Consider the following 144179-nt stretch of genomic DNA (forward strand, 5'->3'; position numbering starts at 1 on the left):
ATTCATGAAACAAACACAGCAAAAGATGAAAAAAGAGATTCCAGGTTCAACAATTATAGTCCATGACTTTAATACATCACTCTCTGAAAAAGACAAATCATTGGGAAAGAAACTCAACAGGGAGTGCTACAGATCTAAATAGCAAAATGGCATGACTTGATAGATATTTTCAGAGCTTTCTAGCCCCAGGCAAATAAATTCACATTCTTTTCAATCCCACATGGCACATATTCGAAAACAGACTACATGATGTGACACAAATTGAACATGAGTAAATTCAAGCGCAAAGAGGTTAAGGACATCTCTCTACAATCACCGCACCATAAAGCTGGAAATTAACAGAAAGACAGTGAAGAAAACAAGGGAAAACAATTGGAGGATGGATAATTTCCTATTGGAAAAGGAGTGTGTATTGACCCAGATTATAGATGGAATCAGGAAGTTTCTAGAAACCAATGAGAATGAAAACACAGTGTACCGACACCTGTGAGATACAGCAAAGGCATTTATCAGAGGAAAGCTGATTGCAATAAATGCACACATTAAAAATAGAGATACTTGTGGATGATATGCTGACATAAAACTTACACCAATTAGAGGAGTATCAACAGAACAACCCTACTAATAGCAAGAGGGTAGTTATTATAAAAATCAGAGCCAAGATACAAGAGGGGAAAAACAAGAAAACTATGAAAAAAATTAATGCCGCTAAAAGTTGGTTCTTTGAAAGAATAAAAAATTGACAGACCTCTGTCAAGCTTAACCAAAGAAAGGAAGGAACAAATGGAATTTGCAAGTATGAGGGATGAAACAGGGGACATTACAATGGACCCTAATGAAATCAAAACGATAATTACACCGTATTATGAAAGTCTGTACTCTAACAAATTCAGCAATTTGGTAACACAATCCTTCCCAAGACTATCCAAGATGGGATGTCAAGAACCTGAACAGACCCATAACAATGGAAGAAATCGACAAGGTAATCAAGGAATTACCAACCAAAAAATCCCCTCCACCAGATGACTTCACAGAATTCTACCAAACATTCAGGCAAGAACTGACACCAATCCTATACAAAATCTTCCAGAACATAGAAAAAGACGGAAAACTCCCAAACTCTTTCTTAGAAGCTCGTGCAACTCTGATACCTAAAGCGGGAAAAGATGCCACAAGAATCGAGTACTATAGAACAATATCCCTAATGAACATTGATGCATAAATCCTTAACAAAATACTACCAATAGAATACAAAAGCATATTTAAAAATAACTCACCGTGACCAAGTGGGATTCATACCAGAGATGCAGTGATGGTTCAACATATGAAAGACCATCAGCATTATTCAACACAGTGGCATGAAAAATGACAAGAATCCCATGATAATATCGATAGATGCAGAAAAAGCATTCGACAACATCCAACACGCATTCCTGTTTAAGACACTCAAGAAGGTAGGAATAGAAGGAAATTTCCTCAATATTATACAAGCCAGATATGAAAAACCAATAGCCAACGTGGTAGTTAATGGAGAAAAGATGAAAAAATTCCACTGAAAAAGGGGACGAGACAAGAATGACATTGTCCCCACTATTATTTAACATCTTACTGGAGGTCCTAGCTAACAAGACAAAGGTAAGATATTAACGGTATCCACCTGGGGAAGGAAGAGGTGAAATAATCATTATTCACACATGATATGATTGTATATATCAAAGATCCCTTAAATTCCACAAGCGGAGTGTTCAAAGAAATAGAGAAATATGACAGAGTGGCAAGATACGTAATCAAACTGAAGCCTATTGGACTGCTTTACACATCAGACAAGATCACAGAAGAGACAATTAAAAGGCAATACCCTTTACAATATCCAAGCACAAATGGAAATACCTAGGGATATACCTGACTAAAATAACGAAAGATTTGTGTGAGGGATATAATAAAACACTGCTACAAGACATCAAGAGCGACTTCAACAAATGGAAGGATGTCCCATGCTCATAGATTGGCAGATACAATATAGTAAAGATGTCAGTGCTGTCCAAGGTACTATGTAAGTTCAATGCTATCCCGATACCAATACCACCATCCTTCTTCAAAGAACTGGAAATACAGATTATTAATTTCATATGGAGGGGGAAGAAACCCAAAATTAGTAGAGAACTCCTCAAGAAGGACAAAGTGGGAGGGTTTGTTCTATCTGACTTTAGCACATATTGTATGCCCACAGTAGTCAAAACTGTGGTACTGGTATCCAACAGATATTCAGAACAATGGAAAAGAGCTGAAGACCCATAAATAAAAACATCAGCATACAGGTAACTAATTTTTTTATAAGGGTCCAAAAATAGTAAATGAAAAGCAGATGCCATCTTTAATAAATGGTGCTGTAAAAAATAGATATCTACCTGCCAAAAAATGAAGCAAGATCCTTACCTCACTCCTACACAAGAATAAACTCAAGGTGCATCACAGACCTTGAGATAAAACCCCAAACATTGGGGCCATTAATGAGGGAATTGGGGCAAACCTGAGAACCTTGGCACATGAAACACATAGGCTATCAGAAATAGGGAAGGATACAAATAAAGAGGAGTCACAAATAGAAAAGTGTGACATACTGAAGATATGACACCTGTGTAAATCAAAAGAGATTAATACAATAGTCCACCGACTGGGAAAACGTCTTTAGCAATGACACATTAGAAAACGGCCTTGCTGGCTCCACTATGAGAAATGATGCCCCTCAGTGACTAAGGGCGATACAGGGGACAGCACCGGAGACACAGTGTGGGAATTGCACCTGACCTGATCCCACCACACCGAGGCAAAGCACTGGGGGAGTGCAGCAGAACAGCAAGGGAATGGAGTGGCAAGGTCCCCAGGGAATGCTGAAAGTGGACTTTGGGTCCAGGGCGTGGTGCCCCAATAGACTGGACTGAAAACACTCCTAAGGGCCAACAAATGATCCTTGAACAAACTACAAGCTTTTCTTTTGTGAAGTGTTTTGTTTTGTTCTTTTTCAGTGGTTTGTTTTTGTTGTTTCGTTGTCTGGTTGTATACTGTTGCTTTGTTTTCCCCTGTCTTGTTTTTGTGCATGTTAGTGTCTCCACAGATCTGTCTGAATAGGACAGGCTGGATGAAATATCTGGAGGAAAAACAACGGGACCGACAGTTCTGGGGGGACTTGGGGTGTGGGGGTGTGTGGGGGGGGGTAAGGAACTAGTGTTAAAAAACACAGGGACAAGGGAACAACATGGGACCCAAAATGGTAGAGAGGGGGGAGTGGCAGGCCTGGTGGGGAATGATCAAGGGTAAGGTTGCGTAGAGAAGAGGTATAGCTGTAGCCCAGGTGGTGACGGAGCATGGTAGTAGGGCAAGAGGAAAGTCAAGGGAGATGGAGGAAAGAGCTAGGAGTCAAAGGGCATTTATGGAGGTCAAGACAAAGACATGTACATGCAAATATATATAGGAGGATGGGGAAATAAATCTATGTGTCTATATTTATAGGTTAAGTATTAAGGTGGTGGGGGACCTTGGGCCTCTACACAAACACTCCCTGAATGCATGAATACTTTTTTAAATTAAATTGGAACTCTATGATGCTCACTCTCCCGACACAACTGCTGAAGCCAAAGTGGGTGAACAAGTAAATGTGGTGAAGAAAGCTGATGGTGCCCGGCTATCAAAAGAGATAGTGACTGGGGTCTTAAAGGCTTGAAGATAAACAAGCGGCCATCTTGCTCAGAAGCAACAAAGCCCACATGGAAGAACACACCAGCCTGTGTGATGGAGTGGTCCCGAAGGGATCAATTATCAGGCATCAAAGAACAAAAAAATCATATCATTGACTGCATACCTCCATGATAGGATCGCTGAAGACAAATGGGTGCATAAGCAAATGTGGTGAAGAAAGCTGATGTTGCCCGGCTATCAAAAGAGATAGTGTGGGGGTCTTAAAGGCTTTAAGGTGAACAAGCGGCCATCTAGCTCCGAAGCAAAAAAGCCCACATGGAAGAAGCACGCCAGCCAGTGCGATCACGAGGTGCCAAAGGGACCAGGTATAAGGCATCATGATGTGTGTGTGTGTGTGTGTGTGTGTGTGTGTGTGTGTGTGTGTGTGTACCATATTGAATGAAGGGGGAAGTGCAGAGTGGAGACCCAAGGCCCAAGTGTCGGCCACTGGAGATCCCCTCATAGAGGGGTTTAGGAGAGGAGATGGCTCAGTCAGGGTGTGAGGTAGTACCAATGAAGAACACAGCTTTCCCCCAGATCCTGGATGCTTCCTCCCCCCAACTACCTTGATCCGAATTCTACCTTGCAGGACTGGATAGGGCAGAGGATGTACACTGGTGCATATGGGGGCACAGGGAATCCAGGGTGGATGATACCTTCAGGACCAAGGGTGTGAGGGGCGATGCTGGGAGAGTGGAGGGTGAGTGGGTTGGAAAGGGGGAACTGATCACAAGCATCCACATGAGACCTCCTCCCTGGGAGATGGACGGCAGAGAAGGGGGGGGGGGAGACTCCGGATAGGGCAAGATATGACAAAATAACAATGTATAAATTACCAAGGGCACATGAGGGAGGGGGCAGTGGGGAGGGAGGGGGAAAAAAGAGGACCTGTAGCAAAGGGCTTAAGTGGAGAGCAAATGCTTTGAGAATGATTGGGGCAGGGAATGTATGGATGTGCTTTATACAATTGATGTATGTATATGTATGGATTGTGGTAAGAGTTGTATGAGTCCCTAATAAAATGTAAAAAAAGAAAAAAAAAGAAAACGGCCTTGTTACTAAAATCTGTAATACTTTGTAAGCTTTCAATAAGAGAAAAACTAATAGTCCACTGAGGATATGGAAAAAGGACCTGAAGAGAATTTTCACAGAGTTTGAAATCCAGATGGCAAATAAACATATGAGAAAATGTTCCTGATCATTAGCCATAAGAGAAATGCAAATCAAAACAACTATGAGATACCACATAACACCCTCAAAGATCGCCTTCAGTCTCTTCTACTTGAAGCTGAACTTGCATGTGAGCAATTGATACTCTGTTCCACAACCAGCAACTGGCCTGATTTTAGCTGCTGATATTGACTGTTTCTTTTTCTCTTCTCAAAGATGCAATCAATTTTATTTCTGTATATTTCATCTGAAGAAGTCCATATATTTTCCCATTTGACTACTGCTTCAGATCTTAAAAATAGATTAAAGTGGTTATGCTTGTGGGATAAATTAACACTGCCATGATCTGTAGAGGATTAGTTTATGACACGCTGTACATTTCTGGGAAAAAAAAGAAATCTATATATATATATTTACCGTTTATTTTGTTGTAAAGTGGTAATTGTATCAGAAGAGCTCCAAGTTCATTTATATTACTAAGACGATCTTATCCAACTCCTATTCCTCTTTGTTTTTAACCATTGCATACCTATTTCCAGTCTTTATCAAGGCATCTTGATTGGGGGCTTTTCCCTAATCCACAAAGTTACTGTTGTCAGTTTGATTCCGTAGAGAGTCCTCAAAGAACACAGTACTCAAGGCAACCCATTTTCCCAATTAAGTGGAGCTGTTGAAAACATGTTTTTTCCTTGGCTATGTCTCAGGTGTGGAGCCCTAGGGCAGGAGGGGTCCTATGGGTCATTACCTACAGAATTGTCCAGTTGGGGCCGGCCTGAGGCAGTGAGGGGAAGAGCAGAGCAGAGCCACTGTAGTCCAGGTGGTATCCAGGGAAGACCACTATATATGTATATATGGAGCTCCTCCTTGCCGCCAGCACTCCCGTCTTGTCGCAACTCCGTCTTGTCTTGTTGCAACTCCCTTGTTCTCTCCAGAGCCTGCTGAGACAGAGAGCAATCTCACACACCATCTGTGCCCTGCATAGATGCCGCTTTTCCAGCAGAAGGCTGACTCTTCAAGTCTCCTGATTCTGCTCTTCATTTTTTATGGATGTGTGTCCCTACCTCTGCTGTGTGAGTCACAGCCAGGATGTTCTCTTTGCTCTTTCTTTCTCTGTCCTGCCTGCTTCCAACTGCAGTGCTCACAATGAGTCTTTCTGAATGCTATGTTTCCATGCAGCCCAGTGTCTACAGGGATGCGGACTTGGTGCTCGGAGGATTTTTTCCGCTCTACACGCTGGCACATGAATCAGAGCTACATTGGAAATTTTTCATGATCCATTCAAGAGAAGATATAAAATATGACTGGTAAGTCGTGTGTGTGTGTGTGTGTGTGTGTGTGTGTGTGTGTGTGTGTGTGTGTAGATGAAAGATGGAGGGAGAGAAAAAGAAAGAGAAAGAGAGAAAGAGTGGGTGAGATAGAGAGATATATAGAGAGAGATTGAAAGAGAGACAGAGAAAGTGAGAGAAAGACAGAAAGAGAAAATAAATAGTGACTTTCCCTTGAAGGAAGACAGTACATGTCCCTTTCTTTCCCTTGATTGTAGGCTGCCTTTAAATCTGCTCTGAATCATGGTGACCTTTGGTGCAGCAGAATAAAACTCTACCTAGACCTGCACCATCTTCATGGTCATTACTAGGTCTGTGCCCATTGTTTTAGTCACTGTCTCAGCCAAGGGGGTTTCTCTTGTGAGTGAAAAGGGCAATAAACCCTTTTTACTTTCTACTGCCTTGCACTAATAGGGATTAGTGATTTTCTTCCAGAAGGCTTATGTTGCCATAGTCTATGGAAAATGTCTTAAGATCTCCCTGGCCAAACCCAAAATCATTGACTCCAGTCAATAGTGATACCAGGTGGCCCAGTGTGTTATAGCACACAACTGAGCTCTTGAAGGTTCTCTTAGTGGTGTTTTCTGCAGAAGCTTATTACTAGACCTTTCTGAAAGGAAACAGTTGGGTTAGTTTGAAACTTAATGTTATTAAGTTGCCAAATTAGACTATTTATGCCACCAAGGGCGGACGCTTCCATAGGAGGGACCCAAAATTCATCTATTCCTGACGCAGGATGTGGAAGATAATAGACATTTTTATTTAAGACATCAGGTTGGGATTTAGTGCTGAAGGAAAGTCTCATGAAAAAATATAGCTTCCAAATGGAAGTCATGTTTTAATTTCTCTTGTTGAGAGAACAGTCATTAAAGTCCCTTCTCAGAAAGATCACTGCATCTGTCTCACCAATTAGCTCTTAATATCCCTTTGAGCATTGTCAGAAATTAAAAAGCATAAGGAAGGATAGCTCATAATGTCCACTGAACACGCTCCTCTGGATGCCTACAAACCATTGTCTCATTCATGGCAGAAAACGAATATGCTGGATAATGTTAGCATGAATAAAGAATATATTGGTCTCTTTCTGATGTAGTCTACTCTAGATACGAAGAATACTTAAAATTTTCCAAAGATTTAGAATTGTTCCCTTAGGACATAAGGGCAGAGTCTAGCTTTATTTTTTGAGAAGTGGTTTTTGTTTTTTTTTGCTCAAAGCAAATTTTAAATAAAGTTATGGAGAACAGATGTCATGTGACAGGTAGCTGGGAGTCATTCCAGGAAATTGTCAAACCCAAAGGGAAGATGTAGTTGCGCATAATGAGTGCCACAAAGCTGTATATATAGAACCTGGAATTGTTTATGGCCATATCCATTTTTACCCAGAAAAGTTTTGAGAATACAAATTGTTCTACCTCCAAGCTTTCCCCTTTGCTTTCCACCTCTGCATGGCTCCATTGAATACATCACAATGTTTTGCTTCATCTAACTGTACCTTTCCTTGGTCCTCACCTACTGTATGTTAAAGTCAGTCATGAATCAGAATTTGACATATGGTTACATGCATAAGTGTGTTATTTCATTTGAAGGGAAATTTGTAAACAGCCCTCCCCATGGAAGTAACTAACATCTTATCACCAATAACTCACTTTAAGAGATTAAACACTTCTCCCAATCTAGGTTGGTAGGCCTAGACGTTCTGGGGCTTGGGGAATATCATACACACAGCTTCAAATCTCAAATAGAAGTGGCATCAATTCATCTTCATGGAATTAGTTTTCTGAGCCAAAATGAACTTTATGCTCTCCGTGGCTTGGGATAGGCATTCTTTGGAGACATTATATGTTCAGGTCCATAACAACTCAATAAAGGAGTCACACTAATATTTTGACATTCAAGTACATATGAAAGTTAAATTGACACTAGACTTCTGTGTCATAAGTGCACAATACCAATAGGAAAGGGCTAGAATGTGTTATGGGAATTACCAAAGTATGCCACAAAGAAAGAGACAATTTCAACATGTTATTTGTAAAATTAATGCTGACAGATTGTTCAACACAGAATTTCTACACACCTTCACTCCGTAAACAGCATAATATCTGTGAAGCACAATAAAGGGAAGAATGTATGTGATTTGGAGTGTACAACTCGATTTCCTCCCTAACAGTTAATTCTTGTCCTTGCACAGGTTTAACTACAGAGGCTATAGTTATGTTCTGGCCTTTCTGTTTGCCATCGAGGAGATTAATAGGAGTCCCCACCTTCTACCCAACATATCCCTGGGTTTCCGGTTCTACAACGCTTACCCCAGGGATTTTAGCATCCTAAAGAGCGCCCTGGGATGGCTCTCAGAAGGTGAGCCCCCCATACCTAATTACACCTGCCAGAAACACACAAAGAGTATGGCTGTCATTGTCGCCCTCACCTCCATGTTCTCAATGCAGATTGGAGCACTGCTGGAGCTCTACAGGACACCACAGGTATGGTCATGGGGGTGGTGGTGAAGTTTTCCTTCTTTAGTGCGTTTCTCCTACGAATTAAGTAAAGAGCAAAGGGACACAACTCCTGGAGGTTGCTCCTGCATGCATTGGATTTGTCATTTTGGGTGGGAAACTGGGCAGGATGAATCAGCCAGTAATTATTGTTGCATTAGGACCTATGCCAAAATAGCTTCTAGAAATTCTGTTCCTCAATTGCTTCCCAAAGGTGGACACTATTCTGGAAGAGGTTTTCACAAAGCTTTGGAAAGAATTCCATGATGACATAATTAAGTTCTTCTATGGATTTTGGAAACTCACTTATTGTATTTTCAATTTTAAGCAATTATATCTAGACATGTGTTCATTGAATTCGGCCATCATCTCAGTTCCCTAGGGCAGCTCTAAAAAATCCTAAAATGGGAAGGATGGTTTTCAAGAAAAACATATTTATTTTCTCACAGTAGACACTAGAAGTTGAATTCAACACACTGACTTGAGAGACTGGTTGCCTCTGTCAGCATTGGGGGGGAATTCCTTTATTCTTTTCAACTTCTGTTCCTTAATTCTTTGGCAATCTTTAAATGACATCAGTATCCCTCCCACCTCCATTTATGTTTGCTTATATGTCTGTCTATGCTGTTCCTTATAGGACTCAAGAATGACCAAGTTGAGGACTACAGCCTACACATATGGCCTCATTAACTTAACAAAGGCTTTCTTATTTCCCAAAATGATTCAATCCACAGGTATTGGATGCAGGACTCTAACACAAATTGGGGGAATATATTTTTGCCCATATCAGACTAAACAGCTATGCTTTTAAAGTTCCTTAGAATTTAGGCTCCCAGGAAGCAGAATTTTTCATTTGTCTTTGTGCCTTACTATATATATGTGTCTTTGAAAATAATAAAATTGTATTTATTAATTTTTCTCCCACACCCTAAATTTCACTGTCCCTTCCATCAGTCCTCTGTAAATATGAAAGCCAGCTTCTTTTGTTGTAAAAACTATTGTCTGATTTTATAATAATTGTCTCCTAGTTTTCTGCTCTATTGGATTGGCTAACTTCTCTCAGCATGGTGTCTTACATATTTGTCTATGTCATTAGATGCTCGACAGTTTTATCATGATTCTTGAATGAAGCATATTATATTCCATTACATGCAGCTATTAAATATATTCATCCACTCATAGCCTGAATGGAGATTTGGTTATTTCTCGATTTTCTTGCTATTATGGACTATACTGTACATGTGTACACGTTCACATGTAATAACTGAACATGTGTACATGTTTTAGTAGTTTTCCCATTTTTTATTTAGTTCAAATACTAGAGAGAGAGAGACGAGCCTTTCTATTCCCATAAGGAGTTACTGTGTTGGGAATCCACAGAGGCAGTTCTAGGCTGTCCTACAAGTTTGTTGTGAGTCAGAGTTGACTGCATGGCTGTGAGTGTGGCTTTTGAGTAAGATTGCTTGGTCCTACAGTATGTCTATTTAAATTTGTTTGAGAAAGCTTCATACCATTTTCCACAGTGGTTGTGCAGTTTTACAGTCCAATGAGGAGTATGTAATTATTCCATATTTCCACATCCTCTCTTTGTTATTATTAGTAGTATTGTTTATTAATTTTGTTATCAGTGCCAGGTAGAGTGGTATCTAATACTGTTTTGATATGAATTTCTTAAGTGGCTTGTCATATGAAATTTTCCTTCATATATTTTTCTTGCAACCTTGATGCCAACTTTGGTGAATTGTTTGTTCAGGTCTTCTACCCATTTACAAATGATCTATTCACATCTTTTCCAATATTCATGTAGTTAGCATATTCATATCTATTCATTACTAATATTAATTTCCACCACTTGTCTGTCAGTGTGTTGTACTGTGGTGGCTTGTGTGTTGCTGTGATGCTGGACGGCATGTAGGTCAAATGCCGGCAAGGTCACTCCAAGTGAACAGATTTCAGTGGAGCTTCCAGATGGAGAACAGACAATGAATAAGACTTGATTTCTCACTTCAGAGGAAGAAACTGCTGAAAACCATATGCATAGGTTTGAAGCATTTTCATATAATGCAAGCCTAAACAAAGGAAGCAGAAAATTGCCGGACTTACTGCCAATAGATGAGCCCCTCAAGTCTGAGGTCACTCAAAATGTGACTGAAGAGGAGCTGATTTCATTGGGAAAGTCAACCATGTTGATGTGAGTTGGGAAAAGCTTACAGATGGGGAGCCTCAAGATCTTCATTTCCTGATGGAGCACAAATGAAGATAAGGAGAAAACAGCTGGACAAGTATTTTAAGGAATGTAAATTCAAATGTGTGAAGTATGAATTTAGGAAAATTCACAGTGGTCATACATGAAATGAAAGAACATTGATATCATCCTAGACATCAGTGAGCTGAAATGGACATCTGCCCTTTTAGATTAGTAAATCATTCAATGTACTATACCAGGATTAACACAATCAAGAGGAATCTCATGGCATTCATTGTCAGAAAGGATTTTGCTAAATCCATCACGAAGTATATTGCTACGGGTGAACAGATTATCTCTATCGGCCTTCAAGGAAATCCCATAAATAAGGTTATTATTTTAAATTTATATCAAACCCTGAAAAGCTAGTGATGAAGAAATTGAATAATTCTAAAAACCAATTCAGTCAGAAATTGATCAAACATGCAATCAAGAAACACTGATGGTGTTGTGATTGGAATGTCAAAGTTAGAAATAATAAGGAAGAAACAGTTGGGAGAATGTGGACTTTGTGACAGAAATGAAGCTAGAGAAAGAATTTTGCCAAACCAAGGGCTTGTTCATAGCAAATACCATTTTCCACAACATAGAAGGTAACTAAAGGCATGAATTTCTCAAGATGAAATACACAGAAACAAAATTGACTACATATGTGGGAACACACGATGGAGAAGCTCAATATTAGCATCTAAAACCAGACCAGGGGTCAAATGTGCAACAGACCGTCAATTGCTCCTATGTAAGTTCAGGTTAAAACTGAAGGAAATTAAAGCAAGCTCACGAGAGTCACACAACCACCTTGTGTTTATTCCATCTGCATTTCAAGTACAGACTAAATGCATTATACACTAATGACAGGAGACCTGATGTGCACATCAAGAACATCATTTGTGAGGAAAGTAAAAGGTCTTTAAAAAACTGGGAGAAAGAAACGATCAAGGGGATGTCAGAAGAGACTCTGAAACTTGCTCTTAATCATAGAGCAGTGAATGCTAATGGAAAGCAGGATGAAGTTATGGAGCTGAATAGAAAATGTCAAAGGGCATCTCAATAAGACACAAGCAAATATTATAACAAAATATACAGGGACCCAGAATTAGAAAGCCAAAAGGAAAGAACACTCTGCAGATCTGAAACTGAAAGAGCTCAAGAGAACTTCAATGTTTGAATTCCCATTTTAAAAGATTGTATAGGCAAACTATTAAAAATTGCCCGAAGTATTAAGGGAAGAGAGAAAGAATACACAAGAGTCACTATACCAAAAAGAACTGCCGTATATACTCGAGTATAAGACGAGTTTTTCAGCACATTTTAATGCAGTTTTGGGGGTAAAATTATGTGCCTCACAAGATGTTCAGGTTGGTTTATACTTGAGTATATACAGTAGTTTACATCCACTATTTCAGGAGGTAGCATATGTAAGAACCAATGGTGCTGAAGGAAGAAGTTCAAACTGCACTGAATGCATTCGCCAAAAACAAGGCTCCAGGAATTGACAGATACACACTGAAATGTTTCAGAAAGCTGGAGAAGCTCTGGAAGCACTTGTTTATGTGTATTCTAGGAAATTTGGAAGATCGCTCCTTGGCCAACTGAGTGAAAGAGATCCACCTTCGTGGCCATTACAAAGAAAGGTGAGCCAACATAATGCTTAAACTATAAAGAGGAAGGCTGTAGGCGAGGAGGATTGACACAGTGGCTGCATCAGTGAGCTCAAGTATGGGGACCACTGTGGGGCTAGATCAGGACTGTGCAGTGCCTCTTTCTGTTGTGCATCGGCTCACTTTGGGTTGAGGCCATCGCAGTGACAACTCACATTCATGCCATCCTCCCAAAGATGTTTGTCTGTTTCTTCTTCAGGCATTGCCCTTCCCGATAGGTGTCTGAGAGTTGCCCTTTATATGACAGGTTATTGCCAGAAGCTGTTCCCAGTCGGGGGGTGCCTTTTTGACCCTTTGATGCAGTCTTCAGTGAACACAGATGCCATATTGTAGAAAGTCCCAGCTCTCGAACTATCTTCTGATCTTTGGTTATTTTTTGAGCGGGAGAGTGGGGGTTATATTTGCTGGTATACTGATGCCTTGGCTTTGGGCTTTTAAGTTTGTCCCAATATTTCTTTTTAATCATCTTATTGGCACTCGTACAATTCTTATCACAATCCATACATCCATCCATTGGGTCAAGAACATATGTACATTTGTTGCCATCATCATTCTCAAAACATTTGCCTCCTACTGGAGCTCTTAATATCTGCTGCTTATTTCCCCCCTCTGTTCCCACTCCCCCTTTATCGTTCATATATTATTATTATTTTGTCATATATTACACTGTCTTATGTCTCCCCCTACCTTCTTCTCTGCTTTCCCTCCCCCAGGGAGGAGGCTATATGTAGATTCCTGTAATCACTTCCCACTTTCTACCCCTCATTCTCTCCACCCTCCCAGGCATCACCACTCTCATCACTGGTTTTGGAGGAGTCATCTGTCCTGGATTCCCTGTGGTTCCAGTTACTGTCTGTACCAATTTACATACTCTGGTACATTGGTGATCTTACATTTCTGGAGTTCCATTTACATCTTTAATCAATGTTTCACTTGTTTTTAGATATAGTGTGAGAGATGGCTCTGGTTTCTTTCTTTCTTTCTTTGCTAATGGAAATCCTATTTTGCTACTAGCCTTTTAGAAGAAATAACTCTTCTCCATTTAATGTGGTTTGGCCCTTTATAAAGCCTGTAAGTGCTTCTTTGTCTATCATTGTGCCAGTATCAGGGTGTTTTGACTACTGCGACTTTTAATAAGTTTTGAAGACAGCAGATGAGCGCCTTCCTCCTTTATTCATCTTCTTTAATAGTGATGTGCTTCAATGCTCTGGTTTCTCTTCAAATTGTATAAATCTCTCACCTTTTACTAGTGATGTGCTTCTCCGGATTTTCATTCATTTCTATATAAATTTGGTGATTAATCTTTCCATATCTATGAAGAATAATCCCTTGATCTGGAAAGCAATTGCATTGTGTTTCTAGATTACTTTAAGCAGTATCCACATTTTCACAATATTTAGTTATTTAGTTCATCTATCCATGAACATGGAACATTTTTACATTTAAATAGATCTCTTCTTGCTTCTTATAGTAGTGCTGCATATTTTTGAAATAAAAGTCTTGTTTCTCTGATTGGATTTATTGCTCAGTATCTTATCTTTTTGGATGCCTATTTTGAGGGTTTGATTAATTTCCTTTTCATAGTCTCTTCTGTAGTATCCAGGAGTCCTGTTGATTTTGCTATATTGATAATCGATTCTTCCAGATTGCCAAACTTTACATAGTAACAGCAATAGTTTTGTCAAATCTTTGGGGTTTGCTACATACAGAACCATATCATCTGTAAACAGAGAGAGTTTTGCTTCGTTGCTACTCTGAATATCTTTTTTTCCCCTTTTAATCTACAAGCTCTGAGTAAGTCTTCAATAAGAGTGGTAATATTTTCCCTAAGATCACTGAAGACAAAATGGGCGCATAAGCAAATGTGGTGAAGACAGTGAATGGTGCCCGGCTATTAAAAGATATAGAGTTTGGTGTCTTAAAGGCTTCAAGTTAAAAATGTGTCCATCTAGCAGGGATGCAACAAATCCCACATGGAAGAAGCACACCAGCCTGTGCGATCATGAGCTGTCTATGTGAACAGGTATCAGAAGTTTAAAAAACAAGCAAAACAACAACCATTTAAATAGAAGTGAGGAGCATGGACAAAGTGGAGGCCCCAATTTCCCCTGAAGGTTAATTGGACAGTCCCTCACAGAAGGGCTACAGAGAAAGGATATTAAGTCCAGGATGCATTATAACACTGAGGAAATGCACAACTATAGTCTAGTTCTTTAATGTCCCCTCACTATTATGGTTCTTGTATTACCTCATTAGCCTAGTTAGACATGGGTATGCTCATATGTATAATTAAGAATTGTTTGATGCATGAAAGTCAAGGTAGATAACACTTCCAAAGTAATGATAGGAGTAATGATTCCCTGAGGGTCTATTATAAGGTTATTGTGTAATTTTCATTTTTTCATTGTTCCCTGTTTTGTCAGATTGCTCTTGCAATGTTTTCAATTTTTACTTGTGTTGTTTTCTTTTTTGTAGATCTCTCAATCTTTTCATCCATTGTTGAAAGCTGCTGAACATCATTGTTTTAAACTTCTTCATGGTTGATTTGAATGCTAATCAATCCCCAGAACGAGTCTTTGAATCTGTGCTTGGGCCACTTCCTTGTGTATGCTATCTTTCTGTGTGTGTGTTCGTGTGTGTGTGTGTGTGTGTGTGTGTGTGCGTGATCTTATTTCTAATTTTTTGAAATTACCTACTCTTTATAACATGTATTTTTGGGGGTGTTTAGGGGTTTCTCTTGGTTGATTCGGTGGTGTTGGACTTGATAATATTCTCTGACAGGTAGTTGTAACTTTTGAAAATATTTGGGGATAGCTGGCTCATCTGTTAATACCCAATTCCAAGAAAAGATTGATGATGAATAACAACAAAAAAGCAAGAACACAAAGACTCACACAGAGAATAGAATCAAAAAGAGACATACTCAAAGTTGAAAAAGAAAAACCATCAATAACTACAGAAATCAAACAGAAAAACTCTGGAAAACACCACATCTTCTAAAACTGGAGCTGGCTGGCACTTTTTGTTAGGGCCTTAGTGCTCAAGTCATTGGAGATTTTAGGCCAGTGACAGAAGTAGCCTCCTCTCCAGATACAATGCTAAGAGGAAGAAAACCAACGCAAGAAAACCCCAGTCCCTTCTCTTGCCCTCAATATGCTTTTGTCCCACTGCAGGTTTGGGAGTTTTGTCTTTGTTTCAACTGAATGTGAAAGCTGAGCTGAATGCCATATTGCAGTGCCCATAGCTGCCAACAAACAAAGATGTAGCCAGGGGAAGAGGTTAGTCAGTGAATTTCAGCCTCTCATTCTCTAAATCCCTCTATGTACTCCCATCAGTTCTTCCCTCCCTCCGTGTGCACTTGCCTCCCAGATACATAAACATACAGCTGTCCTCTGTGGGATTAGAGGAGTTCTCAAGTGGTACCTGTTTAAATGACTCCTATGGGGAGCAAGGCAATGGTGAAAACTCTCGCCCAGCCCCTGATTGCAGGCTTCTGTGCAGTAGAAGGGGCTGGTTGGGAGAGTTAGCCCACTGAGAATTTTCCACCTTTCTGTTTCCTTGCATGGGATTCTCCCTTCAATTTCTGAGTGGGTGTCTAGCCAGTCACCTCTTTTATCTGTAAAATTGAGAATTCTGTGTTTAACTGCTCCTTCTTCTCCTCCTCCTGCTCCTCACTATCTCTCTTTTTGCTTGCTGTGAGGCCTGGATATAGAGCATTTGCCTAAGCTGCATGCTTTAACTTCAGAACTTAAAATTCTTCACAAATATTAACATACATAGTCCTTATATTTAGAAAATAAAAGGATGCAAGCTTGCACCATTAGAAGATGTGAGAACTAAAGTGAACTGAGGTTATTGAACATGCCCCAAATCAGTTAACAACTCACCACAAAGTCAAGAATTGAAATTAGTTTATCTGACTCTCATTACTCCTTGGACCCATTGTGCTATTTTTGAGATGTAAATGGTAGCTAAAGGAGCTCAGTGAGGCGCTGGTTCAGCACCAGCAGGTGGATCTCACAGCTGCTACATCAGAGAAAGACTGGGAGATCTGCTCCTGGCAACCCCGAGGAGGTTTCACTCTGTCCTGCTGGGTCACTGTGAGTCAGAATCCACTCAAAGGCACCTTAGCACAACACCTGTTCATGTGAAATCTCTGCTCACTCTGCTTCCAAAAGGTCTCAACCATGAAAAGCCTGCGGAGTGCTGCTCCGCTGTGCACACTGGGGGTCTGATCATGCTCTCTGCAATTATCTTTAAACTTGGCTTTGAAGAACCCATACAGAACATTTCTTCTCTTTTTTCATTCAGATCTTCTGTGGCACTTTTAATCCTTTGTTGAGAAATAAGGACCAGTTTTCCTCACTCTATCAGATGGCCTCCAGCAACATGTATCTGGCTTCCGGGATGGTCTCCTTATTGATCCATTTTGAATGGACCTGGGTCAGTACTTTAGTGTCAGATGATGCAAAAGGTGAGCGGTTTCTTTGGGACCTTAGAAAAGAAATGGCCATGAAAGGTGTCTGCCCAGCACTTATGGAAAAGATTTCTGTGACAGAAAGGGTGAATGGACCGGAAGATTTGACCTTCATTCTCAGAATATTAGACTCATCTGCAAATGTGGTCATTGTTTATGGTGATGGAATTACATTAATTGTTCTGATATCAGTAGGAAACCATCTTCTAACAACCTACAAGGTATGGATCACTACATTCCAGTGGGAAGAGTTTGACTTATCACTTAGCCTCTTCTTAAATACTTTCCATGGGGCTCTTTCCTTTGTACCCCAGAGTTCAGAGATACCTGGTTTCAAGCACTTTGTCAGGACAGTGAATCCCTCCAACTACCCAGAAGACTTTTTCCTGGAAAACTTATGGCTCTACAGTTTCAACTGCTCCTTTTCAGGAACTGTATGTGGGGAAAATTTTGAGTGTCCTCGCAATGCTTCCTTGGCATCTCTACCTAAGGCTTTTATGGACATTAAAAAGATGAAATCCATTAAGTATATCTATGACACTGTACATCTGGTGGCACAAGCTCTCCATGAAATGATATTTATGGGAGGAGAAGAAACAGTGTCCCTGATGGAAGCCAAATTCCCTGTCTTTCTCCCCTGGCAGGTAATGCTTGTTCTTACATTTGGTTTACCTTACTGATTTATTTGCTTCTGAAATTTAATGTATTAATTATAAAAATATGATCAGGCATTTAATAGCTAACTTAATCTTGGAGAATAGGGTAGGACTCACACTTCCTAAGGTAATAAAACACACTAATTTCAAACCTACCTAACATTTCAAAACATACTAAAAACTATAGTAATTAAAACATTAGTGGCTCAAAAATAGGAAGAAAAAAAAAAGGTCAGCTCTGCCAATAAAGATTTAGAAATGAGTCTCTGTATAGGATTGTTTGATTCTGAATGGACTTCATGGTAGTGGGTTTGCTTTCTGTTTTGTTCTATTTTTTGGGGGGGGCAGATACTGGTATATTGATGCACATATGTACCAATGAAGTAGAGTTGAAACTCCACAAATAAATGCCTATATCGATGGTCAACTAATTTTTGACAACACATCCCTTTTTGCATTTGAAGAAGCTCTCCATGAGCCCGAAAGAAAATCAATGGTCAAGCTTTTGGGCCATCCCCAAAATAGTCATCAGGAATATGTTCTAGGAGCTAGTTTAAACTGAATAATAATCTCTGGTGCACATGTGGCAGAAAGGATTTGATTTGTTCTAGCTTACCAGCCTAGATTGTGGTGGTTGAATATCAACCACAGATATCATAACAAAAAACCCAGGGACAAGGAAACAATAAGAGATCTAAATTTGCCTGGTTGGATTCAATGGAGTACCATGTAATTGAAAGGAAGTATAGAAAGCAAAAATGAAGGGTGAATATGATGGTGGGACTTGAGGAAAGTACAAGGAAATAGAGGAAAGAACTAGTTGGCAAATAGTCGTTTACATAGGTCTAAATACGGGTCCGTACATATGTAAACATATTTATATAAAGATAGGGAAATAGATCTATGTGCATTTGCTTATGTGTTAAGTATTAAGGCAGAATACAGACATTGGGCCTCTACTCAAGTACTCCCTGAATGCAAGAACACTGTGTTCGAATAACCTGGCATGCTGTCATGCTTACCTTCCTGACACAATTGCTGAAGACAGGATGGCTGCATAAACAAATATGGTGAAGAAAGCTGATGGTGCCCAGCTTTCAGAATATATAATTTCTGGGGTCTTAAAGCTTGAAGCTAAGCAAGCGGCCATCTATCAGTGAAGAAAAAAAACCCACATGAAAGAAGGACACCAACCCATGTGATCACAAGGTGGCCTTGTATTAGGCACTAGGAGACCCAAAACAAACAACCATTTTGATGAGAATTAAGGGGGATTGAATGGAGACCCAAAGTCCATCTTTAGACAATTGAACACACCCTCTTCAAAGAGTCACAAGGAAGGGATGAGTCAGTCAGGGTGCAGGAGAGCACCAGTGAAACACCCAACATTCTTCTAGTTCTCTAAAGTTTCCCTCCCACCCACTCTCATGACCCCAGTTCTAAACAAACCGGCCCATCCCTTTTCTTGAGCTAAGAGCCTCGTCAGCGTCTGCTCTGACAAAGTGGGCATATTACAGTCAGAGAGCTTGGGAGTTAGAGGAGCGATGTCACCAGGAGGGAGGAGAATATTCCTACTTCTTTCGAAAGCCATAAGAGTGTTTTCTGTGAACCCAGAATGTGAATGACACAAACCAACAAGAACCAACCTTTATTTCTTCAAATAGACTTTTCTAGCAGTAAGGCAATGATCAAAGCTTCTGCTGCGTTGATGAGGAGGCAACTGAGGCAAAAGGGGCAATTTCTCAAAGTCCAACCCTCCAAGTTCTTTTCATTGCTTCAAAATCCAGTATGCTACTAATAGCTTGATTAACTAGTGTTTACAAAAATAGTCTAGAGTGCTTTCTTTGTTTTTACATAGCTCTCCTTATTCAAGAAAGAACTCGTTAGTAATATTTGCATTGATGCTGTATGTTCTGAACTTAGATTTGTGTAAGAGATGGGTAAGTGCAAAACCAAAGAAATGTTCTACTTAGGGATAGTGGCTGGAACAAATTGACCATAGCGATGGGTACGCATGTGGGTGGCAGGCCCTATGAGATGATGAACCTGTGGACTCCCTTACCCAGGAAAATGCATATATTGCACATAGTCCTCCCCCAAGTTTTTAATGTTGCAGTGATTCACGGGTCCCCTGATGATTCTCTACTAAAGATACTACAGGGTACCTACCTTTTTTCCCCTGAAAAGTCCATAAAAATATTTCAAAGGCATCAAAATAACTTCTATTTTAAGCCGTTATTTAACTTTTTGGAAAATGAGAGGCGGGTTGTATCTGGGCTAGACGCTGATAATTTTAATTTAAAAGGTCTGTTTAAAAAGAGGAAATAGACCTATATACATATATTTATAGATTCAGTAGTCGGGTCTCAGGTGGACACTGGGCCTCCTCACACACACTTCCTCAATACAATAGCACCTCACCCAGCTAAACGGTCATTCCATGATACCCACCATCCCGACATGATCACTAGAGACAGACGTGTGTATAAACAAACGTGGTGAAGAAAACTGATGGTGCTCGGCTATCAAAAAGATATAGCTTCTGGGGTCGTAAAGGCTTGAAGGCAAACAAGCGGCCATCTAATTCAGAAGCAACAAAACCCACAGAGGAGAAGCACACAGCCTAAGAGAATACAAGGTGTTGAATGGACCAGGTAGCCGACACCAAGGAACAAAACCAACGTTGTGTGATCACCTTCCTCACATAAACACTCAAGACGAATGTGTGCATAAACAAGTGTGGTGAAGAAGGCGGGTGGTGCCCGGCTATTGAGAGATATAGAGTCTGGGGACTTAAAGGCTTGAAAGTAAACAAGCCGCCATCTTGCTGAGAAGCAACAAAGCCCTCATGGAAGCAGCACACCAACATGTGTGATTGTGAAGGGCAGAGGGGACCAGGTTTCAAACAACAAAGGCGGGAGGGAGGGGAATCACATCACCGTGAATGAGGGGGTGTGCGTGATGGGAACCCAATGCCCATCTGTAGACAGCTGGACATCCCTTGCAGAGGGGTAGTGGGGAGGAGATGAGTCACTCAGGGTTCAGTGTAGCAACAATGAAACTCAAAACCTTCCTTCCTCTAGATCTTGAACGCTTCCTCCCCTCCCAATTATAAGGATCCCAATTCTACCTTGTGGACCTGGTTAGACCAGAGGATGCACAGTGGTGCAGTAGGGATCTGGAAACACAGGGAATCTCGGTCGGATGAACCCCTCAGGACCAGCGGTGAGAGTGGCAACACCGGAAGGGAAGGGGGTGTAGAAAGGGAGAACCTATCTTGGGGATCTATGTGTAACCTCCTCTCTGGTGGATGGGCAATCGGAAGGTGGGTGATGGGAGATGCCGGGCAGTGTAAGATAAGAGAAAATAATAATTTATAAACTATTAAGGGTTCAGGGGAGAGGGGGAGGCGGAGAGGGAGGGAGAGGGAAAAAAGGAAAACGAGCTGATTCCAGGAACTCAAGTGGAAGGCGAATTTTGAGAATGACGAGGGCAAGGAATGAATAAGGGTGCTTTACTCAATTGATGTATGTATGGATTGTGATGAGTTGTGTGAGCCCCCAAAAAAGATTTATTAAATTAAAAATAAAACAGAAAGGGGAATGTGACCAAAGGTTTTAAAATGTAATGTAAGGAATGGTTTTGGAGGATGGCATCTTTCTCTAAGAAGATTTTTCAACTTCTGAAATTCAAGTGAAAGAAGAGAAAATGAGAAATCGAACATTTCTGAAATGCTCTGACCCATATAGTATAGATAAAATGTTGTAACAAGCAGTACATTGCACTGTCAGCTCTCACTCACGTGTTGGGATTTTGAACTTACTGGTAGAATTCACTAACTGTTTAATGTCAGATTGTAAGGTATTAGGTGTGAAAGTACGAATACAGAATCTTAAAATGGAGCTAGCTTGGACACCCACCAGTGTCCAGGGTTAATGATATAACTACAATGAAAAAAATGTTGTTGTATTTGTTGCCAAAATTGGATGATCAGCTAGAGGTTGCTTAAATCCCCTTTAAGGGAAGCACTGTTTTACCGTGCACGCCAGTGACATGAGCGAAGCATAATTGCAGGACCGTGTCTTGGTTGGAGTGATATGCACCAATGCTGCTTGGTTTCACTCGACCTGGTTTGTTTCACTTAATTTGAATGTTATGAATGGAGAGAGATGTACATATTAAAGGAATGTTGCATTATATATAAATTAATTCTTAATCTATAAATGTAAAACTAATACAACTACAGAAATAGTTTTGCTCAAAAACATGTAACAAAAATAGCACAAATATTTGCCCTTGTTGAAGTTTATGTGATCTACACTGTTTAAAGAAATTCCATAAAGTATGTTTGTATTTTGTACCATTTCCTGGTCCAAAGAAAATATATGTAAATTTAGTTCTAATTTTAAGAATGTACATTTTTGTTTCCGAGTCTGATGAAGAAATTGCATTCACCCTGTGAATGGTTGCAGAGTGTATGTAAGATGTAAAAGTAGAAAGAATACCATTTGCAAATATGGTGCTAATAAATAAAAAGGCAATCGTGTAAAAAATTATTATATTGGAGCCTTATAAAGCTCTTATCAGAATCCATTCTTCCATGCATATGTCAAGCACATTTGTACATATGTTGCCATCTTCATTTTCAAAACATTTGCTTTTTACTTGAGCTTTTGGTATCAGCTACTCATTTTTTTCCCCTTACTCCCCAACATTCCCACCAGGCTTTGTTTAATGTCAAAGTTTCAAGTGCGTATGAGGTGATTTAAAATATCATCACTTGGATTAGTCACACCTTAGTCCTCAAGATTGTGTGTTTCATAAGAGTTGTATGAGTCCCTAATAAAATGTTAAAAAAAAGAAAAGAGGAGGAAAAAAAAGAAAATGATTAGGGCAAAGAATGTACAGATGTGCTTTATATAATTGATGTATGTATATGTATGGACTGTGATAAGAGTTGTATGAGCCCCTAATGAAATGTTTAAAAAAAAAAAAGATTGTGTGTTTCAAAACTTTAAAGAGGTTTTTTGTAGAAGATTGAAACAATGCAGGACAACCTTTTTCTCTTGGGTGCTGCTGAAACCTATCCGCCTTGGTGACCCTGCTGGCATTTGAAATACTGATGGCATATCGCTTCTAGCATCACAGCAACACACAAGCCACCACATTATGAAAAACTGACAGGCAGCTGGTGGAGAAACTTCATACAGCATCTCAAATGTGTTATACTTAGGGTTAGCATGCCTCATAATTGCTTGATGGTCATGAATCTGGGTTTGGGTCTTTTCCTGGGGCAGCTTAGGGTATCTCATTCTTTGGACAATCAGAATAGGCAGTATATGCTATAAGTGAGGGAGGAAGAAAGTAGGGGAGAAGATCTGTCTGGGTATTGTGTCTCCAATGTCCATGTTCCTCTCATTTATCATAATGCTTTTCCTTCAGCTCCATCAAGTCCTACAACGCACTCAACTGGAAAACAGCACTAGAGAACATGTCTCCCTGGGTGAAAAGAGATGTGAGATGTCACGATATGAGATTTTCAATTATTTGAATTTTCCTGAAGGTTTTGAACTTCAAGTGAAAGTAGGAGAGCTTGTTTCCCAGGGCCTACATGGTCACAGTTTCATGATCCAGGAGGAGCTGATAGAATGGGCTACTGGATTTGAAGAGGTTAGATGAACTCATCAACTACATCCCCCCAAAAAGAGACAACATATGAGAATAATAGAGTAACCAAGTAACTCACTACAAAATCTATTAATAATATATTGTTAATTTATTTTTTGGTACCAAAGGATTTTTAAAATAATTTTAATTATGTAGATCTTATGTTTTCCCAAATAGAATTGGTCCATTGTGGGTTATTGGCTGTAATCTTTACAGAAGTCACTGGTCAAGTGTTTGTTTTTTTTTCTTCTGGTATCACTGGGTGGAGTAGGACTGACTGCATGGGACCATCATTGGTCAGAATCAATTTAAGGGAGATATATTTGTATCTATCTCCTTGAAGTAGATTCTGACATATGAACTGATACTAAAAAGTAATTTAGTAACCGCTCAGATAAACAGCAAGAGTATTTATCGAAAAGAAAGCAGAAAATACTAAAAACTTGAACACATAGAAATGGATCCTAAGGAGAGGAAATGATAAGATAGATGCTGCATTGTACTCTAACTGCATCCACAAATATCCTCTTCTTTATTGAGGATTTTTTTAAAATCTGTTTTACTTTGTTATTCTACTAGTCTTCTTTGTTGTTGTTGTGTGTGCTGTAGTGTTTTTCTGTATATGAAACCCAGCATAGTAAAATCCTTAGAAGCAGGACCTGGGTGAATGGCTCCTTGGTATGGCAGGGGTGGTTGGGGATAAATACGGAGCTGAGAACAATGAGGAAAATAATGAAGAAAATGTTCTAAAACTAATGGAGGTGATGATTGTGGATGTAACTGAACTCTTGTATCACATGATTTGTGAACAATATGCTAATTAAAACTGTTTGGAAAAAGGGAAAGAAAACCCATGAGGAAGAGCAAAAAGAACATTTACTGAGTGTGGTTGCAAGTTTGCTGTTTGAGATGCACAACAAATGAGACCAAACCCTACACTTATTGTTGTCAAGTTGGTTCTGACTCATGCTGTGCCATGTGACAGAGCAGAACTGGGACCAATAGGGATTCTTTGATTTGAATCGTTATAGAAGTGGACTTCCCACAGCGTGTGGTGCATCTACATTGGTTCAGGCAGCCAAACATTCAGTTAGTAGCTGAGCAACCTCACCACCCCCACCAAGGGACTGCTGTGCACAGAAACCGGACAGGACATAATCTGGTGACCTAGAATTTGAATGACTTATAAACACGATTGAAACTGGATTTACTTATTTTTTTCCCCTGAATGGAAAATGTATGCTATTTCACTTGCATCAACAGGACCGATCCTCATAGTGTTTTGAGCTTCCTGTGTGCATCCATTATGGAAATATTTCGAAAATAAGTTTTGACACATTGAAAGCAATGTCAAGGAGCTCTGGTGGACAAAAGTTAAAAAATTGTTAGTTAGAACCTATGAGAGCTGTAAGAGAAAAGGGGCTATCAATTTGCTGGTGTGAAGATTTACTTCTCTCTTTGAATCCAAATGGGCAATTGGACTTTGTCTAATAGGGCCATTTCAAGTCAGGATCGCTTGACAACAACAAGAGGCTACTCAATACCACATAATAACAACAAAATTATGTTTGTCAACATCGTTACATTATAAGACACTATTCCTTCATGCAGTATTTTTGAACTATTACCAACGATTCTTTTCTTTCAGACTCCCCATTCTCTGTGTAGCAAGAGCTGTGGCCCAGGATTCATGAAAATTCCCCAAGAAGGAATGCCTGTCTGCTGCTTTTACTGTATTTTATGTCCAGAAAGAAGAATTTCTAATCAAACAGGTATGATCTGACACAATTTCACAATCAATTTCTTTAATTTCTTATGAGCCTATAAGAGGCCATCGGTAGCACAAAGTATTAAACATTCAACTATATTCTCAACCCACCCAGAGGTGCCTCAGACACAAGGCCTGTGGATCAGCTTCTGGAGATCAAAAACAGAACAGCCAATGGAGTACAGTTTCTCCCGACTTCAGGGTACGGATGCCGTTAGTCAAGTTGATTCAAAGGCAACTATTCTGACAGGTCACAGTCAGGTGGATATACAGAGCAAAAATTAAAACAAAACTTTAAAACCTTTCATGTGAGCACTCTGAGCTTTGAAAGAGGTTACTCTAGAAAAAAAAAAAAAAGAAAGAGGTTACTCTTTCCTCTGTCTCATACTCCCTCTCACTTTTCTCTCTAGATAGTGATCAATGTACGGAGTGCCCCCAAAGTCAGTACCCTGACACTGAGAGGACTCGCTGTCTACCCAAGAGTGTAACCTTCCTGGCTTATCAGGACCCACTGGGAATGGCTCTGGCCTGCACAGCTCTGTGCTTCTTTGTCGTCACAGCCATGGTTTTGGGGGTGTTTGTGAAGTACCGAGACTCTCCCATGGTCAAGGCCAACAACCGCACCCTCAGCTATGTCCTCCTCCTCTCCCTCCTCCTCTGCTTCCTCTGCTCCTTCCTCTTCATCGGCCGTCCAAACGCAGTCACCTGCATCCTCAGCAACATCTCCTTCGCAGTGATATTCACTGTGGCTGTTTCCACTATTTTGGCCAAAACCATCACTGTGATTCTGGCCTTCAAGGTCGTGAGACCTGGAGGAATTCTGAGGCAGTTACTGGTGTCCGGGGTTGTCAACTCTGTGGTTCCCTTCTGTTCCCTCATTCAACTGATTATCTGTGGCATCTGGCTGGGGACCTCACCCCCTTTCATTGACATTGACACATCCTCTGACCCCAGGAGCATCATCATTGAGTGCAACAAGGGCTCAGTCACTGCCTTCTATTGTGTCCTCGGGTACCTGGGATTCTTGGCCCTGGGAACCTTTTCCCTGGCTTATCTGGCCAGGAACCTGCCTGACACCTTCAATGAGGCCAAGTTCCTGACCTTCAGCATGCTGGTGTTCTGCAGTGTCTGGGTCACCTTCCTCCCTGTCTACCACAGCACCCAGGGGAAGGTCATGGTGGCTGTGGAGATCTTCTCCATCTTGGCTTCCAGTGTGGGGCTTCTGGGCTGCATCTTTGCCCCAAAGTGCTATGTCATCTTCCTAAGGCCAGATGGAAACACATCAAAAAGGTTAAAGAGTAAGACATATATGAGGAGATGATGCTCACAATCCCTTTTGTTTGTTTTCGCATATATTTCATGACAAAGAATGTGTGAGCCTGAAAAATAAACTACCACATATTCACAGCCAAACTGTAAGTAACTAATTCATCTCCTGATATGTCTTGAATTGAAAAGAAATCTTGTTGTTTGGTGCTTTAGTGTGATAAAAACGAGGCTTTCTTCTCTGATAAATGGTTACACTCACAGAAACCCACAGGGGAAACTCTGCTCTGTCCTATAAGGTCTCTATGGCTCAGAATTCTCTAGATGGCAGTGAGTTAGTTGCTTTGGGATCAGTGCCTACTCCGAGCAACCCTGTGTATGGCAGAACAAATAAGACTAACTGGTGCTGTACCATCCTCATTTTTGTTGCCATATTGGGGCTCATTTCATAGCCACTGCTTCAGTCCATCTCCTTAAGGAGCTCTCTCTCTTTTTCACCCCCAGACACTCTGTTTTCCCAAGCATGAAGTCCTTTTCCAAAAGACAGGTCCCTCATGAGAACTGGTCCAAAGTACACGAGATGAAGTCTTACCATCCTCACAGATCCGTTGGCGTGTAATAATTGAAATTTAAATTTACTAGTTCTGACACTGCATGGTTATTGCTCACTGGGACAAGTGTGTTCTTGTGATGTTTTCTCAATTCACACTCAAGATTGTATTTTTGCTCTCATGAATTCACTTTTACTTTTTTTCAACTAATTTCAATGTCAGGGGCCACCTGTGGTACAGACCATTCCCTGCTAATAAGCAGGTTTCAGATGAAGCATTCTAGCATTCCCATTCTTCTCAAAGGTATCCAGAATGTGTTTTCACCTACACAGTGAAATGCACTTTCATAGTCAATGAGCACAAGTAAACACCTTCTTGTATTCTCTGCCTACAGCCAAGATTCATTTTATATCTGCAATAACAATCCCTATCCCATGTCCTCTTCTGAATCCAGCCTGAACCTCTGATGGCTCCCTGTTAATGTACTGCTACATCTGATGGCGAAGAAACGTCTGCAAAATTTTACTTGCGTGGATTAACCATGATATTGTTCTATAATTTCTGTATTCTGTTAAGTTACCTTTCTCTGGAATGGATATGATTCTCTTAATCAGTTAGCCAAGTGGTTGTCCACAAATTTCCTGATGTAGGGCAGTGAGTGCTCCCAGTTTCATAAACTGGTTGGAACATTTCAGTTGATATTCCATCAATTCCTGGAAAAATGGTCTTTGCCTAATGCTCTCAGTATAGCTTGGACTTACTTCAGTACTCTTGGTTCTTGCTTATATGCTTCCTCTTGAAATGGTTGAATGTCCACCAACGATTTTTGGTACAGTATTCTGTATTCTTTCCATCTTCTTTGGATACCCCCTGCATCATTCAATATTCTGTCCATATAATCTTCAAGTATTGCAACTGGGTGTTTGAATTTTTTCTTGAGCTCTTTTAGTTTCAGACAGCTGAGCATGTTCTTCCTTTTGGATTTTTTAACTCTTGGCCTTTGCACATTTCATTATAATGTTTTCCTTGTCTTTTTGACTGCCTTCTGACATTTTCTGTTCAACTCTTTGATCTCATCATTTTTCCATTTTCCTTAGCTAGCCTATGAGTCTGTGATTAAGATAAAGTTACAGAGTCTTTTCTTTTTTTTAGCGAGTTTTTTCCAGTCACTTTACTAGTGGCTCGTATAACTTTTATCACAATCCATACACACATCCATTATTTCAAGCACATATGTATATTTGTTGCCCTAATCATTTTCAAAACATTTGCTTCTGCTTGCACCTCTGACATCAGCTCCTATTTTCCCTCCTTCCTCCCTTCACCCCTGGAAATTTGATAATTTATAAATTATTGTTTTGTCATGGATCACACCGTCCGACGTCTCCCTTCATCCTCTCAAAGTCTTTTCTAACATCCGCTTTGAACTTCTCTTTCTTACTTTTTAATGATCTTTTGTTTTCATGAATGATGTCTTGATGTCCTACCTCAGCTCATCAGGTTGGCTGTCATTAGTGTTTAATGCGTCATATATGTGTTTTTTCCCAAATATCTTCTTAGCATAGCTTCAAGTTTGGATTGTGGCACTCATGGACTTGTATCCATTCTCTTCTACTTCAAACTGATCTTACATGTGAGCAATCGATAGCCTGTTCCACAGCCAGCCCCTCACATGGTTTTAGCTGCTGATATTCACTGCTTCTCCATCTCTTCCCAAAGATGCAATCAATTTATCTCTTTATATTCCATCTGGAGAAGGCCACATGTACAGTCACCATTTGTTTTGCTCAAAAAGAGTCATTGCAATGAAGATGTCCTTGGTCTTACAAAATTCTATCAAGAGATGTCCAGGTTCATTTATATTATGAAGACCAGATTTTCAACTCCTATTCCTGTTTGTTTTCAACCTTTGCATTCCAATTACCAAGGTTTGTCAATGCATCCTGATTGCATCTTTAATCATTTTCATACTGAATAATTGTTAGAATTCTGTAATTTTTGTACCACTAGCTTTTGTGGTTAGTGCATTCATTGGAATAATAATTGCATTGATGGCATTTCCATGTATGTAGATAAACATCCAATCACCGACAGCATTGTGCTTCAAGGTAGATCTTGAAATGTCCTCTTTGTTGATGAATGCAAAACCACTCCTCATGAGGATGTCTTTCCTGGTGTGCCATATAATTTTCTGCTTAATAAAGTCAATAACAGTTTATTTAAGCTTATTAACACCTATGGCATCAATCTTTTTTCATCTCATTTGCTTTTTGTCCAAGAAATCCATACCATTTATCTTGGATCTGACATAGCTAGCATAATAAACCAAATTATTTTATGATTTAAAATCTGCAATACCATTCCATTGTAGCTCATTTATGCCTAGTACATTGTTTTTTACACATTCTCTTTCATTTTTGATGCCTTCCAATTTCCTAGGTTTGAGAGAGAGGATCTCTTGTTTCATTTCTGTTTTAGATCCCTGCAGCTGCTAAAAATGCCCCCATCCATTCCTCCCGGGAATGAACTCCAGATATCTGAGTTTAGGGTATTAGTGCTATAAATATTTCCTGTTCCACTGTTAAAATGAACTGCTAGATAAGGCATCAGTCTTGAGAAAAGATAGACATGTAAAAAATATAGTTTGTATTCTCATATAGGAAGAGCATAATCTTAATTTTATTTATCAATTTTGCAAGCAGTTTCATTGGCATATAATTCACATTTCATACAATTAAAAGGCCAATCATATTAGGAATAGCTACAGCCACCACCACAAGCAGCCCCAGAACATTTTCTTCTTTCATGCACTCATTTGTGTTGTCTCCCCATCTCCCCGTCCCACCTTCCCTAAAACACCCCGAGGACACCATTAACCCAGTTGTTGTTTCTAAAGAATTATTTCTCCCAGATTTCATATTCGGAAAAAAATACAAAAGAAAACAAAAACACAGCTACAATAACTCAGTGAAAGTGAGAAAACCCTAAATTGACAAGAAATCAGAAAATGTTAAAACTAGAACAAACAATATGGGTCAAAAGGGAGATAAAATGATAAGGCATTAAATTTTAACCTAGCTGTCTCTGCAATAATCCACTTTCCAATGCACTCTGACTGATACCAAGGCTACTCACAGCCCTGCCTATGGTCAGAGGTAATTCAGCAGAGGGTTAATACACATGTGTTGAAATATAGAAAAAACATTATATACTGACTCCTTGACTGTATAAGAAAAAACAGGGCAGCTTTAAAAGATTATATTGCTGACCACTATGAATTTATGCTGATTCTCACCCTGTACCTGTGATTAGCATCTTTAGCTGGCTGGTGATTAGGCCCTTGATTCTGTTTCAGATTCCTACTATATACATGCCAAGTTCCAATTATTTATAGACATTTGCAGCTGTTTCTTCACATTGTGACTTGTACTCCATCAGAAAACGAAGTCCTGAAGGCTTGACTCCATCCATATCATCATGGTTGAATCTACTTTAAGAAAAGCAGTTCTTCCACAGCCATGTTTTGAGAGTCATCCAATCTGGAGGCCTCATCGTCTGGCGCTATCACTGGCAATGTCATTCATAAGGTTTCCTGGGTCTGATTCCTCAGAAGTGGATTGCCTATTCCTTCTTCTTAGTCTGGACACTCTACTGAACTTGTCCCCTTTGAGTGACCTGCTGGGATTTGACATACCAGTGGCATTGCTTTCAGCATCACAGCAACAAGCAAGCCCCTGCAGCTTGACAAACTGACAACATGGTGGCCATAAAGAGTTAAGGCCTGATGAGCCAATTGCATCTATTCTCCATGGTTGCTGTGAGGTTAAAATTCAACTCAATGGCAATGGAGGAAACATCAACCTGTGATTTTTTATCATCCAATCTGAAGAATATACTTCTATGATTGAAAACCACTAATTAGTTCCTGAAATCAATCACTGTCAACCTCCTTACTTAACTAATAGAAGTCTATTCTACACCCTAACCCATCCTCCTTGTGACCTCAATCAAGGACTAACCAATCAAATGTCTATCATATAAATTCTTTCTACCCTAGACTCCATAGGTCCTTTTCAGAAGCACTTCCAGTGGAGTAAATCAATTTCCATTTATATATGATGTTGCCTTCATTCAAATGAAAACCTCTTTCCCTTCTTGCCCCTACATCTCTTAATCTACCTTCATGTGTAGAGTGAGTTCTTTCTCACTGCAATATTCCAAACATACATAAAAATTCGTCCAGCTAAATATCGTGTCAGATATGTAAGGAAAAGCTCCTATTGGATCTAGTGACAATAGGACCATTTTGACCTTATGAAGGAAGCATCCACAGAGTGATGAAGCCAGAGAGAAATTTGGAGTGGTCTTAGAAACTGGTTAAAGGTGAGCAGATAAGGGAATGGTAAACATGACCTTTCCTCAGTGGTTCACAGCTGAAAGGAAGGAATAGAAAGGGCAGTGATTTGGGCAGGGGAGAGGGCTGTGGGGAGTCCCAGTAGAGATTTTGGAGTAGATAGGAGATATTGGAATGTATTTTAATGTTGAAGGAATAAATCACAAAAAAGATTGATGTCATGGGGTTGAATGATAGCCGGAGTTGATGAAGAAGGAAAAGATGAGGCTCAAATCATTGGAGGATAAAAGAAATCCCTCTGATCTATTTAAAGGAAATATGGACACCTATCAAAAGTATTTGCTGCTTTGACAATCATATAATAAAAGTTAAATCTAGTACTTATCAATTTCTAACTGAAATGTCAGGTAAAAAGCATGAAATAATATATAAATGAGTGATAAAATAGTTGATAAAAATCGAAAACATCAAGAAATGGATAGAGACAAAAAAAATAAAATGAAAACCCAAACAAAACAAAATAAACACCCTCAAAACCAAAAGCAACTCCCACACAAGAAGAAACAAATGCTATTCGTTCGGTTTGCTATACCCAAAGAATCAGATATCATCACTTACGTTTGAAGGACTCAGTGCTAGTCAGGGAAGTGAGAAAGCTATAAATTAGAAATGGGAAGATTTCAGGTATGCCCTAATGTAGATTAGTGATTGGCATGGGAAAGATGGAAGCAGGTCAACTGTAAGCAGTGCATTTTATGTGATCATTTAAGAGGGTGCTGTATTGATGTCTCCCTGGTTAATCTTATATTGTAAGGATAGATTAAAATTAATAAAGCTGTCAACTATCAAACCTTGGCCATTTTGGGTCCATTGTTCCTGGTATTTTTTCATAGTTCCTTGGATGGTTAGCTTTAGTGTCTTAACATCCTAGACTTGTTACTACAGATAGGGGGCCAGAGTTGACATGTATTGGCTGATGTCTATTTGGTCTTTTTTTTTCTCAAGTAAATATTCCAACAACAACAAAAAATTAAAGTAAAATTTCCAGACAGAAGAAGTGGTTCCTAGTTAATTCTGATGCTGATTTTTTGTATTTATGTTAATACCAAATGATTATATTGTGTTTTTTCTTCAGTGGTTATCACTGGACTTTTAGTAGCCCTAACATAATAAGGAAATGGAATCTTCCAGCTTTGAAGTTCTATAAGGCAGATGTCACCTGAAATGCAGTCATTTTACTCTGGAGAAGACAGCCAAGAACTCACTCCAAGGGACAGGAAACAATAAAAATTAGAGGGTGTACGCCAGTGAGGAGAATAACATTAAAACAAACTGTCCCATTTCAAAGTAGAATACATAGAGATAGGCATCCTTTTCTTTGGAACGTGCATGTTGAGGATCCATGTGTAGATGTTATCCGTTAGCTCTGGTTTCATTATAACCCTGGAAACAACTGTGGGCCAGGAGCAAGCAAACAGCAAGAAGGTTCTTTAAAGCTCAGGCCAGTTTCAGGATTTGTTTGTTGATTAACCCCCGGTCAGCTGTTAGTCACTCACAGGTAGATAAGGGAAAACTGGGAGTTATCTGGCCCTTTGATGTGACACCCACATCCAACCTGTTTGTCTCTGAGTAATTTATAAACGTTCCATAGAGACTGCATTAAGTGAAGCACTTTAAGCTAGCTGCATTTAGAACGTGGGGTGGGAATGGGGTTATAACTATATTAAGTAAAGTAAATTAGGTTATATAAATATGATTATATTTAAGGAATTTGGGGGAATTCTAAGGAAATGATTAAGATCATAGACTATGATATCCACGACGGATAGATACAGGAGAGAAGGAAGAAAGTGAGGAGAGCAGAGTCTTGTGTCGCCTTTGACCTTCAAGAACAGTTCTCTCTTATGTCAATGAATAGGGCTTTGGGGGTAAGGTTTTTTTTTTTTACTTATTTATGATTATAAGGTGAGTGAAAACATGGGATAAATATTCAGGTTGCAAAGGGTAGGGCAGTCTATAATTTCACTATTTAATAGGTAGGCTCTAAAGGAGCAGTGAAAACCAGGTAGGTGGTAAATGGGTTCACCCAATGACTAGTAGAATAGCAAGGATGCATGACAGGATTTGGGAGTTAGATCAAGACTAAGGAATTTGTGTTCAGGGATGCCATTACCAGGACTTGTGCAGGTGAGCATCACAAGGACAAAAAAAAAAAAGGAAATCATGTTTATTTTAAAATAATTTGATTGGCATATACTTCCTATGTTGTACACTTTAATCGTTCCATCATGTTTGAGCAGGGGGCATTAATCAAGATGGAGTCAGAGCAATGATCTGGAGAAGCCCTAGAACATGGATGTTGAGGTTCTCTTCTTGGCTTAATTGCTAGATCACTTGACGGTGTCCCAGGATCTCGGTTGTGTTTGTCCTTAAGAGAGAGGAAGGATGAGTGCCTACGGAGGCCAATAAAATTGTTCCCAAAAGTATACATTTCATTTACATTTTAACCCAATTTTGCCACTTATAGGATGAGTGGAAAAAAGGATGAAGGTGAAAACTTCACAGAGGAGGCAACGGGCTTGTGTAACACAAGCCGAGCCAACATCTGGTTTATTAAACATCTCAATCCCTTTGAGGATGTCCACTTACATATCCAAGAGACCAGTCACTAAAATTACTTCCCATCCTGGCAATGAAGTCAGGTGCCATCAGTGGGAGGAGAACTTGGAAAAGCCTCAGCAGGTTTGGTGGCAGAAGAGACTCCAGGCACTCCAGGTCTACAGCAGTGCAGGGGAACTTTTAAGTACTTTAGATCTTGCCAAAGCGCTGAAAAAAATTGAACCTAGTTCTACAGTTGATTCCCAGCTCTCGGATTTTGCTTGTGATCTGCACTCTGTCTCCGTAACTACTCCTAGCCCATCTTCAGATTTGGCAAGGATGACCCCAGGATCCAGTTTTGATATCTCACAGCTCCTCTGCAAACCATTTCTGGTAACCGATGAAGACATTAGGAAACAGGAAAGAAAAGTGAAGATGTCAAGGGAGAGATTGGCAGTAGCACTGATTGCAGACAGGCTTGCTAGTGCAGCAGAGAAAGTAAGGGGCAAAGAAGGATTTTCTGAAAAATATTAAGACAACATAGTACAATCGAAGTGTAGATTGGTACTTCATCAGTATTTTCGGGGTATCCACAATGTTTTAATTTGTTTTTTAGCTTTGATCTCTCAAAAATTAGAAATATACCATCACTCTTTGTCTCAATTTCTTAGTGGCCATTGTTAGGTGCCATTGAGTCCATTCTGACCCACAGCGACGCTAGGCACAACAGAAGGAAACACTGCCCGGTGCTGCGACATCCTCACAATTGTTCCACAGTTGTGAACACAATGTCAATCCAGCTCCTTCATTGCCTTCCTCATTTTCATTACCTCTCGACTTCACCAAACATGATGTCCTTCTGCAGGGACTGATCTCTCCTGACAACATGTGCAAAGTATGTGAGACAAAATCTGGCTGTCCTTGCTTCTAAGGAGCCTTGCTTCTCTGGCCTTACTTCTTCCAAGACGTAGACGTTTGTCCTTTCAGCAGTTCCTGTCCTTCTCCAGCAGCACCATTCAGATGCATCATTTCTCCTTCAGTCTTTTTATTCAATGTCCGCTTTTCACATACAGATGCAGAAACTGAAAGGACCATGGTTTGGGTCAGACAAAGCTTAGTCCTCAAAGTAGCATCCTTGCTTTTCCATACTCTAAAGAGGTCGCGTGCCACGTATCTATTAAACGCTGCTTCCACAAGCATGGGTTGAGGGTCCAAGCAAGAAAAAAACCTTTGACCACTTCAACTTTTTCTCCATTTATCGGGATGCTACTTATTGGTCCAGCTGTGAGGATTTGGGTCTTCTTTACATTGAGTTGTCATCCTTCCTGAAGCCTGCAATATTTGATCCTCATCAGCTTCAAGTTGTCCTCACTTTCAGCAAGTAAAATGCGTTGTTATATATCACAAGTTGTTAATAAGCCTTCCTCTACTCCTGATGCCACATTCTTCGTCATATGAACCGGTTTCTCTGATGATTTGCTCAGCATACAGAGTGGCTAAGGATGAAGAGAGGCTACAACCTGGATGCACATCACTCCTGATTTTAAATCATACAGCATTCCCTTGATTTGTTCTCACAACTGCCTCGACCTATCTATGTACAATTTTACGTGAGAACAATGAAGTCTTCTGAAATTCCCATTCCTCACAAGGTTATCCATAGTTTGTTATGAACACAGTCAAATGTCTTGGCATAGTCAATACAACACAAGAAACGTCTTCCTGGTATTCTCTGTTTTGAGCCAAGATTCATCAGACATTAGCAGTGATAGCCCTTATTCCACATCCTCCTCTGAATCCGGCCTGAACCTCTGAACCTGTCAATGTACTGCTGCAACTTCAGCAGAATTTTGCTTGGATCTGATATCAATGATATTATTCTATAATTTGAGCATTGTTTTGGGTCACCTTACTATGGATTGGTTACAAATATCATTTTCAGTCCATTGGCCAAGTAGCAATCTTCCAAATTTCCTGGCTTAGGTGAGTACCTGCTTCTAGCGCTTCATCTGCTTGTTGAAACATTTCAATTGGTATTCCATCGATTCCTGGAACCTTGTTTCCACGAATACTTTCAATGCATCTTGAAATTCTTACTTCAGCACCACTGGTTCTTGCCCACATGCTACCGCGTGGGCTGGTGGAACATGGTGACGTTCTTTTTGGGGCAGTGCTCTGCTCTTTCCATCATCTTGGGGTGCTTCCTGCATTGCATGTTGTGAACGATGCCTGGAATCTTTGAAGATTGCCCCTCGAGGCTTGCATCTTTTCCCTGAGCTCTTTCACTTGAAGATATGCTCAGCATGTTCTTCTTTGTGATATCTTTAACTGTAGGCTTTTTCACGGTTCATTATAATATTGGTGTTTTTCTTCTCGAGTAGCCCTTTGAAGTTTTCTGTCCCCCTCTTTGACTTCATCATGTCTTCCACTTTCTGCAGCTACTCTGTGGTTGAAAGCAAGTTTCATACTCTCTTTTGCCTTGTCCACAGCCTTGGCAGTGCCAGTAGTTGCAAGGATGATGTTCTGAGCATCATTGCTACACTGCACCCTGACTGGCTCACCTCCTCCCCGTGACCCTGCTTGTTTTAGGACATGCCTTTTAAGACCCCAGATGCTATTCTTTCTGATAGTTAGGTACCATCTAGTTTCTTCATCATTCTTTCCTATAGCACCCATATCTTCAGTGATCTCTTCATGAGTTGAGTATCGAGGTTTAAAAAAGGTCATCCATGGTCTTCTGGGTGGCAGTGATGGTGTAGATTATGGTCATGAGTCCTTCAACATTGCCAAAGTTGTCATGAATGGCCTTGGCCGGGGGGCGAAGCAGTTAGGGTGCAAGAGGCATTGCTGATAATCTTGACAGAGTTGTCATACTTCCCGTGATTCACGCCCATCACAAACATAGGGGCATTGGCAGGAAGAGCAGAGATTGTCACCCTTTTGGCACCACCCTTTAAGTGAGCCGCAGCCTTCTCTGTGGTTGTGAAGACACCAGTGGACTCTACGACATACTCAGGATCAGCTTCACGACATTTGATGTTGAGGGGATCTCACTCCTGTAAGATGGAGATGGACTTCCCATTGATGATAAGCTTCCTGTTCTCAACCTTGATGGTGCCATTGAACTTGCAAATAGTGGAATCATCCTGGAACATGCATACCACGTAGTTCAGGTCAATAAAGGGGTCATTGATGGCAACAATGTCTATTTTTCAAGAGTTGAAAATAGCCCTGGTAATCAGACGCTTAATGTGGCCAAATCTGTTTACTCCGACCTTCACCAGGATGTTGCTGGGACATCATGGGAAAGGGAACATGAAGCTGCTTGTCACACAAGGAGTTGCAGAGAGCTCAATCCTTGATCTTCTTCAGCAAGTGCTTCAAGTACGCCAACTATTGACGGTTGTTAATAAGCCTTCTTCAAATCCTGATGCCACATTCTTCTTCATATGATCCACCTTTTCTGATTATTTAGTCAGCATACAGATTGAGTAAGCGTGATGAAAGAATACAACCCTCTCCTATACTTTTCCTGTTTTCAAACCAGGAAGTATTCCCTTGTTCTGTCCACACAACTGCCGATTAAGCAATGTACAGGTTCTGCATGAGTCCAATTAAGTGTTCTGGACTTGCCAATTTTCTCAAGGTTATCCATAGTTTGCTTTGATCCACACTATCAAGTGCCTTTGCAGAGTCAATAAAACACAAGTAAACACCTTTCTCATATTCTGCGCTTTGAGTCCAGATCCATCTGACATCAGCAATGATATTCCTTGTTCTATATACTTTCCTGAATCAAGCCTGAACCTCTCTCAGCTCCCAGTCAATGTACTGGGCAAGCCTTTGTTGGATGATCTTCAGCAAAATTGTACTTGCATGTAATATCAATGATATTGTTCTATAATTTGAGCACCCTGTTGGGTCACTTTTCTTTGAAATGGGTATAAATATGGATCTCTTCCAGTCAGTTTACCAAGCAGCTGTCTTTCAAACTTCCTGGAATAAATGAGTGTTCCCAGTGCTTCATTACCTTGGGGAAACATTTCAACATCAATTCCTGGAGTCTTGATTTTGGATAATGCTCTCAGTGCCGGTGGAACTTCTTCATTCAGTTCTATTGGTTCTTACTCGTGCTACCTCCTGAAATGGCAGGATGTTGACTAGTTCTTTTTGCTACAGTGTTTGTGTATTCCTTCCATTTCCTGTGGATGCCTCTTGTATTATTCAGTGTTCTACTCACAGAATCTTTCAAGATTGCAAATCTAGACTTGATTTTTTTCCTTTAGTTCCTTCCATTTAGGATATTCTTGTTCTTCCTTTTTGATTTTCTAACTCTAGGTCGATGCACATTTCATTATCGTATTTGACTTTGTCTTCTTGAGCCGCTCTTTGAAATTTCTATTCATCTCTTTGAGTTCATATCATTTCTTCCATTTGCTTTATGATTAAGATCAAGTTTCAGAGTTTCTTCTGACACCCACTTTGATCTTTTCTCTTTCCTGTAGTTTTAATGACCTTTTGCTTTCTTCATGAAATAAGGTCTTAATGTCCTCCCACAGTTCATCAGGTCTTCTGTCATTAGTGTTCAATGAGTCATACCTTTTGTTGAGGTAGTCTCAAAATTCTTGTGAGATCTATGGAAGGTCTTACTTTGTCTTTCATGGACTTATTTTAATTTTATTCATCTTGAACCTGAACTTACATATGAGCAATTGACTGTGTGTTCCACAGTCATCCCCTGACCTGGTTTTAGCTCCTGACAGAGAGCTTCTCTATCATCTCTTCCCACAGATGTAGTCAATTTGGTTTTTGCAATTTCCATCTTAAGAAGCCCTTGTGTACAGTTGCCATTTGTGTTGTTGACAAAAAGTATTTGCTATGAATAAATTGTTGGTTTGAAAAATTCTATCATGCACCTCGTGATCACACAGGCTGGTGTGTTCTTCCATGTGGGCTTTGAGGCTTCTGAGCTAGATAGTCGCTTGTTTACCCTCAAGCTTTTAAGACCCCAGACGCTATATCTTTTGATAGCCAGGCAACATCAACTTTCTTCACCGCATTTGCTTATGCACCCGCTTTGTTTTCAGCAGTTGTGTCGGGAAGGTCAGCATCATAGAATGTCAGTTTAATAGAAGAAAGTATTCTTGCATTGAAGGAGTACTTGAGTAGAGGCCCAATGTCCTTCTGCTACCTTAATACTAAACCTATAAATATAGGCACATAGATCTATTTCCTCATCCTCATATATAAATGTATTTGCATATGTACATGTCTTTATCTAGACCTCTATAAATGTCCTTTGTCTCCCAGATCTTTCCTCTATTTCCCTTGACTTTCTCCTGTCCAACTATCATGCTTAGTCCCCACCAGGGTTTCAGCAATTCCTCTTGGTTACATTACCCTTGATCATGCCTTATGAGTGCATTGGAAAGAGGGAAACAATTACAAGGATCTATATGTGACCTCCTCCCTGGGGGACGGACAATAGAAAAGTGGGCAAAGGGACACATTGGACAGGGTAAGATATGACAAAATAATAATTTATAAATTATCAAGGACTCATGAGGGAGGAGGTAGCAAAGAGGGAAGAGAAAAATGAGAAGCTAATGCCAGGGCCTTAAGTGGAGAGCAAATGTTTTGAGAATGATGAGGGAAATGAATGTACAGATGTGCTTTACACAATTGATGTATGTATGGATTTTAATAAGAGTTGTATGAGCCCCTAATAAAACGATTTTTAAAGTACAATAAATAGAAGTGAAATAAAATGAAACAAAGCTATACGAGCCTCCAATAAAATGATTTATTAAAATTAAAGATAAAATAAAGTTAAAAATGAAGAGTTGTATATATAAAAACAAGAAAGAAAAATTCTATCATGCATTTTCCAGGTCAGTTTCTATCACCCAGTCCATATTTTCTAACTACTATTCCTTCTTCTTTGTTTCCAACTTTTGCATTGCAGTCACCAATAATTATCAATGAATCTTGATTGCATTTTCAATCAATCTTAGACTGAAAATATTGATAGGATTCTTTATTTCTTCATCAGTAGATTTTGTTGTTGGTACATAAATTTCAATAATAGTTGTATTGGTTGGATTTCTTTTTAGGCAGATATGTATAATCCTATCACAGAAAGCATTATGCTTCAAGATAGATCTTGAATGTCCTTTTAGTGATGAATGCATACACTTGGAAGTGTTTCCTGTGCTTCATCAGCTTATGGAAACTATTTCATCTGTCTTCCGTTAGTTCCCGGAGCCTTGTTTTGGGCTAATTGCATTCAGTGCAACACGCAGTTCTTTCTTCAGAGCCATTAGTTCTTGATTACATATGACATTTTTAAATGATTGAGTGTTGACTGGTTCTTTTTGTACATAGCATTGGGTAAAATGGTCACACAAGAAGAGCTGCTCCATCTCCTGCTGGTCTCCTGTCTTTGCTGTCACTCAGCATCTCCACTGTCTTCCGTTTCATGGCACATTCGCTTCCGGGCCTGGTGGTCCTGATTTGGAACTGTACTCTGTGTATCCTTTCTGGTTTTTTTTTTATGTTTCCTTCATTCAATATTGTGCCCAAATTATTTTTCAATATTGCAACTGGAGGCTTGGCTTTTGTCTTTGGTTCTTTCCGTTTAAGGTATGCTGCTCGAGTTCTTTTCTTTAGACTTTCTGCCCCTGGACCTTAGCAAATTTCACTAAATATTTTACTTTGTTTTTTTTCATGCTGTCCTCTGAAATTTTCTAGTTAGCACTTTGACTTCATCATTCCTTCCATTTGCCTCGGCTACTCTTTGATTAAGAGCAAGTTTTAGACTCTTCTAACATCCACTTTGTTTTCTTCTTTCCTTTCTTTTTTGTAGCAGTCTTATTGACATATGTGTTAGTCTGTGTACTTTAGAGAAGCAAATCCATATTAACTCATGTATGAGATAGTTTTTATATATAGGTTAAGTGTGCATCAAGAAAACATCCCAATGCTGCCCAAACCCACAAGTCCAACATAAACCCATTAACGCATATGTCCAACACAAATCCACAAAGTCCTCCTCTGTCTCACAAAGCAAACACAATGATTCCGATTGCAGGAGGAAAGCCAAGTCAGTGAATGTGTAAACATCTCAGCACTGGCAGGGGTCTCCACACAGGTGCTCCAGCACCCAGGGCTGCATCAGGGTAGGTCCATGTGGCTTCTCCTTGGGGATGCCTTGCAGGAAGTCATCCTTGCAAGCTAAAGCAGGGAATTGCTAAGGCAGCTGCACCCTGGTGCGACCATCACAAAGCAAGAGACCTGAGAACTTGAAAGGCAAGACTCATGGAGCCACTTATTCCCCCCCACCCCTTCAATTAATCCCACATGTATTTATTGGCCAGGTTGGCACAATAAACTAACTCAATCCACTCCTTGCCAACCTGGCACCCATACAACATATAATTTGAATATCATATAAGTCAATTATATTGAAAAGCATTGTACAATCATCACTGCAATCAGGTTTAGACCATTTTCTTCCTTCTTGTATTCATATAATGAATTCCCCTTTCTTCCCCAACTCCAACCTCCTCTACCACATTCCCAAGGAACCATTAATCTGGTTACTGTCTCTACAGATTCATCTATCCTGGATTTCACATATAGCAAAACATTTAAAAAGAAATAAACAAAATCTAACAACAACATGCAGATAAAAACATCAATAAAAAGGAGAGCAGAAAATATTGAAAACTAGTACAAATTTAAATGGATCATAGGAAGATCAAATGATAGGGTGCTAAATTTTAACCTAATTGCACCTGTCTTTTTAATGACCTTTTGCTTTCTTCATGTATAACGTTCTTGATATCAACCCACAGCTCAGCCAGTCTTCTGTCATTAGTGTTCAACATGACAAATTTGTTCTTGAGATGTCCTCAAAATTCAGGTGGGATAGACTCAAGATCATATTTTGCCCTTGTGGATTTGTTTTAAATTTCTTCAACTCCAACGTGAACTTACGTATGAGCAACTGATAGTCGGTTCCAGAGTTAGCCCCTCGCCTGGTTTTATTTGCTGATTCTGAGCTTCCTAAAGATGTAGTTAATTTGATGTCTATATTCCATCTGGTGAATTCCACATGTACAGTCACACCTTTTCTTTTTGACAAAAAACATTTGCAATGAAGACGTCGTTGGTCTTTCAAAATTCTACTATGTGATCTCCAGATTAATTTCAGTCACCAAGTGTGAGGTAGCAGCCTCCACAATCGAATGGATCCAAGGGGTGGTCATGTAATTGAGGGGTAAAATTAAAGAGAAATCAGACAAGATAAGGTATGCGATTGCTCACCTCCCAGACAACCATGACCTCAGCAGCCAGGTCCTAGCAGAGAGAGCGAGAATATATTTCTAATTACACCTTATATACACTTAGGAGGCATGCAAACATCCCTAATTACAGGTAACCCCATCAGTAACAAGAAGGAGTTGTACAATAGGATACGTACAACAGGAAGGGGACAAGCTATGGGTGTACGTGCAATAGAAAGGGGAGACACTAGGTGTATACATGTGACAAACTGGGCGGACTCTAGATGCAAGATACCAACCTAACCTTGGTCTTCCTTGAATTGGCTTGGCTTTATCTTTGGGCTCTCCTTCAGGGGAACAATTCACTATCCTTCTTAGCAGGGAGTGGGCCCTACTTAGGGTGGGACAGACTATAGAGTCTGATTTCTCTAGATGGTTGATAACCCTCAGGGAGATAGCCTTTAAGCAGTTGACCTCCAAGTTCATAGTCAATTGACCATGTATAGCAAGCAGTGTCTTAGGTTTGGCATATAATATGGGGACAACCTGAGGAAAAACCTTTCTATTTCCTACAACCAAGGCCACATTATCCAACTGCCATTCCTTCCTCTTTGTTTCCAACATTTGTATTCCAACTGCCAATCATTTCAGTGAATCTTGATTACATGTTTGATCAACTTCAAACTAAAATTTTTGTAGAATTCTTGTTGGTAGCTGAGTTCCCACATAGTAACCCACAATGATGTTAACTAACACTGTGTAATCAACACAATAATGGGGTCTGCTATCAACAACCACAGCCCTAATGCAGTTTCCTCTGGGACGTTTCCTATATCCTGTAGAAGTATCCTGCTTGCTTCTTGCTAGTTTGGATTTCAAATCTGGTTCATTGACTTCTGGTTCTTTGAACGTGAGCCAATGGCCTGTTTTTTTACCTGTCAACCTGGGAACCATCAGGTACACCCTACCACCTGACCTGCTGACTTTGGATGCATTGTATTCTGCAGATAAAAGTCGGACCTGCTTGACTTGGATTTATCAGCCTCTGCACCCACCAGTCTAGTCCATCTAACTGTCTCGTGGTTCCTGGACTCTTGCGGCTACACATTTCAGGAGACACCTCCAACTTCACATCTGACCAACTAACTTGATCTACACTGCTTCTACAATTGTGTAATTCAATTTCTGTGAAGCTTGATAGGAAATCCAGTAAATATAACTACCATTCAAAACCACAAATACTAGTGAGGAAGAAATTTAAGAAGTCTACCAACCACTTCAGTTGGAAATGGATCAAATGTGCAATGAAGATACATAAATAATTATTGACAATTGAAATAAAAAATTGAAAACAAAGAAGAAGGAATATTAATGGATTAGTATGGACTTGCTGATAGAAACAAAGCTAGAGAAAATGTGGGGGGAAAAACAAGATGGTGCCTGGCTATCAGAACAAATAGAGTCTGCAGTCATAAAGGCTAATGTTAAAACAAGCAGCCATCTAAGTGAGGGGTCAACTAGTCCACATGCAAGAAGCCCACCAGCTTGTGTGATCCAAGGATTATAAATAATACAATTCAAATAAAAGGAAGTAATTGTATCAGAGTTTAAATTGTGAAATCCTGGTTTGCAGAAGATCCGTTTATAGGATCTACAAATAGATTAAGCTTCTAGTGTGATTTTCCTGTGACCATAGTTTTGGGAATGAATAGCCTGGTTACAAAAAGAGATGATTTTTTAAAAAGATGATTATGGTAGATTAAAGTGTATCGTTTGATTTGCATGGTTGAAACAGAACATCTGATTTGATCTCCTTTTTGACTTAGCTAAAAGTATTAGGAGTTTAAAAGGGGGTTGGGTGGGGGGAGGAAATACATGTAGATGGAGCCTCTGGTGTGTTCCTTATGAACATTGACCAGGCATATGACTAGCTTTGTTAGGTCCCAGAATTCTTTGGAAAGGGGATTATGAAAGCTATAACAAGGTTAAAAATTAACACCTTATCACTTGATCTCCTTTTTGACCCATTTTAAAGTTGCTATAGTTTTTAATGTTTTCTTTCCAAATTGAGGGTTTTCTTTGTTTTGTCATTTTTTGTTCACTTTTTTTTACTGTTTTGTATTTTTGAATGTTTATGGGTATATGTAGGAGTTTGGTAGGCAGGGTTGGGGGAAAACGGGGAGTTAACACAAAAAATGGTCTAAAATTGATGTTTTAATGATTGTACAATACTTCTTGATATGCCAGAACTACTGAATTGTATGATATTTGGATTTTTGTTGTGAGGTGCCATTGAGTCAGCTCAGACCCATTGTGACCCTTTGCACAACAGAGCGAAACAGTGCCCCGTCCTGCGCCATCCTCACACTGGTTCCTGTGACTGAGACCACTGATGCAGCCATGGTGTCAGTCCATCTCATTTAGGGCTTTCCTCTTTATTGACCCCCTTCCATTTTAGCAAACATGATGTCCTCTTGAGACTAGTCTCTCCTGAGTCTATGTCCAAAGTATGCAAGACCAAGTCTTGCCATCTTTGCCTGTAAGGAGCACTCTGGCCTTACTTCCTCCAATACAGATAGGTTTGTCCTTTTAGCAGCGCATGGTACTTTCACTATTCTTCCCCAGAACCACAATTCAAATACATCGATTCTTCTATGATCCTCCTCATTCAATGTCTTGAACTTACAATTGATGGTCTGTTACAGTCAGTCCATTGTCTGGCTTTAGCTATTCGTATTGTGCTTCTCTACTTTTATTCCCACAGATGTAGGCAACTTGATTCCTGTGTATTCCACCTGGAGAAGTCCATGTCTATAGTTGCTATATATATATGGCATAAAAGTTCCCTTTTATGTTGCTAAAATTGTATTTGCTATGAACAAGTTATTGGTTTTGCAAAGTTCAATCATGCAATCTCCAGCAGTTTCCTTTTAAATATATATACAGGGTTAGTGGGTCATAATCCAAATGAACATTCCAACCTTTAGAGAGCTGTTTCTCAGTTTATGCACACAGCAGAACGAAAGACAAGTCTTGTGTCACCCTAGCAATACGCCCAAACTGCCTGTCATTGGGCGACACAATAGGATAAGGTAGAACCGCGCCCCCACTCCCCACCCCCACCCCACCCCGCCACCCCCGTGGGTTTCGGAGGCTGTAACTCTTCAGGGCAAGAAGGCAGTTTTTCTGCCAGGGAAGTGTTGCTTTGGAACTGCTGACCTTGCAGTTAGCTGCAGTCCAATGCCACGCGGCTGCCAGGGCTCGTTCATTGTAAAAATAGCTGGGGTGAAATAAAGGACGCTAATAATAGAATCGTGGGGGGGGGGGGCTTTAGAGACAAATCATAAAAGCGTCAGTCGTTACTCAAACCCCAGCTCGCCGCGCCCCGCCCCGCCCCTGCACGCACGAATCGCGAGCCCTGGGAACGCCCCCTCCGTCTGCACGTCCCGTCACCGGAAGCGGAAGTGCTCGCGCAAAGCGACGGCGGTGCTCGGAGGGGAGTCGGTCGGCGGGCGGTGTGGCAGCCCCGTCTACGTCCCGGCTGCGGTCGTCCCAGGTACGGTCCTCGCGACGGCGGGCCGGGGCCGGGGGCGCCGGTTCTGGTCCCCTGCGCGGGGCTGGCCCGGGCGGCGCCGAGGCGATTCGCGGCTTAGCTGCGGCCGCTTCCCGGCTTACCTGCGGCCGCGGCTCGCCCGGCTCGCGAGTGTTCGCCTCCCTGGCGTTGCGGTGGTCGGGCGGGAGGGCTGGATCCGAGCCCGGGTGCCTTGGTAGGTAAGCCCCGCGCCCATCCCGTGACCCCAGCAGCGGCAGCCTCCCCTGGGAGCCCGTGTCCCGGGCCTCCTTGGAGCCCCGGGGTTGAGTCCCAATGACCTGACGAGCCCTGGTGGTGCAGTTGGATGCGTATTGGACTGTGAGCCGCAAGGAGAGCAGTTCGAAACCACCCGCCTCTCTGGAGCGAGCAAGAGCGGGCTCTCGACTCCTGGTCAGAGTGACAGTCTGGGAAGCTTACCGAGCAGTTCTACCCTGCCCTGTAGGTAGGGTCACTGCGAGTTGGTCGGACTCTATGGCAGTGAGTTTGGCCTAGTTTGGATATTTATGGGAGTGGTTATGCGGGGGGGGGGGCGGGGGGCGGGGGGGCGGCTGCCAACCACAAGATTCAAGGAGTTCGAAGCCACCTTGGGAGAAAGGTGAGGCTGTCAACTCCGGTAAATAGTACAATCCTCAGAAACCCTAAGGTCGCCATGAGTCAGAGTTGACTAATGGCCCTGTTCTTTTTAATAGCCCTGCTGGTGCTATTAATGGTTCAGCTCTCCTCTGCTTTCTGAAGAGTTGGTCACCACGTGATCCTGAGGAGAGCAAGACTGGGCTGTTTGCTTAGTTAGAGATGAAACAAAACTCACCGTAATCGAGTCAATTCCTACTCGTACCTACTGTTGTCCCGGTGGGTTTCCAAGGCTAGAAATCGTTTTGGGGCCAGAAAGACTCATCTTTTTCTGGCAGAATAACTGGTAGGTTGGAACCCGCTGACCTTGCAGTTGGCAACCCAACTCAACCCACAATGCCACCGGGCGCCCGATGGGGCAGTTCTGTCTTATACGGTCTCTGTGACAGGAATTGAACGCAATGGGTGCTTTCCCCCCAGGCTTCTCCTGAAGAGGGCTCATAACCCTGTGATCCTTTTAGTGTAGAGTCTAAAGGTATCTAAGTAGTCTTTTACAGAAGAGAATCTTCTGAATATTTCGGGTAAAGTTTGCTCTGTACGTATCACTTCCACCAGGGAGAAGGTACATAAAATAGTTCATAATAATAAATGGGTTCTACTTTGTGACCTGATCAAAACTATTATTACTGTATTATGTTAAAGGTGTTTTACTGTATCAGGGAGTGCTAGACATGGAAAGATACACTATATACCAAGACAAACATTTGAGTAACTGATGTTAGATACCACTTTGCCCTGACTTACATGTGAATTTGACTTCGAGGCAGACTTGGAAACAGGACTGCCTGTCTGTAGCTCTCTAGCTTAACTATTAACCCTCAGCCTCACATTAGGTGAGCTCTGGGCACATTTTGTTTAAAGGAAATTTGCTCGAAGATGCTCAAGTTTTTCTCCTTTAGGTTTCACTTCAGATATCTCTCTAGAGGGTGCCTCTTCTGTTCCCTCAGTGACTCCCACTCATTTTTAAATATTGTAGGCTTCAGGACATGGTCAATTCAATTTAGGATGACCTTAGCATTGCCGTCGTCGTCGTCAATGATGTCAGGTGCTGTTGAGTCTGTTCCGACTCTTGACCACATGAAACTCCGCCCTCCACCCTCATAGTCGTTGTAGCCACTGTGTGGCTCCATCATGTCGAGGGCTTTCCTTTTCTTGTTGTTGCCTCTGTTCTTTACCCAGCTTGATATCCTTCGCCAGGGACTGGTCTTCCTGATAATACACCCAAAGTACACGACTCACCATTCTTGCTTCTAAGGAGCAACCTGGCTGTCCTCCTTCCAGGACAGGTCTGTTGGTTCTTTTGGCAGTCCCTGGCACTTTCAGTATTCTTAGGCAGCACGACGACTCAAATACATCGATTCTTCGTGTTCTTCCCTATCCAGTGTCCGACTTTCACATGCGTAGAAGGTGATGAACAGTGTGACTTGGGTCGGGCGTAATCATCCTCAAACTGATATCTTTGCTTTTCGATACTTGGAAGATGACTTGTGCCGCAGATTTCCCCGATGCAGGGCATTGTTTCCTCCCTGGACCGCTGCTTCCGGGAGCATGGATTGTGGATCCAAAGCCAATGAAGTCCTTGGCCACGGCAATCTTTTCTCCCTTTATTTTGATGTTACCTATTGGTCCTTCTAGTATGCTATCAGATGTCTCTGGCTTCTCATGTTTATAAATGATCTGTCACGCTGAAGTGTAAATCTGTGAGTGGACACTGTGTTTTTTGTTCTGTTGTTCCTTCTGCATCATGTAAATACAACCAAATCACATCGAATGTTGCCTTTGCTTTTATCAGCTCTGCCTCGCAGTGTGTCAGGCTTCCAGCAAATAAAACGCTGTGAAAGATCTGCGTTGTGGTGACGGCCGCTTTCACTGCCTCCTCTGTGCTGTGTTGGTTGCTTAGGGTCTGGTGAGGCCACCAGGGCTGTGGTGTTCAGTGGGCACTTGTGGCTATTTCCAAGAAAATGCATTAAAGCCAAAAGAAAAATTTAAGTCTTTAATTGCACTGAGTCACATGTTTATAGGGCTGGTGGCTACATTGGACTGTACAGAACCAGAATATATCTGTCTCCAAAGAACGCTCTACGGGATAAGACTGTCCAAGAGCATACGCAGTGGTGGTGAGCCCTGTCAGTGCTAGGCGTTTTAGCAGCATCAGCAAACAGAAGGAACGCCACCACCAGATACAGAGCTCCTGCTCATCGATTCACTCTCCAGCACGAGAGCTAATTTTCACACATTCGGGGAAGTCCAGGGCATCTGCTTTCCATAATAAGAGGCTGTAATTTGGAGTGAAAAAAATGTGTATATCCCCGAGGCATTCAAGACCAAAGTGAGAGATGACTAAAGCAGAAATACAGAAATCAGGTTGGGGGACAGTAGGTGGCAGGCTGAGAGGAAAGTTGTGTGAGGCTGCCTGAAGCTGTCATGTGTTGATCTGCTGCCAGTTATATTTTTGTGACAGTTTCTCCTGGACTCTGTGTCCCGTTTGATTGGCCTTGTTTTTGTAAATAATAGCACACAGTGATGGGCTCCTGCTGAGGGCCTCCCTCATCTGGATGATGTGTCTTTGTCCCGTTTAAGAACAAATGTGTGTCTATAAATTACATTTGAACTTCAGGTCTCTTTTCTCCCCTAAGGAGGCCTGGTGGTGGAGTAGTTACCAGTTGGGCTGTGACCCTCAAGGCACACAGTTCAAAACTGCTGGCTGCACCTCTGGAGAAAGGCAGGGCTTTCTACTCCAGTAAAGCGTTACAGTCTCAGAATCTCGCAGGGGCAGTTCTGTCCTGTCTTTCAGGGTTGCTATGAGTCAGCATGGACTCGATGGCAGTGAGTTTCTTCTTCGTTTCTCTCAAGTAAATTAAAAGTGTCTCCATACCATAAGGATAGGTCAGTGGATCCCGGTGAGTGCATTGACCAAATGAACATTTGTTCATCCTGAAAATGTACCCATGTTGATAGTAAATAACCACGTGTTTGTTGATCTATAGGGGGCAAAATTATCTAGATGACACAATTTCCACCTTAGACTCCTGCCTCTTGGAGGAAATCACGTTCAAGTGTTCCAGCCTTTTACTGAGCAGGTTTTGTGCAATAAATGCACACTACCCACTTCAGTGAGTCAGTTCTGTCTTATGGCAACTAGGACAGGTTGTCAGAGGCTGTGAAACTCAGTTCTCCTGTGGGTTTGAACTGCTGATCTTGGCAGTTAGCAGCTGAACAAGTGGCCACCAGGGCACCTTTCTTCACAGTGGCCAAGGCACAGTCCTCTCTCTGATGGTGTTACCAGGAGGACGACTAAACCCGTTGCCATGGCATCAATTACAGGACAAAGTAGAACTGCCTTTGAGGGGTTTTGAGGCTGTAAAATATGTGAAGCCACACCTCTTGTTTCAAGAAACAGCTGTTGGATCTAAACTGCTGACCTTGCAGTGGATAGCCCAACACCTAACTCACTACACCCATGTAAATGTACTAAGAGCAAGTGTTTGCTTTGGAAGGATTGAGCCTGATTTGCCTGAAATACCAGCACTCTCAGGATAGAGCATCATCCTTTGTCTCGAAAGAAAAATCTGCCCACTGTAAGAATTGAAGGCCAAGGTCTTGTCACACTCTCCTTGCTCAACATTATCTCCTCCCCACCTTCTTTAACAGGTGCAGCACAGAGAGAATTCGTCCAGCTTAAGGCCTGGGGACCAAGGACAACCATATTGTAATCCATGTGATCCCAAGTAAGGAGTTCACCTGTGTGCGCCAGACATTTTCATCTGCTTCCAAAACCACCTGCTCTTCTGCTTCCACTGCCTGCCCTTTTCCTGACGTGGCTTCTGTCCTCAGAGAGCAAAGTGACTTCACTTCCCGAAGCCGGAGCAGACATGGTGAGTACCCCAGAGAACTGAGTCATATTTCGTGTAAGGGGTGAGGCTGAGTATGCTTTTTAAGGGAACAGCTGTGTGCTCCAGACTGTTTCCTTTAGGAAAGTGGCAGAAAATGATGAACCCCCAAGAGGCACCTTAGTTCTTACTCGTTACTTGTTCCTTCCACTACATAGGCGGTTTTTCAAGCGTTAAGTGCCGGGTGTCACCTTCCATAATTTCCTCTCAGAGTTGGCCCCGTGAGGCAGTCGCATTTCAGCATCTCCTGCCCTGAAGGTAGAGCTGCCTGGCCGAGGAGGCAAGCCCCAGGTCCTCCAGAGCCATCCTTTCTTTGTTTCACTGCGTGCTTGGCTTCCCCCAGGGAATGGAGCCAGTTTTGTGCACAGGCTGGTCTTTCTAGTTTGATGAGCGTTACAGTGTTGGAAACCCCCAGGGACAGTTCTGCTCTGTCCTGTAGGGATTCTAGCTCTCACACTGTGACGTGGAGTAAAGAACAACAGAGGGAGCAATTGGGGGAAGAACCTTGACTCTTGTGGGGGGCCCTGCATGAGGCGTGGCAGCCTTAGTACCTCACTACAGGAACTGGGCAGGAGAGGAGAGTGAGTATAGCTAGACCATTTATCTCCCAGACATGTTTCCTTTACCCATTGGGGAATGGTATTGTTTCAGACTTCCATATGCACAAGAAGTATGCTAGCCAAGGCAGGCCTGTGTTCCTAGCCCGCACGGACCTAGAACTGGTCATACATTTCTAAAATCTTTTCCCACTCCCCCGTAGGCTCCTCTTGGAACACAATGTGTATCTATTTACTAAAGCAATTAAAAACAAAATCAAAATCACTGTCATAAAGTTAATGCTGACTCATAGTGACCACATAGAACAGGATAAAACTGCACCAGTGAATTTCCCAAACTGTAACAATTTACAGGAGTAGAAAGCTCTGTCTTTCTTCTGAGGAGCAGCTGGTGGTTTGGAACTGCCGACCTTGAGGATAGCAGCCCAAGACATAATCACGACATCTCAGGTTATGAAATTAATGCATTTGTGTTCTCAGGGTCACAGTTTCCATTGGAAGTAAATTTTGAAACCAGTTTGTTATGTTTGTAGAGAATTTTAAAAACTTCATTAATATAAAACTTCTGAACCACAAGAGGAGTGCCTGTTTTTAACTGATGTAAAAGCTACTCTAACGCTTATATAAATTCATCCAGAAAGGGATCGTAAAGACTCTTTCGACTTTTATTATATGTAATATAATACGTGCAGAGCTCCTTTTATTTAAAATCATTTTATTGGGGGCTTGTACAACTCTTATCACAATCCTTACATACATCCATTGTGTCAAGCACATTTATACATTTGTTGCCATCCCATCGTCTTTCTGAAAACATTTGCTTTCTGCTTGAGCCCTTGGTATCAGCTCCTCATTTTTCCCCCACCATCCCCGCTCAGCTCTCCCTCATGAACCCTTGATAATTTATAAATTATTATTATTTTGTCATAACTTACACTGTCCAATGTCTCCCTTCACCCACTTTTCTGTTCTGTCCCCCAGGGAGGAGGTTATATGTAGATTCTTGTAACCGGTTCCCCCTTTCCACTCCACCTTCCCTCCACCAGAGCTCCTAATATTTTAAATCTTCTTGTTGGTAAACATTGGCCTGGGTGAGATAAAATAGACATGCAGTGTCCTGATCACCATTTGAATACAGAACTCTGACTTACATTTTAATGATTTGTACAAATATATGACACCTTTTCATAACACTTCGACCTAACTGCTTAAATCTTAAATAGTGTAGTACTTTTGACTATGATTTCCCAGTAAACACATTAAATATTAGGTGACTTCAAAAAGTAGGTAGAAATTTTGAAGTAAAAAAATAATGGAGTTTTTCTAAGGGCTTTTTAAAGCCCTTTGGTAGCATATTTGATTGATATATTCTTTTAAAAAATAAAACCATTGGGTTTGTCTGTGCACTGAAAGTTCAAATCATGTTGTTTTGCAACAGGACAAAACCCTGCCCGATCCTACGCTATCTTCACAATGGTTTGGTTTAAGCCCATTTATGTAGCTGCTGTGTCAATCCATCTTGTCACCACCCCTCGATCTCATAAAACCCAGTGCCCTTTTGTAGAGACTAGTCTCTCCTGACAACATGTCCAAAGCACGTGAGACACAGTCTCGTCATCCTTGCTGCTTAGGAGTGCTTTGGCGGTACTTCTCCCAGGCCAGATTTATTGGACAATCCAAGGTACTTTCAGAATCTTTTGCCAGCAACGTAATTCAAATCCATGTGTTCTTCAGTCCATCTGCCCGGCCCCGCGCCATCCTGACAGTGGTTCCTGTGCTTGAGCCCACAGTTGTAGCCACTGTTGGCAGTAAATCTCCTTGTGGGCCTTCCTCCTTTCCCTGCCCTCTAGTTTCCTTCGGGGACTGGTCTTTGCCGACAGCATGTCCGAAGTGTTAGAGACGAAGTCTCACCCTCCTTGCCTCTAAGAAGCAGTCTAGCTGTGCTTCTTTGGAGGCAGATTTGTGCGTGTGTTTGTTTGCTGGCAGTCCATGGTACTCACAGGATTCTTCTGCTCCGCAATTCAAATGCACCAGTCTTCTTCAGTCTTTCTTACTCAGTAGCCCGACTTTCACGTGCCTTTGAGGCCATAGAGAATATCATGGCTTGGGACACGCACACCTTAGTCCTCAAAGTAACGTCCTTGCTTTTCAACTAAAGAGGTCTTCTGCAGCACACTTGCCCAACCAAAGTGTCTTCTGCGCTCTTAACTGCTGTGTCAATGAGCATTGATGGTGGATCCGAGCAAGGCACGATCCGTGACAAGGTCCACCTTTACTCCATTTATCATGATCTTCCCTGTTGCTCCAATTGTGCGGATTCAGGTCTCCTTTGGATGGAGTTGTAATCTATTCTGTTATCTTTATTGGCAAGTTCAAGTCCTCACAGCAAGCAGCGTTTCGTCATCTGCATGTTGCAAGTTCATAAGCCTTGATCCGCGCCTGATGCCGCATTCTTCTGCATTTAAGCTAGCTTCTCATGTTGTTTGCTCAGGATACAGACTGTAGAATACCTTCCTGATTTTAAACTATACAGTATGCCTTGTTCTGTTCACCCAGCTGCCGCCTGAACCATGTACAAGTTCTCAGCACAATGAGGTGTTCTGGAATCCCCTTTTTGCTCAAGGTCATCCATAGTTTCTTATGGTCCACACAGTCAAATGCCTTTGCATTGTCAATAGTCTGATATTCTCTGCTTTCAGCCAAGATCCATCTGAAATCAGCAATGATATCCCTTGTTCCACCGCCTCTTCTGAATCCAGCCCGAGTGCCTGGCAGCTAGCTCCCTGTCAGTGCACTGCAGCAACCGTTGTCGGATGATCGCTAGCAAAATTGTACTCGAATGTGAGATCAGGGATCGTTTTCTATAATGTTAACTTTCTGTTGGGGTCCCCTTTCTTTGGAATGGCTTCAAGTGTGGATCTCTTCCACTTAATTGGCCAAGTAGCTGTCCTTTGTCCGTATTTCCTGATGGAGACAATTGAGTGCTTCCAGTGCTTCATCAGCTTGTTGAAGCATCCAGTTGAGGTTCCATCGATTCCTGGAGCCTTGTTTGTGGTTAATGCTGTCAGGGCAGCTTGTACTCCTTCCGTCAGCACCATTGGTCTTGCTCATGCGCCACCTCCTGACATGGTGGGATGTGGAACAGTTCTTTTTGCGACAGTGGCGCTGTGTCTTCTTTCTATCTTCTCTTTGCGCTTCCTGTGTCATTCAACGTTTTGCCCAGAGACGTTCCAGATTGTAGCTTGAGGCTTGAATATTTTCTTGTATTCTTTCAGTTTCAGAAATACTGAATGTGCTCTTCCTTTTTGGTTTTCTAATTCTAGGCCTGTGTATATTTTATTATACTAGTTGCCCTTGTCTTCTTCAGCCACCCTTTGAAATTTTCTCTTCAGCTTTCACTTCATCATTTCTTCTATTTGCTTTAGCTACTCTACAATTAAGAGAACATTTCAGAGTCTTTCCTGATAGCCACTTTGATCTGCCCTTTCTTTCCTGTCTTTTAATGACCTTTTCCTTCCTCAATGTAGGACGTTTAGGATGTCTTCCTACAGCTCCTCGGGTCTTCTGTCAGTAGTGTTCAGCACATCAAATCTATTCTTGCCATGTTTTCAAAATCTGGCTGGCACAGACTCGAGGTTGTGTTTTGCTTCTCATGGACTTTTCTCGTTGTCTTTAGCTTTAACAGGGACTTATATGCGAGCAGCTGATGGTCTGCCCATCGGGTCTGTCAGCCGCTGGCCTCGGTTTGGGTGCTGATATTAATCTTCTCCGTCATGACTTCCCACAAATGTAGCCAGTCCGGCTTCTGCGCATTTCATCTAGAGAAAGCCTTGTGTATAGTCGCCGTTTGTGTTGTTGAAAAGTTATTTGCTGTGAACAAGAACCTATATACTCGAGTATAAGCTGAGGCACCTAATTTTGCCACAAAAAACTGGGGGGCTTTTTCAGCATAAATGTGATGAAAACGCTCGGCTTACTCTCAAGTATATATGCTACTAGGTCTTGCAAAATGTATCATGTGATCTCCAGCTTCATTTCTATCACCAAGACCATATTTTCCAACTTTTGTTATTCCATTACTAGTAATTATCAATGCATCTCGATCACCTCTTTGAACAAGTTCAGACAAAAGATGTTGATAGACTTCTGTAGTTTCCTCATCACTGTCTTTGGTGGGTGGTGCACAAATTTGAATAATAGTTGTATTGATTGGATTTCCTGGAAGGCAGATAGATAAGTTCTATCACAGACAGCATTGTACTTCATGATGGATTTTGCAATATCCTTTTTTTTTTTAAGCAAAAGGGAAGATATTTATTGGAGCCTATATGGGAAACCCTAAAGGGGCCCAGCATACCCTACCGTGTAGGCAAGTCCAGCAAAGGGTCATATCATTCAGTGTACCCCCATGTCCCAGAGGGACTCCCCTTGAGCCGACCCCCAAACTGGCTGGGGGTGGGGACTGTAATATCCTTTTCAACAGTGAATGCAATGCCATTCTTTTTGATTGTATAGTTCGCAGAGCAGTAAGTCATACGATTTTCTGATTCTAAATGGCCAGTACTGGTCTTTCAGCGCACTAATGCCTAGGAATAAATGGATCTTTTTATATCACATTTCATTTTTGACCACTTCCAATTTTCATACAGTCCAAGTGCAGGTCATTAGCAGGTTTTTTTTTTCTTTTCCTTTTTTTCTTTTTTTAAAAATTTATTTATTTATTTTAACAATTTATTGGGGCTGATACAATTCTTTTCACAGTTCATACATATACATACATCAATTGTATAAAGCACATCTGTACAGTCTTTGCCCTAATCATTTTTTTCTCTTTTCTTCTTTTACATTTTATTAGGGACTCAAACAACTCTTACCACAATCCATACATATACATACATCAATTGTATAAAGCACATCCATACATTCCCTGCCCCAATCATTCTCAAGGCATTTGCTCTCCACTTAAGCCCCTTGCATCAGGTCCTCTTTTTTTTTCCCCCTCCCTCCCCATCCCCCCCTCCCTCATATGCCCTTGGTAATTTATACATCGTTGTTTTGTCATATCTTGCCCTATCCGGAGTCTCCCTTCCCCCCTTCTCTGCTGTCCCTCTCCCAGGGAAGAGGTCACATGTGGATCCTTGTAATCAGTTCCCCCTTTCCAACCCATCACCCTCCACTCTCCCAGCATCGTCCCTCACACCCTTGGTCCTGAAGGTATCATCCACCCTGGATTCCCTGTACCTCCAACCCTCATATGTACCAGTGTACAGCCTCTGTCCTATCCAGCCCTTCAAGGTAGAATTCGGATCATGGTAGTTGGGGGGAGGAAGCATCCAGGATCTGGGGGAAAGCTGTGTTCTTCATCGATACTACCTCACACCCTAATTAACCCATCTCCTCTCCTAAACCCCTCTATGAGGGGATCTCCATTGGCCGACACTTGGGCCTTGGGTCTCCACTCTGCACTTCCCCCTTCATTTAATATGATATATATACATATATACACATACATATATACATATACACATATATACACATACATACACACACATATCTTTTTTTTTTTTTTTTTTGCATGATGCCTTATACCTGGTCCCTTGGGCACCTCGTGATCGCACTGGCCGGTGTGCTTCTTCCATGTGGGCTTATTTGCTTCTGAGCTAGATGGCTGCTTGTTCACCTTCAAGCCTTTAAGACCCCAGACACTATCTCTTTTGATAGCCGGGCACCATCAGCTTTCTTCACCACATTTGCTTGTGCACCCATTTGTCTTCAGCGATCCTATCATGGAGGTGTGCAGTCAATGATATGATTTTTTTTCTTTGATGCCTGGTAACTGATCCCTTTGGGACCACTCGATCACACAGGCTGGTGTGTTCTTCCATGTGGGCTTTGTTGCTTCTGAGCTAGATGGCCGCTTGTTTATCTTCAAGCCTTTAAGACCCCAGTCACTATCTCTTTTGATAGCCGGGCACCATCAGCTTTCTTCACCACATTTGCTTATGCACCCATTTGTCTTCAGCGATCCTATCATGGAGGTGTGCAGTCAATGATATGATTTTTTGTTCTTTGATGCCTGGTAACTGATCCCTTTGGGACCACTCGATCACACAGGCTGGTGTGTTCTTCCATGTGGGCTTTGTTGCTTCTGAGTTAGATGGCCGCTTGTTTATCTTCAAGCCTTTAAGACCCCCAGTCACTATCTCTTTTGATAGCCGGGCACCATCAGCTTTCTTCACCACATTTACTTGTTCACCCACTTTGGCTTCAGCCGTTGTGTCGGGAGAGTGAGCATCATAGAGTTCCAATTTAATAAAAGAAGGTATTCATGCATTGAGGGAGTGTTTTTGAGTAGAGGCCCAAGGTCCTTCCGCCACCTTAATACTTGACCTATAAATATAGACACATAGATCTATTTCCCCATCCTCCTATATATATTTGCATGTACATGTCTTTGTCTAGACCTCCATGAATGCCCTTTGACTCCTAGCTCTTTCCTCCATCTCCCTTGACCTTCCTCCTGCCCTACTACCATGCTTCATTGCCACCTGGGCTAGAGTATACCTCTTCTCTAAGCAACCTTACTCTTGATCATTTCCCACCAGGCCTGCCACTCCCCCTTCTCTACCATTTGGGGTCCCATGTTTTTCCCTTGTCCCTGGGTTTGTTAACACCACTTCCTTACCCCCCCTACCCCCCCACCCCAAGTCGCCCCGGAACTGTCGGTCCCGTTGTTTTTCCTCCAGATAGTTCATCCAGCCTGTCCTATTCAGACAGATCTGTGGAGACACTAACATGCACGAAAACAAGACAGAGGAAAACAAAGCAACAGTATGCAACCAGACAACAAAACAACAAAAACAAACCACTGACAAAGAACAGAACAAAACAGTTCACAAGAGAAAAGCTTGTAGTTAGTTCAGGGATCGTTTGCTGGCCCTTAGGAGCGTTTTCCAGTCCAGTCTGTTGGGGCACCACGCCCTGGCCCCAAAGTCCACTTTCAGCATTCCCTGGGGACCTTGCCACTCCATTCCCTTGCTGTTCCGCTGCACTCCCCCAGTGATTTGCCTCGGTGTGGTGGGATCAGGTCAGGTGCAATTCCCACACTGTGTCTCCGGTGCTGTCCCCTGTATTGCCCTTAGTCACTGAGGGGCATCATGTCTCATAGTAGGGCCAGCCATGTTGTTCTCTCTGGACTGGCTGCTCTACTCAGGAACATCATCATCACGGCCTGGTGGGCCAGGCTGTGCTCCACTCTCTCCTCCTGCCCCTTCATCTGCTCCCGTGTGCTCTGATCAAATATGTCCATCTCCCATAGCTGCAGAGTCAATGTCGTCCTTTGGAACAAATTCTTTTCGGGGGAGGGGCAGGAATCCACTTAATTTATGGTGCTGGGGCCAGCCTCCCAGACCTCTCCACCGGTTCCCTCCTCCACGCCGGGATATTGCATTCACACCTTGCGACACTGGGTTGAAGTCTGCTCCCACTTTCCCTGTGGAGATATAAACAATACCCTCCCCTTGGGTGGATTAATGCCCCATGACCCCACTACCTTTTTCTTCCTTGTATTCATCCTTTTGTTTTCCTTTCCCCACCTCCTCCACCATTGTCTACCATGTACATCCCTGGTTTTGGTCTGGTCTCTTCCATACTACACCGTCTTCACCCCTAAAATGTTTGTATACAGTAGCTTTATTCCCTATGCCACTTTTGCTTTTTTTAAAAAAATTTTTTTAAATTCTTACCTCAGCGGACTCATGTTGTACTTGTCCTATTGTGCCTGACTTACTTCGCTTAGCATGATTTCCTCCAGTTCTTCCCATGCCGCTATGTGCCTCATACGTTCATCACTGCTTTTTAGTGATGCGTAGTATTCCATTGTATGTATATACCACGGTTTTTTAATCCAATCGTCAGTTGATGGAAATTTGGGTTGCTTCCAACTCCTTGCAATTGTGAACTGTGCCGCAAAGAACATTGGAGCACAGATATCTGGTCTTGGTTTGTTTCTTGCCTCTTCTGGGTATATGCCCAGTAGGGGGATTGCTGGGTCATATGGTAACTCTATTTCCATCTGTTTTAGGTATCGCCAGATTGATTTCCATAGTGGCTGTACGTACTTACAGTCCCACCAGCAGTGGATGAGAGTTCCTGTCTCCCCACAGCCCCTCCAACACTTGTTGCTTTCTGATTTTTTGAATTGGGCTACCTTTGAGGGTGTCAGGTGGTACCGCATTGTTGTTTTAATTTGCATTTCTCTTATGGCTAAAGATCGCGAACATTTTCTCATATGTTTGTTGGCCATTCGGATTTCTGCCCCTGTGAAACTTCTGTTCAAGTCCTTTGCCCACCTTTCAAGTGGGCTATTGGTTTTTTTCTTTTTGGAAGCTAGCAGAGTACTGTAGATTTTAGTAATAAGGCCTTTGTCTGATGTGTCATTACTAAAGATGTTTTCCCAGTCTGTGGACTCTCTTATTACTCTCTTGGTGAATTTTTTAGATGTACACAAGTGTTTTATCTTCAGTATATCCCATTTGTCGATTTGTGCCTCCTCTGTGTTTGTGTCCTTCCCTATTTCTGATAGCCTGTGTATTCCCTGCGCCAAAGTTCTCAAGTTGGTCCCAATTCCCTCATTGATGGCCCTAATAGTTTGGGGTTTAACTTCAAGGTCTGTGATCCACCTTGAGTTTATTCTTGTGCATGGAGTGAGATAAGGGTCTTGCTTCATTTTTCTGCATGTTGATATCCATTTTTTCCAGCACCATTTGTTAAAGAGGGCATCTCTCTTCCCATTTGATCTTTTTGGGGCCCTTGTCAAAGATCAGCTGTGTGTATGCTGATGCTTTTATTTCTGGGTTTTCAGTTCTTTTCCATTGGTCTGAATATCTGTCATTGTACCAATACCATGCAGTTTTGAGAACTGTGGCTGTATAGTATGTGCCAAAGTCAGGTAAAGCAAGCCCTCCCACGGTGTCCTTCTTCTTGAGGAGTTCTCTGCTAATTCTGGGCTTTTTCCCTCTCCATATGAAGTTGGTAATCAGTTTTTCCATTTCTTTGAAGAAAGATGATGGTAATTGTATCGGGATAGCATTAAACTTATATAGTGCCTTTGGCAGAACTGACATCTTAACTATATTAAGTCTCCCAATCCAAGAGCATGGAATATTCTTCCATTTGTTGAGGTCGCTCTTGGTTTCTTGTAATAGTGTTCTATAGTTTTCCCTATATAAGATCTTTTGTTTTTTCAGTCAAGTGTATCCCTAGATATTTCAGTTTGTGTTTGGCTATTGTGAAGGGTACCACCTTTTTGATCTCTTCTTCTGTGGTCTTATCTGATGTGTATAACAGTCCGATGGACTTCTGTTTGTTGATCTTGTATCCTGCCACTCTGCCAAACTCTTCTATTGCTTCCAGTACTTCCCTTGTGGAACTTTTGGGATTTTCCTTATATAAAATCATATCATCTGCAAATAACGATAGTTTCACCTCTTCCTTCCCCAGACGAATACCTTTGATGTCACTTCTTTGCCTTATACTGTTAGCTAAAACCTCCAGCACGATATTAAATAGGAGTGGAGACAAGGGGCATCCTTGTCTGGTTCCCTTTTTCAGTGGGATTGTGTTAGTCTTTTCTCCATTGACTATGACTTTGGCTGTTGGTTTTTCATATATAGCTTGTATTGTCTTGAGGAACTTTCCTTCCATTCCTGTCTTCGCTAGTGTCTTAAACAGGAATTGGTGTTGGATGTTGTCGAATGCTTTTTCTGCGTCTATTGATATTATCATGTGATTCTTATACTTTTTCATGTCAATGTGATGAATAATACTAATGGTCTTTCGTATGTTGAACCATCCCTGCATCCCTGGTATGAATCCCACTTGGTCATGGTGAATTATTTGTTTTATATACTTTTGTATTCTGTTGGCTAGTATTTTGTTAAGGATTTTTGCATCAATGTTCATTAGGGATATCGGTCTGTAGTTCTCGATTCTTGTGGGATCCTTGCCTGGTTTGGGTATCAGAGTTATACTATCTTCATAGAAGGAGTTTGGGTGTTTGCCATCTTTTTCTATGTTCTGGAAAAGTTTGTGTAGGATTGGTATTAGTTCTTCCCTGAATGCTTGGTAGAATTCTCCAGTGTAGCCATCTGGTCCAGGGGATTTTTTTGTTGGTAATCCCTTGATAACCTTTTCTATTTCTTCTATTGCTATGGGTCTGTTGAGATTCTTGATGTCTGCCGAGGATAATCTAGGGAGGGATTGTTTTTCCAGGAATCTGTCCATGTCTTCCAAATTGTTGAATTCATTGGAGTACAATCCTTCATAGTATTGTGTAACTATCCTTTTGATTTCATTAGGGTCTGTTGTAATGACCCCTCTTTCATCCCTTATTCTTGCTATTGAGATTTGTTCCCTCCTTTCTTTGGTTAGGTTTGCCAATGGTCTATCGATCCTGTTTATCATTTCAAAGAACCAACTTTTAGCGATATTAATTTTTTCCATAGTTTTTTTATTTTCCCTCTCCTGAATCTCAGCCCTGATTTTTATAATTTCTTTTCTTTTGCTATTAGTAGGGATGTCCTGCTGACTCAGCTCTAGTTTTTGTAAATTTTGTGTCAGCGTATCCGTCATGAGTCTCTCTTCCTTTCTCAGGTGTGCTTGTATTGCTATGAACCTTCCTCTGATGACTGCCTTTGCTGTGTCCCATAAGTTTTGGTACGTCGTGTGCTCATTTTCGTTGGTTTCGAGAAATTTCCTGATTTCGTCTCGGATCTGCACCAGTATGCACTCCTTTTGCAGTAGAGAGTTATTCATCCTCCAATTATTTGCTCTTATTTTCTTTGTCTTCCTTTTGTTGATTTCCAGTCTTATGGCACAGTGGTCAGCGAGAGAGGTCTGTATTATTTCAATGTGCTTAAATTTATGTAGATTTGCCTTATGCCCCAGCATGTGGTCTATCTTCGAATATGTGCCATGAGGAGTTGAAAAGAATGTGAAATTTTTTGTATTTGGATGAAAAGCTTTGTAAATATCTATTAGGTCAAATTGTCTAATTGTGGAGTTTAGCTCTCTAGTCTCCTTGTTGAGTTTCTTTCCCTGTGATCTATCTTTCTCAGTGAGTGGTGTGTTGAAGTCGCCCACTATAATTGTTGAGTCTGTGATTTCTTTCTTAATCTTTTGGTGTGTGTATTGAGCTGGTCTCTCATTCGGGGAATATATGTTTACAATGCTTAGTGGTTCATTGTCTATCATTCCCTTGAGCATTATATAGTGTCCCTCCTTATCTCTTTTTATGGTTTGCACTTTGAGGTCAATTTTATCCGAGATAAGGATTGCAACCCCTGCTTTTTTTGTGTTGCTGTTTGCTTGGTAGGTCCTTCTCCAGCCTTTGATTCTCAGCCTATTTTTGTCTGTAGCCTTGAGGTGTGTCTCCTGTAGGCAGCAAATTGATGGGTTGTGTTTTCTAAGCCATTCTGCTAGTCTCAGTCTTTTAATGCCTGAGTTCAGGCCATTGATATTCAGGGTTATTATCTCCATGTGTGGACTCTGTGATGCCATTTTATACTTTTTGTGTTGGGAGTTTTCCTACTTTCCTTTCTCATTAGTGTGTGTTGTGTGTGTGTATCATTCTTGACTTCTTTCCATCCTTAAGCCATTGCTATCTTGGGGTCTGTTTTCTCTTTGTTGTGCTTTGGGTGAGGTTGTTCTATGTGCTGGTGTCTTATTTGTGCTTGGTGAGTGTTGTTCTTCTGCCCATACTGAGTCGGCGAGGATCTTTTGTAATGCTGGGTTTGTTGTAACGTATTTTTTGAGTTTTTCCTTGTCTGGGAAGACTTTTACTTCTCCATCGATCTTGATCGATAATTTGGCTGGGCAGAGTATTCTTGGATTTGCGTTGTTTTCTTTCAATTTTTGGAATATGTTACTCCACTCTCCTTTTTTTCATAGTTTCTGCTGATAGGTCTGAGCATATCCTTATGTGGGAACCTTTATATGTGATTGCTTGCTTTTCCCTAGCTGCTCTCATGATTTTCTCCTTTTCCTCAAAGTTTGAAAGTTTAACTATTATGTGCCTTGGTGATTTCTTCTTGGGGTCCCGTCGTGCTGGTGTTCTTTCAGCCTCCTGGATGGTTGCTTGGTTTTCATTCATTAGGCTGGGGAAGTTTTCCTCCAAGAATTCTCTCGCTATTGTTGCAGATGACTTCTTTGTTGTGTCTTCCTCCCGTAGGCCAATAATTCTAATGTTGTTCCGCTTCATAGCATCAGACATAGCTCTTAGGTTTTCTTCGGCTTCTCTGATGCTCTTATTAGATTTTTGTTCACGTTTATTAAAATCTGCTTGGCTGTCCTCCACGCAACTGATGCGGTTCTCTGATTCCTCCAATCGATTCTCAAGGAACATGATTCTGCTATTGTTTTTCGTTACCTGCTCCTCAAGTTCCTGTATTTTCCTTTGGTATATGTCTTTTATCTCCTCTATCATTTCTGTAGTGTTTTCTGTAGTGTTTCCCTCATATTTTTCTGTAGTGTTTCCCTCATCTTTTTCTGTAGTGTTTCCCTCATATTCTGCATCGCTCCAAGCACCATTCTGAGAGCTTCTTTGTATGGCATCTCAATGTCTGCTTCTTCTATGTATGTTGTTATGTTCAGGACATCTTCTTCCTTTGCCTTTTGTTTCTCCTGTTTTTTCGTTGAGGTCGTTGGGGGTGATGGCTGTTTGCGTTGAGTTGTTTTTGAGGGACCAGGTGCCATTTTCTAGTCTCTCTCTGGAAGACTTATAGGAATTCTTCTTCGATCTGCCTACAGCTGATTTTGCTATGGGATTAGCCTACCACTTTATCTTCCTGTGGCTTCCCTATTAGGGGAGTTCCCCAGATGGCAGATCGACTGCCTGTACCAGTGTTGCAGAGGCTGGACTGAAGTTCCCGCTATTGGTTTGAATATTGATAAGTGTTGGCTGAGCTGCCTTATGTCCCCAGGTACACAGGCAGGAACTCCCTGGTGAGAAGTCTGAGGAGTATCCCCTGGAGAGCAAGCAGGCCTTACCCTAGCCTTGGGCTATCTATGCAGGGTGGAGCTCACCTAGCTGGGTGTGACCCAGGCGCAAATGCCCTAGGGCAATGGGAGTGCCCCGTATGTCCGCAATGGAGTGTGAGAGAGCAGGGCAGGAACAAGGGGGGTGAGAAAAATAAAAAAGTGAGACTAGACTGTACAGGGGTACAGGGAAGCGAGGGAAGCGAAAGAAACTATGTAGCTGAGTCCCACTCCCTGCCTCTGGATCTACAAGGGCTTACTCCCTGCCCCAAGCCCCAGCGGTAGTTCGCAGCTGAGCCCCAAGAAGGGTCGCAAGAAAACTGCTGAGCCGCCCCCAGAGAAATGGGGGGACAGAGAGCAGAGATGTTAACAGACGCTGCCGTGTAGCTGAAGCTTGATCCCTGCCTATGGAGCTGTGGGGGTTTGGGTTTATTCCCTGCTCAGACCACGCGGCGTGGCTGCGGCTGTGCCTTGAAAAAGCCCCTGCGCAGCTGTCCAAGGCTGTGTGGGAATATAAAGCAGAGACGCAAACAGAAGCAACAATGTAGATGAACCCCGATCCCTGCCGGTGGAGCCGCAAGAGTCCTGTTCCTGCCCTGAGGCAGATAGGGAAAAACTGTGGCTGTGCTGAGACCAAGCCCTGCTACAGGCTCCAAATGGTCCCGGCTTGGGCAGATCCGGCAACTGGACTAGGGTCGAGCCCCAGCCGGCTTCCACTGAGGTAAGCCAAAAGCCCCCAGCCCCTCAAAACCCCGTGGATCTGTGCCTACTTATCTTTATGATGCACCTCCTGCGATCCAGTGGCGTTGAATTTCACTCTGAGCAACTCTCCTGGGCTGGATTCTGCGGAGTCCCTCTGGTGTGTGTCACTCCGTCGCCATCTTCCCGGAAGTCCATTAGCAGGTTTTTACAGCTTCTTCTCCTTACCTTGAGTTATGCCCCATTGGGAAATAAAGATCCCCAAAGTTCCACTCCCACATGCTTTCCCTGACTTATGTCACCATGGTCAACTCCTCTTTGGTCACATTTCCTGTGCCCTCTGACTGGAGAGACCCATCCACCAGCGCTATCTTGCACGGTCCTCTGCTTCCATTTATTAGACCTTTAGTGTCTGCCAACGCTTTGAAGCTATGCATAAGGTTTTCAGCAGCTGCTTCCTCTAGAGTGGGCCCCATTCCTTCTGCACGATCTGTTCCTAGTCTGGAAGCCCTGCTGAAAGCTGTTCATTGTGGGTGACCCAGCTGGCATCTGAAACCCAGTGACATAGCTTCCAACATCACAACAACACACACGCCACTTCAGTACAACAAATTGGCGCATGTGGTGGCTGTATAGGGATAAGGTTTTATATGGATCCTTGGCGCTCTCTGCACTTCCTGATCTATATTTTGCTGTGAATTTTGTAAAATTCAGTAGCATTGTCAAAACATTTCTTTACTCTCTCCCCCTGGTGTTCTCATTGTGCAGGTGTGACACTTTGGGTTCATAGTTCTTGGATAGTCTGTGGCTCTTTTTGCACTCTCTAGCCTGATTCGTTGTATTTCATTTGGCATGTCTTTATGGATCTGTCTCAGTGGCATAGTGTGTTATGAGCTGGTCTGTTGAGAAGGTCAGCAACTTAAACCCAACAGCCACTTCAGTGGAGAAAAATGAGACTTTCTCTTCCTGTAAAGATGTGTATCCTCAGAAACACCCAGGGGGCGTTCTACTCTGTCGTGTAGGGTCACTCTGAGGAGAATCTATGCAGTGGCAGTGTGTTTAGGTTTGGGGGGGGGGTGTTATTGACCTCTTTTTTTTAATACCTTTTATTGTGAATCAGATAATCAGTTTTGTATTCAACAATTTAAACTAGTTGTCATACTCCCCCTCCCCACACCCTCACACTCCCAGGTAACTTGCCCTACCTTCCTCTTCTCATTACTTGGCTCCCTCTTGTGGAAGACTGTCTTCTCCTTCACTCAAGTTAACATTTGTATATCCTCTGGCCTGTTGCTTCATCTTCTCTTCCTTTCTCTTCCCTCCTTGGTAATTATTGATGTCTGTTTCCTCTTATATGAACACCGTTTTCTTGTTTATAACAATGGACTCAGAACAGTTTTCTTTTGGGGAATTGATGAATTTCATTCAGCATAGTGCTCCCAGCTCCATCCAGGTGGTTTATTGACTTATTTAAAGTTCGCGGTTTTCACTTGGCCATGATCCCATTATGAAGACATTCTTCATTTGTATTAAAGTATATTTGATTTTTATGGTTTACTATAGACATTTCATAGTTTCCTTTCTGATCACGTTATATCTCATGCAGTCTTCTTTTTCCATTTGAAGTCCATTCTTAGGAAACTTGGTTGTTTCAAATGTCCAGTCTAATGATTCCCAAATCTTTGTGCAATATCAGAGTTTGATACTGCTATTTGTTGGCTTTGTTTATGCAAACTTTAGGGGAAAGCTACCAATTCCTTGCTTTTCCATTATTAGTTCATCCATTATTAGTTTCACTGTGTTTCGTGTTTTGTTGGGGTTTTATAGGAGGTAAATTATTTCCTTTGGGTTTTATAGAAGGTAAATTATTTTCTTACACACGGAAATGATCCAATGATAGAAATGGATTTTTTATTTTTCACTTTAGTCAAAATCACGAGGGCAATGTGTAAGAAACACTGTTAAATCTATGAAGTAGAATGACAACTGTCCGGACATAAAGGTAGAAAGCAAAGGAGTGAGGCGGATTGTCCAAGTGTAGAGTACAACACAGAACCTTGTGTAAGTTCCCTGTGACATCTCGTGTCCCAGGATATCCGCCTCACCCATCCTTTTGCACACATTGGGAACGACGATGCTTCCTTATTGAACTATGGTGTCTTGTGATGTTTTAGAACTCAGTGGTCTTTGAGGATGTGGCTGTGGAATTTACGCAAGAAGAATGGGCTTTGCTGAATTATTCTCAGAGGAAACTCTATAGAGATGTGATGATGGAAACCCTCAGGAACCTAGATACGGGTAAGATTGGCTCTCCTATTTTTCCCATTGAATTAACATATTATGCTTGTCAACTCTAGAGGATTTGGCCTGAGTAATTAGAAGCAAACATGACAGGCATTTTCAGGGTTGTTGTGGGGCTTGGACACTACTGGCGTACCCATGAAAGTAAAAAAAGAAAAAGTCTGTCATAAGATAATCCTTTTTATTTCTTCTTGTGGTTATAAACCTTCGGGTTCATTTAAGTGGATCAGCATTGGCTTCAAGGGTCACTTTAGGGCAGAGCAAGATTTGAGGTTTGGTACCTTGTAGCATTTTACCGTGTTTACTAAAAGTTTCATGTATTGGTTTGCATATCTGTCCCTTGATCGAGATGGGAAAGACCCAGTGTATTGACCAGTGTCTGGGAAAGATGTTTGTCTGACTTCTTCCGTCCTGTTCTGCCTTTCCCTGCAGGCACCACACTAAACATTCTACCTGAGCAGCAAGAGAAGGATCTCAGGAGGGTGCACTGGTCTCGAGCTGCAGTGTCAGCCCAAGGAAGGCTTTTATATCTGTCCTCTCTTGCCTTCTGTGGTTAGGGGAAACAACCTCTCATATTCCTCCTTATATGATCTTTATGTACTTGCATTCTTTGTAACACTTTGTTTTGCTTTCATATTGAAACCCTACGTATGTCACCATCAAACCCAGGTGCTGCCGAATTCTTTCTTAGTATAATGATGTGTCAGCGTCTGTTCAGACAGTGTCCGTTCAGACAGTGTCCAACCACATACACATCTGTGGTCCCATAGAGTTTCATTGTGTGTGTGGTTAAAGGGAAAGCAGCTCTCTTTTTGTTTATTTTACCCCCCTGATGTGTTAAAAGACCAAACCGAGATTCTTGTAGCAGGGGTGGAATTCAGGCAGGTGAAGCAGAGGGCATGGCGGCTGCTTCTGCTGTCAGGGAAGTAGGACATCGGATGGAGCAGCACATCCTCCACGAACGCTTCCCCTGCACGCACTGCTGCAATTCTTCCAGCCTCTGTCCACAGTGGCTGCAGCTGTGAAGAGGTAGACTAGAGGTGGGCTCCCATGTGGTTTGAATATGGTATTTGCACAGGGTCGAGATCAGGGGTTCTCAATCTTCCTAATGCCGTGACCCTCTAATACAGCTCCTCATGTTGTGATGACCCCCCAACCATAAAATTAGGTTTGTTGCTACTTCGTAACTGTCATTTTGCTACTGTTATGAATCGTGATGTAGATATCTGATAGGCAGGATGTATTTTCATTGTTACCAATTGAACATAATTAAAGGATAGTGATTAATCGCATAAACAACATGTAATTATATATTGTGAAATATTTATTTCTACTGACAAATAGATGATATTTTGTCTTGAAGCATGGTATAACATGGGTAACAGTCTTCACACCAGGTATGTGGGCATATCTGCATGTGGGCGGACCCACCTGGAGACGTATAGAGGAACGGTGCCTTGGTTCCTAAGACGATTGGAAAATGTGTTTTCCGATGGTCTTAGGCGACCCCTGTGAGAGGGTCATTCGGCCCCCAAAGGGATTGCGACCCACAGGTTGAGAACCACTGTTCTAGATCATGTAGCATCATATTTTACAAGTACTGTAGACATGGATGGGAGTAAACCTGTACATTTTTCACCCCTTCCATCACCGCCAAAGTTCTGTAGGAGCCAGATTTCTCGAAGACTTTATTTTGGTGCATGTCTTGTTTCTCATAAAGCCCTGTGCTGCTCTTTTCACACTGTGAAACTCCACTTAACGTTCTTGGGTCAGTTTTTCAGCAGGGTAATAATGGACCAGAGTTGTTCACGAAGAATGACTCCTGGCTCTCCATGTTAGGAGACATTTCAGAAGTCCATGGTATGGAATGCCAATACAGCAACCCGGGCAACCAGCTGAGGTGAGTAGTGTGTGTCAGTGAGCACTAGCTCAGTCTAGTCTTAAGGTGTCGGGACATTCGATGGTTTGTTTGTAACACGAGCTTTAAAATGGTTTGTCCATGTAATTTTTCACAACACGGAATTCCCATAAATGTAAATCAGATAACGATTTGAACCGTACTTTATTTGTACATTACCATCATAAAACTCCCGCGACAGTTATGCTAGCATCTTCTGTGACATGATTCAGCCTGTGCGACAGGGTGAGACAGGGCATGACAGAAAGCACACATTTACTCTGCGTGGTAATTGTGAAGTGCTGGATTGAATATTAATGCCACGCTGCCCTTTTTTTACACAGCATATATACAGTCGAGACTCTCCAGGAATGTGAAGAAGGTACAGTAAAGAAGAAGAGAGAAGAAAATCAGTGTGAGGAAACCTTCAGGTGGATTGAAAATCTTTCTAACCTTAGAAGAACCCCGGTTAAATTAAATTCTGGGTGCCTGGAGAGCAAAAGAGCTTTCGTGGATTATCCATCATTTGAGCATCGCATTGGATCTCATACTGGGTACAGACCTTATCATCGTGATGAATGTGGAGAAGACTGCCATTGTCCCCCTTACCTAAAACTGTGTATGGGAGAGAAGCTCTGCAAATGTAAGGATTATGGAAAACCTTGTAATTATTCCTTACCCCACACTAAACCACTAAGGACTGTCAGTGGAAAGAAGCCATATGAATGTAAGGAATGTGGGATGGCATTTAGTCGGTCCTCACACCTCACTAGCCATCTAAGAATGCACAGTGGAGAGAGGCCTTACGAATGTAAGGACTGTGGGAAAGCGTTTAGTTCTTCGTCCGCCCTCACGACGCATGTAAGGATTCACACAGGAGAAAGGCCGTTTGAGTGTGTGGAGTGTGGGAAAGCCTTCAGCGACTGCTCATCCATCAGCAGACACCGAAGAATTCACAGCGGAGAGAGGCCTTATGAATGTCAGGAGTGCGGGAAAGCCTTTAGTCGGTCCTCACACCTCACTAGCCATCTAAGAATGCACAGTGGAGAGAGGCCTTACGAATGTAAGGAATGTGGAAAAGCCTTTAGCTCTTCCTCCGCCCTCACGACCCATATAAGGATTCACACAGGAGAAAGGCCTTATGAGTGTGTGGAGTGTGGGAAAGCCTTCAGTGACTGCTCATCCCTCAGCAGACACCGAAGAATTCACAGCGGAGAGAGGCCTTATGAATGTCAGGAGTGCGGGAAAGCCTTTAAGTGCTCCTCGACCCTCTGTAAGCACGTCAGAACTCACAATGGAGACAGGCACTGTGATAATAAGGAATATGGGAAAACCTTTAGCTGGGCCCCATCCCCCACAGGAATGTAAGGAATGTTTGGGAGCCTCAGTCCTAGCTCTCTAACCCTATTTGAACAGAGGAGATGCGCTATATGAATGTAAGGGATGTGGGGAAGCTGTTGCGTGTTCCTCATAGCTCAGTAAGCGTTTTAGAATTCACAGAGGAGAGGGGCCTTACCCGCGAAATCTTCCACACACTTGATGAAGTCCTGACTAGTGTGGATGAGGAAACGCCTCAGTTCTTAACCTTTTAACATTTGAGAGAACATACTAGAAACGGTGTTTGCATAAAAAATGCTAGAAGGCTTTCAATAATCTTGAAAAATATCTGAAAGAAACCATGGGAGAGAAACCATGTAGTTGAAGAGTGAGTGGGGAAAGGCCCTATTTTTCCCTCTACGCTTTCCAAGATGGGCGGGTGCATATGGCAACTCACTGACTTGCTGCAACTGAGCCAATTCCTTCTTCCTCGCCCCCCCCTCCCCCCCGCCCCTTGGGCAGAGTAGGACTGCCTCTGGGTTTCCAGGGCTGTAAGTCTTTACAGGAGTAGAAAGCTTCATCTTTCTACCTGGGAGTAGCTGGTGGGTTAGACCTGCCGAGCTTGTAGTCAGCAGCTCAGCGCAGAGCCCATTACGACACCAGGCTGCCCTGCTTGTGGGGAAACATTCATCAATCACCTCTGCTAAATATGTGAGGAGGCATTCACTAATCGCCTCTGCTAAATATGTGAAGAGGCATTCACCAATCGCCTCTGCTAAATATGTGAGGAGGCATTCACTAATCGTCTCTGCTAAATATGTGAGGAGGCATTCACCAATCGCCTCTGCTAAATATGTGAGGAGGCATACTTTTGAAAAATCATGAACACGTAAGGAATATGGAAACATTTGCAAATCTTTAGCAATTCTTAAAAGGATGCTATCCTGTGGCTCGATCTTTATGAATGTAAAAGATGAGGAATTCTTAATGATGTCTTTTCACTCACCCCGATGGGCCTTTGCAGAGAAATGCTGTGACTGTAGGCCAAGTTACCTTTGGATTATGCTATTTGATTCTAGACATGTATCATAATGTTACGTGGGTTTCTAAAAGAATGCTCATACAAGTTGTCTTTTATTAATGTATCTATATCATGAAATTAAAGACAAACTGTCTTTTATAAAATATATATATAAGAGCTCATGAACTCATGAGTACCTTGACGTGTGTTTTCCTTTTACCAACTGTATTTTTTAAGTTTCTGTGCTTTTCCACATTAGAATGTAATGTGTCCTAATTTTAGAAGTTCCTCATGTAATGGGAAACTGTAAGGAAAACAGAGAAAAACCACTCAGTGTCCCCCCCACTCTTCACCTTGGTATTCCTTGTCACCTTCTTTGTGGGCAGAGCAGTGTTTACTTGTAGAATCTGAGTCATGCTGTACGTGCAATGATATACAACTCTCATTTTTGCTTGTTTTCATTTCTTTCCCACAATGATGACCCCCAGTTTAATGGTCAGCAAGCCCGCACAGAAAGTTTTGACCCAAATCTCATCACCTCACAAACATAGTCGCACACAGGTGGTGCTGTGGCGAGCAGCGCCATGGCTTGACAGTCTGACAGAGGTCGGATGATGAATTTTGAGACGGTCTCGCCTTTGGCAAATTCTCAGGTTCCTGAAGCGTGTGCCATCAGGAACCGGGAGTGCAGTTACTTGTGGGCTCTCCTGTTCACAGCTGCTCTCCCTGATACGTGTGCCACCCAGTCATGTAACATGCCGCCTAGCAGTCTTCCCAGAGCTGCCAACAACTGCCCATTGCACGGCCTTTGAATCTATAGTTTCAGTAGCTAATCCCTCTGAAGTGGACAGCCTACTCCGTATTCGTCGTCTCTGCCTTCGGTCTCTTTCACTGTAGAAGCTCAGCTGAAATCTGCCCATCCCGGGTGATCCCAGGGGTATTTGAAATGCAGGTGGTATAACTTTCATCATGTAAACAACACACGGCCACCACCGTATGGCTAATTGGTAGATTAGTGCTTCCAAACCAAACTCGCTGTCGAGTTGATGCCAACTCATAGCAGGAGAATAGGGGCCACCAAAGAAGCTAGGGCTTTAGATTCTGAGGCTACAGACTAGAGACAGTTCCCCCAGAACTGAGAGTGTTCCCCTGGGGCCATGTCCTGATCCAAGTTTCTAGTTGCCTGAACTGTGAGAGATTACGTTTCTGTCTTTTAAAGCCACCCATGGTGTTTCTGTTGTAACACTAGGAAATGTGTGGCAGTGGCCTTAGCTCCAATTACAACCACCTGGGGAAACTGTTAAATGCTCATTACTGACTCCCAACCCTAGAAATAACAACTTAATTGACCCCGAACAGGACGCAGAGACCAGTCATTTAAAAATGTTTCCCATGTTATTCTAGTGAGCTGCAGCACCCAAGAAACCCTGGCACACTAGAAAGCCGCTCATTCCTGAGTTTCATGAGAAACTGCTAGATGTCTTTAAAAATAAAGTTGGGGCCCCTGGCCCCACTTACAGCTTGGTCTGTATCCAGACATTCCTAATGTTAACATTCCAACACTGGAGTGCCATGGAGTCAATCCCAACTCACGTGAGCTGATAGGCCCGCCCTCTTGGGTTACTGAGATTACATCTTTGTGGGAGTAGGTAGCCTCAGCTGTCTCCTGAGGCGCAGCTGGTGGGTTTGAACCATGGACGTGGTGGTTAACAGCTCAGTGCATAGCCCACTGTCCTAGGGTTCCTTGTTAATGCCATGCGCTGTGTCTCATACAAGCCAAGATCTAGGACCAGGCCTCCAAAGAAATGAGGAATACTTCCTTATCCTTGCTGTCCTTTACAACCTTCGGGGATTTAAAAATTCCACATGTCACTTAGGCTGAGACTAGAGAAATAAGAACGTGTGTGTATGGGGGGGAGTACTACACATGTGTGTGTGTGTGGAGTACTACACGTGTGTGTGGGGGGGGCAGTACTACCATCTGTGCATTTGAAGTCTCTCCTGCAGATTTCTTTTTTTTTTATTCCCGGTGACTAGATGTTTAATATTTCTGTGTTGGTCAAACGGAACACAGGTGGGGTTACACGGCATGGGGGTGCCACTCAGGAGGGGTGGCTTTAGTGAAGGGCTGTGGGGGGGGGGTGCCTTGGGAGATATCCAAGGAGTATTCTCGGCAGAGGGTCCTGGCCTGGGGTGCAGGGGACTTGAGCACACCCAGTCCCAGTCTTTGCCCTTAAGTTGGGGTCCCCCATAGGGAGTCTGTGGAGGGTCTCTGCTTCCAGCTCCGTTGCTGGAATCCACACTTCCAGCGTGATGGGGGACTTGGTCCTAGAGAGGGGTCTGGAAGGCACCCTAGGAGCAGCCTAGGGTAGGGACTAGGGTGCAGGTGCCCACTGCCCAAGGGCATGTGCATCCTGCGGGGACAGGGGAGCATGAGGGGGCTGCCCACAGCCTCCCCACTGGGCTGGGCAATAGCAGAGGGGAGGGGAGCAGGGCCCCCAGCTCTTGCTGAGTCCCAGAGTCCTCAAGGTGAAGGGGGAAGGCGATCAGGAGGGACGGAGGAGAGGGTCTTGGCCACCAACAAACACTGTAAACTTTGGTTTAAAACAATAACAAGTGGAGGGAGGACATCCAGCCTGGGGCCGGGGTGGGGGTGGGGGTTGAGGGGAGCGGGGTGTACGGGAGGCGACAAAGGAAAAAGCCAACAAAAAGTTTTGGTTTTGCTTCCGGCTTAAGAAAGGTCTTTGGTCATCCATTTAACGGGGTGAACGGGGCTGGGCAAGGGGGAGAGAGGGCTGCAGTGGGGGGACTGGAGGGCCCAGTGGGGCCCAGCAGCCAGTCTTTGCCTCCCCTGCCCCTCCAGCCGTCAGCACTGCGTCCCCTGTGCTGTGGACGCTTGCCTGCGGTAGCCCTGCCACCACAGCGGGGCTTCCTGCCTGCTGCGGCCTCTGTGCATCCAGCGGGCACAGACCTGCTCTCCTGCAGATTTCAATGAATGGAGAGAAGAAAACTAAATTCCCCGAGTCTAACGCCAAATCAAATTCTGGTGATGCCAAATGATGAAACCCAGATTCTTCCATTTTCTCGGGCTGTTGTCTGCAACCACAACTGAATCTGTTTGACCTAATTAGAGGGTATTTGCCTAACTTTGCAGCAGCTCTTACAAGGAAGTTGACCATTGGAAGATAGGTTCTGGGATCAGATAGTAGCCCTGAAGTAGACCCCATCTGCCGCTCTCCTACAGGAAGGGAGGGAAGCCAAGGGAGGACCGAGAAGACCTCTGGGTTTCCAAGTCTCCACCTTGCATGATTCTGCCAGGTGTTATCAGACAGTAAGTAACACGGAATTAGTCCACCCTGGATGTTCTCCCATGAGAAACGAGGGAGGCAAAGGGAGGGCAGGTCTGCGAAGACCCTCTGGGGTGAGTGCGTGTCCAGGTTTCCACCTCTAGTGATGTTGCCCCTGGTCGTTCGCAGACTTTGGTTACTCCCATCTACACTACTGGGATCAATCGCTGTTGTCCAGATAATCCAACCACTTGTGTTTCACCTCTCATGTTCCAGGATCCTAAGGGGGAGAGCCTCTGACTAAGCAAGCTCACGCAGTGCCTGTCACCTAGCTATCAGAGTGCAGGACGAACCCCCCCCCCCGACTTTCTCTATTCCCCCCAGTTGCAGGCATAGCTTTTAAACCCTCCAGCCAATCATTTGCTATAAAGTTGAGTCTGACTCATGGTGTGTCCATGTAGCTCCGTACATATGGTTCTAGGATGTTCATGGCTGTGATCTTTCAGAAGCAGGCTGGCCAGCATTGTTTTCCAGAGGGGCTCCTGGGTGAATTTCAACAGCCAGCCTTTTAGCAGCTGGGCGCTTAAGCGTTGGTGCCACTCAGGGGCTCTTCGACACAGCTTTCGCTTTGCAAGCATCTGCTTCCTGACGCTGAGCCATCCGGCCAACCGGTGCTAAGCAGGGCGTGTGTGTAAGGAAAAGAAGGCCTTATGGTGTTCAGCAGGAACCGGAAGATCAGAAGTTAAGGGAATCATTTGTAGTGTTTTTATCCATCTACAGAGAAAGATCAGCAGTGTGGAGCTTGATTAGTGTTAGCTGGAGGTTGAAACTCATTAGGTGAATCTTGGAAGTGTGTGTGGGAGAGAACTGGCGTGTTGACCGGGGAAATGAGTTCATCGGTGAATGGTTCCACAAACTATAACTATCCCTACCTCCAGCCTCCCAGAGGCTTGCACAGACAAAAGAGCCGTCTCACTGAAATCTTTCTCGGGTTTGTATTGCACATAATATGTGTTGTATCTATTGCTGGTAATAAATAGATACGATATGTACATACAATGAAACGTGTGAGGGCAGGAGCTTCCCAGGACGGCCTCATTTTCCTGGGTCTTGGAAGTCTGTGGCGCAACGGGCTGCAGGTTAGGCTCCCAAATGCAAGGCCAGCAGCGTGAACCCACCAGGCTTACTGCTCCTGTAAAGGTTTACAACCTCAAACACCCACAGGGCCCGTTCTACCCTAGGGTCACAGGAGTTGGGATCCATTCGACGGTAGGTAGTTTTTCCAGTGCAAGTTTTCCTACTCGGAACAGGAAGCAGTCTTAACATTCCTATTGCGCTCTCTCTCTGTTAGTGAAAAGTATGTCTCTGCCTTCCACAGGTTCCGGCTTCAACTGGTTTTACTGTCACATTCAAAATGTCATCCCCAAAATATAGTGTTACCTCTAAGGTGGAAAAGTTTGAAAAGCAGCTTAAATGATGCTCTCAGGCATCAGCGGAATTGAGTCGCCCGAGTTCCTTACTTGTGAGTGCAGGGCACGGGGTTCAGAACTCTCGAGGGGTCCACAGCTTTTCCAGAAATTCATTGGCTCCTACGTTATTTTATCTGTCATCAGACAACTGCTTCTTCCAGCCTTATATTTCCTTCAACTAAACTGGTCTGGGTGTAATGGTATCTTATCCTGAATTTAATTAGCATTTTCCTGATTGTAAAGAGATTAAGCTTTTCATTTTTATACTACTGTTGAACATTCCACTTGCTGTTTTGGAATGCGTATTCAATTTTTTTTATTCTTTTCACTTATCCAGTGAGTTTTCAGCATTCTTTATCATTTGTCAAGAAGCCGTCGTCTATTTTGGCTTGATGTACCTCACTGGCAAAAGCTAATAAAAATGTTTTATGATGATATATGGTTGCCCACTCGACCCTCTAATTACTATTTCTTAATGTTTCTTAATATGACCCAAGTTTTATTTTTTCTTAATATCTAATATTTTGGGCATCAAAGGAAAATGTTTCTGTTCATTAATGATGAAGGTGCTCTCTAATATTATCTCTTTCAATAATTGTAATAAAATAGGCATTACAAAACATTTGCTATCTCAACTCTTTAAGCCTGGAACTGAACCCACCCCCAAGAATCAACTCACAATTTTGACTCAGCAAGTCTACAGAGAAGGATAGACTGTACATTGGGGTTCTGAGATTGTACATTGTTCCATGAGTAGAGGGTCTCATCTTTCTTCCCCTGAGTGGCTGGTGATTTTGAACTGCTGACATCACAGTTAACAGCCCAACATGTCAACCCACTCCACCACCATGGCCCTTCACAAGATCTCTTTAAAGTGTTACAGATGAAGGGGGAGGTGTTTTTGCTTCCCATATCTTCTTACAAGTGCCATGTCGGCACAAAATACCTAACTATCACAGGAGTTCATGTTAATGGTGGTGGAACAGTTTGGAGAGAGATATCAGTAATGGTTGTACAACATGAAAAGCATAATCAGTAGCACTGAATGATACATGTAGAAGTTGTTGAATTGGAGAATGTTTTGTTGTGTCTATTTTTGCCAAAATTGAAAAAAAAAGAATAGCTGAGTATAAAGATGTTTTAAAATTGGTAGTGATAAAGATTGAATAACTCAACTTGATAAGATGGAATGACTGAATTGTATGGTAAGTACATACGAAGTGCCGATAAAGCTGTTAACAGGTGAAGTGTGAAGAGCAAAGATATAACTTTGATTAAAGTACACGTGACCCAAGATGTGGTCCTTTCAGTCACCTTATATGCACGGGAAAGCTGGGCCGCGAGTAAGGAAGAGCAGAGAGGATTCAACGCGTTTGGAGGGTGGTATTGTCGAAGAACATTGAAAGCCCCGGGACTGTCAGAAGAATCCGTCTTGGAGCAAGTCCAGCCAGAATGCACCTCAGAAGTATGGACGGTGAGACTTTTGCTCCAGAACGTTGGATGTGTTATTGGGAGAGGCTAGTTTCTAGAAAGGACAGCGTGCTCGGTCAAGTGGAGGGTTTGCAGCAAGTGGTAGGTTTACAGGCAGCTGCAACAAGGGCCGGAAACCGGGCCAGTGTGGAGATGACTCTGGACCTGGTAATGTTGCATTTGGTGGTGCCTAGGGCGGGTCTAAGCTAGAGCCCATTGGATGGCACCTAACTGCAAATGTTCCAAATGACCAAGAGATAGCCTTTAAATGAGGGGGGGGGTGGGGAGTCTGGGGGACCAGACTCCGTGTATCCTTTGCAAAGTAATTTCACAAAAGGTACATCACCATCTGGAAGCTGAGGGAGAAAGTCAAGAGAGTCTACGGGTCAAAAAGCCAAAAGACTCATTGCCATTGGATCATTTTTGACTCGGTGATCCTCCAGAACAGGGTAGAACTGCCCCTGTCTGTTTCTGAGACTAAATCTTTAGGGGGATGCAAATCCTCATCTTTCTCCAAGTCAGCTGGTGGTTCTGAAGCTCTGACCTTCCAATCAGGCCCACTTCTAACTGCCGCAGCACCAAGTTCAAAGAAGCAGGAAAACATCTGGCAGCCAGCACCTGATCATAAATAAAATACAGCAGCAACTAATGAAGCCATTTAAAAAAAACACATAACACTTAGTGTTATGCCCAAGAGTAAGGCTGACATAAAGGAGACATAAGGATGTCTGCAGAAAAACCAAGCAAAGCATCATTTTTAGGAGACTTAGGGGGAAAAAAAATACTATAGGGAGTTCTTCAGTTTAATGGAAAATGATCTCAGTTGAAACCTGAAAATGTAGAAAGGAGGGAAGAGCCCCAGTCAGGTTGATAGAAATATGATAAATATAAGTGAATATTGTTGCCTGATGCAACACTGAAATATAGCTCACGGAGATGAAAATACCTGCACTGTTACAATAGAGAGAAATGGGGAAAAACAGCTACAAGTTCTAAGCTATTAGTCTTTAGGGGGGGACAAAAGTATCTACTAGACTATAATAAGTCATGGTTATGTAATTGAATCACTAGTGGAACTATACAAAGTTTGTATATGATTCTAAAATGAACCGTTTTTTAAATCATTTTAAAACGAACCGTTTTACAGAGGGAATATTTAGATAATGAAAAATCTTCAACAAAAGATATCAAGCAAAGTGACATAAAAAGACAGCCTTTGATTAGTGAAGTCAAAAAATGTAGACAAAACTGTAAAGTAGATTAAATAAGCTCATGTTTACTGGTAATTACATAAAATGTGAATGCATAAAGGATTCTTTTTTTGTTTAGAATATTCATTTTTAATATAGTACATAGAAGAGACAAGAAAACTTTAACATTTACTTGCTGATGAAATTTAAGAAGTTTCTAATTTTACCTTATTAAAATAGTGTCTGGAAAATTTATGTACATAGAAACTTCTGAAAGAAAAAGAAACTTCTATTTCTCTAGACTACATTGAAAGACATAAAATAGTGGGGCAAAAAAAGTATTCTAAATGTCGATGGAAATAGAAATACTACCCTCTCAAACAAGCACACAAATGACCCACAATGTTCAATCAGCACTATGTGACAGTGTCAACAACCTATACTTCTGTGTTTTTTTTACAAGAGTCTAGCATTGCTCCAATCCCAAGGATAGGTGACAGGATGTCTCTGCATTATGGGCTGATTGGATTCCCTACTCTCTCGCTTTATTAAAAAGCGGAGTCTGATGCCCAGGTCACTGCATTTTCCAGGCAGAGACATGCGTTCCACATCTCAGGCGTGTGATAAGCAGAAGAGCTCTGAGACCATGGCTGAACCTGCAGCAGCTGCTTTTCCAAGCCAGCACTTTCTGGTGAGTATGAAATTCACAGAGTGCTCTTTCGTTATTCATTGCTGTTGAGTGGTCGCCAACGCATACTAATGCATCACAACGTGTACCAGAATAAAACCGTGTCAGGCCCGGTACCAGCTTCATGATTATTGGTAAGAATTGACAGTGTGTGTTGTCTATTTGCCCTTCTGTAAAATCTTAGAAGTCAGGTGTTCTTCAAATTTGAGGATATTTTAGAAAAGCTTATTTCCTAGGTGTTTGTGCTTATTATCGCAGAATAGTGTAGCTGGGTAAGAGCTTAGCTAGTACTTGAGAGGTTGGAGAATGTGTCCTCCCCAGCGCCATCTCCTTCCCAAACAAATCACCCTTTGAAAACTCTTCGGAAGCAGTTCTGCTCTGACAGACATGGGGTTGTCCTGAGTGAGAGTGAACTCAGTAGCACACTGGTTGATTACTGTGATTAGTCTTGCAATCAGATCATGGGCAGAAAGGATTTGGAGACTTAGCCAGGAATTGATAGGAGTGTGCCACTCAAACATTGTATCATTGCATAATAAAGTTGAACTGAATTGACATATTTTAGGAGGTCAAATTTTTAAGTGGAATAATCTCCAATAAACATGTCTGAGCCCTTTCTATGTACAAAACCGTAGGTGAGCAGTTAAATAAAACATTTAAAAAACCCATATTCTTGTCTGCATGGAGAATCCAATGTAGTGAGAAAGAGTAATGTGAAATAAATAGATAATACATATTTCAGGAAAAAGGGAAATAAAATATCAAAACAGAGAAAAGAGTTTTGTCACTTAGGCTGCTGGATCAGGGAAGGTCACTCTGTGAAAATGAAATTTTGTGTGAGCCCTGAAAAGTGATGAGGAATTAATAAAATAGTGATGAATCTGTGGATGGATACATTTAGGAAAGTGAGTGGGTTGGGTAGCCCCCTACTTTAGGACAGGAGAGGGGCAATATAAGCTATCAAGATTGAATAGTGAGTCCATAATGACATTCCAGCTTCACCAATGCATCTGGGAAACAAGTTATTTGGGGTGATGGTTATTTCGGTTTGGGACCTGGTCACTGTGGATTGAGGTCCCACATGATTACTGTTGTGATAAGTGAGCAAGTAGACATTTGGGTCTGGGGGTTGAAGTCAAAGCTCTGCTGATTCTTTGTAAAATTTTAAATTGTTGATCATATTTGAACCAGGAAAATGGATGAGATTTCCTTGTTGTAGGAAATCTTGTTGTTAGGCTGCATTTTCTAGAGAAGCAAAACAGTGACACATGTACATATAAAAAATAATTTTATATCAAGAAAGTGGGCCATCCCCATCCAAGTCAAGTCCATGGGTAAGATGCTATGCTAGCTGGAGGATCTCAAACTCACATGGCTGGAAAATGAAGAAGGAAGCTTTGTTCCATTAGTAAGGTCCATTATACTTTGAGAAGGTAACTGTTTCCCACCCTTGAGTGCCTTTCCAACTTGGGGGCTCATCATCCATCACTGTATCAGACAATGTTTTGCTGCTATAAGATTCCCATTGACCTTTTTTTTTTTTCTTCTTCTTCTTCCGAATTAAGCACCAGGTTCTTTTTTGCCAATCTTAGTCTGGAAGCTCTGCTCAAACCTAGACCCCATTGGCGACCCTCGTGGTATTTGAAATACTGGTGACATAGGTTCCAGCATCGCAGGAACATCAGTGGTGGATGGGTGGGTTAAGGAGTTCCACCATGTACAGTGTTGCCAGAGACAGTTTGGGACAGAAAGCAGCATTCTTAAAGGAAGATGATAGAGGAGAAGTACTCTAGAGTTGGCTGGATCATTGGAGTCCTTCAGAGTGGTTCAAATGGTTAACACCTTTGACTGGGACAACATGGTGAGCAATTTTAATTCAACCAGAGGCTTCTCAGAAGAAAGGCCCGGCACTCTACTATCAAATATCACAGTGGAAACTATTCACCCCATTTCTTTCTTTTTTTTAATTAGGGGCTCATACAACTGTTATCACAGTCCATACATACATCAATTGTGTAAAGTACATCTGTACATCCATTCCCCTCATCATTCTCAAAACATTTGCTCTCCACTTAAGCCCCTGGAATAAGGTCCTTATTTTTCCCCTCCCTCCCACTCTCTCCCCCTCCCTCATGACCCCTTGATAATTTATAAATTATTATTTTGTCATATCTTTCCCTGTCTGACATCTTCCTTCACCCACTTTTCTGTTGTCCATCCCCAAGGGAGGAGGTCACATGCAGATCCTTGTAATTGGTTTTCCCTTTCGAACCCACCCTCCCTGTACCCTCCCAGTATTGCCACTCACACCACTGGTCCTGCAGGGATCATTTTCCCTAGGTTCCCTGTGTTTCCCTATTTGTAATAGTGTCCATCCTCTGGTCTAGCCAGACTTGTAAGGTAGAATTGGGATCATGATAGTAGGTGGGGGGTAAGGGGGGAGCATTTAGGAACTAGAAGCAAGTTGTACTTTTCATCGTTGCTACATCGTACCCCTGCCTAGCTCATCTCCTCCCTGAGACCCTTCTGTAAGGGGGTATTCACCCCGTTTCTACTCTGACATGCATGGAGTTGCCATGAGCCACAATCAACTTGATGGCAACTGGTTTGGAGTTTGGGTTTAGCAACTTTGGTTTTCTGCCATTGACTCACATCTGGTTGATGATGTCCCAGGAGCCGGGTTGCAACATGCAGTGCAAGGACTAGCAGCATCAGCACCACCTACCACTTCTTAGAAATGCAGATTCTCAGGCCCCACCCTAAAGTATGTTATGGCAACCTCTGGTACAGGGGCCCGCAGTCTTAACCCACTGCCGGGATGATTGCGCTCATGGTACAATTGGAGAGGCATTTCTCCCGGGCGACAGGGAAATGGGAGCCTTTATTGCACACGTGGTTGCACTCTGACATTTGTTTCGTTTTTAAAGGGGAAGCTCAAGAGAAGCATGATACCTCACCTTTCAAAGAGGAACCGTGCTCTTGAGACCAAGGCCAAGTGGAAACCCGCTTCAAGTTTTAACATTCCTCTAAGGATGACGACCTGTATATTCCAGAAGCCAGTTAGCAGACTCACTTCTCATTCGGGCACTGAGGTCAGGCGCAGTCAATGGGAAGAGAAGTTGAAGAAGCCCCAGCAGGTGTGTGCCTACAGGCGGCTAGAAGGACTTCAGGCCTGCAGCAGTTCAGGAGAACCGTTAGAGACTTTGATCTTCACACATAAAATAAAAGTGATTGTCCCAGACGGTCCAGACAAGTCTCTGGTTTGTGATTGTGATGGCGGTCCATGTCCTCACCCTAAACCCACCTCCGACTGCTCTTCGAATGTGGTAGAGATCATCCCAGGGGTGAATCTGTGTTTCTCACCCAGCTTTAGTGGACGATTAGTCACGCATGTTGATATTAGGAGACAGACGCTGAAAGTGAAGCAAGCAAGGGAGAGGCTGACTCTGGCCTTGAGGGTAGATCAATTCCTCAGGGAGGTGGAGCGAGCCAGGAGCCTAGCAGAACATCTGAAAACTACATGAAACATAGAAAGGGGTGCTGAAGAAATGGATGGCTTGACACTTGAGAACTCCTCAGCTCACTAGCATGTCTGTTTAATGTCAGCCTGGTTGGTTTCATCTGTCCCACGGATGCTTTGTGTTGTATCCAAACTGGTTTGTGAGAACTTCCTTTGAGAGACACAAAATATGAAGAGTAGGTTGTTTTGTACATGAGAGGTTTGTGTCTCATGTCTTTTCAGTATATACCTCAATTTCCATATACTCTGATTTTTATGTTAAAATCTAAAGGCGTCGTTTTCTCTTGCTTTGCAGCTATTGCATTCTTTTAAAAATATGTTGTTGTCAACACTGCGTCTAAAAATAAATCTACCAAAAAAAAAAAAAGTAAATAAATAAATAAATAGAAATTTACCAGCCCCATTTTTCCAACAGCATGGACTCATTTTGGTAATTTTCACAATATCGCAAACTTTTTCCTAATGCTGTTGCACTAAATAGATGATAACATAGAGTGAACATAGCTGTCATTTGCATTGGGAGCCAAAAGCCTCACGCGACTCACTTTCTTACAGGATTTGCTTTCTTGTGGTCAACTGGATCCAAACAGACAGACTGTGAAATAGGTCTGTACTGTAAGCTTAGTGATTGTTTAGTGTTTTGGATTTACATTATTTTTCCCTCCTGGTATTTACACTTGATGAGATGCCACTTACACTAAAGGGATTATTCTTTTAATGTTCTAAATTTGATGCTGTAAAATACTTCATTAAGGTTAGCGTTACACCAATTTCTAATATGCTATGCATGTACTTAAGAAAATAGTTGACCCTTAAAGCGTCATGAGTCACGTGCTGGGCTGCTAACTGCAAGTTCAGGAGTTTGAAACCACCAGCCACTCCATGGCAGAAAGAGAAATCTTGCCACTCTGATAAATATTTATAGTCTTGAAAACCCACACGGGCAGTTCTACTCTGTCCTATAAGGTTAGCATGATCCAGTTTTATGGTTTGAGTTATTTTCTCTTTCTGTTGTTGTTACATGCTAATTAGGAGACATGAAGGTTTACACAATAATTTACACAATAGATTAATAGCACTTACCTGTGAGATAGGTTCCTGGTGGCCCAGTTTGCACTTGACTGTTAACTGCTGAACGGTTGGTAATTCAAACCGACAGTAGTGCTATGAAAGCAAGGCCTTGCAATCTACTTTTGAAAAGATGATGGCCAAGAAAAGAAAATCCTAGGATGCTCTTTTACTGTATTAACACATGAGATGCAATTGACTCAATGGCAATGCCTTTGGTATTAAGTTAATTTTAATAGATTTGACTTTAGATCCTGGTTGAAGAACCTGTTCTTTTCAGACTTCGTTTACACTGAGAGAACCATGGCAGAAGGCTCCTTGCCTATGTTCTTCCGCTAGATCCTCCGTAGAGGGAATGATTCCATTTTGATCACAGCCCTGAACACACTGCAATCACTCCAAAAACATGATGAAGAAATAGTGTAATGAAAGTGTCGTGTCATACAAGTGGGGCAGAAGGAGTGTTTCAGTGCATCCGATGGAGGTTTGGAAGGATAATGACATTTTCTGGGCAAAGCAATTTCAGGAGTGGTGGGAAGGAAACGAACACAGAAGACAAGTATTGCAGAAGGTAGTGTCACAGGGGAGTGGACGTTATGTTGCACTCAACTAGCTCCAAGAGGCACTGGGTGCATTAAAAAAAAAAAGCCAAATCGATCAGTTCAAACTTTATTAGGGAACTTGTACGCAGAGATCTGAGCTGGGATCCCTGAGACGGTGGCAGACTGAGCCATCTTGCTAGAGATCCATGTGGGGAATGTGGGAGATGAGTTTTTATACCAATGAATGTAGAACAGATCATCAATTGCTCAGATGTGAGTTCATGTTGAAGATGAAGAAAATGAAAGCCAGTCCTTGAGAGCCAAAGTGGACTTTGAGGCTATCTCACCCGAATTTCAAGAAAATTCCAAGATTTGATGTGTTGAGCACAAGTGACAGAAGACCTGATGAAGAGTGGGATGACGTCAAGAACATCATGTATGAAGAAATCAAAAGGTCTTTAAAAAGACAAAGAAAGAAAAGATCAAAGCAGATGTTAGAAGAGACTCTAAGACTTGCTTTTACTCACAGAGTAGCCATGGAAGGTGAAAGAAATGAAGTAAAATAACTGAACAGAAAATTTCAAAGGGCAGCTTGAGAAGACGAAGTAAAATATTATTAAAGTTTAATTTTTAACACATGGGTTTGCTATAATGGGTTTCAATTGATATGACCATGAATTTAAGTGTTTGGGGTACTTTTTCTTGGCTAATGTCACTTATTCTATAAGGTACTCTAGTTCTAAGAATTCTATGTGGACAATATTGTATTTTCCATGGCCCTCCCATATAGTTAATACAGTTGGTGGCTAAGAAGTTGGAGGTTCTGGGTTTAACCTAAGAACAGTTCTTTCTTGGTCCCCACTTTCACCTCTCCTGTGAAGCTAGAAACAATACCCTCTCCTTGGGTGGGTTAGTGCCCTGTTCCCCACCCCTGTCTTTTTCTCCCCTTTTTAATTGGCTGCCGTATGTATCCCTGGCTAAAGCCAATGTTAATGCTACATTTCCTTTGAAAAATATTTCATTTAGGTCCTCAACTTTATGGAGTCGAATTGTTTCTATAGCTTTTCTCTAGTTTCTGTCTCCACATGTAATTATCCTTTACAGTTTCCATATTTCACTGTCATTTTTCCTCCGTTACATTAGCCAAGAATGTAAATGCTTCAAGATGTAAAATAGCTCTCTCATTTATATATTTTCTGAAGAATGCGTGTTCGCTTTTCCTTTTACGATTTTTTCCCTGCTTTTCTTAAGGTCTCTGGGTGGCACAAGCTATTTGCCCACATCACTAACCTAAACGTTGGTTTTGGATGTTCTTGGTCCCCGTGTAACTGAAATCAGACGTAGGAACTGTGCTGCGTCTGACTCCATCTATTCAAAATCGCAGCTGTGCGATTTGTGTGGTTCTCTATAAAGCGGTACAACAAAGCCCCCAGCTTTTTCTTGTGTCCAACCGCATTTACAACCATCATCTTTTTGTGGGTGTCTTATCATTAGGTATGCGGACTACATACAAGGTTGCAGAAAGTAATGTGTTGATGTTATCCGGCTCATGCCAACCCCAAACACAAAGATTGAGTGGGATTTTGATGGCGCTTAAAACGTCACTAATGAATGTCAGTGACAATGTAAACGGTGGGGCATTGGAAATCTTTGAGACTGAAATCTGCGTTTAAGGTCATACACTCATTTCAGAAAATCCAGGCTTTTCTTTGTAACCGACACTGAAATTAATTGCTGGCGGGTCAATTCTAAGTCAGAGCAGGGTAACCCTGTTTCAGTACAGAGCAGAGCTGCCCCCAAGGCTGTCCGAACATCTTTCCAATCTCTTTACTGAAGCCAACCCCTGGGGGACCTGGTGGGCTCTACCCAGTGGCTTTTATGTTATAGGCTCGGTGCTCTCATCATTACACCACCAGAGCCGCGGAGTTTTGCTCTGTAGAAAGACAGCAGAGGTCAGCTCTCAAGGCCACGGAGAGAGCACTGAACCCCCTGGCCAGCAGGTGGAGCCTTTTGGGCCCTGGGCCGGCGAGCGCGCCGCTTCTTCCCGACACCAACGAGAGCGCCCGGAAGCGGAAGTGCCGGTGCATCAGTCACCCCGCCCCCGCCCCGCCTCTGTCTGGTGGTTGGTGCAGTAGCGGGGGCGCCGAGGAGGGCGCTTTGAGACTTAAAGGTGCCGCCTCTCGCGGGCGGACTGGGCTCTCCGACCCCGCCTGGGCTGCTCCCGAGCCGCGCGACTTCCTGTCGCCGCCGCCGTCCTGTCGCCGTCTTCTCTCTTCCACCCGGAGCCTGCTCCCCCGCGTCCGGGTCGGCTGGGCCACCGCTGGTTTCTGAGGGATCAGGCTGCGAGCGGCCGCTTGGGAGGGCCGGCCCGGTACCGCGCTGTGTAGGTTCAGGTAACATGATAGAAATCTTTGCAAAACAAGTGTCAACATGCAGAATCACTGACCTCTTCGGAGCTCTGGGCAGGTAGCCTGACTCCAGCCCACCACTCCGCTGCGCTCAGACCAACAGTAGGATTGTGGTGAGGGGCGCTGATTTTAAATTAGTAGAGGGGAAGCATGAAGAGGCGGGGGCATAATGGGTTACACAGGAGAAAGGTGAGGTTTTCTACCCCAGGAAAAAGTTCGTTTCTGAATTCCACAGAGTCAGTTCTACGTCGTCCTGTAGGGTCCTGTGCGTCAGAATTGCCTCCATGGCAGAGTTTTGGTTGATTTGAGTTGGAACTAGTGCCTGCACTTGTCTTAGGACCCTGTGCTTCTCTAAATCAAAACATTTAGTAAGAGCCACAGTCAGAGGAATTTCTTTGTAATAAACCGTACTTGTGCATGGCGAATGTGGGAGAACCAGTACAGCCAGCACTCATCAGTGTGCTGTGCACAGGTGCGGGTGAGTGATGAGAGAGAGCCCGCGCTCACTGTTTGCTCAAGGTCTGACAGCTTGGCTGAGGCAGCATCTGTGTGTGGGCTGGATGCTGGTAATGAAAGAACGACGGGGACCAAAAGGTGGCGCTTTTTTTTCTTCCCAATTTTTCATTGTTGATTTTTATTTGATTTAATAGTTTTATTAGCACTTCATATGTCCTATAGTTCAATACTTCAGTCCTATCAAAAAGAGTTGTACAGTTATCACCACAGTCAACTCTAGAACATTTACTTCTTCCTTGTAGTCATTCATGTAATTTTTTTTAAAAACAATTTATTGGGGCTGATACAATTCTTTTCACAGTTCATACATATACATACATCAATTGTATAAAGCACATCTGTACAGTCTTTGCCCTAATCATTTTTTTCTCTTTTCTTCTTTTACATTTTATTAGGGACTCCAACAACTCTTACCACAATCCATACATATACATACATCAATTGTATAAAGCACACCCATACATTCCCTGTCCCAATCATTCTCAAGGCATTTGCTCTCCACTTAAGCCCCTTGCATCAGGTCCTCTTTTTTACCCCCCTCCCTCCCTTTTCCCCCCTCCCTCATATGCCCTTGGTAATTTATACCTCGTTATTTTGTCATATCTTGCCCTATTCGGGGTCTCCCTTCCCCCCTTCTCTGCTGTCCCTCTCCCAGGGAAGAGGTCACATGTGGCTCCTTGTAATCAGTTCCCCCTTTCCAACCCACTCACCCTCCACTCTCCCAGCATCGTCCCTCACGCCCTTGGTCCTGGAGGTATCATCCACCCTGGATTCCCTGTATCTCCAACCCTCATATGTACCAGTGTACAGCCTCTGTCCTATCCAGCCCTGCAAGGTAGAATTCGGATCATGGTAGTTGGGGGGAGGAAGCATCCAGGATCTGGGGGAAAGCTGTGTTCTTCATCGATACTACCTCACACCCTAATTAACCCATCTCCTCTCCTAAGCCCCTCTATGAGGGGATCTCCATTGGCCGACACTTGGGCCTTGGGTCTCCACTCTGCACTTCCCCCTTCATTTAATATAATATATATATACACATACATATATACATATACACATAAATACACATACATACACACACTTATATCTTTTTTTTTTTTATTTTGCATGATGCCTTATATCTGGTCCCTTGGGCACCTCGTGATCGCACTGGCCGGTGTGCTTCTTCCATGTGGGCTTATTTGTTTCTGAGCGAGATGGCCGCTTGTTCACCTTCAAGCCTTTAAGACCCCAGACACTATCTCTTTTGATAGCCGGGCACCATCAGCTTTCTTCACCACATTTGCTTGTGCACCCATTTGTCTTCAGCGATCCTATCATGGAGGTGTGCAGTCGATGATATGATTTTTTGTTCTTTGATGCCTGGTAACTGATCCCTTTGGGACCACTCGATCACACAGGCTGGTGTGTTCTTCCATGTGGACTTTGTTGCTTCTGAGCTAGATGGCCGCTTGTTTATCTTCAAGCCTTTAAGACCCCAGTCACTATCTCTTTTGATAGCCGGGCACCATCAGCTTTCTTCACCACATTTACTTGTTCACCCACTTTGGCTCCATGTAATTTTTTAAAATTGTGGCGCAAAAACATACGCAACAAAACATTCTCAAATTCAACAACTTGTGCATGTTTAATTCAGTGCTGTTGATTATGCTCTTTGTGTTGATATCCCTTCCCAAATTATTCCACCTCCATTAACAGACTCAGTGCCCCCTAAGCAACCAATCTTCCTCCTTCACCCAGGGTAGCAACGGTCAATTATGCTTTCTTTTCTTTTAAACATTTTATCAGGAGCTCTTACATATATAATTACATCCATTGATCCATTAGATCAAGCATAGTTGTACAAGTGTTACCAAGCATCATTTTCAATACACTTTCTTGAACTCCTTGATATCAGCTCCCCTTTTCCCATCCCTCCCCCACCCTACCACCCCCTGAACCCCTAATGTGTTATTATTATAGTTTTTTTGTCCATAACTTATCCCTCCAAATTATCCATTCACCTAAAATGCTTTGTAATAGCAAAACCTTAGTACATTCAAAGTGTAAGGTCAGCAAATGTTGGGCAGGAGTCATGTGTAATAGAAGCAGTCAAAATAAGGAGATGGCTTAGAAGATCAGCCACACTACAGTGTTGCTAAAAGTACCTTATCCTTTGTGATAATGTTATGGGACGTGTTGACTATTAAGAAGTCAGGATTTGTAGTGGGATTGCATATTAATAATGCTTAAATAAATACTGAGTGGTCCCACCCACTGCCATTGAGGCAATTCCAACTCAGAACAGCCCTATATGGGATTTTCTGAGACTTAACAGGTTAATGGGAACAGACAGCCTTTGGAACAGCTGGTGTGTTTGAACTGCTAACCTTGTGGTTAGCAACCCACTGCCTGGCCCACCACACCACTAGGACTTCTTTGTGACTAGACTGCAGACGTCTTCAAACTACATCCCGCTGGCCACATCCGGCCCTCCAGGTGTTTTTTCCCCATTTGGTTTTTTTACTTCAAAATAAGATATGTGCAGTGTGCATAGGAATTTGTTCATAGTTTTTTTAAAAAACTATATCCCGGCCCTCCAAAGGGTCTGAGGGACAGTGAACTGGCCCCCTATTAAAAAGTTTGAGGACTCCTGGACTAGAGTGGATAGAACGATAACTCAGTTGTCAAACTCAATTTGTTCCAAAATCATGTTCTAAGACATGTTCTAAATCATGTTCTTAGAAACAGAATATATTTTTCCCATAAGAGATTGTGGAAAACCAAAATAACTTGTTCTGAGGCCCCAGATTGACAATGATAAATTAATTTTTCCAGGACTTTCAATCACTATGGAGGCTTTTAGCCTCCTTGACTGTCACTGCTATGGGTGCTATTGCCATCGAATTGTTTCTGACTTATCCAAATGAACTAATTTAGTCTAAGGTCATTATTTTGTGGTTAATGATTTAACACCTTTCACCATACCGCTTTAATCACTTTAAAAAAATTTCCTAAAATAATGTTGGTAATGTCGACTTAGCCATGTGGTATTCAGCTGGCAAATCAGACAAATAGCAACCTTATTCAAGTTTCCTGGTGATTTATTTTTTTATCTCTATTGTGATTCTCATATTTTCCTTTAAGCTGTACTGCTGGTATCACTAACTTTATTTGGAACCATAATTAAGATATTTTGCACAAATATTTTGCATTGAATGGTGAAGGAAACGTTTTTTAATAAATGGGGCTAGGAAAATGAATTCCACACGTGGGAGGAATCGCTACCTTATACTATACGTAAAGACCAACTCAAATGGATTAAGAACCTGAATATGAAAACAAAACATGAAAATATTTAGAAGGAAATGTGGGGCATTCCTCTGGGCCTAGTTTTTAGTGGTTGATTGCCAGCTATAAAAGCAAACAAGCTCTACAAGCCCCCAATAACATGAATTTCAAAAATAAAACAAGCAGCAGATTTACCTAATGCAGTCGTCTTTTGACTGCTGCTTGACAAATCTTGACAACTTCATTTACTCCATTTACCAGGATGTCACCTATTGGGCTAGTTGTGAGGATTTTTGTTTTTTCTACATTAAACTAAATAAGAAAAGCACATTCAGAAAATTCAAAAATTATTACCAGTAGTTGTTACCAGAGATGGGATGAGAAGAGAAAGTATTTTTGTTTATGGAGCATTTAGTTTATGTTATGGTAAAGTGATTTGGGGAAAGAGAGCAAGAATGCAGGTACAACATGAACAATAATACTGAATTGGAAATACAAAGTTACTGAGGTGGTGTGTGTTTCGTTACATGTATTTCCTACCACGATTAAGATGTAATAACTCAGCTTGACTTTGTGTTTTATATATTCAGATTGGCTTTTTGGAGCCAAAATTACATTGATGGACCTGAATTATGTGCATGCTGAATGTTTTAAGGCATTAACACAAGCAATATATGTTGTCTGAGCAAGAGTGGTGCTTAGACTGTGTCACCCTTGTGTGTCTGTGGCAAGTAGCCACCCGTCACTCACCCTTACCCCGTACAGGTTTTTTCAAGTCAGATTTTTGGTTCCACTATCCAGCAGAGTTAGGAGCACTGAGCAGATTTCGTTCAAACTTTGCCGGTCAAGTAGTGCTAAGTTTGAGTTTGGAGCCATTTGATGGCCGAAGTATTACTGTGTAATAACGTAGAGCGAGCGTGGCAGGCAATACCAGATCTACTGGCTGTAAGAGCAACAGAAGCATAGTAGAATTTTATGTAGAACAAAATATAAGGATAAAACACACTAAAGAGTTAACCAGTAGGTGCATAAATAACCCAAAAGATATAACGTATCTAAATATAAGTGTCCAGGGAGCTGGTAGCAATGATGGCCGCATAACCCCACTCGAGGGCAACGAGTAACAGAATTGCAGGTGAACAGATACATTGGATGGTGTAAGATACATCATATATATATATGAATATAATGTATCTTATACTATCCAATGTATCTTTATATATATATGAATATGATGTATCTTACTCTATATATATCAAAGAGTTCCTGAGGGGTAGGGTGGGGAAGGGAGGAGATAAAGGGGAGCCGATAGCAAAAAGTTCAAGAAGAAAGAAAATGTTTTGAAACTGATGGTGGTAGCAATTGTAAAATTTTGCTTGTTCTAACTGACTTATGGATTGTTTATCATATCTGTAAGAGCTCCCAATAAAATGATTAATACATAAATAATTAAAATTAAATGCCCCGTTTGAGAAATCATTGCAGTCTAATGGCAGTAACCCACTCTCTCCTTTTCACCAGGCAGCAAGTGGCCTCGGGGTGCACCATTGCCCTAAGCCTGAAAGGAAGCCCGTGTCCAGGGAAAGAGCTGCAAACCCAGGACCTGACCCGCGGTTGTTGTTCAACACTTCCTTTTCCCGTCTCAGCTCCCAGCAACTAGTCCAGTCTAGGCAGCTGAGGGCAAAAGGTGGCCATCGTGCGCATACTGGGATCATAAGTAAGGATTTCAACTCTTCTGACCGTGGACCAAACTATTCATCAGCCTCCAAACTGCCTAGTGAGTCTGCTTCTATGCCCATTTATTCCTCTCACTAAAGTGAATTCTTGGACCTAGAGAGGATTAGATTCCAGAAACTGGAGCAAGGAAATGGTGAGTAATATAGAATATGGGAGATCCCTGGTGGTGGTGGGCAGTTAACCCAAACCACCAACTAATCTGCAGGAGAAAGATGATGCAGTCTGCTTCCGTAAGGGTTTGCCGGGGTGGAAACCCTATGGAGCAGTTAGTTCTACTCCGCCCCATCGAGTCACTGACTTGATGGCAGTGGCTTACAGAGCATGGGATTCCTCTTGACATAAGTGGGTGGAGAGGCTACATATGAAATGTCGGGAGAACAACTGTGTGCTGGGCATTGTGGTTCCTCAATGAGGTAAAAAGGTTGCAGCGGGAGCCAAAAGTCTGAGCCCTGGGAGCATACTGAGCCCCGGCTCCACTGTCACGAAGCCTTACCTCTGCACAGATCCATTTTCAAGTGTTGATCCCGGGACTGCCTACCTTATTCAGCTCTCAGCTTTGGGACCTTAATTTGGGACTTCCTGGGACATCAATCTCCTCACCCTGGGCTCTGGTGCTCTGTTTTGAATGATAGCTTTCCTGAGTGGAGTCTGAAGACAGGGCAGCTCCGGCTGAGGTCACTAAGCCCTGGGGAGCCATCTTTGTCTCGTCACTGCCAACTCTTTTCCTGGCTCCCCCCAAGCGAGTAATTGGTGTTAGGTGCCGTTGAGTTGAGTTGGTTCCAACTCCTAGCAACCTTATGTACAACAAAAAGAAACCCTGCTTGGCCTGCCCTCTCCCCATGATTGCTACTGTGTTGGAACCTGTTGTTGCAGCATTTCTGTCAATTTAGCTTCTTGATGATTTTCCTCTTTTTTGTTGCTCTTCCACTGGACAAGGATGATGCTTTTTTCCAGGGACTGGTCTCTCCTAATCACATGTCCAAAGCATGTAAGACAGTCTCGCCATCCTTGTTTCCAAGGAGCATTCTGGTTGTACTTCTTCAAAGCAGATTTGTCTGTTCTTTTGGCGGTCAGGGCCTGGTACTCTCCACATTCTTTGCCGGGACCATTATTCAAGTGCATCCACTCCCCAGTCTTTCTCATTCAGGGTGGTTGTGATGCTGCTATCAGAACTTTTGCCCCCAGCGCAGCGTACCTTGGCTGTAGTGTAGCTTCCACTCAAGATTCTTGCTTCCTAGTTCATAGTAGCCTCTGTAGGTAACTCAGTGCCGATTGGAGTGCAGGGCAGGGAGACCCAAACTGACTCCTGGGAGGTCTGACAGGTTGTCTTACAAAGGCTTGAAGCATGGGAGGCGCCTAGAGGGTTGACTGGTGGGGGGGTGGGCAGACTAACTGAAGGCAATGCCCACTGGATTTGCAGACAGTATCCACGTGAGGGAATTGCTGGCCCATTCTAAACCGATTCCCAGGAAGGTCTCCTTTGTGATTTTAGAGCAGAAGCTTGGGGTCTCCCTGCCCTTTGCACAGGAAGGGGTTGTGGTGGTTAGGGAAACAGACTCTTTTTCCTTCTTCCCAAGTTCACTGTAGCTGGTGGACCAAGTGACTAGGGAGAGGAGCAAGGACAGCAGCAGGAGTGGTTGTCCCGCCATATGTAACTCATCAGCGATGGTTGATTTTTCCTTGTCTGCAGATCCCTGCTGTGCTCCTCTGCTCCCTAAGTTTTCATTTCTTCTCAGATTTTGGGGAGAGTGTTCGAGACGTGCTCTCTTTATGCCATCATCATCCCAGAATTCCTATTACAGGTTTTTGCACAAGTTCTGTTCTATTGAATTGATATATATTGTTATGTACATGATTATTCTTCTTTGGGCTATAGATACGATAGTTTACATTAATTGATCTTCTAATTGATTTCCTGAACCAGTCTTACATACCTGGAATAAATCACATGGCATATAATTCTTGTGATACATCACTAAATTTGATTTCTTTTTCTTTTTTTTATGTCTGGTATAAAAATACTCAACTCTTGGTTGTATTGTTGACCTCTTTTATGTTTGTTTGAAAATATCTCCAAACTGTATGGAAATGTATGCCAGGCCATGCGTTCACAAGTAACACACTATTTTTTACTTAGAATTATACAATGTAAAAGAGTAAAACACTTTTATTATATATATAAAATATCTTTTTCTTTGGGAAAAACAGATGTGTGATAGAGTCTGGGGCAGAGTCTTGGAAGGCCTCAAAACTGGGCACAGTGCGTTCAAGCCAGTGCTCTCCAGTTTTGTTGAACAGCTCGAGAACTGCAGCCACCATTGAAGATTGCTTTAATCCCCCAAGACAGACTGCAGCCACCATCACAATCATACACCTGGAACATAGCATTCAGCAGGCCTGGGGACTTCCAAACCTGAGACTAGAGCTAGCTTCTGAGGGGGAGCGGGGGGAGCCAGCGCATCTGGGCGTGCAGTGAAGCGGGATAGGTAACAGCAGGAGGAGTAGAGCAGGTGCTAACTCCACTGGGTACAGAGGGTATGGGCCCACAGTCAGGGCTACTGGGGTCAAGTGCAGGCACTGTGAGCTCCTTTGGCTCTTGGCCTTGCAATGAACTGAGGTGCAGTGTTGGGTCCAGGAGTGCTGGGGTTTGGAGTCCCTACTGGCTTGTTCTTGGCCATCTTCCTGTTTGCTGTAGCAGACTCTAGTCAAGGTGTTTGTGGAATTTCAAGATCAAAGTGCATGCCATGCAAAGCATTCTTTGCGGCTTCTGCTTCTGAGCAAGCCACTGTCAAAACTGACAGAACCTACAGGCTGCTTAGACGTGAGCTTTATAAGCGAACCCCACAGCCCTCAAATGGTCTGAAAAGCAGGCAGAGCCCCCGAGGTCTGATATCCAGAGGCAGACCGCTGACAAATAGAGTCCCAACCTCTGCCTTCTGCAGGTTGGCTTGCTCTGGGTGTTCTCCTTCTCGGCTTTGCCACCATCCTTGATCTTCCTGGTCCTCTCTCCAGGGCGGGGCTGGCGCACATGTCTGGGTGATGTGCGCTGTTCCCTTCCCGGGGCACAGGGCTTCCTCAGGTGGGGTGCCGCGGCTGCTCAAGGGGAGAGACCTGGCTGGGCAAGGGCAACAGGCCAGCCGGCTGTAGAAGGGAGTGGAGACGGCCTGGACTGCGGGAGGCCTGGACGTGGTGAGAGCGGGGCAAGGAAGAAAGGTCAGGCATGTGGCCGAGTTGGAGCTAGGGGCTACTACTGCCCGAGCCCAGCCGCTGCAGGGTCGGGGGCTCCCAGAGAGGAGGCGTTGTTGTGGGGCGCGGGGCATGGTGTCTCTGAGAGCCGCTGAGTGCATGCTCCAAGCAGGCTCTGGAAGCAAGGGGTCAAAGCAGCTCCCATTCTCTCTCAGTCCTCCCTCCCTCCCCTCCCTCTGCCCTCTCTGACCAAAGGCTGTGGGGTGGGGGGAATGGCACCAAGTGGCAGAGGCCCCTGCCGGAGGGCAGCCACTATATTTGATTTCTTGATATATATATTTTTGAGGAATTTTAGACCTGTGTTCATGACTGATATTGTTCTGTAGTTTATCTGCTTTAAAAAATTATATGCCTTTGCTTTGGATCCCTGGTGGTACAGCAGTTATGAGATGGGCTGCTAATTACAAAGTCAGCAGCTTGAAAACAGCAGCCACTCCAAGGGAGAAAGACAGGCCTTTATTCCTGTAAACAGTTACAGTCTCAGAAACGCACAGGGCAGTTCTAGTCTGTTTTACAGGGTCACTGAGTTGGCATTGACTCGATGGCAGTGAGAGTGTTTGCTTTTAGTATTTGGTTGATGTTGGTCTCAAAGTTGCTTTGGATGTATTTGCTGTGCTTCTCTTATCTAGAAGAGGTATCCACCCATTGGTATACTTTCATGATGAAATGTTTGGTGGAATTTATCACTGAAGCCATTTGAGTCTGGTGATTGCTGTGTAGAGGGGTTTTTACCCTTAAGGAATTCTTAAACAGCTAATGACTGTTAGGAATATGTGTGTTTGCGGAGAAGCTAGCTAGTACAAAGAAAACGTGTCTTCAGGATTGGAGGGAGACTCATGAGAGCCTTTAATATGCAGGTGGCACACCTTGTAAGTGCATTGGACTAGGCTATCTCTCAACATCGAGGACAAAAATCCTCACAACTGGACCATAAGCAGCATCTTGATAAATGGAGAAAAGACTGAAGTTGTCAAGGATTTGATTTTACTTGGCTCTATAGTCAGTGCCCGTGAAAGGAGTAGCTGGGACATCAAAATGCCATGTTGCAATCGACCAATCTGCTGTAAGAGTCCTCTTTTGAAGACAAAGCTGTCACACTGAGAACTAAGAAGTACATGATCCAAGCCATGGCATTTGTAATACAGGTAAAAGTTAGCCAATGAATAAGGAAGACCAAAGAAGAATTGGCTCATTTTAATTAGGTTTAGGTGAAAAATATTAAATATACCATGAACTGGCAGAAGAACACTTAACCGCTCATGAAAGAAGTACAGCCAGAATGTTCCTGAGAAGCAAGGATGATAAGACTTTATGTTGCTTACATTGTTCATGTCATCCGGAGGGACTAGTCTTTGGTTCCTATTTAGTAAGGTTGAGGGTCCCCCACTTGCCTGTTGGGCGAGTTAAGAGGAAGGGAGAGTTATTGAAAAATACTTGGTGGTACAAATGAATCTGGAGTTCGAATGCTAAAATTTTGCAAGACCCACAACTACTTCAAAATAAATATCTTTATTCAACAACACAAACAGCAACTGTCCACATGGACCTGACGAGACAGAACACACAAGGATCAAATTGACTACATCTGTGGGGGAGATGATGGGAAACTCAATATCAACAGCTACCACAGGGTTCGAGGTTGATTGTGGAACAGCCCAGCAGTTGCATATATGTAAGATCAGGTTAAAAACAAAATACAACCTTGAGTATTTCTCACCTGAATGTCAAGAATATCTCAGAAACAGACGTGATATCTTTGATAGAAGAACTGACAAGGTATGGAATGATATCAAGAACATTATATATAAAGAAAGCAAAAGGTTGTAAAATGACAAGAAACAAAGAAAATACTAACATGGATATCAGAAGAGATTCTGAAACATGCTCTTGAGCATAGAGTAGCTAAAGCAAATGGAAGAAATGTAATATTGCAGGTTGTTAATAAGCCTTCCTCCACTCCTAACACCATTCTTCTTCATGTAATCCAGCTTCTCTGGTTACATACAAGTTGAATAAGGCTGGTGAAGGATACATCCCTGAAGCACACCTTTCCTGATTGTTAAGCCACACAGTGTTATTCCCTTGTTCCGTGTGCACAACGGCCTCTTGATCCACATACGCGTTCCATGTGAGCACACAGAGCGTCCTGGAACCCCTGGTCTTCTCAGTGTTTTCCATAGTTTATTTTGATCCAAAGCCTTTACATTAGCCCACGAAGCACACATACATGCCTTTCTAGTATTCTTTGCTTTTGGCCAAGGTATCTTTTTAGAGTATTGAAAAGCAAGGATGTTACTTTGAGGCCTAAGCTACACCGGACCCAATCCATGGTATTTTCATTTGCCTTATGTGCATGTGAAAGTTGGGCATTGAATAAGGAAGACCGAAGGAGACGAATCGATGCCTTTGAATTGTGGTGCTGGTAAAGACTGTTGAAAGTCCCATGGACTGACTGCCAAAAGAACAAACAAATTTGTCTTGGAAGAAGTGCATTCAGAGTGCTCCTTAGAGGCGAGCATGGCAACACTTTGTCTTCCACACTTTGGACATGTTGTCAGGAGAGACCAGTCCTGGAGAAGGACATCATGCGTGGTAAAGTAGACCAAATACTCAGCCAAACTCACTGCCATTGAGTCCATGCTGACTCCCTGTGGGTTTCTGACACTGTAACTGTTTACTGGAGTAGAAAGCCCAGTCTTTCTCCTATGAAGCTGCTGGTAGTTTCAAACTGCCAACCATGTGAATTGTAGTCCAGTGCATAACCACTGCGCCATAAGGCCCTCAAGGAGATGGATTGACACAGTGCTTGTAACAATAGGCTTAAACACAGGAACAATTGTGAGGATGTTACATGACGGGGCAGTGTTTTGTCTTGCTGTCCAAAAGGTCTCTCTGGGTAGGAACTGACTCAACAGCACCTGACAGTACCAACATGGGGAATTTAACATTTAAGCCTTCTGCACTTCTATGAATTTTCTAAGTGTATTGCCTTTGATACAGCAAAATGATAAATAATTTGCTACTTCAGCAATTTGGACATGCATAGTACAATGACATTGACTGTATCCATCATGTTTTATGACCATTACAAAATGGAATGGTTGTCATAGTCAGCAAACAGAAAGTCGTGCCATATGGTCCCTGCGGGAACTATTTATCATCACGTTAGAATATATTTGTGGATGTTTACATGTAGATATGCTTGATGGATAATAATTAGTGTATGGTAGCATCACATCCGAGAATTGTCGGGAGGTCTGGAGTCTTAGGTATTTTGTCACCGAGTTACTTGACTTTCATAACTGTTGCCTGGTTCCAAGAGAAGACGGCAAAGACTAGCAATGCAGCAGCCTGTGAGCTGCGTGAAATAGTGACAGATACGTGAAGATTAATAGTTTGTTACAAGAGTATTCTCTTTGTAGGAACGCTCTCCTGTTACCTCTTGACGACTTGGTTCTTTTAAAATATATGACCACCTCAGGGCCTTGTGCTGACAGTTTGTACAGTCACCTGGTCTTTCTGGCTGGTAAAGGGCTAAGAGGAAAGCCTGCCAACCATTTTGTTTTTATTAATAACTTTTTACTGAATCCTGCTGTGACTCTGTGCATCATGCTTGATATGGAACGTTCTTGTGGGTTTTATGAAAAGAGATGAAATTGTTACTTTGATATAAAATTATAAAATTTTGATATAAAATTATAAATCTATAAATTATAAATTTTGATATAAAATTATTAAAATTGTTATTAAAAGGGAGTGCTGATCTGCTTGTGGAAATAAGACTATGATTTGTAGAGCATGTATCTTATTTTCTGCTATGTGTTCTAACTTCTGGATCATAAAAATGAGCGCAGTAAGATTCTAACTGGGCTCAAACTGTGGAGACATTACTTCAGTGTGTTGGAAGTGCACGAGACAGGATGGGATCAATGAGGAAGTGAATGTAGACAGCAAAGGGAAGGGGCTGTTGGCTGAACTTGAGAGTGGACGTTTGGAACACAGTCCCTTGTGTCATATCCTTATGAGTTCCCAGTTCCCTAGGCCCAGCAAACTCCCTGTCCTTTTGTGTACCTTGGTGCCTGTGGTACCTTGCTAACCCAGAATGTGTGGGGTGTTTTAGGACTCCGTGGTCACTGAGGATGTGGCTGTGATCTTTACCAGAGAAGAGTGGGCTTTTCTGGAACTTGCCCAGAGGAAACTCTACAGAGATGTGATGATGGAAACCTTCAGAAACCTGGCTTCCGTTGGTAAGAATAGCTTTTCCGCCCCCCCCCCCCCAGTTTAATCATTTAGTGAACATTTAACCTTGCTCTAGTACTTCAGGTGAGAAATGGAAATGCACTGTCAAATTAGGCAGATATAGTCTTTTGCTCTATGGAGTGAACATATCCTGGCTTCTACAAGAACATGAAGCTTTGTGTATTAAACTGGCTTTTCCATATCTCTTCTGGCTAAAAGCCTTGGGACTCTTAAAATGTTGTGAGCATTGGCTTCCGTAGTCACTTTGGGGCATAGACAAGTTTGTGTTTGGTGTCCTTGGAAAGAGCTTTACTGTTTTTATTGTGTCAAATGTTTTGTTACAAATAAACTCCTCACTGCCCATCTCCAGAGACCCTGAAGGCCGAAGTATTGGCTCAGTGTCAGGGAAATGTTCTTTCCTCTTCCCTGTCTCCCTCCATGATAAGCCTTTCTCCAAGAGTTCTGTGCCACCTCCACCCATGGGTTCTCTCAGAGAAGCGAGAGAAAGATCTGAGAGTAGCGGTAAGACTTATCCAGCACCACTGTGTTGGGAAACACAAAAAAAGCACGAATCTTTGGAAGGACCTGTGCTGAATAGGGGCAATTAGATTTGAATAAGTTAGGGTGGGTAATTTTTTTTTTATGGACATTGATTTGAGGAGATGGAAATTCGCAGGCACCTCACCAAACTCTCTGACGTTCATTAGTCCTCTCACACTTTGTTCATGGAGGGAGCCCTTCCCGGTCTTCTCAGTGCGTCTGTACATTGTGTCTAAGAGCTTTCTGCTCTGCTCTCTGCTTACATCCTCTTTATGTCACTCTCACCGTCTGGCTCCGTGAAAGTGTTGCCTAGAAAATTTCTCTCTGACCACTGCCAAATCACAACAGAGCCCAGTTCATCCAAGTCTTCCGTTGCTCACAGCTGCTTTTTACTAAAAATTTCCTTCCATTTTGCTTCATATTTTAAACCTCGACTTGAATCATTGGGTCAGTTTCTCAAAACTTTAATGATGGCGTAAAATCATCCTGTGAACCAATAATATTGCAACTCATGAAGAATGACACCTGGAGTTCCAAGGTAGGAGGGATCTGCCCGTTACACAGTATTGAAGATGACCATCCAAACCCTGTGAGCTGAGTGCCATTCCCACAAAGGCACGGTGCCTCGGAAGAGTGAATCCTGGGTGGCTGTGATTTCAACTTAGATGTCCCCTGAGGGTGGGGGAGACGGGGCCAGCTCCTACAAGCTGGCTTATGATGGGCCTGCATGCAAAGTTGCACTCCAACCACAAGACACAAGAATAGAAATTAAGGGTTGTATTCCTCACAGTTGCTAAGGGTACGTGGCATGACAGTTGATCGTGGCATGTGCAGGGAGGTTACGGGCAGAGAGAGAATGTGCAACTGAGGCATAGCCTTTTTTAAGCTCTTAAGGTGGTGAGAGAATTTTTGTAGGGTTGGTATCATGGCTCTTTTGAATCTAAAAAGTGAGAATTAAGAAGAGTTGTTTTAGAAACTAAATCTGACAAGTGTGGAGGGATCAGAAGTTGAACATGAGGGACTTTGATAGCATGGTTCTTTAGGGTTATTTGGGGCTACTAGCTGCAACAGACTGGTGCACTGGCTAACAAGGCCAGAAAATAGTTCAGTATGTGTTTTGAGGCATCAGGTAATATGAAAGCTGGCTAATACCATTAAAGGTTGCCCTAATAATAAAATATGTGTGTATGCGGACTTGTGCGCGCACGCACACACATGGAGATGATGAAGTTTGTGCAATCTTCCATTATCTCTTAATTCCATTATTCCACAGACTTGGAAACCTTCTCATCTATGTGGAAAATTACCTGAAATTTTGTTTTGGATGTTTTTATAATTTAGTATTTCTAGAAATGCGAGTCACATAAGAAACAGTTCCCATTTGTACCCAATTATCAGAAAGCCTCATCCTTTAGAAATGCTGAGGGTAATGGCAGTATCTCTGCTAGAGGTTTTTACCTAAGAAACATGAGACGGCTAATGTTGGAAAAAATGTATAGATTATTGAGTATGGTTGTGGTGAAATGGTGATAAATTAAACTATTTGTTGCCTGCTTTCGACAGAAGGCATGTGGGAGAGAGCCTCCATGCAAGTCAGGGAAGCCGGCAGCATGGAAAATCCTTCAGTGGGATTACGAACGTTATTGTGATTGAGAGAACATCCGCTGAAGTAAACCCTTTCGAATGCGCCGAGAGTGGACCGGCTGCTGTGCATCCTTCGTTACTGCCGCACCATGCCAGCCCTCCCGTTGGCTGTGGTACCGATCCGTGTGAGGACTGTGGGGAAACCTGCAGCTGTCCCTCGCCCCTCAGCACTCCTGTGAGAACTCTTCCTTGAAAGAAGCCCGACAAACGTAAGGTATGTCACCAAAGCTTCGTTCGTCTCTCCAGTCTCCAGACTCCTCTGACAGCAGCGCTCACTCGGCAAAGACTGCGTGAGTGCAAAGGTTGTGAGGACGACTTCTGTAGTTTCTCATCCTTTCAGGCCCACGTGAAAAGTCATGAACGTGAAGAGAGAGAGTGTTGGGAAACCTGTACACGTTCCTCATTGGTCACGTTACGGAAAAAGTATGGTCGTGGAGATAAGCCTTATGAGTGAGGAATGTGGGAAAAGCTGTAGTTATGTCTCTTCTCCAACTAGACCTGTGCGAACTCACAGCAAAGCAAAGGCTTCTGAATGCAAGGAATGTGGAAAAGCCTTCAGCTCTTCCGCACTGCTGACAGTTCATGTAAGGACTCACAATGGAAAGAGGCCCTTTGAGTGCAAGGAGTGTAGCAAAGCCTTGAGTTGTTCCTCAGCCCTTGCCAGGCATTTAAGAACTCACAGTGGAGAGAGGCCTTACGGATGTAAGGAATGCGGGAAGGCCTTCAGCCGATCCTCACACCTCACAACTCATACTAGAACGCATAGTGGGGAGAGGCCGTACGCATGTAAAGAATGTGGGAAAGCCTTTGGTCAGGCCTCACACCTCACTACACACATCAGAACTCACAATGGACAAAGACCTTATGAATGTAAGCAGTGCGGGAAAGCCTTTAGCCAGTCCTCATCCCTCACTGTACATGTTAGGACTCACAGTGGACAGTGGACGTAGGAACCGAAGTAATGTGTCAAAGCCTTGAGTTGTTTCTCAGCCCTGACTGTGTAAGGGCACAGGAGAGAGGGCTAATGAATGGGTCATACAGGAAAGCCTTTCGTCATTTCTAATTCTCTACTAAATATACAAGAAATCACAGTGAATAGAGGCCCTCTGAATGTAGCAAATGTGACAACGCCTTTAGTTCCCAGACTTTTTTTATATAAGAGTTAACATTGAAGAGAAACAATGAATATAAAGAATGTGAAAAAGTATTTATTTTTTGTCTCTCTCTAAACATACTGACTTTCAGTTGAAGGAGTCCTTGTGAAGGTAAGAAATATGAAAAGTATTCTGTTGTCCCTCATGCTTCGGAGCGCATCTGAATAGGTATATTGACTATAAACGATGCTGTCTAATGTTGGATAGATTTCATTCCTCATTTTCCCCCCACAAACCTGAAGATACATGGCAGTGAAACAATGTAAATGTCAAAATTACGGGAATTTTATTTTCCTCCTTATACTGTCTCAGCATTTGGATTCACTCATGTGAAAAGCCTTCCTTAAACCAAACTCAACTTGTGAGAATTCACATTGGAGAGATACCACGGATACATAAAATGCCTGGGAATATCTACATGTCTTTTCACATTATTTCCCCTTTGTTAAATGGAAACTTGTATCAAGAAATTAATCTAATCAAAGCTATAAATTTTGAATTAACCAGTTTTATTCCATTGTACATTAATTTCCACTTTTTATTTTATGATGAAAACATAGATATCACACCAGATACCCTGTCAGTCCTGAGATTTGAATTTAAATAGTGTTTGCATTTTGGTTCAATTGTGTAGAAAAATTTTCTTCAGAAGAAAACCTCATCAATGCTTTGCTGTTTTGAAGTGTTTTTTTTCCCCCCGCCGCCCTTGGCCGCCCCCCAGACCCTAGGCCCGGACTGCCCCTCCCCCGCGCCCCGAAGTGTTTTTTTTTTTTAACAATTATTAAGTTTACATATTTTTGTGTGTATAAGTCAGTATATTCTCTTGGTGCAAAACTTTATTGTAACTAAAAGCTGTCTAGAAAAGCCAAGCTCAGTTCAAATCTCAGCGTGCTCAGTGTTTTCATTACCTCTTGTCATCCTTTGGCGCAGAGTCATGTTGTAATAAGTTCAGGACGATGTGTATGTTTATTATACTAGACATAGTTTGCATTGCAGCGTACTCTTTCTCGCCAGTTACTGTTGTGATCTCTGATCTACTGATATGGAAACCAAACATAAAGTTGTAACTTGTGAGAAGTGCCCCTCTCTCAGATTTGTTGTGAAAAACATGGTATGCATGGAAGGCTATTGATTCTTAGGGCCCAGGGTGATGGGGCCCCCACACAGAGCCCCAGCCTAACCTAACTTCAGTGGAGTTTCTAACTAGCACTGGTATCTAGTTGTCCTCAGGACAGACTCCTGGTTTGAGTAATTCTGGCTGTCCAAAGTTTTCACAATGCCAGTACCCGAGGCTCCAGTGGCTGGACTGTTTGGAAATAGTGATTGATACTCCAGCGGATACATACTGGAAAGGTGAAACTGAGGCACAGGGAGGCAGACAGACATAACTGACAGGACAAGGGAGAGCAGAAACAAATAGCTTTCTTAGCGGGGAGCTCCCAGATGAGGTCCTGTGACCTAGGCCAACAGGTCAAGGAAGTCGTGCTCAGCGACTGGGGGCGAGGGTTTCTAAAGGGGTGGTGAGGAATGTATGGCAATTAGCATATGGGGTCTGGAAACTGGGAGAATTGCTTGTCTACTTGCAACTTCCAACCTGGAACATCTGGTTTCACTGGTTATCTTATCTGGCGCCATCTGCTGCTGACGTTGGGATGTGCAGGGAAATACGTGGAGGGCCCAGACCTGCTTCAGCTTAGTCCATCCAAACAGGGCTGCTTGATTCGGACTCGGCCCAAACACATACCTGTACTATAGGCCTAGAGAAGATGGGAAACCAGATTTCAAAACAAAACAATCCCAGTGCCGTCAAGTTGATTCCAACTAACAGCAACCTGATCTAGGGTCTCCAAGGCAGTAAGTCTTTACGGTAGAAGATAGCCTCAACTTCCTCCAGAGGAGTTGCTGATTGATTTGAACCACCGATTTAGCAATTAGCAGTCCAGTTCTTATCCAGCAGTGTCACAAGAGCTCGTTAGGGACTCCAAATACGGTCTCCCATGTTAGTGGAGGCGGGGCAGGGGCCAGGGAGCCTAGGGGTTTATCTAACACAATTTGCTGCAAGTTGAGCTCGGCGTTACCTCACTCCTCATGTGAGGAACCTGAGAAATGGGGACCGCAGGTTGCAGAAGCCTTCAGAATAGATCATCACTGGGTTCACTACTTCCTCTTGTAGAATTATCATACAGAGCTTCCTGGACACCATCATGATACTGTTGATCATAGATACCATGAAATTCAGTGTACATGAAGAAGGGATGGTGAAGAAAGCTGATGATGCCCACCTATCAAAATATACAGCATCTGGGGTCTTAAAGGCTTAAAGGTAAACAAGCGGCCATCTAGCTGAGAAGCAACAAAGCCCACATGGAAGAAGCACACCAGCCTGCATGATCACAAGGTATCGAAGGAATCATGCATCATCAGAACAAAAAATCATATCATTGTGTATGAGGGGGAGTGCGGAGCATAAACCCAAAGCTAATCGGCAGGCAACTGTACGCCCCCTTATGGAAGGGTTGCGGGGAGGAGCTGAGCCAGTCAGGGTGCAGTGTAGCAACAATGAAACATTCAACTTTCCTCTAGTTCTTAAATGCTTCCTCCTCCTCCCACTATCATTATAACAATTCTACCTTACAAATCTGACTAGACCAGAGGATATACACTGGTACAGATAGGAACTGGAAACACAGGGAATCCAGGGCGGATGATCCCTTCAGGACCAGTGGTGAGAGTAGTGATACCTGGAGGGTGGAGGGAGAGTGGGGTGGAAAGGGGGGACTGATTACAAGGATCTACATATAACCTCCTCCCTGGGGCATGGACAACAGAAAAGTGGATAAAGGGAGACATCGGACAGTGTAATATATGACAAAATAATTTATAAATTATCAAGGGCTTTTGAGGGAGGGGGAAAATGAGCTGATGTCGGGCTTAAGTGGAGCAAATGTTTTGAGAATGATGAGGGCAACGAATGTACAGATGTGCTTTACACAATTGATGTATGTATGGATTGTGGTAAGAGTTGTATGAGCCCCTAATAAAAATTTTTTTAAAAAGAAGGGAGTTGTTAGATAATCCTTGGCCACACATAAAAGTATTGAACTGCCACTAATTTTGTTTATCTGGGGTTTCCCCCCGCCCTCCCCCAGAAAAGCTTAGACCACAGAGGAGGCAGTCATAGCGTAATGTGTACAAGTCAGGGCATAAAATAGTGTGTGCCTGACGGTGACAACAGTCGGTAGCACACTTACATATAAATGTACGTTCTTGTCGGGAGCTCTGTGGCACTGTTGGGAGGTGTCAGACTGAAAGTAGCCAGCGGTACTGCAGCCGACAGGAGACAATCCTCTCCTATAGAGTGTTACAACCTCACCAACCGTGGGAGGTCGCTGAGAGTCAGCATTGACTCCGTGGCAGTGGGTTTGGGTTGTTTCAGTTTTTTGAGGTTGGGGTACTTTGCGTATTTACAAAAAGTCTAGAGATAGTTTACCCTAGCGCATTAACCATCTACCCTGAAGCCAGAGAAGGTATTTCTCCTTAAATTTTTTTTCTTACTTTAACATTGATTGATCTTGCTTCTAAAATATATTTGTTTTAAAACATGAAAAACAGTAAATTACTTTTGGAAAGTAGCTATATGAGATGACAGATGCATCCAGTGTATGATAATTAGCACAATGAACATACAGAGCAGAACCTCCCTTCCTTCAGAGTTCTACCTCATGCTGCCTCTGTAGCCACACCTTCCCCTGCCTCTGGACCCCTGGCACCTGTACCAACTACCCCTGTAAATGCCAGGCCCTGTGAAGCACTTTGACTCTTCCTCTTTTCACCTAACATAATGATTTAGAGATCATAGGTGTTAATGAAAGTGCTGAGTGTGTTCCTTTTTTATTACCATGTCCTATTCTGGTTTTGTAAACGTAACATGTGTATTTACCATTTGGGGGTATTTGCATTCCCAGTGGTATTGAATAAATCTGAATAAACAGCACAGGTTTTGTGCGAACATCAAATTCTCATTTCAAAAAAATAAAATTCTCATTTCTCTAGGAATGGGATCATTGGCATATGCAAAGTGTATAATTGACTTCGTAAGAAAACTCAAAATCTGCTTTTTTAAAGGTTGTACCATGCTGTGTTCTCATCAGCAATTGTATGTAAACCAGCAGTCACTGCTAAGATCTCCAGAGGTTGCTCTGTGGGGAATCCAGCACACTTTAGGGGTGGCTTACCGTCTAGGCAACCTCACATTCACTGTGGCAACCTTGACTAGGTCAGAAGTCCATATGCTTGAGGCTCCAGGTGATCCCACCTTTACCACTGTCAGCCTAGCACGTACCCGGAGCCCAGTCACGTCTCTTGCATAAGTATACTAGTTTCTCTTAGGACCTAGCTGCAGAGAGTAGTCGCTGCTTTCTGTCACCAAAACCTGGGACCCTGCTAGTACTGTCTTCCTGGGGTGGAATCTGGAATTGGTTGTGCACAACTGCACTAGTGGGATTTACACATTCTTTTATAATTTTAGGTCTAGGTGAATTCACTTCATTATGTGTCCCAGTAGGAGGCCCATCATGGACATTTCCCACCAGTAATGATAGTACACATTTGATCAAGGTAGTAGCCGCTGGTCTCTTTTGTAAAGTTGCTTGTTTCCTTTATTTTCATCTCTTCCTTTCTTTAGTTTGCAGTCTGTAAACGGTTGTCTGTAGAGGGGTGAGGAACCTGCTCCCTGACAGGCTTTCGTCCAGGGCGTATACCTTTTGGGGTATCGCGAGGTGTTCTTGGATCCCCTCCCTACCTCCATTAGTCATTTGGATTCGCCCCCACACCAATAATGAATGATTTCCTGTCCTTTTTTTTATGTTCAAAATTCTCCCAGATTTGTCCAAAAGTAGCCTTGTAAATTGGTGCCTGTGACCCTTAGACATAACTGTCAGTTATTGAATGTCAAAGAAGTACCACATCGGGGTGGGGCCGGGAGGGAGAATAAAAAGAGCTGGCACCGAGGGCTCAATAGAAAGTAAATGTCTAAAAGAGAATGAAGGCGACATATGTTGTGCAAACATTCCTCATTCAACTGATGGATGGATTGTGAAAGTTGTACAAGCCCCCAATAAAATGATTTTTTAAAAGCACTACATCACTTTACTATACATTTTTGTTTAAACCTGCAAACCTTGAAAAACCCCACGTACCATTTAGAAACCTAGGTCTGTGTGTAACTTGGGCTCAGTACTCAAACAAACAAAACTACCGTGATCAAATCTATTCTGAATCATGGCAACCTTATAGGACATGGTACAGTTGCCCGTGTGGGTTTCCAAGGCTGTACAACTTTACAGCAGGAGAAAGCCTCATCTCGCAGGACATAATTTTGCCCAAGCTTTCATTTAGACTGTCTGCTCTCTTAAATGGTTGATTCATAGTCATAATCTCATCTCCATTTTAATAGCATTAGATTTGGGCTTATGTTAATGAAAATTGTACCTGGCAATGTTAAGTAGGCCAGGTAGATTTTATTGAGGCGATTGCAGTAGGAGAGCTGCTTCACCGTAAGTTTTGAGTTCAAATCCAAACAGTGAGAAGAACTAAGGGGTTCTCATGATTTTAGGGGAACATGAACACTGGAAAGAGGAAGGGGTGGGAAGCAAGAGCATGAGTGGATTCTCGTGGCACTCAGAAATGTTTGTTCATGGCTGACTCGTCAGACTGACACAAGAAATATTCATGGGCAAATGGGCAACTCTTGTCACTTACATTCTGTTCTTTTATATCTGAACCTCTCAATAAAAACCTTGGTTCCTGGAAACATTAATAGTAGTGCTTTGAATGTTTTTATATAAATGTTGTCATATATATAGAAACACTAACTGAAAACTTAATAAAAATCCTGAGGTGGTGTTGCGTTTTTATACATCCATTTACATGAAAGACAAGAAACTATTTTCCTCAAAGAAGAGTGCAAAGGAGGAGGAGAAAATGGAAGGTCTGTCTAATTATCTCCACAAACAACTGCCTCCTTTGCCACAGATCGAAACTGGATGGTGCCTGGCTGCTGTTACAGATGGTGCTAATTAGTCTAGGTAAGAATCATGATCAAAAGAGGAGAAAATGCAGGACTAAATTTTTTTTATCCTGTCCAGACTTTCTGGAGTCCTTGGGGTTAGATGAACTCCCAAACTGTTGTCCTGACATAAACCTTAAACCAAACACATCCCCCGAAGCCCTCCTTTAAGTTAAACAACCCTTCAGCTTCATTAAAAATCGCTGCCTTGTTCATGGTGCACTCCTGAAGAACTCTCGGACCAACTGGACCACAGCATCTCGAAAAGTTAGACAGGAAGCCAGGGAGTAGACAGGTCCATGGTGAAGAGCAATTGGGACAGGGAAAGTGAGAATGGTTGCACAACTTAGAAGGGTGCGATCGGTGTCACTAAATTGTGTGCATCCAGGAGTTGCTCAATTGGCGTATGCATCGCTATGTACGTTTTAACAACAACAACAAAATACTCTTCTGAGATTTTGACTTGAAAGCAAAATCACTTATCCACTCGACTATATGATGAGTTTCATATTGTTGTTAATAGCCATCAAGTCAGCTTCGCAGGGAAAAAAATCTCCATGCCTGTGTTTGAGTACTGCCTCCCAAGCAAGGTGGCTCATCTTCCAGCACCAGGTGCTGTTTTGAACTCTAAGGTTTGGTGCTGGCCGAGTTTCGGAAATGCAAGCACACCTTGTTTCATTGCGCTTTGCAGGCAATTGCATTTTTTGCAAACTGAAGGCCTGTGACAACTCTTCGCCAAGCAAGTCTATTGTCACCATTTCCCCAACAGCGTTTGGCCGTTCTGTTTCAGGCCTTTTCATCATGCCTTTGGCACACTTAATCGGCCAGAGCAGCGGTTGGTTCCCAAAGGGGGCGGGGGGGGGGGGGATAGGAGTGCCTCCAGGAGCTGCTGGGATGATCCAGGGCAGTGCAAAAATCTGATGCCTACACCTTATCTTGGATAGTGTTTTTGTCAGGGAAGCCCTGAGAAATTCGGTTTGGGCAATGTGAGTGGTAGACCAAATAAGTTTAGGAATTTATGGACTACAGTACAATATTAATAATTGTATACACCAGAAGAATTATATACCTATATATAGTGTGTGTGTGTGTGTGTGTGTGATTCATTTTGCTGCACGCAATGCACCCTTTTAAGGAAGCCACCAACTGAATTTGGGGGGGTCCAGGCTTTTTTCTCCGTAGTCCTGTGGAAGCTCCAGAGAAACCTCTCCACCACAGGTGATACCAAGAGTAACTGAAAGTCCAGTAGCATGGCTTCCAGGAACACAGTCACCACAGTACAGCAGATGGACAGATGGGTGGGGGCACCTTAATTTGCTATGACGTTTGTTTTAGTTCACTTTAAGGGTTACTTTCATTTTGAGTTTATGCATTAAAATATACAACGTTCACATGGTTCTAAAGTAAAAATGACAAAGGAAGGGGACAAAGAGCCTGATCCACAGCAAGTGTCCCTGAGAGCCAAGGCCAGATCAAGGTATGAATGGCAAAGTGAGGAGGATGGGCCAGATTCCTCCAGTGAGGAAGGGTCTCCAGGCCTAGAAATCAGCTAGAGTGGAGACATGGTGGCCAGATATTGCAGGATTTCAATTTCAGTGATAAGAACATCAGACTGTGGGCTTTAGAGTCCAAGGATGCAAGAAGGAGCAGGCTGGGGAGACTGCTGACACTTCCGTGCTGAGTGAGGCTCAAGCACTGTTAAATTGGTGCCTGCCTGACCCAAGCAGGTTCCTCAGTGTCACACTGGGGCACCTAGTGGTGGAGGTGAAGCTAAGGGAACAGGCCTTGTTCCAGGTAGGGTAGGGGGACAAGGACAGGTTCAGGCTAATGAGTAGCTTTGAAGGAAAGAGGTGCTTGTGCTCCTTGGGGAAATTAGAAGTAGGCCAGACCCCTGCTCCTCCAATGTCTGTGCGTGGCCTTGAATTTGGACATCAGATGACCCCTGAGGCTGGCTGCTGACAGTTTGTGCCATCACTGTCAGCCCTGTCCCCGTTGACCACTCCCGGAAAGTTCCCTCTGGGCCAGGCAGATGTGAGTGAAAGAGCAGAGCCACCTCTGGTCCCAGCCTGAGAGGGTCAACCTGTTCATTGTAGGAGCGAACCCTGCACCACTCCTCCAAGAGATGTCTAGACTATCTTCAGACACAAGGGCATTTTCTCTCATTGGGACATTTGCCTCAGAATCTAAGGATTTTTCAACACATTCATTTCCAACATGAGGTGTCAGTCCTCTTAAAACGGCCCCAACAGGAGACCAGACATTGAGTGTCTCCTGAGGACAGTGGAGCTGGCCGTCAGCACACCATCACCACAGCGCACAGCGTGGCTCTGGGCTCAGACTCAGGTTCCGGCTCACTGGGGCCTGAAGCCAAACCCTAAACTTCCCAATGCAGAGCAAACAAGGAACAGGAGCCCACTTAAAAAAAAAAAAATGTTAGCCAGGGGCTGAAGGGGAGAGCAAATGTTTTGAGAAAGATGAGGGCAATGAATGTACAAATGTGCTTGACACAATTGATGTATGTATGGATTGTGATAAGAGTAGTATGAGCCCCCAATAAAATTAGAAAACAATTTTTTTAAAAAAGAAAAACAATTTTAATAAATCATTTTGTTGGGGCCTCTTATAGCTCTTATCACAATCCACACATCAATTGTATCAAGTACCTTTGTACATATGTTGCCATCATCACTTCCAAAACATTTTCTACTTGAGCCTTGGTATCAGCTCCTTTTGTCCCTTCCCTTCCCTACCTTCCCGGGAACCCATGTGAGCCCTTGATAAATTTAAAAATTATTTTTATTTTCATATTTGACACTGTCCGCTGTCTCCATTCGTTTCTGTTGTTTGTCACCCTGGGGGTGGGGTAGAGTATATGTCAATCATTGCGATTGGTTCCCTCTTTCTCCCTACACCTTCCCCTTCCCCTCAGGGTATCACTAATCTCATTATTGGTCCCGAGAGTTTTATCTGTCCTGGATTCTCTGTGTTGAGAACTCTTATTGGTATCACTGTACAAACAGCTGTAATCTTACATCTTGTCTGCGGCCTCTCAGGTGACAGGTGTGTGCCCTGTGCTTTTAGACCACATCTGAGAACGTTGTTAGTGTGTACTCCTGGGTCAATCCTGACACAGCAACCCAATAGGAAAAAGTAGAAATGTCCCTTTAGGGTCTCCTAGTTTGACATCTATACAGAAGCACATCACCAGTTCTTCTCCTGCCATGGAACTGGTGGGTTCAGTCTTTAGGTTAGCAGTCAAGCACTTCAGCATTGCCCACCAGGCAAGGGTCCTGGTGAAGATGTTAACGGTCCCTCATTTTGCAGTGAGAAAGACAGGCTCCGAGTGTGTGTCTGATGTAGAGTTTCACATCCAGCTTCCAGTGGCAGGTTTGGGATTTGACACGAGAGCTCTTTGGTCCACTTTTTGACAGCTCAAGATGAGGCTCAGAGTGAGTATGTCAGGCCCTGGTGACAAGTGGGGCTGATTGGCCGTGATGTATGTCCCTTGTGCCTATCACTGGTGACGTCTGTACATAGCAGCACCAGGCTACCTGGCATTTTGAAAGTTCATTTCCACCTTACATTGTGTGAGGATGTGTGTCTAACTCAACTCCCAGTATTTCCCCTCTAGACCCTTTCTGAATTTTCAAAGCACAGAGCTGAGGATCCATCCACAAGAGATCTGCCAGATTCCAAGCTGGTTTCTCTTACAGGAGAGGAAGGGACAATGTCTCAATGGCTACGGTAAGTCCGTCCAACAGGGATTTGCCATGCTGCAAGAGTGGGGGCAATCTCAAACCCTGGCTTTATAGAGATTCTGATTCTCTGTGGGGGTAGTGGTCTTGTTCTTGGTACCCCATATGATGGAAAAGGAAACCAATACCAGGATGGATGACAGACTTGCTCAGGAAACAAAGGACTTTCTGAAGCCAGGTTCCAGAATCCACTCTGCACAGCTGAAGGGAAAGATTGATTGGTTTGTGTGCCTGGGAATTATGTGGTAAGGCTAGGGGTCTGTTTCTCCTTTCCTCATCATCATCCTTCAGTGTATGCCTGTGATCTTGGACCTTCTCACTGATGAATGAGCATGAACAGCAGCCTCAGGTGAAAGGCCAAAGGTACCTCCATATTGTTGAATCAGTCCCACGGAAGAGCTCTGGTTGGCTCTGCTGGGTCATGTGGCAATACTTTTCCCGTTTAGTCGAATGTGATCACCTAGCCCTGTATCATCTGAAGTCAGTGAGGAGTCAGTTACCAGAAGGGAAAATTAAATCCTTCATAATTGGTCACAATCCAGTGATCAAGCCTGGCGATAACAAATGGTCTGCAGGTGGCATCGCCCACCAGCATTGAGCGAAGCTGAGGTGAGGCTTATGGCCAGGCACAGAAATTGAGTGTGTTGCTGGCAGAGGAAGTAATAAACATGCATATGTGGGTGTGTGAATGTGTACACTTGTGCATGTGTTCGTAGAAAGGCATGGAAGCATGGAAATTTTCCCCAATGTCCTTGCACCCATCTCCCACTCTTCCCTCATCAATATACTTCCTCTGGTCCGGGCTGCGGGCCAGTTATCCTTAGGGGTCGTCAATGCCGTTTTAACTCATAATAACCCTAGATACAACAGAACCAAACAGCTCAGTCCTGCACTGAGGTAGTTAGTTTATTGTGCCAACCTGGCCGATAAACACATGTGGGGTTAATTGAAGGGCGGAGGGATAAATGGCTGAGTGAGCCTCGCATTTCTAGTTCTTGGGTCTCTTGCTTTGTGATGGTTGCATCAAGGTGCAGCTGCCTTAGCAGTTCCCTGCTTCAGCTGGCAAGGCTGACTTCCTGCAAGACATCCCCAAGGAGAAGCCACATGGTCCTACCCTGATGCAGCCCTGGATTCTGGAGCAGCCGTGTGGAGACCCCTGCCGGTCTGGGATGTTTACTCGGCTTTCCTCCTGCAGTCGGCGTCATTGTGTGTGTTTTGTGAGATGGAGGAGGATTTTGTGGATGGATGCTGGATATATAGGCTAATGTTGGACTTGTAGGCTTGGGCAGCACTGGGTTGGGATATTTTCTTGATGCACACTTAACCTTCACCTAAAACTGTCTCTTATACATGAGTTTCTGTGGATTTGTTTCTCTAAAGTACCCAGACTAACACATGCACCATCCTCCCAATTTGCTGCTGGGACTCAGTGTTACAATCACTGTTTCCATTGAGGGTCTTCTTTTTGGCTGACTCTGGAATTTACCAAACATGATGTCCTTTTCCAGCTACTGGTCTTCCCTAATAAGCTGTGTGAGACAAAGTCTCGCCACTCTTGCTTCTCAGAAGCCTCCGGGCTATACTTTTTCCGGCACAGGTTTGTTCAAGCTCTTGTCATCTCGTGGGATATGCAGTATGCTTGGCTCATATCATAATGCAAAGGCATCAATTCTCCAGTCTTGCTTTGCCAGTGTCCTGAGTTCACATGCACAGGAGATGACTGAAAATACCATGTCTTGGGTCAGGTGCACTCTAGTTCTCAAAGTGACATTCTTGCACTTCCACACTTTAAAGAGTTCTTGGGCAGCAGATTTGCCCAATGCAGTATGCTATCTGGTTTCCTGAGACCCATGATGTTTGATTGTGTAAAATTAAAGCTTTTAAAACTCCAGTCCCCTCCCCACACCCCCCGTTTACAGTGATATTGCTTATTGGTCAAGTTGTGAGGATTTTTTTTAATGGTGAGGTATAATCTCAAATACCCACCATCGTGGACCTTTGGAATACATAGAGCACTTGGCATGAGGGAGTCTGTTCTTTGTAGAGACTTGGACTAGAGCAGTAGTCAGGTTGCCATTTAGAGACCGCACACATGATGCACTGTTCCTTTCTCTTTCTCTTTTTGCGTTGCCAGTGTTGTTTGTTCCAGGAATGATGGTACCATCTATTCATGGAGTATCCTGAGATGAAATGAAATACTGCCAGGCACTGAGATCAGAGCCTAATGCATGAGGCACTCAGCAGGTTTGGGTCTTTTTCATATTAAAAGACACTTGGGAAGGCACTGAACCTATCTGTATCTCTTGCAGATGTTGGGCCTCTGTCTTCCAAGGTAAGGGTTAGTTTTGACTTGTGGCATAGTAGCACACAGAAGTGGTTGGTGGTTAGTTGTGCAGGGAGTTTGGTTGTGGCCCCTCTCTCTTCCATGTGTTACCTGTAGGGATACAGGGGGCCTTCATGCTCTGAAGAGTGTCATTCAGTCCAGGTTATGTCACAGTACACAAAGATGCCCATATTAAGCTGAGAGAAGGGAAAGCTGTGTTGTATCTCCCAATGCATGGTCCTGTGCCTGTGGCCTTGGAACACAGAATCCATTTCCTTCCCTAAGGACCACCACTCTGGAAATGGGGGCTGGAGACTGAGAGAGGCTCTGGGTGAGTTGACCCCCACCCACACAGTGGCTGAACTTCAAGTTGGTATGCTTGTAGGTTTTTTCACCCTGGGTCCTCTGGTGATTTCAGGGACTGGCATTCAGAGGCTTCAGGAACCAATGATCAGTATACTTCACAGTAGTGGACCAGGTGGGCCCTCTGAACAGTAAGATGAGTCTCCAGCCATTCATGGGTGGTGGGGCATGGATGAGGTCACATGTTGGTGGGACCCGGCATTCTGCAACCTCAGGAAATTCTGCATGTCTGGGCATTCAGTAACTTGAAATTTGCCCTAAAGTGCAGGGAAGAAAACTGAAGGAAGAAGCTGCCAATACATGATCATAATATAGAAGTCATATTAAGGGATTACTTACTGAGGTCAGGGCTAGCTCTAGCCTCTACATCCCTCAAAAGTAGTGGTTCTCAATCTGTGGGTTGTGACCCCTTTGGGGGTTGAATGACCCTTTCACAGGGGTCACCCGATTCCTAACAGCAAAATTACAGTTATAAAGTAGCAATGAAATAATTTTATGGTTGGGGGGGGGGGTCACCACAACATGAGGAACTGTATTAAAGGGTCACAGCATTAGGAAGGTGCCTCCAAAGGGAGGCAAGGGCTTTTATGACTGATAAATAAAGGTGGCATCGTACCAGGGCCTCAGGCCTTCAATGCAAATAGTATAGTGACAGCAAGTGGAAGTGAACTAGCAGCAAGCAGGATCACAGCCATATTCAAATCCCAATACCTGCTCTCTTATACTGAGTTTTCTGGTGCAGGGCCCTCAGTTCATTCCCCAGACCCAAGATTGGGGGGATCCTTCCTCATGGAGACCATGCTGGAATCTCTTCTCTGAGTCTCTGGTCCATTCTTGGGCTTATAAACCTCTGGAGCTTCCTGATACCCCAGCACAAACCTCTTTACCTGACTCAAGGATATTGATGCTCCAACTCCCTGCTCCAGGGCAGCCACTCCTATGGGTCCCAGCACTTCAGGAATAGAGGATGCTATTGCTAAGACCATCCTAGCTCACACCGCTGGGCCCTCTCTTTGCCTGGATGCTCCCCTCCTTTCTCTGCACAGATAACAGCTGCTCCTGAAAGGTTCTGCATGGAGATGCGGATGCTGTTTAAGAAGCATTCCCACATAACTTAATTTGTGCTATTATTTATAGTAATTATTGTGCTCCATCACTCATACGTAGCGTCTCATACTGTGGTGACTTGTGTGTTGCTCTGATGTTGGGAGCTTGCCACAGGTATTTCAAATCCCAGCATGGTCAAAAATAACGAACAGGTTTCAGAAGAGCTTCCAGACCAAGAAGGAAGAGGTGGACCACTGCTGAAAAATTAGCCTTTGAAACCCTTATGAATAGCAGTGGAATATTGTCTGGTATAGACCTTCAGAGTGGAAGGCACTCAAAATTTGACTGGGGAAGAGCTACTTCCTCAAAGTAGAGTCAGCCTTAATGAAGAAGATGTGGTAAAGCTTCGGGAATTTTTATTTTCTGATAGGGCACAACTCAACATGAGAAGAAATAGCTGAAAACATCTCATAATACATGGAATGTAGGATGTAGGAAATATGAACACAGGCACATCAGAAGTCATCAAAAATAAAATTGAATGTATAAAGATGGATGTTCTAAGTAATAATGAGTTGAAATGAACTAGTACAGATAATTTTGGATCAGTTATTTATGCGGTTTACTATGCTAGTAATGACAAATTGAAGAGGAATGCAGTCGCAATACACATTTCAAGATCTATCGTGAAGTGCAATGTTGTCTATGAGAGGATAATATCCATATGCCTACAGGATAAGTTAATATTCAAATCTTCACACTGTGGTGAAGGGAAATTTTAAAACAAGGTTCTTTTATCCATATTTCTGTAACTCTCACCTAATGATTGGGTGGGGTTATACAAATAAGATATGTTGAAACACTAATAGCGTGGAGTTGGTCAGTTTTGGTTGCCATCACTTTGGCTATAAGAGAATGACCTCAGAAGCAAGAACAAAGTTTCCAGGATCATCAAGGACGAAGAGCCGCTAGTGGAGCACGTGTGAGATCCCTTTCAGCCTAAACTGGCAGAAGCCAATACCAGAGACAACAGAGGCTGCTGCACTGGAGATCATGTTGTTGTTGTTAGGTGTCGTCAAGTCCGTTCCAGTCCATAGAGACCCTCTGTACAACAGAATGAAACACTTCCCAGTCCTACACCATCTTCACAATTGTTCCTGTGCCTGAGATCAATGTTGCAGCCCAGTGTCAGTCCATCTCCTGGAGAGCTATGTGAGTTACATAATTTCACTTAACTTGAAGACATACAAAAATGTGATGGTTAGCCTGTCAATCAGGTTATAGCCTGATGCTTCCTCCTTATGGGTGTGGCTTTCTCATAAAGAGGACCTTGGGAACCTCCCCCCCTCTCTCTGCCTTTACCCTACTGCTGGTTGACACTGGTTACTGCCAGATTCCCGGAGATGCATCTACCGCCATTGGATCCACAAGACTGCACCCTCCAGCCTGTGATCTTCCTACATCCTGCATCATTGCATGTGATTACATGAGTCTGAAGAGGGACTTATGGATGAGTATTAGACTTATGTACTTGAGTGGGATTGAGCTAGGATGTTTTCTTGATATATATAACAACTTATTGATATAAAGCTCTCTTCTACATATATCAGTGTCTCTGGATTTGTTTCTCTTGTCAACCCAGCCTAACACAAGGGCCTTCCCCTTTTTCGCTACCCCTCCATTTTACCAAACATGATGTCCTTTCTTCTTCAGGGCCTGATCTCTCCTGATAGTATGTCCAAAGTATGTAAGACAAAGTCCTTCCATCTTTGGCTCTAAGGACCACTCTGGCTAAACTTCTTCCAACACAAATCGGTTTGTCCTTTTAGCAATCCATGGTATTTTCAATGGTATTCACCAGCACCACATTGTGGAGGCCATATGGGAAGCAGCAAAGGGGCTCCACTGAGACTAAAGAATAAGGCAAGGAGACTTTGATACTAGAAGGCAGAGCAGCAGGTAGACTTTGCCCCACAAAAGCACAGGCCAACAGAAAATGTGGCTGAGAGGACCAGAGAGACTTGGCTGAACAGAGGTGTTGCTGTGGACCAAAAAGTGAGGTGTTGCTGTGGGCCAAAAACTGTGCCCTTAAAGTTTTATGATCTTAACTTATGGTAACCTGTTAATTTCCCAAGTAAGTGTTTCTGTGGCCCAAGTAAGTGTGGCCATTGCAGTGCATTATCAAACCAAGTAGGCAAGTGGAGTGTGCTGGGATGAACAGTTGGTATCAGAATAGGGGTCAAGAAAGATGGAGGGTGAAGGTATGTCTGATATCTGGCTTGTGGTAATTGGCCTTGGGCTGCTATGGAGATGGATACTCTTCTGGACTGAAACTGGCCTCCATGGTGTTTTCTAAAATGCCCATGTCTAAAGCAGTGGTTTTCAACCTTCCTAAAGCTGCTACCCTTTAATACAGTTCCTCATGTGTGGTAACCCCCAACCATAACATTATTTTTGTTGCTACTTCATACTGTCATTTTACTACTGTTATGAATTGTGATGTAAATATCTGATATGCAGGATGTATTTTCATTTTTACAAATTGAACATAATTAAAGAGCAATGATTAATCAAAAAACAATATATAATTATATATTGTGAAATATTTATTTCTAATGACAAATAAATGAAACTTTGTCTTGAAGCATGGTATAGCTTGGGTAGCACTCTTCACTCCAGGTACTCATATGTGGGAGTATCGGCATGTGGGCAAACCCAGCTGGAGATGGACAGAAGAGTGGTGTCTTGGTTCCTAAGACCATCGCAAATGTTTTCCAATGGTCTTAGGGGTTCCCTGTGAAAGGGTTGTTCTACCCCTTCAGGGGTCGCGACCCACAGGTTGAGAACCACTGCTGGTCTAAAGCCTAAAGTAAATATATCAAAGAATCCTAACACCTTCTGCAGGCTGAAGTTGCTCATATAATATGAAGATACAGTAATAATACAGTAATAATTACTGGTTATTGGAATGTGAAAGTTGGAAACCAAGAAAAAGAACTAGTAGTTAGAAAATATAGCAGTGGAGATTGCATAATATAAACTTGGAAGACCAACAATTTATTTATTGCAAACACTATTTTTTCAACATAAATGGTAACCATACATAAGAATATGAATGACTACTTATGTAGTATAGACCATAGAGAAGCTTAGTATCACCAACCAAAATAAGGCCAGAGGCTGATAGTGGAACCATCAATTGCTTATATGCAAGTTCAAGTTGAAGCTGAAGACAATTAAAACAAGTCCACGAGAGCCAAAATATGAAATTAAGCATATTCCACTTGAATTTAGAGGCCATTCCAAGAAATTGTTTTGTTCAGCACTAATCATCAAAAGCCACATGAGTTGTGGGATGACATCAAGAACATCACACATAAAGAAAACCAAGATCTACTTAAAAACAGAAAAGAAAAGATCAAAGTGTAAGTCACAATAGACTCTGAAGCTTGTTTTTGGACACAGAATAACTAAATTGAATGGAAGACATGATCAAGTAAAAGCTGAACAGAAGACATCAAAGAGTGCCTTGAGAGACAAAGTATTGTCATAAATGGTGCAAAGATCTGGAGTTAGAAAATCCAAAGGGAAGAAACAGCTCAGCATATCTCAAGACAACAGAACTGACGAAATTCAATTATCAAGTTGCAACATTAAAGGATTAGCAAAATATTGAATGATAAAATATTGAGTTAATTTCAACTTGTATGGACACAGTATAACAGGTCAGAACTTCCCCTTTGATTTTAAGGCTGTAAATCTTTATAGAATCAGAAAGTCTAATATTTCTACCTTGGAGCAGTTGGTGGGTTCTAACAGCTGACTTTGTGGTTAGCAGGCTAGTGTGTAACCAACTATGCCAAGGGATTTCTATTGATTAACATGGAAAGCATAAAAATATGGAAGAAATACAGAATCATTATATCAAAAATAATTGGTTGATCGTGAACCAATGGTCTTTTAGGAAGAAGTCCACTTGTACTGAAGGCATTGGCAAAAAAAGACAAGGATTTAGAAATTGATGGAATACTGATTAAATGTTTCAACTGGAGGTGCTCACTCTTCTAAGCCAAACAAATACGGAAGCTAGCTACCTGGCCAACTGACTGGATCGATATTTGTGACTATTCCAAAGAAAAGTGATGAAACAGTTGGCAGAAATTATGGAATATTAATATCACACACACGTAAAACTACTCCAAAGATAATTTAGAAAGTTTCAGCAGTACATCAACAAAAAGATTCCTAAAACTCAAACTTGATTCGGAAAAGGATGTAGCACACAGGATATCATTGCTGAAGTCAGACAGATCTTGACTTAAAGCAGAAAATACCAGAAAGATGTTTACTTATGCCTTTTTGCCAATACAAAAGCATTGGACTGTGTGGACCATAACTATAGATAACCTTGGGGTAAAAATGGAAATTTCACAATGCTTTATGGTGCCCATGGGGAACCTGTACATGGATCAAGAGGCAGATGTGCAAACAGAACAACTCATAGTAACCCTATAGGACAAGGTAGAATTGCTCCTGTGAGTTTCTGAGACCAACTCTTTACCAAAGTAGAAAGCCCCTTCTTTCTCCCAAGGAGAGTCTTGTGGTTTTAAGCTGCTGACTAGTTGGTTAGCAGCCCAACTAGTAAACACTACACCACCAGGGCTCCTAAGTTAATATTGCATGGTTTATAATCAAGAAAGGTGTTTGTCAGGATTGTATCCTCTCATCATATAGAGTAAGCTTGTATGCTGAGCAGATAATCCAAGAAGATGGTCTATATAATGAAAATGGGCATCAGGATTGTAGGAAGACTCATTAACAAACTAGGATGTGCAGCAGATAAACTTTGTCTCTGAGAAGTGGAAAGGGCTTGAAGCTTTTACTGATGAAAGAGAACAGCCTTCATTATGGATTCTACTTCAATATATAGAAAACAAAATTCCTCAAGGATTTCACTTTATGTGGATCCAGTCAGTGTGTACAGGCAGCAATTGGGAAATCAGATGATATACTGCATTGGGTAAAGCTGCAGCAAAACACCCCTAATTTGTTAAAAAGCTGAACTGCTACTTTGAAGACTTGAATGTACTAATCCCAAGCCATGGCATTTCCAGTCTCATCACAGCATAAAAAAAGTTGGACTTTAGATGAATAGCTAATTTTGATTTAGGTTGTGTATGAAGAATATTGACTATACCACAAATTTTTTGAAGAATAAACAAATATGTCTTGAAGTTCAATGGAATGCTCCTTAGAAGCGAGTATGATATGAAAAGCATTTTAGGTACAATGGACATATTACCAGGAAAAACTGGTTCCTGGAGAAGGACATATTTTTTGGTAAATTATAGAGGGTCAGTAAAAAAGAGGAAGGTCCTCAATCAGATGAATTTATATTGTGGCTGCCACAATAGGCCCAAACACAGGCAAGATTGTAAGGATGGGGTTGTTATGAGTCAAGTAAGAACTGACTAGATGACACCTTACATGTTGTTGTTAGGTGGCATTGAGTGGGTTCCCACCCAAAGCGACCACATACACAACCCAACACTCCTCAGTCTTGCGCCATTCTCACAATTGTTCCTATGCTAGATCAAATTGTTGCAGTAAGTTGTTTGCCATATTAATGAGTCTGGATTAGGAAGTATAGTCAACCTTTTTCAAATAATCTCCATTGCTTGAGTCACACTTTTGATCTTACAAGAGATAAAATAAGTGAACAAGAAACAACTAACTTAAAAAATTAATAATTGCTAGAGACAGGAGGGGCCCCAAAACCCAACAGGGAAAAAGACTTGATAGGTCTCCTGTGAGTATAACTGAGAAGAGTCTATTTTGACTGAAGAACTGTGTCCTAAGTTGTGGCTGATCCTGAATTTTCACCTGGTACTTCCTAGAAAAAAATCCTGTATGATGTGTGACTTGTGATATCACTGCAGCAAATTATTGACCTCAGGATATCAGGGAGAGACAGATGTCAGAACTGGTGAAAAGTTTTGACTGCCTCACAGAAATCAACCTTGAGCTGTTGATCTTATTTTCCTCCCCCATCTCCACAAAATTTTAGACTAAAATCTGATTTGTTTCTCTAGTCTACCTAGACTAACACCCAACATGTGAGAGACTGGTACTTGGTAGACCTACGATCAAAACAGTGATGTAGCTTGTGTCTACTAATGCAAGCACCCTCGCTAGCATCTTGTTTTGTCTAGGCCCTGTAGTAGGCATGCACATCAGAATCCATTCTAGTCCAGCAACGGGAGCCTCAGTTGTTGGCCAAGTGCATTCCTTTTACTAACGCCAGAATGATCAGAACTAGGACTTTCCTACTGAGCACAGGCTCTGAGACTGTGCAGGATAGATTACTGAAGCTAAGTGAAACTGGGGCAATGTTGATACACATTTACCTTGGATACAAGAATTAACCATAATTCCATGTAAACCTGTTTATCACAATGCTATTTAAAAGATAAGTACTTCTGTGGGATAGCACTGGGTTATAACTTTTTCTTCAGTCTCTTAATCAGTAAATCAATGTTCAAGATTGTAGTCGAGGAGAATCGGATGTAATGCAAAATACATCCACTACAACATTAAATAAAGTAAAATCTCAATTCTGTTAAAAACATTGTTTTGCACTCAGAAGGCTGAATGGAAACTACATATATAAAACATGCTCAGATTCCAAGGTACTTTTATTTTTCCATTAAAAAAATTTTCTATAAGGAGTATAAACAAGAGTTTAATCCCCAAAATCTAAACACATGGCATCAGATTGATTTTTACATATAGCTACTGTATAAACTGGAACAGAAATTCCCCATAGGGTTTCTGAAACTGTAAATCTTTAGGAATGAATGTAGACGGTCACATTTTTCAACTATGGAACAACTGGTAGGTTCAAACTGCTGACCTTTTAGTTAGCAGCCCAATAATTTAATTACTGTCCCCCTAGGACCATTCCATTTTATGCTCTACAAAGGTTCTTTAACTTAATATAGTTGATAAAAAGAAAACAAAATAGAAAACACCCATGTTGACGAAGAGGAATTTTAATATGAAGAGGAATTATATATATATGAACCAAAATGAAAACATGATTTATAACAATTCAAGTCTTAGAATTGAAAGAGCATTTGCTGTTGTTGTTGTCAGTGCCAAGTTGAAACTATCTAGTCCTGCCCCATCCTCACAATTGTTATGTTTGAGCACATTGCTGCAGGCCACTGTATTAATCTACCTTGTTGAAGCCTTTCCTGTTTTGTTTTTTTGCTGCCCCTTTATTTTACCAAGCATGATGTTCTTTTCCCAGGACTAGTCTCTCCTGATAAAGGTATTTATAGTTTTAATGTTTAACTTAGAAAATTAATTTGCATCAGTGGAAATTAATACAAATAGAAATAAGACAGTAATAAAATCTACATGTACCTCTTGATAAGCTTCCCCCACTAGTATAAATATCCTTGTGCCTTTCTCACAATGCTTAGAATCACAGGGCTTCTCCACTGTTTGAAGTCTCACAGTTATCCATGCTGAGGGACACAATAGGGGTCCATCATCTTTTACATTCATAGGATCAGTCCTCAGTGTTGTCTCTTATGTTGTCTAACACTGGGGAAAAATGTGTACATTATCCCAGAGACCTTACACTTACAGGATGTCTTTCCAATGTGACTTCTTATATGTTCATATAGGTCTTCCATGTATGAACATGTGAATAATTTTGGAGAAAAAAATTCACACATTCTATCCATCATGGTTAATTTGACATATAAATCATCTTTCCAGTTTTCAAAAAGAAGGAATGTTATCCAATAATACTTAGATGTGTATTGTTTACCACCAGTATACCCACCCAGATGTACTTCAATGAATAAGAAACATTGAAGACTTTCCCACTCCTGATATTTTCACATTTGAATTTTTGACGCAATTGGTATGAACAACAGTGTGGCATTTCCCATATTTGTTACATTTACAAGGTTCATCCCCACTGTAAGGTTACTAATATTCAATAAGGATGGAGAGCTGACCAAATGATTTCTCACATTCATTACATTAACAAGGCCTCTTTCTCCATTGTGTGTTCTTATATGTGAAGTGAGGTGTGAAATAAAGGCTTTACCACATTTCTTACTTTCATAAGGCCGTTCTCCACTGTGAGTAATCATATGTTTAGTGAGGGCTGAGGACTGACTGAAGGCTTTCCCACATTCTTTACACACATAAGGTCTCTCTCCACTGTGAATTCTTATATGTGTAGTAAGGTTTGAAGACTGCCTAAAGCCTTTCCCACATTCTTTACATTGATATGACCTCTCTGTACTGTGTGTCCTTATATGTATAGTGAGGTGTGAGGATTGACTAAAGGCTTTTCCACATTCCTTGCATACATAAGGCCTAACTCCACTGTGAATTCTCATGTGTTCAGTGAGGGATGAAGAACGCCTAAAGGCTTTCCCACATTCTTTACATTCATAAGGCCTTTCTCCGTTGTGTGTTCTTATATGTGAAATAAAGGCTTTATCACGTTTCTTACTTTCATAAGGCCGTTCTTCACTGTGAGTTCTCGTATGTTTAGTGAGGGCTGAGGACTGACTGAAGGCTTTCCCACATTCCTTACACACATAAGGTCTCTCTCCACTGTGAATTCTTATATGTGTAGTAAGGTTTGAAGACTGCCTAAAGCCTTTCCCACATTCTTTACATTGATATGACCTCTCTGTACTGTGGGTCCTTATATGTATAGTGAGGTGTGAGGATTGACTAAAGGCTTTCCCACATTCCTTGCATACATAAGGTCTAACTCCACTGTGAATTCTCATGTGTTCTGTGAGGGATGAAGAACGACTAAAGGCTTTCCCACACTCTTTACATTCATAAGGCCTTTCTCCACTGTGAGTTCTTATGTGACCAGTGAGCGAGGATGAATCACTAAAAGTTTTCCCACATTCCTTACATTGATAAGGTCTCTCTCCACTGTGAATTCTTTTATGTGTAGTAAGATGTGAGGAAGAACTAAAGGCTTTTCCACATTCCTTACATTCATAAGGCCTCACTCCAGTGTGCTTTCTTATGTGGTCAGAGAGGTAAGAGGAACGACTAAAGGCTTTCCCACATTCCTTACATGTATAAGGTTTTTCTCCACTGTGAGTTCTTATGTGAGCAGTGAGGTATGAGGAACGACTAAAGGCTTTTCCACATTCCTTACATTGATAAGGCCTATTAATACTGTGAGTTCTTACATGTAGAGTGAGGTGTGAGGAACAACTAAAGGATTTTCCACATTGCTGACAATCATAAGTCCTCTTTCTTATGAGTGTAGTGATTTGTGAGACTTTCCTACATTCTTTACGTTCTTGAGGGTTGTAGCTATTATGATCTTTTTCAGATAAAATAAGAAATGAAGGACTATAGGTTTTACAACATTCTTTACATTCATGCTTTTGACTTCTAAAACGTGTCTGAAAGGATGAGTGACTTAAGAAATCCTTTCCATACTTGTTATTTTCATTGTGTTTCCCTCCAGTAATTGTTGTCATAGGATCCTGAAGGGTTGAGAGACAAATGCAGTCTTTTCCACACACCTTACAATTATAAGGTTTTTCTTCACTAAGAGTTCTTAGGTAAGAGGGACAACTGCAGGTTTCTCCACATTCCTGATAAGTATTGTATCCAGTGTAAGATTTTGTAGGATGCTTACATGATGAATGTTCTGGGGAGGCTTTTCCATTCTCATAGTATTCAAAAGGATTTACTTCTGGAGGATTTTTTATCACTGTAAGAGTTGAGGTCTGGCTGAAGACTTTTCCACACTGAGTACCATTACTCTCCTGGAGGCTTTCTACTGTATGCATTCTGTTAAAAATAAACAACATGCAGTTGGAAATAAACATGTACTTGTGTCACTGTTACTAAACACAAGTGTATATTCAAAGTTTTCACTCTGAAATTGTCTTATATATTAAATCATCTTGCAAAGGTAATACCATTACTGTTAATGATTTTCTAATATACCAGGCTTTCATGATAATTGTCTATAAGAAAAATGTTTCAAATACAGTATCGGATTCATATTTAGGAAAGCAATGCAGTATAGAATGTCTCTGAATAATTATAGAGCTAAATAAATACTTACTGTATATACTCATGTATAAGCCGAGTTTTCAGCACAAAAAAAATGTGCTGAAAAACTGGGATTTGGCTTATACACGGGTCAGTGGCATGAATGGAAGTCATCTGGTCAAGCCCGACTAACAAAAGGAGGAAATTTCATGAATCCTGACATAGAGTTAATAGCAAAGTGGGTTCGAGATGCATGGGAAGACATTCCAGAAGACATGGTGCAACATGCCTTCCAGAAATGTAGTATTAGTAATGCTATGGATGGCAGTGAAGACTGTGCTTTGTATGAAAATGACAGCAGTGATAGTGATGACAGCAATCTCAGTGAGGACAGTGTCTACGATGACCTCACACCAGTTGAAACTCTGCATCGGGATACAGATGAAGAATCCAGTTTTGAATGATTTTAACTCTACATTTTAGCTTGGTTGCTGATTAAGCTCAGGGAATAGTACTCTTAAGGTATCATTGTTGATACCTTCTTGTTTTTGTTGAACCTATTTTCCACTTACTGTGCTGGTTTACTGATGTTAAATGAATTGTCCTTTTATTTATGTTTTTACTTAAAATAAATATTTAAACACATTACCCCACTGATGTCTCAATTTTTAGTAATTTTATTTTCATTTGTTTTGATTATTGCAACTCACCAATAGCTTCTGCATTTTCCACTCTAGGCTTTTACTCGAGTCAATCAGTTTTTCTGGTTTCCCAGGTAATAATTAAATACCTCGGCTTATACTTGGGTCGGCTTATATTCGAGTATATACAGTATATGACTGTCATAGACTTTAGGATTTTCTCCTGAGAAACAGTTTTCTCATTTGAACAACACTCACCTCAAAAGTCTATCCCGGTTTTTACGCTGATCTTCACTTTCAGGTGGTTTGAAGATTTCTACTAACGTGGAGGGCCAGTTGTTATTGTTCATAAGTTGCACCACTATGTGATCACTGGACAAACATTCTCCTTCATTAAGGTTTTGAGACACTGACACAATGTTTCAAAGTGAGGTTCACAACAGGAAACAAAAAACTAAATTATTAAGGGAAAACAAAGCGGTTGTGAATAGAGACATGTGCACATACCAAAAAAAAATTGGCAATGGTTAGAGTCATTTACTAGGAAATAGTTCCATGGGAATAACATGTTGGTGACATAAAATCTACTTATAAAGATACTGAGAACAATACATAGGAAGCATTAAGAGAGGAAAACAAAAAAAGTGTAGCTCATGACCAAAGGTGTGTGATGGTTAACAAAGTCAGAAAACTAGACTCAAGTAACTGTGAAGTTGTCTCTTTAACTGAAGGAACCATTTTGAGTTAATTGATTTAAAATATAATTCCTCCCATACAGGGCTGCTCTTACAAAGCACTGATTTTGTAGTGCTACCCAATACTGTGTCCCTGAGTGAGTCCTATCTTTATACTTGTCAGATCATTCTTTTCTTTATATGGTGGAAGAAATGTGGCTTGTGTACAAATACCTATCTGACAAGTTGCTGAAGAAGAAATGCATGTCCTGAGGGGACACAGTCCAGAATAATGAACATTTTCTTGACACTATGCCAATCCCTGTTTGGTCTTCAGGGTTTCTTAAGAAAAGCTGATATGAGTATACTTACTGCAACACAATCATGTCAAATTTGTACTCAATACAGTAAAACTCTATATAAATCCAAATGACAATCAGTGCTTCAAAGAGACCCCAAAAGAATGCTTAAAAGGCTTTCAAACACACAGAAACTAAACACACACACCCCTTTCATCTTTATATTCATGAGTGTTAGAGACTTACTTGTGTCCTCCAAAGTAGACTGGTAAATTCTAATCCCTATATCCAGCAGTTATAATCCCATTTGGGGAAGGGACACTGCCATTATAGTCTACATTACAGAGGGAGGCGATTATTTCTTGAAATGTAGTCCATTTAGGTCTACACAGTACTGAAGACAGCTTTGGCATCCTTGAGGTACTCTAATTGTGCTCATTTTAAATGTTCTTTGAGTTTAGGAAATAAAAGTAGCCTGAAGGAGCCCGATCAGGACTATAGGGTGGATAGAATATATTTTCCCAAGAAAAGTCTCACAGGACAGACCTTTCCGTCATAAAATGAGCAGGTGCATTGTAGTGAAAAAAATATTCCTAAGATTAACATTGATGGCCTTTTCCTCACTAATGTAGTGTCCAATTATTTTAAACCTTTTTCATAAATAAACCCCTATGATCATCCTGTCTTCCAAAAAAATCTACCAAGATTACCCTGGGAGCCCCCAAATAGTTACATAACCTTCTGAGCTGACCTCTCTGCCTTGAATTTATGTGACCTAGCAGATCCCCTCAGAGGTCACTGATCTGACTGGATCTTGCTCTCTGAATTATATTAGTAAATCCAAGATGAAACTCCAGTTATAATTTATTGCATAAAATTGTCTTCAGTAGTTCTGATCTTGCTGAAAATACTGATGCTTTTGGCATCCATCATGTCTAAAACTTGCCAAGGCTACAGTATCTCCTTAAAACAGAAAATGTTGAATGATGTTGGGTCCTCACTTCAGTAGCTTCTGAATCAATGATAATTCTATCGTCTTATGCCACAATTTTCTGCACTTTTGGCATCGTTTCTTCATACACTCAATGTGATTGTCTTCCCTCTCTGGGGTCATACATGGTTGATCCATCTAAAATCTGGTGCTTTATGTGGAGCAGTATTCCTGCAATCCAAACTTCAGTAATTTGAAAAGATGTTCATTTAATTTTATTTAAAATTTGATTAAGTGCCCTGAGTTAAAAAATATATATATATTTTATTACACAAAAGCACCCTTTGTTTGCAAGATAGCTTAATGAGACTAAAACAAGTGAATTCCTTAAAGAACCTGTCTGCAGCCATTGCCAATTGTGCAGACATGTTTTGTTTGGAATAAACCCAGGCAACATATGCGCTAGAACCCTAGTAACAACACTTATGATTTCCCATAGTAAAAGAAATTAAACAAGCAACGAAGCAGCAGAAATTATGGAAAGCACCTACAATTCCACACAAACAGCACAGAAGCAACAAGGAACATATGATGAAGAAATAAGAATTTTATGGAAAAGCAATCCAGAAATTTTCCCCTAGAGCTAGCATCCTGAATGACTTCTTACCTTTTACACTGTGAAAAATTAATTTGTTAGTCATTGCTACTATAGAAGCACAATACAACTAAGACGATGGGGAATATAGGATACATACGTTATATATAACAAGGGACCACACCTGTCTTATGTATTCCAATTCCTCAGTACAAATAAAGGAGCAAAGCTGATGAGTAAAATATTGTCTCCTAAAGGTTTAAATAAGTTTATCATTCTTACCTACTGAGGCCAGATTTCTGAAGGTCTCCATCATTACATCTCTGTAGAGTTTCCTCTGAGTAAGATCCAGCAGTCCCCATTCTTCCTGGGTAAAGACCACAGCCACATCCTCAATGACCATTGAGTCCTAAAACGTTCCACATATTCCAGATCAGCAAGTGCGTTAGGCTGGGTTGACTAGAGAAACAAATTCAGGGACTCATATATGAGTAAGAGAGAGCTTTATATCAGGAAAACATCCTAGCCCAGTCCACATCAAGTGCATAAGTCCAATACAAGTTTTAAGTCCAAAAATAAATAGAAAGTAACAAAGAGTTGGTGAGAATGTGGAATAAATAGAACCTTCATTCATTGTAGATGACATGAAAACTGGTACAGCCACTGTAGACAAGTTTAGTGGTGCCCCAAAAGGTTAATTATAGAACTACATAGTTTAGCAATCCCACTTCTAGGAATAGACCTGAAAAAATTAAAAGCAGAAAATCAAAAAATAAAAGTAACCTAAGCTTGCAGTAACACGTGAATAAATATACAAAGGATGGTATATCCATACAATGGAATATTACTTAGCTATAAGGAGAAAGGAAGTCCTGATACATAATAAAACATGGACACACTTTGAAAACATTATGCCAAGTAGAGTACAATACTGGACAAATGAAGGGACAAATACTGCATGGTCCCACTTCCATGGAACAGACAAATGCAGAGAGACTAAAGCTTGTTAAAGGCAGAAAAGTGGATGGGAAGTTTCGTGGCACAGAGGTCACCGAGTTCCTGTTACTGGTGGTGAAATAAACTGAAAACAAGAAAATACCAACGGCCATAATAGCCTCACAGTAGGCGATCCATATCAATGTCATTATATTATTCTTGTTGTCCTCAGTTGTCAGTTGGCCTCGAGGTGCTTATGACTCATGTTGACCCTGTGTGTGCAGAATAAAACTGCTCTACTAATTTTTCAGGACTATGATCTTTCAGAAGCAACTTTACAGGCCTCTCTTTGAACTACCAACCTTTTAGCTAGCAGTTAATTAGTTAATGGCTTGTTATTGGTGGGTGCCATTGAGTTGGTTCTGATCCACAATGGTCCTATGTACAAAAGAACAAAATATTGCTTGGTTCTGCACCATCCTCAAGGTTGTTCCGAAGATTGGGCACATTGCTGCAGTCACCATGTTAATCCATAACATCGAGAGCCTTCCTCTTTTTCACCACCACTCTACCTTGCCAAGCATTCTATTCTTGTTTTGTATCGTAGTCTTTTCTTTTTGATTCCCTTCTCCAGGGACGGCTCTCTCCTGACATGTCCAAAGTACATGAAATGAAGTCTCGCCACTCTTGCCTCTACGGCATCCTGACCGCACTTCTTCCAGGACAGATGTGTTTCACAGCCCATGGTTCTTTCAATATTCTTCATCAGTAACACAATTCAAATGCACCATGTCTTCTTTGGTCTTCCTTATTCAATGTCCAACTTTCACATGCGTATGAGGCAAATGTAAATACCAGAGCTTGGGTCAGGAACACCTTAATCCGCAAAACAATCTCTGCTTCTCAACACTTTAAAGCAGTGGTTCTCAACTTTCCTAATGCTGTGACCCTTTAATATAGTTCCTCAGGTTGTGTTGACCCCACACCCCCAACCATAAAATTATTTTCATTGCTACTTCATAACTGTAATTTTGCTAGTGTTATGAATAAGGTGACCCCTGTGAAAGCATTGTTTGACCCCCGAAGGGGTTGAGACCCACAGGCTGAGAACTGCCATTCTAAAGAGACCTTGTGCCACATATTTACCCAATGCAATGTGTCATTTGACCACCTGACTGTTGCTTCCAGGAGCAACATTAAATTTTGCTTCCAAGCAAAATTAAGTTTTGGAAAACTTCAAATTTTCCTATTTATCTTGATGCTAACTATTGGTCCAGTTGTGAGGATTTTGGTTATCTTTGTTCGAGTTGTAATCCATACTGAAATCCTTGATCTTCACCAGAAAGTGCTTCATGTCTTCCTCACTTTCACAAGCAAGGTTGTGTCACCTGCATATGCAGATGGTTACTCAGCCTTAATCCTGGTGCTGCATTCTTCTTCATATTATCCAGTTACTCTGATTATTTGCTCTCTGATTAGTGGCTTGTACTGCCACAAAATTATACATGTAAAAGTTGTTGAACTGGTAAATTTTTTATAATATTTACTTTGACTAGAATTGAAAAAAATTATTTAAAAAAAAAGTAAAGGAGCGAGAAAGCTGTTTTCAGACCAAAAAAACAAGGGAAAAGATTGCTCACCAGGAGAACTTCCTTGCAAGAAATAGCAAAGAAGTTGTTCAGAGAGACAGAAAATTATATGAATAAGACATGTGGATCTACATAAGTAAAGTTACAGAAGTGAATACAGGTAATATAAAATTTACCTTTGCTATTCTTAGTTCATCTATTAGCTTTAAAAATAGCTATATACATGATGCAATTACAGTTTATGGGGCAAAAAACAAACTCACTGCCATTGAGTAGATGCTGACTCATAGAGATCTTTACAGAATAGTGTCAAATTGGCCCTTTGAGTTTTCATGACTGTACCTCTCTATGGGATTAGAAACCTGCGTTTCTCCCTTGAAGCGGCTGGAGATTTCTAACTGCTAATTTGAGGGCTAGTAGTCCAATGAGTAACACACTACACCATCCATGCTCCCCGAGACTTCAGCAACCCTCTATCAGTAACTGACAGATCCAACATGCAAAACAATCAGCAAGGCCATGGTGAACCGACACTGTCATCTAATAGGTATACAAGGGGGCTTCAAAATGTTTGTGGTGAAACACCATTATCTTTTTAATCGATTTTCCCACTAACTTTTAAGTTACTTTGTATCTGTCATCCCCAAACAACACAATGCAAATTCTTTTCATATTTACCAGCAACATTAACCAAACTAGATCCCAACCTGGTTCCCAAACGGCAACTCACCAAATTTAAAGTATTACAAATCAGACCAAAATAGAAATAAACCCGCAACCAATAAATGAAAGCTAGCTAGACTGAAATGAAATAACACACTTCTAAATAACACATGGGACAAATATGTTCTGAGGGAAATTTAAAATTTTTTGAGCTATGTTAAAAAGACAATAGAACTAACCAAAATTTATTGGATGCAGAGAAAATCAAGTATACTGAGAGATCTACAGCACTAAAGGCACCTAGGAGAATCAATGACAGATCAAACATCAATAGCTCATGATTCATAGGGAAACCGAAATTGAGCAAATATAGCCAAAGTGTGTGGAAGAAAAGCAGTAGTAAAAACAAGACAGCAGGCCATGAAAAATGAAAACAAACAAAAAAATCCCCAGAAAATGAATATAGTCAGAAACCAAACAAAACCCCAGTTTTTTGAAAAGCTGAAAGTAACAAGTGACATACCTCTACCTAGGAAACAAACTCGCAGAAGACATTTTGGTCGACCTTCCCTATTACAGCCCACCCCCTCCCATTTCTACCCCATACTGCCCTGGGTTTATCTCCTGTTCACCTTCTTGTGAAGTCTCAGGCATAGAAAGGCAAGATGTTGCTCACCAGAGAGAGAGACAGAGAGGTGTTGAGTGGGGACTGACCTCTTGGCACTTTTTCCCTGAGTGTGCTGGATCCCAGAGACGTAGGCCAGAAGTATGTGCTACCTACTCAGAGCACAACAAGCGTGCCCTCTAGAAATGCCCAATCCTGCCAGTGGCACCTCCTGATGCATTTCTAGCCCCCTGATTCAGCTCCTTCTGAGCCTCCACCCACAGAAGTGTCTGCTCATCTCCATGGCGATGGTAAGTATGCTTTGTACTCAGCCAGTAGACAGCATCCTGGCCTATGTACCACCTGTCAGACTACTGAAGTTTTCTGGAATAAAGTCCATAGAGGCCCAGGTATAGTCAGCTGGGTCCTCAGGTAATGGAGTCTTTCCTAAGCACAGAACAAAACACAGGTGCTATGCTGACAGGGGATTAAAAGTTTAGGACCAAACTGGGATAACTGGTGCAAATGGAATTGAATCCAGGGATGAGAAGTATAGGTGGAGAGCTGCCTTTTTTTAAACATTTCCTCAACACTTTATATTATGTGCTTTTTATCACATGTACATTCAGGTTTTCCAAAAGACAAAGGGTCACCAAAGGCTTTCCATTTTAGTACATATGTATTTTTTTTAAGCCACAGAACCTTCAAAAAGCGTCCTCTCATTCTTTATAGAGATGCGGACTCTCCACTCCCAGGAGGCATGAGAAGGAATACGCTTTCTCACACCATTCACAAGATGCTTTTCTACAAAGTGTGCCTTGGAGGAGGAAGAGCAAAGCATTTTTTAACACATTTCTTTATACACAAAACCTCCTTGTAGAGTGTTTTCTGTTAAGAAGGGGATATTGTCTAATGAAATGTTTCCCCACATTCCTTATATTTAAAAGATTCCGCTCCACCACGTGTAACTTTTCTGTGGAGATGTGAGGACTAACTAAAAGCTTCCACACCATCTTGATTCATAAGGCCTCCCTCCATTATGCATTCTTAGTGTTTAGGGATAACTAAGTTTTCTCAAATTCCTATCATTTATACAGATTTTCTTTACTGTAGGTTCTTTTCTGTTGAATAAGATTCGAAGACTGAAGACAGGCTTTCCCAGGTTTTTTACATACATAAAGTCTTTCTCCACTGTGACATCTTACATGTCTTCTTAGCTACAGAATGACTAAGAGCTTTCACACACGTCTCACATCAGTGTGTTCTTTTTATGTAGACTGAGGTATGAGGGCAGCCTACAAGCTTGCCCACATCCTTTACACACATACAGAGCTGTCTTTTATGTGGCCTGAGGGCCCAGAGCGACGGTGGTTTCAAGAACCCACAAGACATAAATGACTAACATTGATTCTGTCGCCATGTAAAGGGAACAGAGGGTTGTTATGAACAGCTCTGTGCCCACACACCTGGTGACCTAGGTAAAAGGAATGGAATCGTTTTTCTTGTAAGACCCAGTCTACCAAAATACGCACACAGAAAGACAGTGGATTGCAAGTTGGGCTGCTGGCCACAAGGCCGTGGTTCAACCCTACCATCCATCCTCTAAAAAAGGAGAAAGATGAAACTCTTAGCTCCTGTAAAGGTTTACAACCTCAGGAGCCCAAAAGGGCAGCTCTAGTCTATTCTATTGGGTTCCTATAGGTCAAAATCAACTTGATGGCAGTGAGTTTGGTTCGGTTTGATATCCATTAAATAACTAAACTAATAAGTCAAAGTCTCAAAAAAATCAGAAAACACCAGATTCAGAGAGTTCACTGATAAAATTCTAGCAAGTATTTCACCCGGAAAGCATACCAATTAGTTGTTCTCACGTCCAAAAACACAAGAGGAAATAGTTATGAGGCCAGCATCACCCATATACTCAAAACTAAGATATAAAACTATTTTAAGGAAGAAAAACCAGTTCTCTCCATGGAGAAGTCGAGTGCGGTAGGAGGGATTATTAAATGTCCAAACCAGTAAATCAGTTCAAAGGTGGGGGCGCGGCTGACCTCTGTTTTCCAGAAACCCCCTTAGGCTGCCGATTTTGATGCTCCTCCTTCCTTCTGGTGAAGTTAAGAAGTCGGAGACACTATCATTTTTAGAAAAATGCATGAGAACGCCCGGGTGACCTCAGGTCTGGGGGTGATATTTTGATGTTTTCATTATCCATGGTGCTGATTTGCCCTTCTTTTTCTCCAGTTCCTCCCATTTGTAATTGAAATCCTGGTTCCTATGCCTGTTGTTATAATACCATTTGAGATTGGATTTGGGGGGGGGGGCATTTTAATGAGATGTCCCCTTTTAGTTCACAAGTTAAGTAACTGCATCTGTAAAACCATAAAGATGGTACATATGATTATGGATCTGAGAGGTTTTAGTATTCATTTGTGTTAGAAAATAAATAGTAAAGTAATGCTTACTTTAAATATTTCGCTTACATACACTAGAACCAAGGAGTTCAGAAACTAAGTTTTAAAAGATAACATGTATCTTAGCAAGAGATATCTAGGAATGTACTTAAGTAATTTAAAAATCCTGGTGGAAAAATTATACATCATTAAATAACATCCAACAAGACTGTAATATATGAAAAGACAGAGTTTTACTCCCAGAAAACTGTTACCCCAGATCGTTATTTCCAGTGAACGTCCATAAAGTTTCAACCAATTTATTTTAGAATGTCACATACTTATGTAAGTAAATAGAGATGTCAAAAAAGTTCATGGGAAAATAAAATAAAAGATAATGATCTTTTCCCCATGAACGTTTGAAGCCTCCTTGAAAAACATGCATTTGCATGTACGAAAGTCCTACAGGGCAGTGAATTACTTAATTCAGCTTTTCTGGCCATAATCTCTAACTCCCACCAAATGATCTTTTCCTGATGGGCCTGGGGAAGAGATGGTGGGGAAGATACCGATATGATTCAGTTGTGAGTTTTTAACAAGATTCATTGTGATCGCCATCCCACTGCATATAAAGTAAACCATCTCAGAGGCAGGGAGATGTGAGTCTCATTATCAGCAAGACTTAGGAGTGAAGTGTGTCCTCTTCACCTTGAGATCCCTGTGCAGGGAACCTCCTTGATCCAGAGGACGGCTAAGCCAGGAAACCAGAGGAGTGACTGATCCGCAGGAGCAGGAGTTAAAGAACAGGAGACCATGCAGTGGATTTCCCAGCCCACAGAGCAAGTACAGCTCAGTGCTTTGGGCGAAAGGCGGGCTTGTGGAATGGGATGCTTCTGGGCATTTAATTTGGGGAGCTGGGCTTGCTGACCCACAAAGCTGGATCTGACTGCCTTTGAGTTGAGGCTTTCAGAGGAGTGGCATGCCCTTTGGCACGTGTTCGTAGCCCTGAAAGACGTTTGTATCATGTCCTGACTGAACAACTCGATCACGAGCATTTCTATCTGAATTGGAACCTGTTAACCTCCTTAATAAATCCCCTAGTCATGAGCAGTGTCTGTAAGTTCTGTGTGACCACTGCAAAGAATTATAGAGCCTACCACCTGAAAAGTAGAGTGCTATGGGAGACAGAGCTAAAAGGTAGAGAAGGTGTATGAATGAGATAAAACATGCTCTCATGAAAAAGATGCTGGAGGTGGGCAGGGGTGGGGGGACTTGTCCAAACACACACAAGCACACAAATTCTTTTTAATATTTACTTTATAAATATATATTATGCAGTATAGTTTCGGCATACAAGTACACAGATAAGCCAACGGATGAAAATAAACAGCTTAGGAAAGACCTACAAACCTAAATAAAGTTGACTCATAACAAAACAAACAAATCAAGGCAGTGAAAGAAAGCACATACACTTTAAGATGTGAAGTAGTATCAACTGCATGATGTCTTGTAGTGACAAACAGCTTAAGCACTCAGCTGCAGACCAAAAGGCTGGCAGTTCGAGTTCACCCACAGACACCTCTGAAAAAAGGTATGGAGATCTACTCTGAATTACAACTCAGAATTAAGTCTATGACAATTAGCTATTCTTCAAAATGCACTATTTTGCTAATTAGAATAAGCTATTTCCATGTTTTCTATATGAGAAAATCAATTCCAGGTAGAGCAGTTTCAATAAAATTTAAATTTTACTAAAAAGTAAAATCTGAAGCAAAAACCATGGACAAATCATCTTAGGACATTAGAACAGAGAAAAATGTCTTAAGCAAAAGACAGCAGGGGAGAGAGAGATCAACTATATTAAGATTTACAAGTATTTATCAAAGAGAGGGGAAATGAGTAAATATATGTTACATATTGGGAGAAAAATTCCCAACGCTTGTAAAGTAGACTTAAAAAGTCATAGAAATGAAAATTAATTAAAGGGTGAGATGTGCAGCTTTGTCCATAGTGTGGTGTAAGGTAATTACAGAAGAAATCAAAGTTTAGATCACATTCAACATACTCTACATGGGCAAAAGCCAACTCACTACACAACCAGAGGGGACAAAGAAAATACACACGCGTCCTTTGTGGGAGTAAGCAGTTGTACTCCGCATCAGGGTTTCCTAGGAAATTGAACATGGCTGTGATCTGGCCCTCGCTGCAGAAGTATTAGTGTCCTGGAGCACGGGGAGCCCGGACTGTGAACGGACAGCGGAAGAGTAGCAATACAACACTTCAGTCACTCTGATCCTGTAAGCTCTTCACGGGGGAGTCAGATTGTGGCCCCTCAACAACATCAGGAACACACGTAGGCAGGCATGTGGGCAGATCAACAGGACAGACACCAGCAGGAATGAAACTCAAAAGCATCCTGTGGGAAACAAGTCCTTGGCAAGCCTACAGAGACGAGTAACTGGATTTATTGCAACCTCAAACAAGGGGCAAAACTAAACAATGTGGATTTTATTAATTAAAACCTGGGGATAAAACTAGAATAGTAGCATTAACAATGGCAAGAGTCATACAATTCTAAGACAGAGTAACCATCTCCAGGCAGGAGTTGAGAACACTGAGAGGAGACAAAAGTGGACCACGGCCTATGAACAATCCGGAGACTCGGGCTACTAAGTCAATCATGCAGGAGAAGCTCATGCACTCCTTGTTTACAGTATCACTTAAAACAGGAACGTTAAAGCAGTATTTAAAACACATACAACAATGTAATTTTCATACGCTCAATTTTCAAAGTCATGTGAAAACCCCTTCATTTCAACTGGCCTCAGGTCAGAGGAGTGTTTATTTCTAAAGTACTGACACCTGGATCTTGGAAATTTACATTGTGTTCACTAGATCAAGCTGTGTAGAAGCAAAATAATGGCCACAAATGAAGTGTCCATCCAAAGCAATAAGATTAAAACAACAATGACAAAAAATGTGTCAACAAAAAACATTAAGATAAAACAAAACAAAAAAACCATTAAGATCAGCCGTGTGCAGCATTCTGGGGATTCATAAGAACTTAGGTTTGAGAGCTCTAAGAACTGTTATGAAAAGATCACCAGGATAATATGTTCATTAAATAAAAGTATAAATTCCATTTTATCTCTGGCATAACGAAGCAGGGGGAAATAAAACATTTCTATTTTTATTTGCTCTATTTTACACAAATACCAGCAAAATACACCCAAAAAAGGAAGAAAGCTGGTTATTCAAATGAACCTGGGAAGAAGGGTGGGCTGCATTAGGGCACGTGGCTCATATTTACAGTTGAACAGTGTTGGCCACTGGAAAAACAATCTCAGTACATGCTGTACCTTTAGCACGCTATAAATAAAATGGATAAAGTTTTCACCAGTAATTCACACTCACTGCCATTGAATGAATTCCGACTCATCCCAACCCTGTAAGAGAAGGGCGAACTGCCCCTCGCGGGTCCCAAGACTTGGTGGAACACCTCGAAGAAGCTGGAGGGTTGGAACTGCTGACCTTGTGGTTAGCAGCCAAACGCAACCACAAAGCCACAGGGCTCCTTTCACAGTAATAAACCCATTAAAAAATGTAGTCACTTGGGACCAGCTGTTATTAAACAATCAATCACACTTGTGCAAGTCACCAAAGCATAAAGTAAGAGGTTTTTCTAACCACAGTGACGAGGTTCTCACTGTCTCCATCAGGAAAATGTTTCAGAAACGGCTAAAATACTGAACGCTGTCAGGGTTCTGGTGTGACCTGCTTTACGGTAATAGGGGTCCTTCAGAAAATTTCTCAAGATTTAATTAAGCTTAAGCTTTCCTGTGACTTTTACACCAGCTCCAATGGGCATTCCTGTGTTTACAAATGTTATAACCATTTAAGGGGAAAGTCCTCAGTACAAACACTAGTAGAAACCGTAAACCCAAGAACTTGAACATGCACATCTCGTATGTTGAGCTTCTCTGGCAAAGGAGGGCACACTTTAATTTTAGGTTCAAATTAGAGATTTAATACCAACACTGAGGAGGATCAGACGGGGTCCAGGGGTCTGACCCACTTGAAGGTCACACAGCAGAAGCGTTGGTACTTTGGTGAAGGCGTGAGAACACCAGACCCTCTTTCACACCCCATAAATAGTCAGGGCATTCCCCAACGAGCCCTCTCCCCACTTCTTACCCCTTCACAATGTGAGAGGCAGAGCTGCGGTTTTAGAATGGTACAGAACGGTTTGAGAGCTCAGTGCCTGGGAGAAGCCAAGTACAGTGTTTGAACTGATGGGTCTGGAATGGCTCCTGGAGGGCCTGGGGCTCAGCCTCCTCAACCAGAGCACCTCTGCCTTCAGAGTCCGGTGAAACAAACTGAAACCCACACTGCGATCAAGTTCATGCCAATTCCTAATGACTCAACAAGACAGGGTAGAACTGCCCCTGTGAGTTTCTGAGACTGTAACTCTTTATGGGAGTAGAAAGCCTACTCTTACTCCCAAGGGGAAGCTGGTGGTTTTGAACTGGGGACCTTGTTAGCAGCCCAGTATCTAACCACTACGCCACCAGGGCTCCTCAGAATCTGGTCAGGAGGCTGTAATTCAACACAGATCAAGGTGCATGGTGGGGATATGACTGGCCCCTGGTACCAGCTCTGCAGGTTCCACAAAGAGGTGAGCACAGGGATGCCAATCTTGAAGAACCATGTGTGTGGGGGAAGAGTGTCCAGCAACAGTGAAGCTAGGTCTTAGGATGCCCCCGGGGCTCAGCTCTCTTTCCTCCACTGCCTCCCTTGTATTTGCCTTAGGAAGCGCAGGGTCTGCAGCTGCTCCTCATATCCTGCCTCCTCACCCTTTATGGGAAGACTCAGCTCTCTCACCATGGTACTCACCATTTCTCTGCCCCCGCTTCGGGGAGTCTATGAAGCCACTTGAGAAAGAAGGGAGTAGAAGCAGAGCCACTCGACAGTTGGGATGAATCATGTCAGGTCCGCACACCAGAGCGGGTGAAATCCTTGTTGTGATTTAGATTGTACAAGATGGTCGCCCTGGTGGCCCCAGCTGCCATGACTGGGCTACTTCTCCCTGTACCACACTTGGAACCTAAAGTGTAAGAGGAACAGGGAGGAGGCTGGGTTGAGTACAGCGGAAGTGGCAGGTTCTTGGTCTTCAGCTCTTACCCAACAGGGCTTTCTCCCAGACTCAAGGCAATGCTCCACCCTGAGGGCATTTATGGCAGACAAGTCTCCACTCTCCGCGAAAGCTGCTGAAAGAAGGACAGCCCCAGTGTCCCCAAGCGGTGAGACTTTGTTTACATGTTGTCAGGAGAGACCAGTCCCTGGAGAGGGACAGCGGAAAGGAGGAAGTCCCTCAACAGAGATGGATGGACGCAGTAATTATAACAATGGACTCAAGCACAGGGACAATTGTGAGGGTGACAAGGACGGTGCAGTGTTTCACCCTGTTGTGCAGAGGGTGGAACTGACTCAATGGCACCCACAACTTGAGGAGCACACGTGTAGTCTTCTCATAGTTAGGCAGGTTGCCCATGACTGGCTTCAAGGCCGGAGACTGTTCGTGGCTTTATAGCCTGTCACTTAGGAGTGCACTTTCTATCCATAGATTTCCTTTGAACTGTTCTTAGGTGCAGCGATTTGGTTCCGACCCATAGTGACCCGTATGCAACAGAAAGGACCACTGACTGTCCAATGTCATCCGCACAACTTATGTTAGTCTGCTTCTATTCATGAGGTCTGCAGTATCTGACAATGCTTCAATGCTCTCCATGACTTTTCAGTGGCTAATTCCTTCCAAGTATAGACCCTACTCCTTCTTCATAGTCTGTTCTTAGTCTGGAAGCTCTGCTGAACCTGTTCACTTTGGGTGGCCCTGCTGGTGTTTGAAGTACCAGTGAGTGACATCGTTTCCAGAAGACCAGCCACACACAAGCCACCACGGTATGACAAACTGACAAAGTCCTCTGAACTACACCTACATTACCTCATCCACTTTCTTTCTGATCTGTAACCCATGTCCAAATCTAAGCTTCCTCCGTCACAATTCTGAAGAAAACAAACTCACTGCCATCCAGTAGATTCTTCCCATAGTGAGCCTATAGGGCAGGGTAGAACTGCCCCTGTGGATTTCCGAGACTGTAAACTATGGGGTAAAACGGCTCCTCTTTCTCCCTTGGAATGCTGGGGGGTTTGAACTGCTGACCTGGTGGTTAGCAGTCAAACTCATAACTCACCTTGCCGCAGGGCTTCTAGGCCTCCTCAGTCTTCCTTAAGGTGTGTACAGCAAACACCTGACACCATTCAGCTACTCACTTCCAAAATCTATTTGTAGTGCAAATGCACCCACACCCCTCTCCCATCAGTGGCTGTCCACAGCCTGGAGTAGTCATCATGGCTCTGAAAGATGGGCTACCCTTGTCTCCTTAATCTGGCTCACATGACCGCCCCACCTCCACCTGCTGTTCTCTCTATGTCAGTCACCTCTCACTTCCATCAAGGAGCGGATCCTAGATTTTCTGCCCCCTTGGGGATTTACACACTCACTTTACCCAAATGAAGTATTGTTTCCATCCCACCCACCCACCCACATGCTACCAGTCCGATTCAGCCACATAGGTAGCTGAATTGAACTGAGGTTTTGAAATGTCACTTACAAAGTTTGTCCTTGTCAGCAATCTCGCTTGACTCTAGGGGTAGGTCCTTGCATTGCAGGTGTTAGCTATATCAGACTTTTCAAGTTTAGAGGCCAGGATGGTGAGACTCAGTCTCACGATGTATTTTGGACAAGTCAGGAGCGACCACTCAATGGAGAAGGGCATCATGCTCGGCAAAGCAGAGGGGCAGCAAAAGAGAAGATGGCCCTCCACGAGATGGACCGACTGACACAGTGGCTACAACAGTGGGCTCAAGCATTGGGACACTGTGAGGACTTGGGCAATGCTTTGGTCTGCTGTGTGTGGGCTCAGAACTGACTCTGTGGCAGCTAACAGCTTTTCACTCTCTATTTGAAATTGTCTCCCAAGCTAGACTGTCAGTCTGTGGGCAAACACCTCACGTACGGTTTTCTTGCATCTGCCTGTAACACTGATCACTGAAGACGGGCAGATTACCACCACACCCTGACATGGTATCATTTCATGACCTTTTTGGTGAAGGCGGAATGTTCTGTTCTCTTCTACACAGTCCCATAGGTAGACACTAGCCCCAAGGAGCTATTTTCACCGGATCTGTCAATAGTGTGCAACCATGGGGCAAGGGCAGTGAGTTCTTCTAGCCAAAGTCTCTAATGCAGCAGTTCTCAACCTATGGGTTGAGACCCCTTTGAGGGGGGTCAAACGACCCTTTCACAGAGGTTGTCTGATTCATAACAGTAACAAAATGATGAAGTAGCAACGAAAATAATTTTGTTTGTGTGTGGGGGGAGGGGGGTTTCAGGGTCACCACAACATGAGGAACTGTATTACAGGGTGGAAGCATTAGGAAGGTTGAGAACCACTTCTCTAAAGCCTACCAAATGACCTTGCCCCTCATGCGTCTTATAATAAAAGGTGAGGGGGGGAAGATACTAATAGGATTCACTTGTGAGTAATTGCAAACAGGATTTCCTGGAGAGCCAATCTGCTGTGTATAAAATGAGTCCTCTGAGAAGGAGAAGGGATCTCATTACCAGCAAGAACTAAGAGCGGTGCATGTCCTCTGGACCAGAGATTCCGGTGCAGTGAATCTCCTGGATCCAGAAGGTAGCTCTACCAATCAGAGGAGCAGGAGCCAGAGCATGGAACAGAGGGATGGCCATCCCAACCCATGGATCAAGAAAAGCTGAGTGCTTTTGTGCAGGAGGCTGGCTTGCTAAGTGGGATGCTCTGGACACTTAATTGGGGGAGTTGGATTTGCTGACCCACAGAGGTGTGGAGCAGAGTGCCCTCTGGGCCCCTTATCCAGGCACTTGGCCTTGCTAATCCACAGAGCTTAAACGGAATGCCTTGGGCTGAGGGTTATAGAACAGTGGTTTGTCCACTGGGCTTTTATTAGCAGAC

General features: G+C 42.4%; 6 protein-coding genes, 1 non-coding gene and 1 pseudogene across 7 annotated transcripts in view; 6 read left to right on the plus strand and 2 right to left on the minus strand.

The window, feature by feature from the left end:
- The first annotated feature begins 5170 nt into the window (after nucleotides 1-5170).
- LOC142437827 (small nucleolar RNA SNORA29) lies at nucleotides 5171-5304 on the plus strand. Its single transcript, XR_012782339.1, has one exon. It is a non-coding gene; the product is annotated as a small nucleolar RNA SNORA29 (small nucleolar RNA).
- A 744-nt stretch (nucleotides 5305-6048) lies between these two features.
- LOC142438613 (vomeronasal type-2 receptor 116-like) lies at nucleotides 6049-26517 on the plus strand. The gene is made up of 6 exons (XM_075540795.1): nucleotides 6049-6209; nucleotides 8419-8710; nucleotides 16940-17102; nucleotides 23325-23431; nucleotides 25077-25200; nucleotides 25607-26517. The coding sequence occupies exons 1-6, from the start codon at nucleotides 6049-6051 to the stop codon at nucleotides 26515-26517; spliced, it is 1758 nt and encodes a 585-aa protein (XP_075396910.1).
- Nucleotides 26518-33911: 7394 nt separating this feature from the next.
- On the plus strand, nucleotides 33912-34499 carry LOC142431095 (methyl-CpG-binding domain protein 3-like 1). The gene has a single exon (XM_075536127.1). The coding sequence runs from the start codon at nucleotides 33912-33914 to the stop codon at nucleotides 34497-34499; it is 588 nt and encodes a 195-aa protein (XP_075392242.1).
- Nucleotides 34500-45712: 11213 nt separating this feature from the next.
- Nucleotides 45713-73093, plus strand: LOC142444659 (uncharacterized). The gene is made up of 5 exons (XM_075545738.1): nucleotides 45713-45809; nucleotides 50127-50350; nucleotides 66831-66954; nucleotides 68731-68857; nucleotides 69199-73093. Exons 2-5 carry the CDS (start codon nucleotides 50348-50350, stop codon nucleotides 70220-70222), a joined length of 1278 nt encoding a protein of 425 aa, XP_075401853.1. The 5' UTR covers nucleotides 45713-45809; nucleotides 50127-50347; the 3' UTR covers nucleotides 70223-73093.
- Nucleotides 73094-81590: 8497 nt separating this feature from the next.
- On the plus strand, nucleotides 81591-82985 carry LOC142444662 (methyl-CpG-binding domain protein 3-like 1). The gene has a single exon (XM_075545767.1). It carries the CDS (start codon nucleotides 82242-82244, stop codon nucleotides 82818-82820), a length of 579 nt encoding a protein of 192 aa, XP_075401882.1. The 5' UTR covers nucleotides 81591-82241; the 3' UTR covers nucleotides 82821-82985.
- A 3554-nt stretch (nucleotides 82986-86539) lies between these two features.
- On the plus strand, nucleotides 86540-108806 carry LOC142444660 (uncharacterized). The gene is given in 4 exon segments (XM_075545754.1): nucleotides 86540-86819; nucleotides 92145-92400; nucleotides 99727-99853; nucleotides 101949-108806. A coding segment is annotated over 1 exon segment (648 nt). The 5' UTR covers nucleotides 86540-86819; nucleotides 92145-92400; nucleotides 99727-99853; nucleotides 101949-102385; the 3' UTR covers nucleotides 103034-108806.
- On the minus strand, nucleotides 94461-100612 carry LOC142438773 (RNA-binding protein with multiple splicing pseudogene; annotated as a pseudogene).
- A 15873-nt stretch (nucleotides 108807-124679) lies between the features above and the next one.
- The window catches only part of LOC142444638 (uncharacterized), a 21409-nt gene continuing 1909 nt past the window's right edge, over nucleotides 124680-144179 (minus strand). The window contains 5 exon segments of the mRNA XM_075545705.1: nucleotides 124680-124887; nucleotides 124889-126596; nucleotides 127703-127853; nucleotides 130226-130352; nucleotides 141019-141229. Coding sequence (XP_075401820.1) covers nucleotides 124828-124887; nucleotides 124889-126596; nucleotides 127703-127853; nucleotides 130226-130352; nucleotides 141019-141021 — 2049 coding nt within the window. The 5' untranslated portion in view covers nucleotides 141022-141229 and the 3' untranslated portion in view covers nucleotides 124680-124827.

This window comes from Tenrec ecaudatus, chromosome 1, assembly GCF_050624435.1.
Source record: "Tenrec ecaudatus isolate mTenEca1 chromosome 1, mTenEca1.hap1, whole genome shotgun sequence".
Taxonomy (NCBI): Eukaryota; Metazoa; Chordata; class Mammalia; order Afrosoricida; family Tenrecidae; genus Tenrec; species Tenrec ecaudatus.

Coding starts and splice junctions, on each gene's coding strand:
- LOC142438613 (XM_075540795.1), top strand. CDS start 6,049: ATGAGTCTTTCTGAATGCTATGTTTCCATGCAGCCCAGTGTCTACAGG. Junction 6,210..8,418: donor GAAGATATAAAATATGACTG/GTAAGTCGTGTG, acceptor GTCCTTGCACAG/GTTTAACTACAGAGGCTATA. Junction 17,103..23,324: donor AGTGTCAGATGATGCAAAAG/GTGAGCGGTTTC, acceptor ATTTTCCTGAAG/GTTTTGAACTTCAAGTGAAA.
- LOC142431095 (XM_075536127.1), top strand. CDS start 33,912: ATGAAGGTGAAAACTTCACAGAGGAGGCAACGGGCTTGTGTAACACAA.
- LOC142444659 (XM_075545738.1), top strand. Junction 66,955..68,730: donor CCTCAGGAACCTAGATACGG/GTAAGATTGGCT, acceptor TTCTTGGGTCAG/TTTTTCAGCAGGGTAATAAT. Junction 68,858..69,198: donor AACCCGGGCAACCAGCTGAG/GTGAGTAGTGTG, acceptor TTTTTTACACAG/CATATATACAGTCGAGACTC.
- LOC142444662 (XM_075545767.1), top strand. CDS start 82,242: ATGATACCTCACCTTTCAAAGAGGAACCGTGCTCTTGAGACCAAGGCC.